This window comes from Pongo abelii, chromosome 1 (genome assembly GCF_028885655.2).
Source record: "Pongo abelii isolate AG06213 chromosome 1, NHGRI_mPonAbe1-v2.0_pri, whole genome shotgun sequence".
Lineage (NCBI taxonomy): Eukaryota > Metazoa > Chordata > Mammalia > Primates > Hominidae > Pongo > Pongo abelii.
Window position 1 is genome coordinate 52,703,870 of NC_071985.2, and position 108,495 is coordinate 52,812,364.

The 108,495-nt window shown below is 35.5% G+C and overlaps 2 protein-coding genes and 1 pseudogene across 3 annotated transcripts; all 3 read right to left on the reverse strand.

Moving 5' to 3' along the window:
• Positions 1-17,520: 17,520 nt before the first annotated feature.
• LOC100451648 (complement factor H-related protein 4) lies at positions 17,521-93,887 on the reverse strand. Of its 2 annotated transcripts, XM_002809670.3 has the most exons (11): positions 93,789-93,887; positions 55,517-55,574; positions 41,066-41,263; positions 38,644-38,826; positions 36,883-37,059; positions 36,414-36,596; positions 25,662-25,859; positions 23,215-23,397; positions 21,471-21,647; positions 21,003-21,185; positions 17,521-17,945 (listed from the first exon to the last, which is right to left on the reverse strand). In XM_002809670.3, the coding sequence occupies exons 2-11, from the start codon at positions 55,572-55,574 to the stop codon at positions 17,749-17,751; spliced, it is 1,737 nt and encodes a 578-aa protein (XP_002809716.1). In that variant the 5' UTR covers positions 93,789-93,887; the 3' UTR covers positions 17,521-17,748. The 2 variants fall into 2 exon arrangements, with proteins under 2 accessions (XP_002809716.1, XP_009238034.1); XM_009239759.2 differs by lacking the exon at positions 93,789-93,887 and having other exon boundaries at positions 41,066-41,260; positions 55,517-55,673.
• Positions 26,608-33,633, reverse strand: LOC129060574 (complement factor H-related protein 3-like; annotated as a pseudogene).
• LOC100453135 (complement factor H-related protein 3) lies at positions 58,855-93,788 on the reverse strand. Its single transcript, XM_003780291.3, is given in 5 exon segments — positions 58,855-59,045; positions 76,536-76,539; positions 85,640-85,812; positions 86,248-86,442; positions 93,734-93,788. Coding segments are annotated over 5 exon segments (618 nt in total).
• Positions 93,888-108,495: the final 14,608 nt, after the last annotated feature.

The window sequence follows — 108,495 nt, forward strand, 5'->3', positions numbered from 1 at the left end:
CGATAAGATTATAAATCATGCTGCTATAAAGACACATGCACACATATGTTTATTGTGGCAGTATTCACAATAGCAAAGACTTGGAACTAGCCCAAATGTCCATCAATGATAGACTGGATTAAGGAAATGTGGCACATATACACCACGTAATACTATGCAGCCATAAAAAGGATGAGTTCATGTCCTTTGAAGGGACATGGATGAAACTGGAAACCATCATTCCCAGCAAACCATCACAAAGATAGAAAACCAAACACCGCATGTTGTCATTCATAGGTGGGAATTGAACAATGAGAACACTTAGACACAGGGCGGGGAACATCACACACCAGGGCCTGTCATGGGGTGGGGGGCAGGGGGAGTGATAGCCTTAGGAGAAATACCTAATGTAAATGATGAGTTGATGGGTGCAGCAAACCAACATGGCACATGTATACCTATGTAGCAAACCTGCATGTTGTGCACATGTACCCTAGAACTTAAAGTGTAATAATAAAAATAAATAAATAAAGGTTTACATTATGAGAGTCAAAAAAAACAAAGAAAAAAAAACCAAATGCAACGTGCTGACTTGCCTTGCTTTAAATTAATGATCATGGGCCTAAATGATTTTGACACTTCCTTTCTCCTCCCCTATTTTATTATCTCCCTCCTTAACCATTAGTCCTCACCTTGTGCTTGGCTAATGACTTCATTTATTTTTTCATCTAGATATAGAATCAATCAGAAGAAAACTACCTGCTGTTCACACGCATCCTTTTCTGCATTGTCTCCTGTTTCACTGGATGTTGATCCTTATTCCTATCCTGTTACGGTCTCTACCAGATTTGATCCCCTCTTTCTATGCAAGGATTTTGCTCTTTCAATTATTCCTTCTCAACTGTATCATTAATTTCTCCATTTTTCAAATTATTTCTGCCAATATGCGAAAATACCAAACATCTTCCATCTTAAAGAGCAAAACAACAAAAAAAGCTCAAAAAATCCTTTGTGGAACCAAATCTCTTTCTAGTAATCTCCCAATTCTCTTCTCATTTTATAATACAATGACTCCAATGTATTATCTACAATTTCTGCCTCATTTCATTTTTTTCATTCCCACCACTACACTTAAACCTCTCTTGTAACAGTCACCAATGTCTTCTTTGTAATCAAATCCATTGGTTGAAACTGAATAATCAGCAAAAATTCACATGAGTTTCCCATCTTTCCATTTTGAAATATCTGCTTCACATGGTCTATGGAACAACACATTCTCCTGGTTTCTCTTCTGTCTGAAAGGCTTCACCATGTCAGTCTTTTGACGGCTTCTTCTAAACTCTCTGACATTTAAATATTGGCTTGTCTGAATCTAGGGGATGCTATCATTTATTTATGAGCACAGAGTTAATTTTCACAGAGCTAGTGCCAATTTTTAGTTGAATTAACAGTATCTTCTCTTGTCTATTCTTTTTTGAAGCAGTACTCAACAATTATTTTCCAATTTTTTTGCTGAATATTTCTTCTATTCTTCTAATTTGGAAACTTAGATTTTCCTTTTGTTTTTGTTTCTTATTTTGAGTAATTTCAGTAGATTATGCCCTCCCATGTATTATCAAGTACAATAACTGAGACCAGGAATTGACATCAGCACAAAGTGAGATCCTCTCTCAAAAAAATCTGAAAAACTTTTAATTGATTTATTTATGCACATAAAAGTACAAACATAAATTTATTTCTAAAATCCTGTATAATTTTACAAACTTCAACACATTTTATTTTCATCTTTTAAAATTTCTTTTGTGTTCTCTGTTTTCGGTGCCCGTTGTGTTCCATCAGTTGATAAGTTTTAATGGATAATGACTTGACTTTTACCTACTAACTGAGCAAAGAAATGAGAACAGGTCGTGATGTCCTACTCATGCTATTTTCCTCCAGGGATCACGTAAGATGATCATGCAAGGGTTTACCTAATCCATAGCTTCCTGCCTTACTGAGAGCTCCAGCATTCTCCAGCTGTACTCCATAAAGTTCTTGCTATACATCCCATCGTTTACTTACAGAACATGTTCTTCCTACTGATGCTCAAGACCAAACCATTTTAGAAATATATGTCTTATAGCAGAATTGTGCAAGTTTACTAAAAATGCTCTCAGATGTTTTATATCATGTTTTGTGCCCTGAAAGTAATTTATGAATGGTTGCTAATGGAAAACACCTTCATTTCCTTCTTCAGCCTTTTTTCAACTCAATCAGGATAACTTTTTGTTTCCAAAACAGTCAAGTTTTACACTTCAGTATCTCTCTTGTTTGTCTGTCAACCACTCTCAAGGATTTTATATTTTCTTGCATATTTGTGGATAGTTTTAAAATCATTTAAGAACAGTATAGAGATTTCACATTTCATGTTATATTTAAAACCATTAATATGATTTTGATTATTTTAATGTAAGCTTAAATATTTACAACTTCTGTCATATAATTTAATATTTCTTTTTGGGTAATAAGAGTGCTCTCAGTTTTTCTGGTTATAGTGAAGTTGCAGAAAAATTGTTTGTAAATAATATTTTAAAAAGTTATTTACATAAATTTTGAGTAGCGGGAAGGAAAAGACAAAATATTGGTGCATTTTTTAGGTTCTGGTTAAACCCTAGCATGTTGTTTATAAACCTATACGTATCATACATATCTGTTTATGCTGACTCAAACTATGTATATGTAAACTGTTTTTACCATAACTGTATAGGCTTAAATATTTAATCTTACTAATTTTATAATAAAAAATTCTACTGTTTTTTACAAAAGTATTTAAATTTTTTGAATACTTTCCATTTACTTGTTTACTATTTTGCTTTAACTGTATGAATTTATGCCTGTACCTTTCTACTGGAACATTACTGATTTTCTCAGTAGATTGAATCAATTTTTAATAGTATAATTTTTTATTGTACATGATTTGCATGGAATTTCCAATTAATTTTCTTCTTGAATTTGATGTTTATTTGGGCTACAAATGCCTATTTTTGTATTCTCAAATATGTTAGTATTTCACCTTTGTGAAGTAAGAAACCTGATACTTAAAACAAGTATTTCTTATGTCTCAATAAATGTCAAATTCATTTTGCATAGATATTGTACTGGATATTACAAATCATACACAGTAGAAACTGATGTCTCAAATAGTGCTGCTCCTGTCTGAACATTCTGTATTGTTAACTCCTCACTTCCTGACTGTAATTCAGCCTCCACGCTCATGAAACCGTGGTCCGTCTGTCTATGCATCTCACTTGCTTAAAATCCATCAATGGTTCCCTGATTACTCTCTGAGTAAAGTTCAGTCTCCTTGTCAGGTCTATAAAATCTTAAAATCTTTTCTGATTCCATACCTCACATCACCCATCACAGTGAATACCCTGAGTTTTAGTCATGCTAACTTTTTGAAGCTTCCCAGTTATGTTTTTTCTTTATCTTGTTGTTGGTCTTTCATATTCTGTTTCTCCAAAGTATTGATTTTCTCCGTATCTACCTACCAAAATTATATGCAAGTTTGAACCTCACATGAAATATCATCTCCTTTCAGATCTATTTCCTGACCTCTAAGAGGGTGTTTGTTTTTTGTCTAAATTCTTTGTAGTGTCTTTCATCTTTTTCTATTAATGTGCTTATTATATTGTTATAGTTTTTATATGTGGGATTTTGTATCTGTTATATCTATAAGCTGCCTTTAACTCACTGCTGCTTACCTGTGTGATCAATTTGCAGGAGAAAAGATTTCTTGTTACACAGGCTGATGCAAAAAGAAAAAGTAGGTTTCTACTGACCAACTGTTTTCCTTTGAGTAATATTAATGATAACAGTAGCTTCAATGATTTATAGAATACTTACAATATGGTTATAAATATTGTTGAATGCCCAGTATACTGAAACCTATTTGCATACATTTGTGAATTAAATTCTGATTTCAAAAATGTCATCTCCATTTTGCAGATGAAGCTCACAGATGCAGATGTACTCCTACAAATATACAATATTTAATGACTGAAGCAGTATTTAATGAAAGACATAGACATTTATTTAGATAGTTTTCACATAGAAGTATTTTATTTGCTTTTATATATATTGTTTGGTCTTACCAGGTGATAATGTTGGTGTTGGATTGCTGAAGGAATTCACAGGACTCAAACAGCTTATGCTCACAAAAAGGCTGTATCACAGGCAAAGGGCACAGCAACAGTAGGAGAGGGTTGTTCGTTGAGAGATCCATCCATAGAACTCACACGGAGACTTCTTTGTCCTACCACCACTCATACAGGATACATTTTATCTCCAGATACAAACCACATCAGCATGTGTGTGTGAAACCTGAATTTCCTTTTGTTTCACTGAAGCATATTGTACATCACTTCAGTAATGATGTTGCTCAAGCCTGCTGCTTCCCAGATCCATGGCATTTTGTTTTAGTAATAGTAGTGTGTCTGGAATTAATGGGTTCTTGGTCTCGCTGACTTCAAGAATGAAGCCGCAGACCCTCGCGGTGAGTGTTACAGTTCTTAAAGGTGACGCGTCTGAAGTTTGTTCCTTCTGATGTTCACATGTTTGGAGCTTCTTCCTTCTGGTGGGTTTAGCTGCAGACCTTCACGGTGAGTCTTACATCTCTTAAGGCAGAATGTCTGGTGTTGTTCCTTCCTCCCGTCTGGAGTCCTTCATTCCTCCCATCCGGAGTTGTTCATTCCTCGCAGTGGGTTCGTGGTCTCGCTGGCCTCACTCGCTGGCCTCAGGAGTGAGGCTGCAGACCTTCACGGTGAGTATTACAGCTCATAAATGCACTGTGGAACCAAAGAGCAGAAGAACAGTGTGCAAGGGGACCCCAGGGGGTTGCCACTGCTGGCTGGGGCAGCCTGCTTTTATTCCCTTATCTGGCCCCATGCACATCCTGCTGATTGGTCCATTTTACAGAGAGCTGATTGGTCTGTTTTACAGAGAGCTGATTGGTCTGTTTTGACAGGGTGCTGATTGGTGCGTTTACAAACCTTGAGCTAGACACAGAGTGCTGATTGGTGTATTTACAATCCCTTAGCTAGACATAAAGGTTCTCCAAGTCCCCACCAGATTAGCCAGATACAGAGTGCTGATTGGTGCATTCACAAACCTGGAGCCAGACAGAGTGCTGCTTGGTGCATTTACAAACCTTGAGCTAGACACACAGTGCTGATTGGTGTATCTACAATCCCTTAGCCAGACATAAAGGTTCTCCAAGTCCCCGCTAGACTCAGGAGCCCAGCTGGCTTCACCTACTGGATCCGGCACCTGGCCGCAGGCGGAGCTGCCTGCCAGTCCCCTGCCCTAAGCCCGCACTCCTCAGCCCTTGGGCGATTAATGGGAATGGGCGCTGCGGAGCAGGGACCGGGCTCGTCAGGGAGGCTCTGGCTGCACAGGAGCCCATGGCAGCAGGGTGGCTCAGGCATGGCTGGCTGCATGTCCGAAGCCCTGCCCCACAGGGAGGCAGCTGAGGCCTGGCGAGAATTCGAGCTCCGCGCTGGCCTGCCGGCACTGCTGGGGGACCCGGCACACCCACTGCAGCTGCTGGCCCGGGTGCTAAGTTCCTCACTGCCCGGGACCGGCTGCGCCGGCCGGCCATTCCAAGTGCGGAGGCCCGCCGATCCCGCGCCCACCCGGAAGTCCTGCTGGCCCACAAGCCCCGCGCGCAGCCTGCGTTCCCGCCCGCGTCTCTCCCTCCGCGCCTCTCACTCCACACCTCCCCGCAAGCTGAGGGAGCCGGCTCCGGCCTCAGCCAGCCCAGAAAGGGGCTCCCACAGTGCAGCGGGCTGAAGGGCTCCTCAGTAGCGGCCAGAGTGGGCGCCGAGGCCGAGGAGGCGCCAAAAGTGAGCGAGGGCTGCGAGAGCTGCCAGCAGGCTGTCGCCTCTCAGTAGGGTCTTTGAGAGACAAAGTATTTCACTCTAACAGACATCAGACTAAAAGGTAAGAGAGAAAATTATTTTTTTGCTCTAAGACTGTCTAGAAGCAAAGTTATGTTTGGTTTTTCCCTTTAAATAGTATATTTGTTACATCTCTTATTTAGGCAATTATGTCACCTTTTTATCTATCACTTATTTTAACCCAAACTTTCCTCTCCAAAAAGAAATATCAGGTTTGACCAAGGAGCTAACCCATTCACTGGAAATAAGAATCTTGCTAATGCTTCTTTCTTGGTTTATTTTCATTCACATGGGATAGGATTAGAAATGTACAAACTTACTGGCCTGTTACCTCTACTTGGTAACAAAGGATTTCCACCTGAAGGCCCAGTTAGGCCAGGTGAGAGGACGGGACATTCTAGCTTCTGTGATCTCTGTTGCAACTACTCTGTTGGCCCTGATAGTGTAAAAACAGCCATGGGGAATATGTAAACTAGTGAACATGGTCGTGTTCCAATAAAACTTTATGGACACAAATATGTAAATTTCATATAAATTTTATGAATATTTCAATTATAAAATGATTTTTCTTACTTTAATTTTAAAAAGATGTCAAAATGTAAAAACCATTGTAGTCAGAACCCTACAAAAATAGGCAGGACACCACAGTTCCCCATGACTGTCATTTGCCAGTCCTTCATCTGGCCCACCAATCCCTTCTGAATTCATTTAAATTAAAAACTGTGGACAGTAACTCCTGTTTAAATATGAGTGATGCTTCAAGAACTGTTCATTTTGAACTGGACTCAGAAATTATGGGTAAGGCAGAAAAGAAGAAAATTGTGATGTGTTTGAAAAGACTTGAAGATAAGTGCTGGTTTCATCCCCAAATCGTTCTTAACTCTACCACTCTATCTAGGAAATTTATCTAATAGTAAATCATCTTTGGTTTCTCCCATGTTTAACTTTTTATTTTAGTTTTATGTTTTACTTTTATTTTAGATTCGGGAGCACATGTGCAGGTTTGCTACATAGGTAAATTGCGTGTCAGAGGGGTTTGGTGTGCAAATTATTTTGTCACTTAGGTAATAAGCATAGTACTCAAAAGGTGGCTTGTTAAATCTTCACTCTTCTCCCATCCTCCACCCTCAAGTATCTGTTGTTCTCTTCTTTGTATCCATATGTACTCAATGTTTAGCTTTCACTTATCAGTGACAACATACGGTATTTGGTTTTCTGTTCCTGTGTTAGTTTGCTTAGATAATGGCCTCCAGCTCCATCTATGTTCCTGCAAAGGACATTATCTCACTATATTTTATGGCTGCACAGTATTCCATGGTAAATGTGTACCACATTTTAAAAATCCAATCTACCATTGATGGACATTTAGATTCCCAAGCCAAGCAAAAATGAGTTCCAAAATTGAATCAGTAATTAAAAGCCTACCAACCAGCTAAAGCCCAGGACTAGATGGATTCACAGGCAAATTCTACCAGATATGAAAGGAAGAGCTGGTATCAATCCTACTGAAACTATTCCAAAAAATTGAGGAGGAGGGGACTCCTTCCTAAATCATTCTATGAGGCCAGCATCATCCTAATGCCAAAACCTGGCAGAGACACAGCTGAAAAGGAAAACTTCTGGTCAATATCCTTGATGAACATAGATGCAAAAATAGTCAACAAAATTTGATCAAACTGAATCTGGCAGCATATCAAAACGCTAATACACCACAATCAAGTAGGCTTTATTCCTGTGTTGCAAGGTTGGCTCAACAAACATGAATCAATAAATGTTATTCATCACATAAACCAGAACTAAAAACAAAACCACATGATTATCTCATGTTTAATTTTAATGCACAACTTGAAAACAAGTAAACCAGCTCTTTCATCCTTTATTACTGACCTATCTGCCCCAGTCTTTTTTTTTGGGCAGGTATTTCAATTAATGATTTCAAATATTTCCACTACTCTGCAGAAGATAAAGGATATGATATATATATATTCGATGTGGTGTTTATTTGCCCATTGTTGTATATCACGTGCTGTAAAATAGCTTCCTTGATCAGAAGAATGTAACTTGATGGGCAAAAACAATTCAGATTATTTAATTTTCATACGTTAGATTTAACTTCCATGAAAAAACCCAAGTCTCAAATACATTTCAGTGGCCTTCAAAGCTTGCTTAAATCTTCCTAGTGTTAAGAACAAACATCAAATATAATCTATTTACTAGCTGTATGCTGGGCCGTCACCCCAGTGGATATGTCCTAATGAATTTTTAAATCTTACCTATCTTGCTAAGAAACTGGACCATTATGGTAAACAATTTATACCTTTTCTGGTGCTTCTGTTGGTTTAGGTCCTTCTGTGACCATTCCTTTCGTGTGTGTAAGTAGTTACTTCTAGGTAATGAACCTAAATACCCATTTGTTGACTCCAGTCGCTTTCCAATCCTGGTAGAGTTTTTATTTTGGTGGGCATCAACTTGTCCCAGTTTGATTAGTCTTTTTAATTCCCATAAAGGTCGTATCTCAGGCAAGAAGTACTTGAATCAACTATTTTTGCATTAATTAATCACTGGTCATGAGCTGGTATCAACTCATGTGATCTGGCCTTTTATGTCCTCAATGTCTTCCATAATAGCTGAGAAAACACATTAAAGTTTACCCCATTGAACTCCTTTAGTCTTATATTTTCCCATGAGGATCTGCCACAACTTTCCAGGTAGAGTAGTAACCATTCATTTATGAACTGCCATCAGAAAGACAGGATAATCATCTAGCCTCTGGTAGCAGGTGTTCTAATGGAGAATCCCTTTAAACTCTTCCTTCAATAGCCTAAGACAGCTTCAGCAGTCTCTAGAGTGAGTCCCAGAAAAAGGAGGTATTTACTCATGAATATGACCAAGGCTATTGCTGTACCTTCTTGTAGAATTTTCCTTCATATAAAATTTCCATTTAATAATGGAACTCTTTTGGGTATTCTCTTTTTTTTGGTGTGTTTTTCAGACAAAACCCTGACACTTTGGACATTTCAAAAGTTAAAATAATTGTATACCCTTCAATTATTGGAACCATTTCAATCAATGCCTTATACCATGCCAAATGACAGTTTGTTTCTTCTTTTTTTCCTTCATTGTTCTTGCTAGAAATATATCATTTATTCTTCTCAAAGAACTAACTTTGATTGGTTTTATTCATTCTTTGAGAAGATTAAGAAAACAGATTTTTTGTATATTGCACTTGCTTCATTGATTTCTACACTAATATTCATGATTTCCTACCTTCTTAAGTTGGAACTTAGGTTTAGTGTTTTGAGATATTTCTTCTTTTCTAATATACCATTTAATGACATCTCACAATTCTATGGGGCATAGAATTTTGGTGGGGTTCAAATGGATAATTCTTTTGTTTTCTGTGTATTAATGGAGACATTCATTGTTATTCATCTGGTTAATATTCTGGGGTGGAGGGTTCAATATGTCTTCAGTCACATATTTGGTGCTTTGCCAGCAACAAGTGAAATTTGGGGTTCAGGTGACTCCTGTCACTCTCAGGGCCTCTCTACAGGGTACCCAGAATTCTCTCATGCTGATTAGAAGCTACAAGACACAAAGGCAGAAGCTGCTATTTTTTTTAAAGCTTATATCCATAACTGGCATAGAGATACTTATACCATATCCTATTGGTCAGAAAAGTCATGGGCTAGCACAAGTTCAAGATGATGGGGAAATAGGTCACTTAATCAGAGGATTTTCAAATTATTTGTGGACATCTTTAATCTGCAAAACATAGTAACTATTATACATTACATACTAATATTTTATCTCCACTCTGAGGTACGTATGTCTCATAAAAATAGTTGTATTTAAGAATGTACTCCATTATGATTACTTACCTAGTTCATCTTTATTGATGTCATCAAATGTAACCAAGTCTTAACTATTTTAGAAATCATATTTAAATTTAAGTTTTCAAAGTTTAATTGTATTTCTAATGAAAGAGTAATGTTTTATTTCTCAACCTAGGTAGCGCTCACCCATGTTTTTGACCGTTTTCTGCATGTTTCTTTAAGAAAAGTTTTAAAAAGTCTGTGATATTTTCTCTAATTTCATAGAAGACTGATAATTTGACCCTTGTTAAAATTCTTGCAAGAGAATCTTTAGGTGTACACCAGATTGAAGATAAATAAGAATCTGAGTTAAGGTGCTCAAATCACATTTTTTAGGTTGTTCATCTAAAATAAGTATAATAAATAACTGGATTTCATAAATGCAGCTGAGGGAGCTCATCAACTAATAAAGGAAAGGAGATGGAAGAACTTCAGAGATCACATACACTCATTGAGTCATCTCCCTTAAACATATGAATTCAAGGTGAAGATTAGGATAATCAGACACTACACATAAGAGTCACAATTCTCACTATGCTGTTGACATTATTGCTGTGTTAAATAATTTTCAACAGTTAACATAATGATAGGTAAAAATGTGAATTGCTAGCTCTGAAAGCAAGATCACTGCTGTTAGCTTAGCAGTGTAGGAGTGGCAGAGTGGTATCAGAAGTGGACACTGAGCTTCTTTCCTTCTTCATGATATGGCAAAGGCACCATGAAATTTAAGGAGGATAGGATGAAGGGTCTGACAAACGTTTATTGCCAGGGTGTTACCAATCCACTCTTTGTCTGAAGGGAAAATCCTCAGAGGAAGATTATCTGGAATGAATCATAGAAGTGTAGTTTGAAGTATATGACTTTGACTCAAGAGTTTGTAATATATATATATGTATTTAGAATATGATACAAAATGATGGAGAAATTACTAGAAATACATTTTCTTGGTTGCTGCTAACAAGTTTGGTGATACTAAAACATCTCATGGTGGAAAGTAAAGCAAATGAACAATCAACCCCAGCAATATTGAGATAAATATCTGAACCAAATATAATTGGCTTCATGTGTGACAAAGGTTTTGATGGAGACTTGGGGAGATACAGGTTAAATCATGGCACTCCTTTGCTCTGACCCTTCATCAACAGATCCTACCTTCCAAGCGCCAGGATTTAAAGACCAGATGACCATGAATACTAGAGAAATAACATTGAATATGTGGTCTGCTTTGCAAAACAGAAAAGTATTGGTGCCTGCCAGGTTAATCTTTCCACAGATTCCTTGAAATAAATGGTTTGTAATTTGGTGGTGAATTCAATTACCGGCTTATAGTCAGACTTTGGAAAAGTGCTGTCTTCACCTGGTCTTAGTTGTTCTTGTTAAATGGGAATTTTATAATCGGTCAAACCAGCCTCTCTAGTGAATATTAAGTAATACCAAACCTTGGGAAGATAGTGAGAGATTTTAATTGCTTAAAAATGTTAAGTGGTAAGATGATGTATTAGTGTTTTCCAGAGAAACAGAATGTATAGTGTGAGGTGTGTATAGATAGATGAGATAGAGAGAGATTTGTTTTATGCGATTGGTTTACTTGATTTGTGAGTATAAGCAAGTCCAAAATTCATAGGGCAGGCTAATAGAGTAGAAACTCAGACAAGGGTTGATGTTACAGTCTTGAGGTAGAATTTCTTCTTTGGGAAGCCTAAGTTTTGACTCTTACTGCTTCAATTGATTGAATGTGACCCACCCATATTATCAAGGGTAATCTTTACTTAAAGGCAACTTATTGTAGATGTTGTTAACTCCATCTATAAAATACCTTGTTCACAGCAACACTTAGATTAATATTTGATTAAATAACTTGGATTGATAGCCTAGCTAAGCTGACACGTAAAACTCACCATTGCAGATGCTAATTCTCACCAAAACACAAATGATTTTGATTAATTATGTGGATATGCATAGTTGCAAGAAGGCTAACATGAACTCCCAGGCTATGACTGTTAGGAGTTGGCATTTCAAGATACCTGGGGTTAACACTTAGATGTAATTTTTTTTCAGTTACCAAGAATATACTATATAGTACCAAATAGCTGGAAGGAGAATATTCAGTGTTCCCAACAGAAAGAAATGATAAATATTTGAGATAATGGAGATGCTAATTACTCTGACTACTATACATTTTTTATATATATATGTATATATATGTGTGTGTATATATGTGTGTGTGTATATACATATACACACACACACATTACTATGCACCCCATAAATATGTATGGTTATTATTTGTGAATTTTTTTAAAGGGGGATTAAAAGACAATTTCTTGTTCATTACTGAGCTTTGTTGAAGATAGCCCTCACCGTTGTGGTTAATAAATCTAAAACTCAAAATGCCTATTATTTCATAGGTAATATCAGACAAACATTCCAATTAGCATAGAACAGTTTAGAAGAACTAATAATATGGAAATGACACATGCAGCAGCCCTCCACTGGTGGTTGCTCTTGGTGTATGTTACATTCATAAGCAGTTTGCAGCCAGCATTTTTGACCAATGATATAATCCACAAAAGAACTTCTAGCTCCTTTTTTGAAATGGTCTAAACTCTGTGATTCCTTTTGTCCTTGTGCAAAGCAATCTGCCCGTTTTTCTGATAGCACGTCCCAATTTGAGTGAAGCAATCACCTTGTAGATAATAAAATATAGATTACAAGGCAAGATTCGTGGTAAATAACATTGATGGCAATATATCTGGAAGTTCTGAAAGAATTGAGTGGTTATCCCAAAGGCAATGCTTAGATATGTACAGACATATGGATTATGGCAAATGCTATGAATGGTCAGATCATACATATTTCCAACCCCGTAAACTGTTTCTGTTTTGCCAGATCCATTTTTACCAATTTAGAATTACAGCTGTAGATTTTACCACAGGAAGTCATTGCAGCTGAAAACATTACTTCAAGTCCTCTGAATTTAAGTGTTCATTACTAAAGGGACAATGGGCTGAGGAATGATTATTTCTCTCGCTAAACTAAGACTGCCTGGATGCTGCCCCCTGACTAGTGGTAGAGATACTCCTGCCATATTTTATATTTGTAACTGTACTTTTTCTTATTGGGAATGTTCATAGAGGGAAGTTCTGGAAAGGCTATTGATGCAAGGGGCTATTGCTGCATTCTATGGGTGGGTATTATAGCTCACCTATGGACTTCCATCCAGAGATACTAAGCTTGGTTAAGATAGGTAGTATACAGAAAATGGCAAAAAGTGTGACCAATGATGAGGGAATGCATGTATGTGAGAGAACATCCCAGAGAAACAGAATAATACTCTAGGCTCCTTCTTTCTGATATGGTACTGAGGTATGGCAGATGCTGGGGGAATATATGGGGCCAGTATTACCCTGATGCCAAAATTAGACAAAGACACATCCAAGAAAGAGAAAGAAAATTACAGGTTTAAATCTCTAATAAATATCGATGCAAAAATCCTCAACAAAATACTAGCAAACTGAATTCAGCAATACATTAGAAAGATCATTCATCATGACCAAATGGGATTTACCTGTGAGATGCAAGGATGGTGCAATATACACAAGTCAATCAATGTGATACATCATATTAACAGAATGAAGGATAAAAACCATACAATCATTTCAGTTGATGCTGAAAAAGCATTCGATAAAATTCAATATCCTTCATGATGAAAACCCTCAAATACTGGGGATAGAAGGAACACACCTCAAAGTAACAAAAGCTGTATTCAACAGATACACAGTATCATACTGAATGGAGAAAAACTGAAATCCTTTCCTCAAAGGACTGGAACATGACAAGGATGCCTACTGTTACCATAGTTATTCAACATAATACAGGAAGTCCTAGCTACAGCAATCAGACAAGAGAAGGATACAAAGGGCATCCAAATTGGGAAGGAAGAAACCAAGTTATCCTTGTTTGCAGACAATATGATCTTATATTTGGAAAAACCTAAAGACTCAACCAGAAAACTATTAGAACTGATAAATTTGGTAAATTTGCTGGGTATGAAATCAACATACAAAAATCAGTAGCATTTCTATACGTCAACAGTGAACAACATGAAAAAGAAATCAAGAAAGTAGTCCCATTTACATTAGCCACACAAAAAGTTAAATACCTAGGAATTAAATAAAGAAGTTAAAGAGCTCTATAATGAAAACTATAAAAGACTGTTGAAAGAAATTGAAAAGGATACAAAAAGATGGAAAGATATTTTATGTTTATGGATTGGAAGAATCAACATTGTTAAAATGCCCATACTACCTAAAGCAATCTACAGATTCAGTGCAATCACTATCAAAATACCAATAACATTCTTCACAGAGGTAGGAAAAAACAATTCTAAAATTTATGTGGAACCACAAAAGACCCAGAATAGCCAAAGCTATCCTAAGCAATAAGAACAAAACTAGAGGAATCATATTACCTGACTTCAAATTATACTACACAACTATAGTAATCAAAACAGCATAATAGTGGCATAAAAACAGACACATAGACCAATGGAACAGAATAGAGAACACAGAAATAAACCCACACACCTACAGTGAACTCATTTCTGACAAAAGTGCCAAGAACGTACACTGGGGAAAAGACTGTCTTTCAATAAATGGTGCTGGGAAAACAGGATGTCCATATGCAGAAGAATGTAACTAGACCCCTATGTCTCACCATATAAAAAAAATAAAATCAAAGTGGATTACAGACTTAAATCTAAGACCTCAAACTATGAAACTACTACAAGAAAACATTGCAGAGAATCTCCAGGACACAGGTCTGTTCAAAAATTTTGGGGGCAATATCACATAAGCACAGGAAACCTAAACAAAAATGAACAAATGGGATTACATAAAATTAAAAATCTTCTTCTGCACAGTAAAAGAAACAACAAAGAGAAGCGACAACCCACAGAACGGGAGAAAATATTTGTGAAATACCCGTCTGACAGGGCATGAATAACCGCAATATATAAGGAGCTCAAACAGCTCTGTAGGAAATATTCTAATAATCCAATTAAAAACGTGCAAAAGATTTGAATAGACATTTCTCAAAGGAAGACATATAAATGGCAAACAAGCATATGAAAAGGTACTCAACATCATTGATTATCAGAGAAATGCAAATCAAAACTACAATGTGATATCATCTAACTCCAATTAATATGGCTTATATCCAAAAACCAAGCTTATATCCAAAAACCAGTAATAAATGCTTGGGAGGATGTGGAGAAAAGCGAACACTTGTACACTGTTGGTGGGAATGCAAGTTAGCATAACCACTATGGAGAACAGTTTGGAGGTTCCTCAGAAAACTAAACATTGAGCTACCATATGATCCAGCAATCCTACTGCAGGACACATACCCAAAAGAAAGGAAATCAGTATATGGAAGAGACATCTGCATCCCTATGTTTGTTGCTACACGGTTTACAATAGCTAAGATTTGTAAGCAGCCTAAGTGTCCATCAACAGATGAATGGATCAAGAAAATGTGGTATGTATATACAATGGAGTAGTATTCTGCCATAAAAAAGAATGAGATCCAGTTATTTATAACAACATGGATGGAAATGGAGATCATTATGTTAAGTGAAATAAGCCAGGCACAGAAAGACAAACATCACATATTCTCACTTATTCGTGGGATCTAAAAATGAGAACAATTGAACTCATGGACATAGACAGTAGATGAATGGTTACCAGAGGCAAGGGGCTAGTGGTGGGAGGCAGTAGTTGGGGGTGTCAGGGAGGAGGTGGGTACCTATTTTCAATAGGTACAAATAAATAATTAGAAGAATGAATAAGACCTACTAATTGATAGCACAATAAGGCGACTATAGTCAACAATAATTTAATAGTATACCTTAAATATAACTTAAGTAGTGTAATTGGGTTGTTTGTAACTCAAAGGATAAATGCTTGAGGGGATGGATACCCTATTCTCCATGATGTGCTTATTTCACATTGCATGCCTGTATCAAAATATCTCATACACCCCATAAATATATATACCTACTGTGTACCCACAAAATTAAAAATAAATAAATAAAATAACTGTAAAATAGAAGAAACCCAAAGTGATAAAGTCAAAATGTCTTGTTTTTCCTGCCAATCTCCCCGCTATATTTTCTTCCTTTATTGTTAACAACATACTCTCTACGTATTTTTGTATTCTGAATTTTGTGTTTGCATTGTATCTTCAAAGAAGTTATAATTAACTTGATATCAAGCAATAGTATTTTCAAATTCAAAATGTGCTTCCTATCTAGATAAAAGGCTTGGCATATAATGATTCTTAATGGGTGTGTTAAAACAATTGATTTCTAGGCACAGATTAATGAACTAATAAATAGGGGGGTTGTTTTATTTTCTTTTTGAGACAGGGACTCAGTGCTCTGTCACTGGGTTGGAGTGCAGTGGCACAATTATGCCACCTCATCCTCCTCTTGTAGTTGGGACTACAGGCATGCACCACCATGCCCAGCTAATTAGTTTTGTTTGTTTTTATAGACAGGATCTTGCTATGATTCCCAGGCTGATCACAAACTCCTGACCTCAAGCAACCCTTTCACCTCAGCATCCCAAAGTGCTGGGATTACAGGATAATCCACTATGTCTGCCCCATAAATAGGTATTTTGCTTGATAAATATCACACCAAGTATATTATATTTACATTTTAATGTAACAACCATTCTATTTTCCCTAAGATTTCCTTTTCAGTCATTTTTATACAATCTTTTCAAAAAATCCTTATATACAAAAAAGAAGTACAGAATGGAAAGAAAGTGAAGGCAATTAATAGGAGAAAAGACAAAAAAAAAATCCAAAGCAAAACTTAATAAGAAATGCAAAAACCATATATGAAGAAACTTTCAAAATATTTGTATTAAGAAAATACAAATGTAGCCTTAAATAAATCAGAAAAAGAATTATTTCCTTAAATAGGAATTTTCAGCATCCTATTTATTTGTTTTTAAGACAGAGTCTCACTCTATTGCCCAGGCTGGAGTACAGTGGTACTATCTCTGCTCAGTTCAACCTCTGCCCCACTGGTTAAAGCGATTCTCCCACCTCAGCCTCCTGAGTAGCTGGGACTACAGGTGCACGCCATCATGCCCAGCTAGTTTTTCTATTTTTAGTAGAGACAGGGTTTCACCATGTTGGACAGGCTGGTCTCGAACTTTTGACCTCAGATGATTCCCAGCTTGGCCTCTCAAAGTGCTGGGATTACAGGAGTGTGCCACTCTACCTGGCTTCAGCATCCTAAAGTGTCACCATTGCCCAAGTTAATATATACATTTAATGCACTTCTGGCTGTGTTCCCAATGCTCCGAAAGGGTTAGCAAAACCTCTTTTCTTTTTTCACAGGAAAATGATAATAATTCACCTTCTTTAGTACTATTTCCTTTAGATCATGATAATGATGTAATGTCAGTGTTTGGCAGGAAAGACTACTTTTAATAAAAATGACCCTATTTGGTTAAATCTAGAGGACCATGGCTGCAATAAGGGAATACTATAGTGTGTTTATCTTCACTTACAACTTTAATATCTAATTTTATGGCATTATTACTTCCCCAAATAAAGTCTAAAGTCATTTTGTTTCTATGTCTAGGTATACTATACAATATGCAGAAAGCCATTCAGTTATCTGTTTCTATACTTACTAATTCATTGATAAGAAGTCCAATATAAGGGTAGTTTTTATTATTTTAGTACAAGCATAAGCAATAATTTAGTTTGTTTTAACATATTTTTTGAGAACATATTAAGTTGCAAATTGAAACTATTATGTTAATTTTCTTTGAAATAAAGTAGAAATTACAACAATATCAGAAGCTGTCTTTGCAAGCTTTGAGACCATAAGAGTGAGAAGTGGAAGTTGGACATACATTTAGGGTAACAATGCTGCCTTATTCACATCTGGGGTATTCCACTATCCCTTCCCGACACACTGCTTGAAATGATAGAATTGATGTATTTGCATTATATCCCAATTTACACATAAATTCAATGGTATGCCCTGTTTTTGCATAATATTTTCTGTCACTTTTTCCTTTTAACTGTATGTTATTTTTATTCATGTTTTCTTCAGTTATTATACATGGATCTGAAAGCAGACAAAAAAAACAATTAACAATCATAATCTTCCCTTTCATGAGTATATAAAATGCATCCTAATGAGTAGTTTAGGATAAAATAAAATTATAAAATAATCCAAATAGTTAATAGTTGTTAACTTGTGCTACATACTGACTTTAGCATTTCACAAATATAATAAGTTCAGTTGCACTTCCCCAACGTCACAGCAGAGATCATCAGGTGAGGTGATAAACGTGAACCCTGGCAGTCTTTCTCTAGAGCCTGAACTCTTCTTCCCTAAAACATGCTGTGTCCACCCTAGTGACTTCACATCAAAAAGGATTATGCTAACATGTTCCACTGGAGTCACGGTTACTTATCCTCCTTTCCCCCATTCAACAAGCCGTGACTACAAGCACTCCAAATGTACTCACATTTTGCTAATTTAATTCTATGTTTATATTTTTCTCTTAGGCCCACAATGTAGAAACAGAACTGTAGAAAGGTATAATCTTTCTAATAGTCATCTATTAAAATGAAACTCTCTCTATATACATACATACATACATAAATATACCTCAATATCTATCAATTATCTCTCTCTCTATCACCATCATCTATCCCTGTTATCTTCATTTTCTATTTTAAAGAGAGGCAAGGATAAGCACAGAAGAGTTAATGTGAATCCCTACATGATTATGGACAAATTACTCTATCTCACTATGCCTTCATCTGTAAAATCAGTAAGATAATGTTACTTCCACATATGGATTTTCTTTTATAAAATTCTTTTGTAAAAAAATTTATAATTTTTTTTAAGTTCCAGGGTACATGTGCAGGATGTGCAGGTTTGTTACATAGGTAAATGTGTGCCATGGTGGTTTGCTGTACCTATCAACCCATACCCTAGGTATTAAGCCTAATTCTTACATGATAAAAATTTCAGTTCTTACATAGTAAGCTTTTCATTTTTGATGATATCATTCACTCATTCACTTCTTTTGACTCAAGTATTCTGCATTCTAGTTTAGCCCTTATTAGCATTAGCATTTCTTTAGAAATTTCCCCAATCATATTTTAATACATCTTTCAAGTACTTACTTAAATAAATTTCTTAACATAGTACATATCACTTTTGAAATCCAAAAATTTTTAAGAGCTCTTCAATACATTCAGGGGCTGTTTACAATTCAAAAATAAATGTTATTTGAATTCTAAATACTTCTCCAAAAATATTTTCCAAAACTTTCTAAAGTTTTCTGCTGCCTGGGAAAGTTTTCCTCATTGCTTTAATATGCCATATGTATGTGTAATATTTTCCATAAGGTTGCCTTTTTCCCTAGAATTCTGTGCTTGAATGCTGTTTGCTTCTTTAGTTTTGAAGACTGAAAGTCCTGCTTGTATCATGGAACTGATTTTATATTTTCAGATAATTATAATCCTTTCCTATTCTTGATTATGAGAAGAGGTAATGCTTTTGCTGTGAAACCCATCTTAGGAGTGTCCATCTCAGTCAATCAAATTTAAGACTCAGAATTTATCTCTGAAACCTAACACTTTTCTATGAAATCAAGTTTGAAGATACTTGATTTTTGATTTGAGGATACTAATTTCTTCTTCAGTCTTGCCACTTGCATAGTTTGGAGCTCAAACTTGGACATGATCATCTACAGAAGTGGATACCTAAGTAGGGGACAATAATTAAGGTTTAGCCCATTGTAAGATCAGCCAAAATATCAGCGTCATCAGTCAGTATGAAAGGTAAAAGGTAGCATAGCATCAAAATAAAGGAAATGAGTCACATCACAGAAAAGAACTGCTTGTATCATCCCGTACTTAGGAACTTGAGCACTTGAAAAACTCATGAACATATAGTTTAAGAGCTGTGATAGGAATAGGTTATCTGACATGCAAGGCCTGATGGGTATCCCAGGGCTGTACCTCATAGGCTAGTAGAAACTTGTGGCAAATTTTCTTTTAGGTTTTCTTGTTGTTGCCGTAATTATTGTGGCTTATATTTTTTGAATTGTGTTGCTTCAAGTTCATAGTACTTGGGGAACAAAATTCTGGAAGTATACCTGTATTACTGGCTTGAGGGGTTTTTAGTGTATTCATTTTGATTCTGGTATAAGGGAAGAGGAGAATAAAGTAAAAATGGAAAAGCAATGGGTTATGGAAATGGCTGAAGTTTCGTTAATTTCTTGCTTGCTTGCTAGGAATACTGATAAAATATAAGTAAGAATAATAATCAGAGAAAGAATTTCTCAGTGTTAACCAGCTATGTGTTCTATCAGGAAAAATTTCATGTTTTCAAGTAGGATTTAATGGTTCGTGGTTTTTTGAAACAGGGTTTTCATAACTGTTTGAAAACTCTTTACCTCAGTGTTAATAATGTGAAAATGATTACTGGTGTTAAGCTGAGATGCCATATTTCATATGTGCGCAATAAATGGATGCCATTCTTGAAGACTCATTGTATCCATTAACAAATTGAAGACTGAACATTCTTGGTTTTTTCTTTTTCTCTTTTTCTTCTTCTTTTTTATTTTTTTATTTTTTATTTTTTATTTTTTTATTTTTTTATTTTTGGAGACGTAGTCTCCCTCTGTTGCCCAGGCTGGAGAGCAATGGCACAATCTCCACTCACTGCAACCTCTGCCTCCCGGGTTCAAGTGATTCTCCTGCCTCACCCTCCTGAGTAGCTGGGATTACAGGCATATGCCAGCATGCCTGGCTAATTTTTGTATTTTTTGTAGAGACGGGGTTCACCATGTTGGTCAGGCTGATCTCGAACTCCTGACCTCGTGATCTGCCTGCCTTGGCCTTCCAAAGTGCTGGGACTACAGGTGTGAGCCACCACCCCAGGCCGACATTCCTGTTTTAAAAAAGAAACTTGGTCATTGTTTACATGGAATTTTCCAAGCTTATACACTTATATATTAAGATCTGAAAGGCAAACATTCAGCAGAATAGCTGTTTATGAACACAATTCTAGGGTAATAACCCATAAAAATTCTAGTATAAAAAAGCAAATATCAAACTTATTACTCTGATTTTCTCAGGATCCATAATTTTAAGAACTTACATATGCACCTTGGTGGTTCTGACCACTCTCCATTACTACATGTTACATAATTAGAACCCTGAAGTTCATAGTAGGACTGGCATTGGTACTCGACTCTTGACTGTGGCACATACACTTTTAGTAGAAAGGAGATGGTACCACCATTGCTAATAGGTGGAGGAGGCCCACACTTTTCTGAAGAATCTGAAAAAAAATATATATATATATGTGGGGAAAAATCAACAGTCTTATTGGAAACTTTCTAAATAAAGCTTTTTATATACTCTTAACTGTATCTTATTTGATTTCTTAGGAAGACATTTGCATTTTCAACCTTGTTTTTTTTTAAAGTCTCAAGATAATTCACACTCATAGGAGGACTACATATATATGTACATATATGTACACACATATATGTGTACATATACATATGTAGGTATCTATTATTTTATTTAATTCTAATAAAAAATACTTGAATAAAATACTTACTATAACATGTTGGCAAATGGGACCAGCCATCTTCACCACACACTATGGAACCTGTGGTGTTTCCATAACTGATTTCATATCCATCATAGCATTCGTAGTCCAATGTGTCATGGAGCTTAAACCACATGCTATTACTCTTGGCTCTGGAATTCTCAAAAACAGGCATATCACAAAGTTCTGAAACAAAATAAAATTGAGGATTGCTTTTCTATGCCATACGATGCACAACTCAACTAAGAAAGTCCCATTGTAGGGATAAAATTTACCAATCAGTGTGTGCTAATAAATTGAGTACTATTAAAAATAGTCTGACAATCAGTGCTTTTTGTGCTATAATAGTTAATTACAATAGTTAAATATATTTCTGTGTATTCTTTCTTATCATTCAAATCCTGTGAAAATATATTAGAAACATTTGTTCACACCTATTTTTATTTGTGAAAAATCTCATTGGCTGTTATTAAAGTCTACTACTATGATGCTACAATATATTATTTTAAAGATGATAAAATTTTGTGAATTTAAAAGTTAATGTAACCATTTATGTAGTTATGTAATGATTCACTAACAGTAAGGGTGTATATTTTAGATAAAAATTATATTAATTGGATATAAGTTCTATAAAAATTTATGAAGCATCCTGTCTTTTATTTTACAAGTTTTAAAGTAGATCATTTATCAAAGCTGAGTAAAATTGAAGTATACACCTTTTTCTTTACACAGAGCCCATGATAAGCATAGAAATTGAAAACAGTATTCTAGAAATGTAGCAATTGATATAGCCCCCAAAACTCATGGTAACATTGAGATAATCACTTTGTAAGTGTATCTTTCTTTTTTCTCACTTAGTTTAATATTTTTGAGAGTCATCCATGTTGTATTATGTATCAAGGTTCCATATTATCTCATGGCTAAAAATAGTTGAATTGTACCCTTGAAAATGAGGTGGATTTGGGAGTATGTACATTATACAACACTATCTGGGTTAAAAATACATTAAGCAATTTATCTTTAAAAATCTTTGTGAATATATAAAGAGGAAAGAAAAAAATCAACGTTTGCCACTAAAAGATTTCCTTTGTTCATTATGCAATCTCTTTATCATAATAAGTAAAGGTCAAGCATGTTCAGAGAACTTTACGTGTAAAGAATCCATTGGCAAGTATGAGGTTTGTAAACATTCAGCCCACCCATCTACCCTTTTCCTTTACTTGTTTTCTCTGTAGTAAACAATAGGGTGGAGATAATTTTTTGATTGGATATCCTCAGTAGCATCATTGATACAAATTATTAAGGTCTGATTCTCCTGATGCTAGCAGAAATTCAGAATTAAGCACTCATTTCTCCCCCGACGTATACAACTTTTCTGAGTGTGAGCAAGGAATGCAATACAAGCAGTTGATAATTTTGAAATACAAAGAAAGGGAAAACAACAAAGTTTTTATTGGCAACTAACACATTTTGCTGATATTCTCATGCAGCTCCCTAACTAGTCTGTACATGATAAGATTGCTTTTATGTAAAGGCAGATTGAGTTGTAAGAGATGAAATGATCATCTTCCCAAGCAGCCATTACTCTAAACATGCAAAAGACTTAATTTGGCACAGAATGTTGAATGGTTTTAGAAGTATTTATATCTCTGTACTCCTAAAAGTGTTTTCTATGTTTTTAAGTGAAACACTATCATCTCAAAGAGAGGAACGAAGTTGACAGAAACTGAATGGGAATATGTATATCACTTACTAATGCAAATTGGTTGTGCTGACCATCCATTTGGCAAACATGTAACTGATCCTGAAGAATTTCCATCTGCTGTTGCATATCCTGGTTTACATTTATATTGTGTTTCTTTATTTAAAATATAAATAGAGGAAGATTCAGAAATGAATCCATTTTCAATTTCTATATCTGATTTTGAGCATGTTCCTAAAATAGAAAAAGTAGAGAAAAAAGTAAATATTTGTTGAATACTTCTTTTAGAGGCGGGAACAAGTAAAAACATGGCAATATGGCAAAACAATGAAACATTTGTTAGTGAGTTGAAAACAGCAAAACTGGAAGTTTCCTGGACATCCGTGTTCTTAAAGGAAACCACGAATTTCTGAACGAAATATTGAAAACACAGGGAAGGGCAGAATAAAACAAAGAATCCTTGAGACTGTCAACAGAGCTCTGGCAGGCCTTGAAGAATGCAGATCTAGGTGACTCTCAAGTCTCTAATGATATTTTGGAAGACTTTCTGGCTACTTTGCAACAACCTGAGTATTTTTGGTACTATTAAGGGGTCTTAAACCTCATTAAGTCAAATGCCATTTCCCAGGCAAAGATATGGTACACACTGCTACCATAGGCAAGAAAGTAATTTTGTAAATCCTTTGTCTCCAAGAATTTAAAATGGTTGTCATCTTAAGTGGGTGCTTAAACCCATATAGACGTGGTGTTTGAGAGGCATGTGGAAATGTAAGCAGAAAAAAGAAAGCAAAGAAGATAGCAAAAGTAAGTTCTAATATATTAGCAGTGTATTTGTTCTTTATATATTAGTAATGTGTGTGTTCTATACATTACTAATGGGTATATGTATAAGGTAGTAATTATTTTAGTAATGTATATGTTTTAATATATTAGTAATGTATATGTTCTTTTCTAATTAGTAATGAGAAAACAAATGTAAATGGACCAATTTTACTACCTGAAAGAAAAAGAAATCGTGTTAAAGATGATACATATTTATAATATAGCATTTGTCATAATCATGAGTTTTCTGATCTATTCTTGCCTACTTTCCTATTAATCTCCTCCAGCCTCTAAACTACAGTGTTCAGTTTCTATTGTAAACAGTTTTATTTTCAATACCTATAAAGTGCTTGACACACAACAATATTTATTAGGTGGATTAATGATAGAGTTGGTGCCTATGGCAGGAGAAAAAGGGACTTTTCTTTCAGAGGCTTAGGCTATTGTTGAGGACAGTTGTTCCTATAATAGTGTAGGAAGATTCCCATTATCTTTCATCTCAATTATTCCATAATTATCATGCGGTTTCTATAATGGAATGTTTTGTAAATTGCAAACAATACACACAAACAACTTTCGGAGACCCCTTTACCTAAAAAGTAAAAGTCAGCTATAACTGAAGATGAGCCTTAATTTAAAGCAACAGAGCACTAAGTATAAAAATAGATATCATATAATTGTGAGAGATGTAGCAGTGACCTTTGGGCAAGCATTATATTTATTTTTTAATTAATGCTATAATTTTATAATCTACTTAAATCAACGCATTTAGCATGATTTCAATATAAATACTGAAGCAGTGTTACTTTAATCTGTATTTTTTTTATTTTGTGCTATTCATGGTTTATATTTCTATTTTTACTTGACTATTAAGTGACAGAATCCACTCATTATCCAGAAATTATATATGTATTCAGACACATTTGGAACTGAAAACTAGCTAGGCTTCTATTTAAAAATAAAAAAGACATATATTCAGCTTAAGAGTTGATATACAAAATTTTCCGGTTAAAGGTCTAGATCTTAGACAGTTATGGACATACTGGGATTTAAAATGAATGGACTAACTGCCACGAATGCATCTGGGAGGAGGAGACCATTCATCCTCTGTACATGGAACTGTGGTCTGCGCATTTGGAAGACCATAGCCAGGATATCCTCAACTTTTACAGATTGACCCTATAAATATGTTCATCAATACTTTGTGTTATATCCATTCTCCAAATAATTGAGAATGCAGTGTCCTAAAGACCATAAAATGATTAAAAAGTAAATTAGAAACATGAATTTGATCAAAATAGTATATTAAAATAATTTTTAGAATATTTAAATAAGACTGCATCAATACTCAAAAATAATGTATCACTGAAGGAAAACTAAAGCTACTACTAAATGTTTGTACAAAAAAGTCAGTATTCAATGTTACTTATCTTTAGTTTGTATGATAAAATATGTTTAAATTATATAGGTATTCTCATAAAGTTCCTATATTTATTTCTCATGTGATTTTCATGAAGATCTCATAACAGAAAAGATCTAGTTTGGTCTTTTTGCTTGAACAACTCTTCCCTTGGTACCATTTCTGTCATATAAGGACAATGTAAACATTTGTTTGCTCTTCTCTCTCCATTCTTTGCAAGTTTTATGCACATATTGTTGTAAAGAGGTTTGCTTACTGAGGCACGGGACTGTTGGCGACCACCCATCTTGTGTGCAATGAATGTAATCCCAGTAACTTCCTGAAGGAGTCACAAAATTTTGGTCACAGTAATAGGAGTAAGATTTTCCTGCAGCTACTGGAAAGTATGGTCTACGCATATTCTCATAATATAGATGTCCGTATTGAATTTCTGGAAACTCACAAGGTTTCATTACTTGGAACAAAAAACAAGAATAGTATAAATAATGTTTCACTGTAACAGACAATGATATAAGAGATGACTGTTTTGATTATGTTACCTTCCACATAATGGTTTTTTTTTCTTTCTTTCTTTTTTTGTATTTTATGAGACGGAATTTCGCTGTCTCCCAGGCTGGAGTGCAGTGGCATGATCTCGGCTCACGGCAACCTCCGTTTCCCAGGTTCAAGCGATTCTTCTGCCTCAGCCCCCCGAGTAGCTGGCACTATGGGCACACACCAGCACATCTGTCTAATTTTTATAATTTTAGTAGACGCAGGGTTTTACCATATTGATCAGGCTGGTCTCGAACTCCTGATCTCAGGAGATCCATCGCTTCGGCCTCCCAAACTGCTGGGATTACAGGCATGAGCCACCACGCCTGGCTGGTTTACTTTAAAATTTTTTTTAATTTTTATAATTATTTTTTAAGTTCCGGGATACATGTGTAGGATGTGAAGGTTTGTTACATAGGTAAATGTGTGCCATGGTGGTTTGCTCCACCTATCAACCCATACCCTAGGTACTAAGCCCAATTCTTCCATGGTAAGATTTTTCATTTTTGATGATATCATTCACTCCTCTTTCTCTCCTTTTGACGCAAGTAATCTGCACTCAAGTCTAGCCCTTATTAACATTAGTATTTCTTTAGAAACTTCCCCAAGTCGTGTTTTAATACATCTTTCAAGCACTTACATAAATACATTTCTTAACATAGTCCGTATTACTTCTGAAATCCAAGAATTTTTAAGAGCTCTTCAACACATTCAGGGGCTATTTACAATTCAAAAATAAATATTATTTGAGCACTAAATACTCCTCCAAACATATTTTCTAACACTTTCTGAAGTAGATACGGAAGTGAATACATAAATAGGGGACAATAATTAAGGGTTAGCCCGTCGTAGGATCAGCCAAGATATCAGCATCATCAGTCAATATGAAAGATAAAAGGTAGCATAGCATCATAATAAAGGAAGTGAGTCACCTCACAGAAAAGAACTGCTTGTATAATCCTATACTTAGGAACTTGAGCACTTGAAAGACTCATGAGTCTACAGTTTAAGAGCTGTGATAGGAGTAGGTTATCTGATATGCAAGACCTGATGGGTATCCCAGGACTGTACCTCATAAGCTAGTAGAAACTTGTGGCAAACTTTCTTTTAGGTTTTCTTGTTGTTGCCATAATTATTTTGGCTCATATTTTTTGAATTGTGTTGCTTCAAGTTCATAGGACTTGGAGAACAGATTCTGGAAGTATACCTATATTACTGACTTGAGGGGTTTTTTGTGTATTCATTTTGATTCTGGGATGAGGGGAGAGTAGATGAAGGTAAAAACAGAAAACATTGGGTTTTGGAAATGGCTGAACTTTCCATTAATTTCTTTCTTGCTTGCTAGAAATACCGGTAAAACATAAGAAAGAACAATAATCAGAGAAAGAACTTCTCAGTGTTAACTATGTGCTCTATCAGGAAGCATTTCAGGTTTTCAAGAAGGATTTTAGTTAATAGTGCACGGTTTTTATTATACTTTAAGTTCTGGAGTACATGTGCAGAACGTGCAGTTTTTTTACATGGTATACATGTGCCATGGTGGTTTGCTGCACCCATCAACCCATCACCTACATTAGGTATTTCTCCTATTGCTATCCCTCCCTTAGCTCCCCACTCTGTGACAGGCCCTGGTGCGTGATGTTCCCCTCCTTGAGTCCACCTGTTCTCCTTGTTCAACTCCCATTTATGAGTGAGAACATGTGGTGTTAGGTTTTCTGTTCTTGTGATAGTTTGCTGAGAAGGATGGTTTCCAGCTTCCTCCATGTCCCAGCGTCCCAGCAAAGGACATGAACTCATCCTTTTTTTTTTTTTTTTGAGATGGAGTCTTGCTCTGTCACCCAGGCTGGAGTGCAGCGGTGTGATCTCGGCTCACTGCAAGCTCCGCCTCCCAGGTTCACGCCATTCTCCTACCTCAGCCTCCGGAGTAGCTGGGACTACAGGTGCCCACCACCACGCCTGGCTAATTTTTTTGTATTTTTAGTAGAGACAGGGTTTCACTGCATTAGCCAGGATGGTCAGGGTCTCCTGACCTCGTGATCCGCCCACCTCGGCCTCCCAAAGTGGAACTCATCCATTTTTATGGCTGCATAGTATTCCATTGTGTATATGTGCCACATTTTCTTTACCTAGTCTATCATTGATGGACATTTGGGTTGGTTCCAAGTTCATAGTTTTTAAAATGGTGTTTTCAAAATTCTTTGAAAACTATTTACCTAGTGTTAATAATGTGAAAATGATTACTGGTCTTAAGCTGAGATGCCATATTTCATATGTGTGCAATAAATGGATGTCATTCTTGAAGACTCATTGTGTCCATTAACAAATTGAGGTCTCTGAACATTCCTATTTTAAAAAAGAAACTTTGTCATTGTTTATATGAAATTTTCCAAGCTTATACACTTATATATTAAGATCTGAAAGGCAAACATTCAGCAGAATAGCTGTTTGTGAACACAGTTTTAGGGTAATAACCCATAAAAATTTTAGTATAAATAAGCAAAGATCAAACTTAATTCTCTAATTTTCTCAGATCCAGAATATTAAGAACTTACATGTGCATCTTGGTGGTTCTGACCACTCTCCATTACTACATGTTACATATTTAGAACCCTGAAGTTTATAGTAGGACTGGCACTGGTACTCGACTCTTGACCGTGGCAGATACACTTTTTGTGGGAAGGACTTCGTATCTCCATTGCTAATAGGTGGAGGAGGCCCACAGTTTTCTGAAGAATCTGAAAAAAATAAATATTACTGTGGAAAAATCAACCGTTTTATTGGAAACTTTCTGAATAAAGCTTTTTATGTACTCTTAAATGTATCTTATTTGATTTCTTAGGAAGATATTTGCATTTTCAACCTTTTTTTTTTTAAGTTCAAGGTAATTCACACTCAAATGAGGACTACATGTATATGTACATATATGTACACATACACATATATGCGTACATATACATATGTATGTTTCTATTTATTTAATTAAGTCTAGTAGAAATAAATACTTGAATAAAATACTCACTATAGCATGTTGGTAAATGGGACCAGCCATCTTCACCACACACTATGGAACCTGTGGTGTTTCCATAACTGCTTTCATATCCATCATAGCATTCATAGTCCAATGTGTCATGGAGCTTAAACCACATGCCATTACTCTTGGCTCTGGAATTCTCAAAAACAGGCATATCACAAAGTTCTGAAACAAAATTGAGGATTGCTTTTCTATGCCATACGATGTACAACTAAACTAAGAAAGTTTCATTATAGGAATAAAATTTACTGATCAGTGTATGCTAATACATTTTGTACTATTAAAAATATTCTGGGCCTGGCGCGGTGGCTCACGCCTGTAATCTCAGCACTTTGGGAGGCCGAGGCAGGTGGATCAGGAAGTCAGGAGATTGAGACCATCCTGGCTAACATGGTGAAACCCTGTCTCTACTAAAAATACAGAAAAAATTAGCCTGGCATGGTGGCGGGCACCTGTAGTCCCAGCTACTCGGGAGACTGAGGCAGGAGAATGGCGGGAACCCGGGAGGCAGAGCTTGCAGTGAGCCAAGATCGCGCCATTGCACTCTAGCCTGGGCAACTGAGGAAGACTCTGTCTCAAAAAAAAAAAAAAAAAATAGTCTGACAATCAGTGTTTTTTTTGTGCTGTAACAGTTAATTACAAGAGAAAAATATATTTCCCTATATATATCCTTCTCATCATTAAAGTCCTGTGAAAAACATATTAAGAATATTTAGTTAGACCTATTTTTATTTGCAAACATCTCATTGGCTGTTATTACATTCTACATTTATCACTATAATGTATTATTTTAAAGAAGATAAAATTTTGTGAATTTAAAAGTTAATGTACATCTTTAAGTACCCAATTTACTGACAGTAAGGGTGTATATGTTGGATTAAAATTATATTCATTGGATAATAGGTTCTATAAAAATATATAAAGCATGTTATCTTTTATTTTACAAGTCTTGATCATTTATCAAAGCTGAATCAAATTAGGTTGAAATATACAGCTTTTCTTTACACAGAGCCCATGATAAGCATAGTAATTAAAAACAGTATTCTAGAAATGTATGAATTGATATTTTATAGCTCCCAAATCCCAGAGTAACTTTGAGATAATCACTTTCTAAGTGTATCCTTTTCTTTTTTCTCACTTAGCTTGATATTTTGAGATTCATCCATGTTCTGTTATGTATCAATAGCTCCTTCCATTTGTCTCATGGCTAAAAATAGTTGAATTGTACCCTTGAAGATGAAGTGGATTTTGCAGTATATAAATTATATCAATATGTGTGTTAAAAATACATTAAACAATTTATCTTTACAAATCTTTGTGAATGTCTAAAGAGGAAAGACAAAAAAGATCAACTTTTGCCACTGCAAGATTTCCATTGTTCATTATGCAATCTCTTTATTAATAAGTAATTACAAGTTGGGAATGTTTTAGAGAACTTTAGTTGTAAGGAACCCATTGCCAAGTATGAGGTTTGTAAACATTCAGCCCACCCACTTACCCTTTTTCTTTACTTGTTTTCTCTGTACTAGACAATAAGCTGGAAATAATTTTTTGAGTTGGTTCTCCTCAGTTACATCATTGATACAAATTATTAAGGTCTCATTCTCCTGATGCTAGCAGAAACTCAGAATTAAGCACTCATCCCTTCCCCGACATGTACATCTTTTCTGAGTGTGAGCAAGGAATACAATACAAGCAGTTGATAATTTTGAAATACAAAGAAAGGGAAAAGAACAAAGTTTTTATTGACAACTAATACATTGTGCTGATATTCCCATGCAGCTCCCTAACTAGTCTGTACCTGATGGGATTGCTTTTACGTAAAGGCAAATTGAATTGAGAGAGATGGAATGATCATCTTCCCAAGTAGCCATTACTCTAAAAAGGCAAAAAAGACTTTAGTCTGGCACAGAATGTTAAATGATGTTAGAAGTATTTATATCTCTTTACTCCTAAAAGTGTTTTCCATATTTTTAAGTAAAACACTATCATCTTAAAGGGAGGAACAAAGTTGACAGAAACTGAGTGGGAATATGTAAATAACTTACTAATGCAGATTGGTTGTGCTGACCATCCATTTTGCAGACATGTAATTGATCCTGAAGAATTTCCATCTGCTGTTGCATATCCTGGTTTACAATTATATTGTGTTTCTTTATTTAAAATATAAAGAGGAAGATTCAGAAATAAATCCATTTTCAATTTCTATATCTGATTTTGAGCATGTCCCTAAAATAGAAAAAGTAGAGAAAAATAAATATTTGTTGAATACTTCTTTTATAGAAGTGAACAAGTAAAAACATGGCAATATGGTGAAACAATGAAACATTTGTTAATGAATTGAAAACAGCAAAACTGGAAGTTTCCTAGGCATCCATGAATTTTGAAAGAAAATGTTGAAAACACAGGGAAGGGCAGAATAAAAGCAAAGAATCCTTGAGACTGTCAACAGAGCTCTGGCAGGCCTTGAGGAATGCAGATCTAGCAGACTCTCAATTCCCTATAATTTTTTGGAAGAGTTTCTGGCTACTTGCAATAACCCGAATCTTTTTGGTGCTGTTAAGAGGTCTTAGACCTCATTTAGTCAAATGCCATTTCCCAGGCAAAGATACGGTACACACTGCTACCATAGGCAAGAAAGTAATTTTGTAAATCCTTTGTCTCCAAGAATTTGAAATGGTTGTCATCTTAAGTGGGTGCTTAAACCCATATAGACGTGGTGTTTGAGAGGCATGTGGAAATGTAAGCAGAAAAAAGAAAGCAAAGGAGATAGCAAAAATAAGTTCTAATATATTAGTAATGTGTATGTTCTTTATATATTAGTAATGTATGTGTTCTGTACATTACTAATGGGTATATGTATAAGGTAGTAATTATTTTAGTAATGTGTATGTTCTAAGATTTTAGTAATGTATATGTTCTTTTCTAATTAGTAATTAGAAAACAAATGTAAATGGACCAATTTTACTATCTGAAAGAAAAGGAAGTCATGTTAAAGATGATACATATTTATAATATAGCATTTGTCATAATCAGGAGTTTTCTGATCTGTTCTTACCTACTTTCCTATTAATCTCCTCCAGCCTCTAAACTGCAGTGTTCACTTTCTCTTGTAAACAATTTTATTTTCAATTCCTATAAAGTGTTTGACACACAGCAATATTTATTAGGCGGATTAATGATAGAGTTGGTGCCTATGGCAGGAGAAAAAGGGACTTTTCTTTCAGAGGCTTAGGCCTATTGTTGAGGACAGTTGCTCCTACAAAGGGGTAAGAAGATTCCCATTGTCTTTCATCTCAATTTTATCATAATATTCATATGGTTTCTATAATGGAATGTTTGGTAAATTGCAAGCAATACACACAAACAACTTTCAGAGATCCCTTTACGTAAAAAGTAAAAGTCAGCTATAACTGAAGATGAGCCTTAATTTAAAGCAACAGAGCACTAACTATGAAAATAGATATCATATAATTGTGAGAGATGTGGCAGTGACCTTTGGGCAAGCATTATATTTATTTTTTAATTAATGCTATAATTTTATAATCTACTTAAATCAACGCATTTAGCATGATTTCAATATAAATACTGAAGCAGTGTTAGTCTGTAGTCTATTTATTTTGTGCTAGTCATGATTTATATTTCTATTTTTACTTGACTATTAAGTGACAGAATCCACTCATTATCCAGAAATTATAAATGTATTCAGACACATTTGGAACTGAAAACTAGCTAGGATTCTATTTAAAAATAAGAAAGACATATATTCAGCTTGAGAGTTGATATACAAAATTTTCCAGTTAAAGGTCTAGATCTTAGACAGTTAAGGACATACTGGGGTCTCAAACAAGTGGACTAACTGCCACGAATGCATCTGGGAGGAGGAGACCATTCATCCTCTGTACATGGAACTGTGGTCTGCACATTTGAAAGACCATAGCCAGGATATCCTCAACTTTTACAGATTGACCCTGTAAATATGTTCTTTCGTATTTTGTGTTATATCCATTCTCCAATTAACTGAGAATACATTGTCTTAAAAACCATAAAATGATTAAAAAGTAAATTAGAAACACGAATTTGATCAAAATAGTATATTAAAATAATTTTTAGAATATTTAAGTAAGACTGCATCAATACACAAAAATAATGTATAACTGAAGGAAAACTAAAGCTACTACTAAATGTTTGTACAAAAAAGTCAGTATTCAATGTTACTTATCTTCAGTTTGTATGATAAAATATGTTTAAATTATATAGGTATTCTCATAAAGTTCCTATATTTATTTCTCATGTGATTTTCATGAAGATCTCATAACAGAAAAGATCTAGTTTGGTCTTTTTGCTTGAACAACTCTTCCCTTGGTACCATTTCTGTCATATAAGAAAACGTAATCATTTGTTTGCTCTTCTCTCTCCATTCTTTGCAAGTTTTATGCACATATTGTTGTAAAGAGGTTTGCTTACTGAGGCACGGGACTGTTGGCGACCACCCATCTTGTGTGCAATGAATATAATCCCAGTAACTTCCTGAAGGAGTCACAAAATTTTGGTCACAGTAATAGGAGTAAGATTTTCCTGCAGCTACTGGAAAGTATGGTCTACGCATATTCTCATAATATAGATGTCCGTATTGAATTTCTGGAAACTCACAAGGTTTCATTACTTGGAACAAAAAACAAGAATAGTATAAATAATGTTTCACTGTAACAGACAATGATATAAGAGATGACTGTTTTGATTATGTTACCTTCCACATAATGGTTTTTTCTTTTCTTTCTTTTTTTTTTTTCTAAGACGAAATTTCGCTCTGTCTCCCAGGCTGTAGTGCAGTGGTGCGATCTCTGCTCACTGTGACCTCCATCTCCCAGGTTCAAGTGATTCTCCTGCCTCAGTCTCCCGAGTAGCTGGCACTATGGGCACACACCACCACACCCGTCTAATTTTTGTAATTTTAGTAGACACAAGAGTTTTACCATATTGATCAGGCTGGTCTCAAACTCCTGACCTCAGGTGATCCACTTACTTTGGCTTCCCAAACTGCTGGGATTACAGGTGTGAGCCACCGCGCCCGGCTGGTTTTCTTTTAGATTTTTTTTTTAATTTTATAATTATCTTTAAGTTCCTTGGATACATGTGTAGGATGTGCAGGTTTGTTACATAGGTAATTGTGTGGCATGGTGGTTTGCTCCACCTATCAACCCATACCCTAGGTATTAAGCCCAATTCTTCCATGGCAAGCTTTTCATTTTTGATGATATCATTCACTCCTCTTCTCTCCTTTTGATGCAAGTATTCTGCACTCAAGTTTAGCCCTTATTAACATTAGTATTTCTTTAGAAATTTCCCCAAATCATATTTTAATCCATCTTTCAAGCACTTACTTAAATAAATTTCTTAACATAGTACATATCACTTTTGAAATCCAAAAATTTTTAAGATCTCTTCAATACATTCAGGGGCTGTTTGCAATTCAAAAATAAGTATTATTTGAGCACTACATACTTCTCCAAACATATTTTTCAAAAGTTTCTAAAGTTTTCTGCTGTTCTGGAACGTTTTCCTTATTACTTTAATATGCCATATGTATATGTAATATTTTTCATAAGGTTGCCTTTTTCCCTAGAATTTGCTGCTTGAATGCTCTTTTCTTCTTTAGATTTTAAGACTGAAAGTCTTGCTTGTATCATGGAACTGATCTTATATCTTCAGATAATTATAATCCTTTCCTGTTCTTGATTATGAGAAGAGGTAATGCTTTTGCTGTGAAACCCATCTTAGGAGTGTCCATCTCTGCAGTCAATCAAATTTAAGACCCAGAATTTATCTCTGAAACCTAACACTTAATTTTTCCTATGAAATCATGTTTGAGGATACTTGTAAACTATTTTGATTTGAGGATACTAATTTTCCTCTGCAGTCTTGCCACTTGCATGGTTTGGAGCCCAGACTTACACATGATCATCTACAGAAGTGGATGCATAAATAGGGACAATAAGATTTAGCCCCTCATAGGATCAGCCAAAATATCAGCATCATCAGTCAATATAAAAGGTAAAAGGTAGCATAGCATCAAAATAAAAGAAATGAGTCATATCACAGAAAAGAACTGCTTGTATCATCCTGTACTTAGGAACTTGAGCATTTGAAAAACTCGTGAGTTTGCAGTTTAAGAGCTGTGACAGGAATAAGTTATCTGATATGTGCAAGACCTGATGGGTGTCTCAGTTCTCTACCTCATAGGCTAGTAGAAATTTGTGGCAAACTTTCTTTTAGGTTTTCTTTTTGTTGCCATAATTATTTTGGCTCATATTTTTTGAATTGTGTTGCTTCAAGTTCATAGGATTTGTGGGACAAAATTCTAAGAGTATACCTATATTACAGACTTGAGGAGTTTTTAGTGTAGTCATTTTCATTCTGGGACGAGGGGAGAGGAGATGAAACAGGAAGCATTGAGATTTGGAAATGGCTGAAGTTTCTGTTAATTTCTTTCTTTCTTGCTAGAAATACTGGTAAAGTGTAAGAAAAAAACAATAATCAGAGAAAGAACTTCTCAGTGTTAACTAGCTATGTGCTCTATCAGGAAGCATTTCAGCTTTTCAAGTAGGATTTTAGTTAATAGTGCATGGTTTTTATTATACTTTAAGTTCGGGGTACATGTGCAGAACGTGCAGTTTTTTTACATAGGAATACATGTGCCATGGTGGTTTGCTGCACCCATCAACCCATCACCTACATTAGGTGTTTCTCTTAATGCTGTCCCCCCACCAGCTCCCCATCCTGTGACAGACCCTGGTGTGTGATGTTCCCCTTCCTGAGTCCACCTGTTCTCCTTGTTCAGTTCCCACATATGAGTGAGAACATGTGGTGCTAGGTTTTCTGTTCTTGTGATAGTTTGCTGAGAAGGATGGTTTCCAGCTTCCTCCATGTCACTTTTGACATGGACATGAACGCATCCATTTTTATGGCTGCATAGTATTCCATGGTGTACATGTGCCACATTTTTCTTTATCTAGTCTATCATTTGGGCCTGGACATTTGGGTTGGTTCCACATCCATGGTTTTTAAAACAGTGTTTTCAAAACTCTTTGAAAACTATTTACCTAAGTATTAATAATGTGAAAATGGTTATTGATGTTAAGGTGAGATGCTATATTTCATATGTGTGCAATAAATGGATATCATTCTTGAAGACTCATTGTGTCCATTAACAAATTGAGGTCTCTGAACATTCCTGTTTTAAAAAGGAAACTTTGTCATTGTTTACATGAAATTTTCCAAGCTTATACACTTATATATTAAGATCTGAAAGGCAAACATTCAGCAGAATAGCTGTTTGTGAACACAGTTCTAGGGTAATAACCCATAAAAATTTTAGTATAAATAAACAAGGATCAAAGTTATTACTGTAATTTTCTCAGATCCAGAATATTAAGAACTTACATACGCATCTTGGTGGTTCTGACCATGCTCCATTACTACATGTTACATATTTAGAACCCTGAAGTTCATAGTAGGACTGGCACTGGTACTCGACTCTTGACCATGGCAGATACACTTTTTGCGGGAAGGATGTGGTGTCTCCATTGCTAATAGGTGGAGGAGGCCCACACTTTTCTGAAGAATCTGAAAAAAAATACTTTATTATTGGGGAAAAATCAACAGTTTTATTGGAAACTTTCTGAATAAAGCTTTTTATGTACTCTTAAATGTATCTTATTTGATTTCTTAGGAAGACATTTGTATTTTCAACCTTGTTTTTTTTTAAGTTTCAAGGTAATTCACACTCAAATGAGGACTACATGTATATGTACATATATGTATTCATACACGTATGTGTACATATACATATGTATGTTTCTATTTGTTTAATTAATTCTAGTAAAAAGAAATACTTGAATAAAATACTTACTATAGCATGTTGGCAAATGGGACCAGCCATCTTCACCACACACTATGGAACCTGTGATGTTTCCATAACTGCTTTCATATCCATCATAGCATTCATAGTCCAATGTGTCATGGAGCTTAAACCACATGCCATTACTCTTGGCTCTGGAATTCTCAAAAACAGGCATATCACAAAGTTCTGAAACAAAATAAAATTGAGGATTGCTTTTCTATGCCATATGATGTACAACTGAACTAAGAAAGTCCCATTGTAAGGATAAAATTTACCAATCAGTGTGTGCTAATAAATTGAGTACTATTAAAAATAGTCTGACAATCAGTGTTTTTTTTTGTGCTGTAACAATTAATTACAAGAGAAAAATAAATTTCCCTATAATGATCCTTCTCATTATTCAAACCCTATGAAAAACATATTAAGACTATTTAGTCAGATCTATTTTTATTTGTGAACACCTCATTGGCTGTTATTACAGTCTACCTTTATCACTATAAGGTATTATTTTAAAGAAGATAAAATTTTGTGAATTTAAAAGTTAATGTACATATTTCTTTATCAGTTTACTGACAGTAAGGGTTCATAAGTTGGATTAAAATTATATTCATTGGATATACGTTCTATAAAAATTTTAAAGCATCCTCTTTTATTTTACATATCTTATATTACATCATTTATCAAAACTGGTCAAATCGGATTAAAGTATACAGCTTTGTCTTTTGCAGAGCCCATGATAAGCATAGAAATTGAAAACAGTATTCTAGAAATGTACGAATTGATATTTTATAGCTCCCAAATCCCAGAGTAACTTTGAGGTATTCACTTTCTAAGTGTAGCATTTTCTTTTTTCTCACTTAGATTAATATTTTTGAGATTCATCCATGTTCAATTACATATCAGTAGTCCTTTCCATTTCGTCTCATGGCTAAAAATAGTTGAATTGTACCCTTGAAAATGAAGTGGATTTTGCAGTATGTAAATTATATATCAATATGTGTGTTAAAAATACATTAAACAATTTATCTTTACAAATCTTTGTGAATGTCTAAAGAGGAAAGACAAAAAAGATCAACTTTTGCCACTGCAAGATTTCCATTGTTCATTATGCAATCTCTTTATTAATAAGTAATTACAAGTTGGGAATGTTTTAGAGAACTTTAGTTGTAAGGAACCCATTGCCAAGTATGAGGTTTGTAAACATTCAGCCCACCCACTTACCCTTTTTCTTTACTTGTTTTCTCTGTACTAGACAATAAGCTGGAAATAATTTTTTGAGTTGGTTCTCCTCAGTTGCATCACTGATACAAATTATTAAGGTCTCATTCTCCTGATGCTAGCAGAAACTCAGAATTAAGCACTCATCCCTTCCCCGACATGTACATCTTTTCTGAGTGTGAGCAAGGAATACAATACAAGCAGTTGATAATTTTGAAATACAAAGAAAGGGAAAAGAACAAAGTTTTTATTGACAACTAATACATTGTGCTGATATTCCCATGCAGCTCCCTAACTAGTCTGTACCTGATGGGATTGCTTTTACGTAAAGGCAAATTGAATTGAGAGAGATGGAATGATCATCTTCCCAAGTAGCCATTACTCTAAAAAGGCAAAAAAGACTTAGTCTGGCACAGAATGTTAAATGATGTTAGAAGTATTTATATCTCTTTACTCCTAAAAGTGTTTTCCATATTTTTAGGTAAAACACTATCATCTTAAAGGGAGGAACAAAGTTGACAGAAACTGAGTGGGAATATGTAAATAACTTACTAATGCAAATTGGTTGTGCTGACCATCCATTTTGCAGACATGTAATTGATCCTGAAGAATTTCCATCTGCTGTTGCATATCCTGGTTTACAATTATATTGTGTTTCTTTATTTAAAATATAAACAGAGGAAGATTCAGAAATAAATCCATTTTCAATTTCTATATCTGATTTTGAGCATGTTCCTAAAATAGAAAAAGTAGAGAAAAAATAAATATTTGTTGAATAATTCTTTTATAGAAGTGAACAAGTAAAAACATGGCAATATGGTGAAACAATGAAACATTTGTTAATGAATTGAAAACAGCAAAACTGGAAGTTTCCTAGGCATCCATGAATTTTGAAAGAAAATGTTGAAAACACAGGGAAGGGCAGAATAAAAGCAAAGAATCCTTGAGACTGTCAACAGAGCTCTGGCAGGCCTTGAGGAATGCAGATCTAGCAGACTCTCAATTCCCTATAATTTTTTGGAAGAGTTTCTGGCTACTTGCAATAACCCGAATCTTTTTGGTGCTGTTAAGAGGTCTTAGACCTCATTTAGTCAAATGCCATTTCCCAGGCAAAGATACGGTACACACTGCTACCATAGGCAAGAAAGTAATTTTGTAAATCCTTTGTCTCCAAGAATTTGAAATGGTTGTCATCTTAAGTGGGTGCTTAAACCCATATAGACGTGGTGTTTGAGAGGCATGTGGAAATGTAAGCAGAAAAAAGAAAGCAAAGGAGATAGCAAAAATAAGTTCTAATATATTAGTAATGTGTATGTTCTTTATATATTAGTAATGTATGTGTTCTGTACATTACTAATGGGTATATGTATAAGGTAGTAATTATTTTAGTAATGTGTATGTTCTAAGATTTTAGTAATGTATATGTTCTTTTCTAATTAGTAATTAGAAAACAAATGTAAATGGACCAATTTTACTATCTGAAAGAAAAGGAAGTCATGTTAAAGATGATACATATTTATAATATAGCATTTGTCATAATCAGGAGTTTTCTGATCTGTTCTTACCTACTTTCCTATTAATCTCCTCCAGCCTCTAAACTGCAGTGTTCACTTTCTCTTGTAAACAATTTTATTTTCAATTCCTATAAAGTGTTTGACACACAGCAATATTTATTAGGCGGATTAATGATAGAGTTGGTGCCTATGGCAGGAGAAAAAGGGACTTTTCTTTCAGAGGCTTAGGCCTATTGTTGAGGACAGTTGCTCCTACAAAGGGGTAAGAAGATTCCCATTGTCTTTCATCTCAATTTTATCATAATATTCATATGGTTTCTATAATGGAATGTTTGGTAAATTGCAAGCAATACACACAAACAACTTTCAGAGATCCCTTTACGTAAAAAGTAAAAGTCAGCTATAACTGAAGATGAGCCTTAATTTAAAGCAACAGAGCACTAACTATGAAAATAGATATCATATAATTGTGAGAGATGTGGCAGTGACCTTTGGGCAAGCATTATATTTATTTTTTAATTAATGCTATAATTTTATAATCTACTTAAATCAACGCATTTAGCATGATTTCAATATAAATACTGAAGCAGTGTTAGTCTGTAGTCTATTTATTTTGTGCTAGTCATGATTTATATTTCTATTTTTACTTGACTATTAAGTGACAGAATCCACTCATTATCCAGAAATTATAAATGTATTCAGACACATTTGGAACTGAAAACTAGCTAGGATTCTATTTAAAAATAAGAAAGACATATATTCAGCTTGAGAGTTGATATACAAAATTTTCCAGTTAAAGGTCTAGATCTTAGACAGTTAAGGACATACTGGGGTCTCAAACAAGTGGACTAACTGCCACGAATGCATCTGGGAGGAGGAGACCATTCATCCTCTGTACATGGAACTGTGGTCTGCACATTTGAAAGACCATAGCCAGGATATCCTCAACTTTTACAGATTGACCCTGTAAATATGTTCTTTCGTATTTTGTGTTATGTCCATTCTCCAATTAACTGAGAATACATTGTCTTAAAAACCATAAAATGATTAAAAAGTAAATTAGAAACACGAATTTGATCAAAATAGTATATTAAAATAATTTTTAGAATATTTAAGTAAGACTGCATCAATACACAAAAATAATGTATAACTGAAGGAAAACTAAAGCTACTACTAAATGTTTGTACAAAAAAGTCAGTATTCAATGTTACTTATCTTTAGTTTGTATGATAAAATATGTTTAAATTATATAGGTATTCTCATAAAGTTCCTATATTTATTTCTCATGTGATTTTCATGAAGATCTCATAACAGAAAAGATCTAGTTTGGTCTTTTTGCTTGAACAACTCTTCCCTTGGTACCATTTCTGTCATATAAGAAAACGTAATCATTTGTTTGCTCTTCTCTCTCCATTCTTTGCAAGTTTTATGCACATATTGTTGTAAAGAGGTTTGCTTACTGAGGCACGGGACTGTTGGCGACCACCCGTCTTGTGTGCAATTAATGTAATCCCAGTAACTTCCTGAAGGAGTCACAAAATTTTGGTCACAGTAATAGGAGTAAGATTTTCCTGCAGCTACTGGAAAGTATGGTCTACGCAAACTCTCATAATATAGACCTCCATGTTGAATTTCTGGAAAATCACAAGGTTTCGCTTCTTGTAATAAAAAACAAAAAACAGTATAAGTAATGTTTCTCTATAACAGATAATCATATAACAGATGACATTTTTGATCAATAAATTATATTCTCTTCTTAGCATAATGAATTAGGGGTTTTAGGGCAAGAAAAGTTACAGAAATCCAATGAGCTAGATATGTGAAGAGCTGTTTGCTAATGGAGATTGAAGAAAACTGTGCAGACCTATTTAATGTACTCTCCATGAGTACACATATCCTAGCCCTGGTTGATTGGTGAGCTTCCTGGTTGAGAGATGAAGGCACTTATTTTACCATTCAGCTCATTCTTTTTCTTTCTGTTCCATCCCATCAGAAATCAGAGCCCTGCCTGTTCTTCTCGGACCAACTCTGTAGTGGGAGATAGTAGTTTTTTGAGGATTTTAAAAAATTGTCTGGAATGTAAAAACTACAGAGAAACATAGGAATTTCTCATTGATCACATCACACAACAAAATAATATTGCTAATTCATGTCTCAAACCAGTTATTAAGACAAGATTTCTATTCTTTATTTAACCAGGAAAATGAACTAGGAATATTTCTTAATATCTAAATATCTAAGAGTGTAATAAGCATTTTTATTGATTTTTAATTTTGATTAGAAAATAAGATGTTTTTAATGTTTTATATACAATATTTTTAGCACACTATAATTACAGTTTATTGAGGAATTTGTGTATATTGAATATTTGACATATATGTTTAAGCACTATGTTATTATAAGGCTTATACTTGATATTTCCAAAAAAGTTTCCATTTCCATGGGATGATTCAGAGATAATTTACTACTTGTAACACCAGAAGAGTATTCATTTTTTCTATGAAATATGATCATTGTTCAAGAAACCTTACACTACACATTATAAAAAATTCCAACATATGCACCACACACAAACGCACAATATTGTTTATTATCTCCATTATTCTTTAGTCCACTGGTTTATTGTCTTTCTTTCTTATTTTTTCATTAGCGAGATTTTCAGGCAGTTTCTACAGTCTTGTTATGTGGATTATAAATGTTGAATTCTTGCATCTCTTAAGTATCTTCATTGAAAAGATATGTGAGTAACTTCTCTAGGTATAGATTCTTGGCCTACAGTCCATATTTCTCTTCACCATTTTTTTTTTTTGCCACATTTTTGAAACTTCCAATGTGGAAGTTCAAATATTCATCCAGTTTCATTGATTATAAATAGTATTTTAACTACTCTGATTTTAGGGTATAAATCCTCAGCTGTGCTGCTTTTGAAGCTTAGCTCAAGACTTCTTTCCCCTATTGCAATAGTCAAGTAAAATCTGTCTTGTCATATTTAACAAGTGTCAGATGAATAATTTGTCTTTAACACATCTTGCGTTCATCAATCTATTTCTTTTTGTTTGATTAGAAAAATTTTTCAAGCGGTTTCCACAGATTAGTTATGCCGATTATAACTTTGAATCCTTGCATGTTGTAAATGTCTTTAACAAAGACCTGGGAACAATAACTTGTCTTTGTATAGTTTCTTGGCCTATATCCATATCTCTCATTGTTGATAGATTTTGCCCCCCATTTTTTGAACTTCCAAAGTTGAGCTTAAAATGCCTCATTTAGTTTCATTCCTTCTATGTTACATTCTGTTGTTTCCCCCTGACCACTGTTTGGAGATTTGTATTATTTTCTCTTTACCTTTGAACTTTGCAAATTTCATCATGATACATTATGATACATCAACATAGATCATTTAACACTAATTCCACCTTGGACAAGCTTGAGTCTTTGGATTTGCAGGAAGTGAGCCTTAAAAAACTCAATTAAAATTTCCATTAAATGGTAGAGCAGAGATTTAAACTTTAGTTTTCTGATTTCAGAACAAGTATAGTTATCTATCTCATGATGGTGTTTCATAGAATGTAAAATACATAGTCTGCTGAGATTTCTTTTCAAAAAATCAAAAAGGAAGTATAATTAAAAGTAGCTATCATTATCATTAATACCACAAGCTTGAGCCACTTCATGACTTTTCTTTTTTACTGAGCAAATTTGAACCACTTTTATCTTTTTCACATGGTAGTTCTCTAAAGCAAAAAAAAAAAAAAAAAAAAAAAAAAAAAAAAAAAAAAAAAATTCCACCTATGATCTGATTGGCACTGAAGTCAGCAGAACTTAGAGCAGCCTCATTCTATTTCTTAATCTTCTACCAATGTAAATTGTAGACCCACAAGCAGTTATGATGGTTCTATCACAATGTTAACTCAAACTGACCTTAATATTGATTAAAATACTCACTGATTTTTATAGTGGTTGCTAATCTGTTTGTACTAGTACAGCTGATTCCTTTGACCCAAGACCAGGATCTTACAGTTACCGCTACTAAATTTAATTTTTTTAGATTTAGCTTTGCACATAGGATTCTTCTGGAATTATGAATCTATACTAATGCAGATTCACTATCACCATCTGCTGTAGCATTTCATTTGTGAATTTATACTGCATTTCTCCTAAACCTTTAAACTATGGGCAGACACAAAAGAGTAATGAAACCTGAGAATAAAACGCTGTATCTGATAATCAGGTAAAACATATTTAATAAAACTACAAACTACTTGATAAATCATCAAACCAGTCAATTTCTCCATCTTTTCCACACAAATTTCAGAAGGTCACTTGCGAAATACTTTTGCGGAAAACCAGATATAGCTGGGATTCAGTTGGTCCAGAAGCATTTGGGCTGATCTAGCATTTTCATACGCCAACTATAGAATAGTTATTTATTTTCCTTATAGTTTTTATGCACAATGCAGTTGGTTTCACAGTTACAATAGCTACTTCTCTTAAGAACTCATGCTTTTGACAATTCATCTGGGTTTGGGCACGATCATCCGAATACCTTGGGAGGCCAAGGTGGGAGGACTGCTTGAGGCCAGGAGTTTGAGATCAGCCTAGGCATTATAGCAAGACCTTGTGTCTACAAAATAAAAATAAAAAATTAACTGGGCATGGTGGCACACGCCTATATTCCCAGATGCTTAGGAGGATGCAGTGGGAAGATCATTTGAGCCAAGGAGGTCAAGGTTGCAGCGACGTATACTGTGCTGTTGCACTCCAGCCTGGGCAACAGAGGAAGACCTGTTTTAAAAAGAAGAGAAAAGAACATTTTTCTGTCATGGACTATCCACTTTAAGTATGGTCACCATTACAATGCACTGCAAGATAGAAAAAAAAAGAATATTTTTGTAGAGCCAGAAAAAATCTTGAAAAAGGCAAAGGAACCATCATAGAAATAAAACACCCTATTGACGTGAGAGACATTTTGCTACATTTGATGATTTGTGGAAATTCCACAATTCCACAGTTCCTCAAAATAGTGGAGCCTAATTCTCCTCCATTTGTTGTGTGCTGGACTTAGTGACTCATTTCTGAAGAATAAATATGACTCAGGTGAGAGTGTGTGACTAGGTGATAAATGACATGAAGCCTTCCTCCTCCTCCTCACTCTCTCTCTCTTGAATCTTCAGCTCTGGAGAAATTTAGTTGCCATTTCAGCAACCTGTGGAGGGGACAATGTGGTAAGGTACTGGGGCCTCCTACCAAAATCTGTGTGAGTGAGCCATGTTGGAAGCAGATCCTGCAGCCCAGCCAAGTTGTCAGGTCACTGCAGCCCAGGCCAACATCCTTGACAACTACACAGGAGAGCATCTGACACAGAACTAAACAGCAAAGTCACTCCCAAATGCCTGACCCACAAAATCTGTGAGAAAATAAAGGTTTATTGTTTTAAGCAAATATGTTGTTAGCAAAATATGTTACACAACCATACATAACTAATATACTAGGCTTTAGAGGGTACTAGTCCCACCCAGTGTATTATTTTGGACATTGGAAGAATAGAGAAATATCTATTCATATACACACATCCATCTGTGTAATTCTGAGTAGCAAACATTAAAGAGAATTTTCGTTTACAATAATTGTTTTAAATTTTGCTTAGAATTATCTACTTTGGAAAGCAAAGACTTCTCAAAACTCCATATACTAAAATATTGAAATTTATTGTTTCCCCTTTTTTTGTGTTTAAGAGAGAGTAATTTCAGATTTTAAATGTAAGTCAGTATATGGACTGGAACTTACTGCTACATCCTGGAGCAGGTAGGTACCCACCCACTACTAGTGCATTTGCCCTGTTTCCCTGGGTTGTGGGATAAAAGCCATCTATACACTCACATATGATTAAATCTTCAATTCTGTGTTTTGTCTTTTCAGGTGTGTAGACACCATTTTGACTATAAGGAGGATTACATTTTTTTTTTCTGAAAAGAAAACGGCTGTGTGGACTATGTAGAAATCACTACCCATTAAAATAAAGTACATTCTTGCTAGAAACACAGTAAAAATGCAAATAAGGAAGGCCTGAGTAAGGACTTACCAGTGTTAACCATCCATGTATTCTACACAGAAGTCTTTCAGCTTTTCTCCTTGAGTACACATATCTTAGCTCTGGTTGATTTAGTGAGAGTCTTTGATACGGAAAGGAGGCAGGCAAATACTGGGTAGAAGAGGGCGGTTCCCTGTCAAAGGCCCCACCCCAACCCTAAATGAGGACAGGCATGTCTGTTTTCCTGTCCAAAATGTTGCCTTTTGGCCCTCCGTGCTCCTCATCCAGCCCCCATATAAACCCAACACCTTAGCGGGCACACATAGGCGGCTGAACATCAAGACCAATCACAGCGGAACAAAGCGGCAGAGAAAGAGAGAAGAGGAGGGATGTCAGCATGCCGAGGGAAATGAGTTCCGCTAGGGGAGGTCGGAGAAAGATATGGCCGCTGGGTGGCCCAACTCCAGGGGAAGACCACCTTCCCACTCCATCCCCCACTTCAGGCTCCCTGTCCAACTTGCTGAGAACCACCTCCATCACTCAATAAAACCTTGCAGTCATCCTTTGAGCCCGCATGTGATCCAATTCTTTAGGACCACTGGGCAAGAGCTCAGGATACAGAAGGCTGTCACACTAGCCCCAGGCTCTTGAGATAAGGCAGAGGTTCCATTGAGCGGATTAACACACAAGCCGTCTGCAGACAGCAAATCTGAGTTTTGTAACACACGTCCACTTGGGCTTCTGTAGTCACAGACACCTACTCTAGACGCTGCCGTGGGGCCAGAGCTCAAAAGCACTCATGCGGGCCTCTGCACCTGCCCATCTGCAAGCTGCCCCTAGGGGTTTGAGCTGCGGGGCGACAAAGCAGGTGACACCCCTCTCGCACGTCCTGCGAGGGGAATCAGGGAACTCTCCCATTTCATCTTGATTGAAAGACAAAGGTGCTTTCACCAGTTCAGTCCTTTTCTTTTTTTCTTTCTGTTCCCTTCCATCAGAATTCAGAGCCCTGCCTTTTCTTCTCAGAACAAGTCAATGGAGGGAGCTAGTAGTGTTTTTGTTTGATACCTAATGCAAATGATGAGTGCAGCAAACCAACACAGCATATTTATACATATGTAACAAACCTGCACGTTGTGCACGTGTACCCTAGAACTTAAAGTATAATAATAATAACAAAAAAGTTGAAATTCATTAGCTTGTTATTCTATTTACTGAAAGCAATCTAAGAAATACAGAAAAAGAAATCTGGGAAGATGGCGGAGGAGGAAACACCTGGAATCTGACTACTCACCTTTACAGTTGCATGGCCAGAATTTGTCTGATTGTACTATTTTTGGAGTCTATTGAAGGCCTACAACTTCTAGGGATGACTTAGATCGTAAGTTGCACTCACATTCAGTCAATTTTAGCTCCTAGCACAGTGTCATATATTCATACCGCGCTCCTTAGCCACATGGCAGGCAGCTGTATGTGTATTTATGGAGCAACCTGCACATAGCAGCGGGGAGCCAGAGTGTCTAAAACAACTCGATTCTTCAAATATTTGAGATTTGTGCTCTGATTGCTGGGTTCTTTGATCACAGAGATGCAGACAGAAAGATAGGCGGCCATTGTTTTTCGGCTTTCTCCATTGTTGCAAGCCCCCCCCCCGCTTGGCTGATGTGAATTTGTCCAAGGGGAGATACACTAGGATATTCCAAAGCAACCGCATGAATAGGGAAAATTAGAAAATGACTATGAACACTTAGCAAAAAGTGCAGGCTTGGAAAACACTGGAGACAACCTAAAGTCTATACTACAGGCTAATTCTTGACACAGACATAGCCTACTATAGTCAGACAAAAACAATAAATGAAAACGATGCAGGAAGCCCCTCAACAAACATGTAGAAGGAGAAGAATCTGATTCCCATTGTTACCCATTATTAGATTAAAATGTTCAGTTTTCAACAAAAAGAATATTTTGGCAGCCAGACACTAAACACTAGGATATTCCAAAGCAACCGCATGAATAGGGAAAATTAGAAAATGACTATGAACACTTAGCAAAAAGTGCAGGCTCGGAAAACACTGGAGACAACCTAAAGTCTATACTACAGGCTAATTCGTGACACAGACATAGCCTACAACATTCAGACAAAAACAATAAATGAAAACAATGCAGGAAGCCCCTCAACAAACATGTAGAAGGAGGAGAACCTGATTCCAGTTGTTACCCATTATTAGATTAAAATGTTCAGTTTTCAACAAAAAAAAATTATGTCATACAAAGAAATAGGAAAGTATGGCCTATTAAAAGAAAAAAAATAAACTGAAAGTTTCCCTGAAAAAGCTCTGATGGTAGGTCTATTAGACAGAAACTTTAAAATAACTGTATTAAAGATACTGAAAGAAGTAAAGGAAGATGTGAAGAAAGAAAATGATGTATGATCAAAATGGAAATATGAATAAAAGGATAGAAAGCCTGAAAAGGAACCAAAAAGAAATTCTGAAGGCACAAAGTACAATAATTAAAAGGAAAAGAATCAAAAAAAAAAAAAGATTCAGAGGCATAGTAGAGCAAGCAGATAAAAGAATTAACAATTTTAGAAAAACCAAAATTATTGAATCTGAATAACAGAAAAAGAGATTAAAGTATAAAGTGAAAAGAATCTAAGGGACATGGGACACCAGGAAGCAGACCAACATACACAAAGTGGATTTCAGAAGGAGAAGAGAAAGATGAATAGAGAATGTTTGAAGAAATAATGGCATTAATAGAGACCCTCAATAAGTTTAATGAACTTAATGAGATTAACTCAAAGAGATAGATATCAAGACACATTATAATCAAACTTTAATTTCATTAAGTTATTTAATTTGTAGTGATAGGGTCTTGCTCTGTCACCCAGGGAGCAGTGCAGTGGTATGATCATAGCTCACTGCAATCTCAAATTCCTAGTCTAAAGCAATCCTCCTGCCTCAGTCTCTTGAATAGTAAGGACTACAGGCATGCTCTACTATATCAGGCTAAGTTTTTTACTTTAATATAATTTTTTTTGACAGGGTCATGCTCTGGCACCCAGGCCGGAATGCAGTGATGTGATCACACCTCACTGTAGCCTCGACCTCCTGGGCTCAAGTGATCCTTCCACTTCAGTCTCTTGAGTAGCTGGGACTACAGATGCATTTCACCATACCTGAATAATTTGTTGTTGTTGTTGTTGTTTTTAGAGACAGGGTTTTGCCATGCTTGCCAGGCTGGCCTCAAACTTCTGGCCTCAAGCAACTCTTCCCATTCAGCCTGCCAAAGTGCTGGCGTTACAGGAATTAGCCACTATACTTGGTCATAATCAAATTTTTAAATAGCAAAGACACAGAGAGAATCTTGTATGCAGCAAGAGAGAAGCAATTTCTCACAGGTAAGTATTTCTTAGTCAGATTATTAGCAGATTTCTCATCAGAAGTTTATAGGCCAGAAGGCATTGGGCCAATATGTGCAAAATGCTAAAAGAAAAAAACCGTCTTTCAACTAAGAATCCCATATCTGTCAAAAGTGTCCTTCAAAAGTGAAGGAGAAATTAATTCATTCCCAGATAAACAAAAGCTGAGGGAGTTTGAGACCACTAGACTTGCCTTTCAAGAAATGTCTAATAGAGTCCTGAAGGGTAAAGTGGAATAATACTAGACAGTAACTGGACATTGCAGGAAGAAATAATGACCTCAATAAAGGTAAATACATGGGCAATTTAAAAAGGCTAGCATTATGGTAACAATGGTTTTTGTCTCCATTTTTTGTTTTTCTATATGATTTAAGAGACCAGTGAAGTTTAGAAAAACAATTATTAACCTAAAAGCTTTTATTGTTGTAACTCTGGTTTATAACTCCATATTTCATTTTCTACTTAATTTAAGAAACCAATGCATTTAAATGAATTATTAAGTTTTGGGCACATGATGTGTAAAGATGAAATTCTGTGACATTAACAACTGAAAAGGGGGGATGGAGCACTTTTTCTGTATTAGCAAAGTTAAGCAGGTGCAATTTAACTGAGAGTGTTGTAATATATAATAGGTGTAAATGAGAGTTAATATTCAGCTTTGGAGGAATTTTAAGAAGCCATTGGAGAAATTTTTATGTTATCTTCCCAGCTGTTAAGAGTTATCATGGAAGCACATAGAGAGATTAGGTCTGTGTCACCTGAGTCTTAGAATTCATGTAATAAACAAAATTACCTTCTAAGCTACATTGAAAACAAAGTGTGAACAAGACGTAAACTTCAGTTTATTAAGCTACTGAGATTTGGGAATACAATTATTCCCAAATAACAGGCAAATCTGCTTCTTGTGTTGGTAAACCTTTTACATCTGAAGATAAACAATGGTATTCCACATACCATCAGCCAAACATAAATCTAATGTGGGTTATCATTTTCTTGCGTTCATTAACCTCTTTCTAACATATTTTCTTAACAATGCTTATAAGTGAAGATCACTCAATTGTGTAGTGAAATATATTTTCCAAGAACTGCTTGTGAGCTACAGTCAAAAATTAAAAGAAAAATAAATTATAAAATCAACTCAAAATATAATTGCAGTTTTTAAAATAGAGTATAATTAAAACAAAGTTTGTATGTGTAATTTTGAATCATACCACTTAAAATGTGGAGGGCTCAGAAGAGATCACTCTTCTACCACCACCCCCCATCCCAGCAACATATGGCAATATCTGTAAAGGTCACCCTTTTAGAAAGTCACTCGACCTCTGAATCGATGTTGGATAATACTGTTACCTGCTTCACTGACTGTGACAGTCCTCATCAAAAGCTAACTTGCTCCCCTTCGTAAGTGTTTTGAAATATCTCAAGACAGTCATTATAATGCTATCACTGTATCTTTTTGCATGCTTCTTACACTACAATTTCTTTAACTCTTCAACTATCTATATATTGTCTTCTATGCTGTGATAGTTTGAAACCAATCATTTTAAAACGTGGTAGACTAAGTACAATATATTATTACAGATATGCTATTTGGTGGGTGAACCATGCAGTTGAGATTAATTTGTTGACACTGAAAAACACCATTTCCTTATGAAGCCTAAAAGAGATAGATGTTCCTCTCAGTACCACCATTGTCCATTAATATTAGGGTTATTAATGAAACTCTTCATTTTCTTCCACTTAACTTCATTGTTAGTTGAATGTTTCCTCATCTGATATTAATGGAATTTTCTTTTTAAAGCTAAATACAAATGTTTCCACTAGGTAAATCTGCCAACAAAGAAATAAAAATTCTTTTTGACTTGAATGCTTCATGAATGATTTATCTGTTCTTAACAGATAAATAATAAAGGCATTTTTGAAAGAAGTTAAAATTTTAATTAAAAATATGTTGCTGATTTTATTTCCTTTGAAGATTAGTTCTCTTGAGATAAATGATATAGAGTAATATTCTTTAAATGTATATATGGATTTCAGTATAGACATAGGTTTGCTGTGATAGCTATTTTCTCTCAGTCAGCTGCAAAAATAACCCATGCTCTATTTATTCATAATATGGTAATTATTGACAGAACATTTTTTGGGGGGAAATTCATATTAATCATTCTCATTACCTCTCTGAAAATTAACTGAACTTCTGCATTTGTGGTGTTCCCTTTCATTCAATTTTTCTATCAAAACAAACAAACACAACAGGCACAAAAAAACCCTGGCAATAATCTTTGATATCATCTTCTTTCAACCATTTTCTTCTGGCATTACAGCAACCATAACTAGTTTCCTGATCCTGACCTCTCATCTTTATAAACTGTTTTCCTGGGTATAAATTAATGATCCTTCATCTGGTCATTTTATTGCTCCACTTAAAATCCTTAGTGGCTCCCAAATCAGCTAACAAGACAAGAAGAACCTCATTCCACTTTATCCACTTCTCCTACATAGTATGGTCTCTTCGGCAATTCTGGAAATTTTATCAGCGTTAGTTTAAACTGAGCTTATCTAAAACTATACCAAGTTATGCTAAAGCTGTCAGTTCAGGGTGCACACATTAGCAATAATTGTTTTTTGGAAAAGAGAGAAAATAAATATTACTATAACATAAGAAAAAATCTGAAATGTACCAAATTATCTCCAGAAATAAAACATTTTGTTGAGTTTTGTGGCATTTTGTTTGTATTAGATGGCATACATTCTTACCATAGTTAGAATTCATATATCAGGTAAGACATATTACTGATATAAAAATATAGGTCCACATACGAATATACATATATATTCATACATTCTATATGTATATGTATATATGTATATGTATATACATAGAGAATGTTGAACACCACCACAATTTAAATAGCAAATAATTTATGTTTCTTTATAATTTTGAAACAAGTTTCTTTATATCAAGTTCTTTATAATTCTGAAACAAATGATAGAAATTAATATTTACATTCTATTTGTTATGAAATCTTAAGAATATAACTAAAGAAAAATCTTTAAGTTTGAATCATCATAAATCAGAGAGAACTGGAAGGAGGCTAGTGACACAATAGCTTTAGTATGCAGATGAGAAGACTAAGTTCAGAGAAGTGACATCTTTATTTTCTGGGAGGCGTTTGCTAGTTACAGAACTGGCTCCAGAGGCTTGTTGGGTGACGCATGACAGCTTCTCTGACCCAGTCCCTCAAGCATGGATGCACAGTTTTCTGCTGAGTGTCTCCTCCGTATTGGAAAATCTAACCATCCCTGCTCTGTGTAACCTCCTGAGATACTCTTACATTTTCTTACGATTGCAGGATATTTAGTCCAAGGAAGAAAGGACATAAACTAAAGGAAATCATTTTATTTATTTATTTATTTATTGAGACAGTCTTGCTCTGTCACCAAAGCTGGAGTTCAGTAGAGTGATCTTGGCTTACTGCAACCTCCACCTCCCGGGTTCAAGTGATTCTCCTGCCTCAGGCTCCTGAGTAGCTGAAATTACAGGTGTTTGCCACCACACCTGGCTAATTTTTTGAATTTTTAGTAGAGACAGCGTTTCACCATGTTGGCCAGGCTGGTCTCAAACTCCTGGCCTCAAGTGATCTCCCTGACTTGGCCTCCAAATTGCTGGGATTACAGCCACCGTGACTGGCCAAAAACTCTTTTTCTTAATAAACGATAATTTTCGAACCTGAAGTGAGGTTTTCATAGTTTAGGTTCGTTTCTAAAAATCGTTTCTCCCAATAGAAGGCACTGGAGTTCCATAGAGAAATTATTAGAACTGGGTGTGTAGTAGGAAAAGTCAAGGAAAGCTTGGAACTTTTTGTTATGCGAAAGCTTAATGGGGGCGTGTGAAATACACACAGAAACCAGCTTCTTAGTGAGATTTGAAACTAATTTGAGCATCCCAAAGAAGTACAATGGCAACTGAGTGTAATGCACTGGGTATTGAAAATGATCCTAGTTTGAAAGGGATTTAGAAGCAACCCTGCTCTGAAATACTAATTGTCACCTTTGATACTTTGTTATGGCAACTCTAGTAGATGAATGCAATATTTATACAATTTTAAAAGGATATTCATAATTAAAATAATTTTCCTGACAACCTATTTTTAAATAAATGTAAATAACTTACAAGTTGATGGAAGAAATAATGCTTAATACAAATTCAATGAACATTATAATAGATTACAATTACTAATTTTCTGTCAAGTTTATCTTTCAAATAGCGTGGCTTCCAAAAGAATTATTATTCAGAACTGAAACATCAACTACCATTAAAAACAAAGTTTCTTAGCATAGGCAACTCACAAAGTATGTCCTTCATTAATCATATGAAAAATATTTCTTAGGTTTGCTTTGCCAGATTCTGAATAGATATGAATACAGGTATATATAAACATCAAGTATTCAACTAGACAAAACTCAGCAAAGACAATAGAGCCAAGATATAATTATCAAATTCTGATAAATACCCTCTAAAATATGTATGGTGGGTATCTACATATCCATGAGTAAAGAGTAAAAAATTATTTTAAATTAATAATATTCTTTTAATAAATTGTGTAAATGTCATTGTATTTATCTTCTAGTGCTACCATAAGAAAGTACCACAGATTTCATAGAAATTTATTTTCTTACAGTTCTGGAGGCTAATACTTTGAGATATGGCTGTCAACAGGGTTGCATTCTTCTGAGGCCTCTTCCTTTGCCTTGTAAATGGTTGTATTCTCTCTGTGCCTTACGTGTTCTTTCTCTATATGGTGTGTCCTTATTTTCTCTTCTTATTGACACCAGTTATATTGGAGTAGGGCCCACCTGAATCATTGACCTTTAACTTAATTACATCTTTAAGCTCTCCTTCTCCAAATGCAGTCACATTCTCAGGTATTGGGAATTTGGACTGTTACAAATGAATTTTGGAGGGATGCAGTTGAGCCAATGCTACTGAATTCACAAAGATGTTTCTCTCTACCAAAGACATTATTCCACTAAATGAGTTACTTTCTCCTTTGAGAAATATAGGTGTGACCCAAATTTACAAGACATTTTGCTCAAGTTTACTCTTACAAAGAGTTCATTGGAAGAGACAAGTTTTCAACTGGAATATCAAATAAGAAAGAATTTGTCATCATTCTTTTCTTATACTGCTTTTGAGAAAGTAACTAAGAAAGTAGAGCTTATTCTAATCTAATTTCAGTCATTTCAAAATAGTACTGTTTTTCTCTATTTTTCTGCTTTGCATTCTACTTTAATCTCTGTAATCCTTATTTTAAAAATGTGCCTGTAGCAGTTTAGTTAACAAAGGAAATAACAGGAGAATTTCCTTTTTTTTCATTTTGGCACAAATCAAGGTTGATTTTGCACAGCAATTAAAACTAGTGAATCATGTGATAGATAATACTGTAAAACCTAAATCTGTTTACCTAGAATCAAATAAAGTGGCATAGCTTTGAGAGGAGAGGCTGAGGGCAAAGATACTGCCAAAAATTGATAATGGGGTTTCCAATATTATCCTCCATTACATTTGTTGGAATATTATAAAGTTTTGGATAATTACAAAATTTGTTTTCTTCATTAATGGTGACACACCCTTGATTGTCCATGATTTTTGCCCCATGTGGTTCCAGTGCTAATATTACAATATAGTTCTTTAATACACAAGGCCTGCATTCAAAGAGATAGTTAATATAAAAAATACATGAGTATCGGGGAGAAAACATATCAGAGAACAATGACATAAAGCTATGAAAATTATTTATGTATTTATTTATTGAATATTTGCTAGTGAACTCAGAAATGCAAATTAAAATTTACTATCATTCCAATGTGAGTTAAGTATGTATTCTGCTTTTTGATTACATATATGTTGTGATTTACATATTGCTAATCTTGTTGAAATATTAAATTCATATTAATGTTAATTAGATGTAGCAGCTTTCTTAAGGTATAATATAAATATAAGAAATGGCATAATTTAAAATATTTTATTTGCTGTTTTGATATATGAATCAATAAAAAATCACTATATTTAAGATTACGAAAGTATCAATCACTCCCAAAGTTTCCCTTGTATTATGAATAAGAAAATTCTGAACATTTTAAGGTTAGAATCTATCTAATGACATGTTTCCTACTTAAAGTTTTATGAATATATTCATGTATCTCCATAATGAATATTAAATGCTTTTTACACTGTAGAATTTGTAAAACAAAGAAAATATTATTTTTTTCTTTAAATTATGAGATATTTTTTCATAAAATTAATTTCTGTTATATTCTCACAAAATATGCTACTTCTACTAGCATAGTGAATATATCCTATTAGATTTATAAAAAAATTATAGACATATGAAGCTAGATATTACACGAAGTTACATTTAAGAGGGAAGCTGAGTGTTTAGATCTCTTTCAACTTACCTTGTCCATTAGCACAGGAAACCCACAAGGAGAGAATGACATTGATTAGTAACAACATGTTACATATTCTCAGCAGTATATTAATACAAAAGTCTCAGTTGCACTGTTTGGGGTTTGAAATCTTTCATTATTAGTTACAAAGTGTGATTCTGAATTTAAGTGCACTACCACAAAGCTAGGGCTTTAAGGTCACTTAGTAAATATCAAAGTTCAGAGAGTTTTGCAAAATGCTTCAATGATTCCTGTTAGTGGTTTCACAATCATCTGTGGAATTGATTCCCTGATATGTACATGTACAGCTTTATTTAGTGACAGTAATGGACCAACTCCAAAAGTAACATAAAACATTAATTCATTTTTATTTCTTATTTTTTGGGTAAAGAGAGTTTTAATACAGGGAACGAAAGGCTTCTGCAACTATTGGAAACATTGAGGGACAAAGGTCGGAAATGGCTATTTTCAGAAAATTCTGAAGTTAAAGAATCTTAGTGATGCCCTCACTAATTATCCATGGCTCTGCAGTGGATGTTTCTCAGGAAAACGTCCAGAAGCAAGGAAAGCTACTGTTGGTGATCTCAGCTGCTACCAGCAGCTGCTGCCAGATAATGCCTTGTCTTTCTCTTCTTCCAAGTCTTCTTTAAGTACATCTCATGGGGGAATCTAAGGAAGAAGCAAGTTATGGAGAAACGGACTTCAGAAACTGTAGTTTCAGACTTATCTTCTGCAATGCAGAAGAAAATGAAGATAGGAGGCGTGTTGACATCACGTTGAAAATAAACATCTGGCACACTCTTCTACTTCTGAAAATCCTGCTGTTTGAGCATGGTAGGTTGTTTTTTTTCCACAAATGGTCATAATACTGTCTCCTATCACACTTAGTCTTCTTACAATGAGAACACAAATTTTAAAATTAAACACTGGAAAATTGTTTGAAGTTCTTCCACAAGCAAATGAATCATAAATGAATAACTCTCAGGGTCCATGTTACTATAATATTCTATTGTCCTTTGCTTTCTAATACACAACTTAATTATTTAAGGATCGTATGAAAACAAACCAGTATGTCTGGACCCCATTCCGCTGTCTGTATTTTCATATGTTTAGAGTAGCATACTGATTTTGAGAACTCACAATAGATCATACTGAGTACAAAAGTTTCAGCATATTCTTGATATCTCAATCTTTTTAAACTTGTGTTTTGGGGTATCTATTATTTTAAGTTACAATAAGGAACAATGGAGATAACCATTAGATCTGGCTGCCTGAGAGCTGGGCAGAACAGAGCCATATTTCTCTTCTTACAAAAGCAAATAGGAGAAATATCGCTGAATTCTTTTTCTCAGCAAGGAACAGCCCTGAGAAAGAGAATGCATTCCTAGGGGGAGGTCTCTGAAATGGCTGCTCTGGGAATGTCTGTCTTATACTGTTGCAGATAAGGGATGAAATAAGCCCTGGTCTCCAGTAGCACTCCCAGGCCTCTTAGGACGAGGAAATCCCGCCCAGTAAATTTTAGTCAGACCGGTTGTCTGCTCTCAAACCCTGACTCCTAATAAGATGTTATCAATGACAATGCATGCCCGAAACTTCATTAGCAATTTTCATTTTGTCCTGGTGCTCTGCCCCCATTTGCCTTGTGGTATTTTATTGCCTTGTGAAGCATGTGATCTCTGTGACCCACACCCTATTTGTACACTCCCTCCCCTTTTGAAAATCAGTAATAAAAACTTGCTGGTTTTGCAGCTTCGGGGGAATCATGGAACCTGCTGACATGTGATGTCTCCCACAGACACCCAGCTTTAAAATTTCTCTCTTTTGTACTCTTTCCCTTTATTTCTCAGACCAGCTGACACTTAGGGAAATAGAAAATAACCTACATTGAATTGTCAGGGGCTAGTTTCCCCGAATAAGCCCCAAAATCTATTTTAAGAACATTTTTCTTAATTCATTTATACTAAAGCATTTATGACAATGCTAGTAATAAAACAGGTCACTACAGGTGTATATTACTTTTTTAAAGAAAATCATAACAGAATTTTGTACAGTAAGAGTCCAGGCTAATTTGTAGTTGAGACATATGTAAAAAGGGAAAAAAAGGATTAAAAAGATGAATTCCTTTGTTATTCAAGACATTTTCTCTTTCATAATAAGAAAATCTTAAAAGAATAATTAATAAAAATTTACTATGAGTTTTTTATGATGAGTAACATTTTTGTAAACTAGACCTCATATTAAGCATAGACATTAAAAAAAAGAAATGAAAACAGTATGCATGAATATCCTAAATATTAACTTCACTTAATGTGAGCATATTAAACATTACTTCACAAATATTACTGAGAGGTGGGTGGATCACTGGAGGTCAGGAGTTCAAGACCAGCCTGGCTAACATGGCAAAACCCCTTCTCTACTAAAAATACAAAAATTAGGTAGATGTGAGATGGCGGGTGCCTGTAATCCCAGCTATTCAGGAGGTTGAGGCAGGAGAATTGCTTGAACACGGAAGGCGGAAGTTGCAGTGAGCCAAGATCACGCCACTGCACTCCAGCCTGGATGATAACAGAGCAAGACTCTCTCTCTCTCTCTCTCTCTCCCTCTCTCTCTCTCTCTCTCTCTATATATATATAAAATATATAATATATCTTTATATATATTTTATATATATAATATATATCTTTATATATATTATATATATATACAGATATACATATATTACCTAGTGGCTTTGCAAAAAATAGCACAAACTGAGCCAACTGTTCCTAGAAAATCTTCATAAATATCTAGATAGTATGGTAGGGAAATCTTTCAATAGAGCAGAAATTAGTACCATCTAGAAATATTTCATCTCTCTACTACCTATATATTTGCAAAAAATTTCTAAAGGGAAGATATTCGGAATTGGACATATCCTACAGTGCCAAATCTACAAATTATAAAGTTTAAATTATTTTGATATTATGCACTATGCATCCATATCTTTATTAAAAACATTACTTTTATATCTAGGAGAAAGAGTTTGATATAGAAGGCTAATCACATAAAACAGGTATATACAACAGTTATAAAGGTCTCAGCTAAAAAGAAATAAGTTTAAACCAGAATACACATAAAGCTCCCTAACTCATCTCTGTAACACAGAATGCTTTAGAGTGGGAAAAGCCTGAATGGAAAAGAACACTAATATTTGAGTAATTAATGTGAAAAGGAAAAAAATTGATGTCTGCTTTGTTCCTCAAAGTTTTTTTCTTATGTTTTCAAATGAAATTATATCAGCCCCCATAAAAAGACTAAAGTTAGTAAACTTTGTGTATCATCTGGATAATCAATACAAACATAATAAATTACTTGCTAACGCATGTGGGTTGAGCTGACCATCCATTTTTCTGACATGTAATTCATCCTGATATTTCACCATCTGCTGTTATATATCCTAGTTTGCATTGATATTTTGCTTGTTTATTTAAGTCATATATATACTGAGATTCAGAAATAAACCCATTCTCAATATCTATACTTGATTTGGAACATGTTTCTAAAAAGGAAGAGAATAAGAAAAAGACAAGCATATGTTCAATAACATTTTATAAGAATGTAAATAATATGCAGATATAAAAAATAATGAGTCATTTGTAACTGAAAACTTGGACAATCATAAGCATTCAAATACTTAAGTCAAGGAAAATAAGTTATGAGTTGCCAAAGACATTATATCAAGACTCTCCATCATTTTCTAAAACAAGGCATTATTTAAGACTCTTATAATTATTTCTAAGAAATTATTGGAAATCTGTTGGTCTAATGGATTTGGAATTCTACAGCATGTCAGAACTCAATAGACAATGAGTATTATTTCTTAAGACTTTCTTTTTGTTTGTTTTTGTTTTTGTTTTTATTTTTTTATTTTATTTTTTATTATTATTATACTTTAGGTTTTAGGGTACATGTGCACAATGTGCAGGTTAGTTACATATGTATACATGTGCCATGCTGGTGCGCTGCACCCACTAACTCGTCATCTAATCTTGCCTATTTTAGATCTTTTAGGCATTCCAAAACTCATTTAACCAATTGGAGTGTCTGAGATCCCGTGATGATCTTAGAAAATCTGCCAAAATAATTGTCATAGCCTTTGGCTCCAAGAATTTGAAATGCCATTCTTACTGTGTGCTTCAAAGTAAATGGAAATGTGGAGTTCAAAGAAGATGAGAGACAGTAACAGATTTATTTATCTTGAAAGGCCAAAATGATGATTCCTCAAATTATGTAGAACTGAACTTGAAAGAGTGGATGATACTGTCTCTGTAAACTGATGTTAGAAATTACTGTCAGTTCCTAGGTTGCTTCCCAGAAATCAGCTTCATTTATAAATAACTCATGGATAAGGAGAAAATCGGAAGAGGAAACATCAAATATTTTGAATTGAATGATAATTAAAACATATTAAGTAAAACTTGGTGAGATGACACTCAAATAGTGCTTAGAGGGAAATTTATCATTATATACCTATAAAAGAAAAGAGTAAAACTGAAAATAAATTATTATTTATAATAAATTATAACAAAGAAAGCAAACAAAATCCAGCATGAGTATAAGTTTTGAAACAAATTCAAATATAAGTAGAAATCAAATAGAAAACAAAGAGTAGAGACAATTTAAAAAGGTAAAAGGTCAGGCAAGAATAATCAAGTAAAACAGAGTTCCAGCCACAAATAAGGAAATGGAACCAAATAGATGAAAATAACATTTTCAGACATTGGAAAGCAGGAAGCACCTAATTCCAGAGAAAAAGGGACAATGAGATGAGTTCCATCATCAAAGTGACTTTATGCTGGAAGAAATTTTCCAAACAGCAGCATGGAGAAGGAGAATTCAAGCAGAAAATGGCAGACTTGCTGAGTAGAAAAAACAAAACTCAGTGCTCCCAAAGAAGATGAGGTCACTAGAATCTGCAGGAAAAAGAGTCAGAAAAGAAGAAACTCTGGAGTGAAAGGGCTCTACAAATTTCCACAGCAACTCCCTAGATTATTTGGCTGAATATTGACATTCTGGAGAGTAGAGTAAAACTCCCCAAGAATGGACCAAGGATAGCTATCAGATGAAGAACACTACCAGAGAACAAAAAGATAAAGGATTCCCAGAGCACACACGACACAGGGAGACATTTAAATGGAAGCAATCAGAGTAGAAAGACTCGTTTGAACATCTAGGTCATTTAGTAGAGACATCAGAAGCAGCTTAATATTCTGAACAAACTATCTCAGGGGTTTACCCAGAGGCTAGAACTGTGTCCCAGTTCTAAAAAAGGCTAAGCCAGCTTTTTAAAAGCTTAAAAATAAGCCTTGAAAGAACTAAGTTGACCCATAACAAACTTAGACTTAAAAAAAAATTAAAACAAGTAATCCTTGGGGTCTCACAGATGTACAGACTTGAGAAGTTCCAAAGCTGCTTCTCTTAGCCAAAATACAGAGTGGAATTAAAAAAAAAAATCCACATTTTGGCAATAATACCTTCTTCACACCTTTGGGTATATACCCAGTAATGGGATGGCTAGGTCAAATGGTATTTCTAGTTCTAGATCCCTGAGGAATCACCACACTGTCTTCCACAATGGTTGAACTAGTTTACAGTCCCACCAACAGTGTAAAAGTGTTCCTATTTCTCCACATCCCCTCCAGAACCTGTTATTTCCTGCTTTTTAAAGATCGCCATTCTAACTGGTGTGAGATGATATCTCATTGTGGTTTTGATTTGCATTTCTCTGATGGCCAGTGATGATGAGCATTTTTTCATGTGTCTGTTGGCTGCCTAAATGTCTTCTTTTGAGAAGTGTCTGTTCATATCCTTTGTCCATTTTTTGATGGGGTGGTTTTTCTCTTGTAAATTTGTTTGAGTTCTTTGTAGATTCTGGATATTAGCCCTTTGTCAGTTGAGTAGATTGCAAAAATGTTCTCCCATTCTGTAGGTTGCCTGTTCACTCTGATGGTAGTTTCTTTTGCAGTGCAGAAGCTCTTTAGTTTAATTAGATCCCATTTGTCAATTTTGGCTTTTGTTGCCATTGCTTTTGGTGTTTTAGACATGAAGTCCTTGCCCATGCCTATGTCCTGAATGGTAATGCTTAGGTTTTCTTCTAGGGTTTTTATGGTTTTTAGGTCTAACATTTAAGTCTTTAATCCATCTTGAATTAATTTTTGTGTAAGGTGTAAGGAAGGGATCCAGTTTCCGCTTTCTACATATGGCTAGCCAGTTTTCCCAGCACCATTTGTTAAATAGGGAATCCTTTCCCCATTTCTTGTTTTTGTCAGGTTTGTCAAAGATCAGATAGTTGTAGATGTGTGGTATTATTTCTGAGGGCTCTGTTCTGTTCCACTGGTCTGTATCTCTGTTTTGGTACCAGTATCATGATGTTTTGGTTGCTGCAGCATTGTAGTATAGTTTGAAGTCAGGTAGCGTGATGCCTCCAACTTTGTTCTTTTGTCTTAGGATTGACCTGGCAATGCGGGTTTTTTTTTGGTTCCATGTGAACTTTAAAGTAGTTTTTTCCAATTCTGTGAAGAAAGTCATTGGTAGCTTGATGGGGATGGCATTGAATCTATAATTTACCTTGGGCATTATGGCCAAAATAAACGGAATATACATTCTTCTCAGCACCACACTGCACCTGTTCCAAAATTGACCACATAGTTGGAAGTAAAGCACTCCTCAGCAAATGTAAAAGAACAGAAGTTATAACAAACTGTCTCTCAGACCACAGTGCAATCAAACTAGAACTCAGGATTAAGAAACTCACTCAAAACCACTCAACTACATGGAAACTGAACAACCTGCTCCTGAGTGACTACTGGGTACATAACGAAATGAAGGCAGAAATAAAGACATTCTTTGAAACCAACGAGAACAAAGACACAACGTAGCATAATCTCTGGGACACATTTAAAGCAGTGTAGAGGGAAGTTTATAGCACTAAATGCCCACAAGAGAAAGCAGGAAAGATCTAATATTGACACCCTAACATCACAATTAAAATAATTAGAGAAGCAATAGCAAACACATTCAAAAGCTAGGAGAAGGCAATAAATAACTAAGATCAGAGCAGAACTGAAGGAGGTAGAGACACAAAAAACCCTTCAAAAAATCAATGAATCCAGGAGCTGGTTTTTTGAAAAGATCAACAAAATTGATAGACCACTAGCAAGACTAATAAAGATGAAAAGAGAGAAGAATCAAATAGATGCAATAAAAAATGATAAAGGGGATATCACCACCAATCCCACAGAAATACAAACTACCATCAGAGAATACTATAAACACCTCTATGCAAATAAACTAGAAAATCTAGAAGAAATGGATAAATTGCTCGACACATACACCCTCCGAAGACTAAACCAGGAAGAAATTGAATGTCTTAATAGGCTAATAACAGGCTCTGAAATTAAGGCAATAATTAATAGCTTACCAACCAAAAAAAGTCCAGGACCAGACGGATTCACAGCCGAATTCTACCAGAGGTACAAGGAGGAGCTGGTATCATTCCTTCTGAAACTATTCCAATCAATAGAAAAACAGGGAATCCTCCCTAACTCATTTTATGAGGCCAGCATCATCCTGGTACCAAAGCTTGGCAGAGACACAACAAAGAAAGACAATTTTAGACCAATATCCTTGATGAACATCCATGCAAAAATCCTCAATAAAATACTGGCAAACGGAATCCAGCAGCACATCAAAAAGATTATCCACCATGATCAAGTGGGCTTCATCCCTGGGATGCAAGGCTGGTTCAACATATGCAAATCAATAAACGTAATCCATCATATAAACAGAACCAAAGACAAAAACCACATGATTATCTCATAGATGCAGAAAGGGCCTTTGACAAAATTCAACAACCCTTCATGCTAAATACTCTCAATAAAGTAGGTATTGATAGGACGTGTCTAAAAATAGTAAGAGCTATTCATGACAAACCCACAGCCAATATCATACTGAATGGGCAAAAACTGGAAGCATTCCCTTTGAAAACTGGCACAAGACAGGAATGCCCTCTCTCACCACTCCTATTCAACATAGTTGTTGGAAGTTCTGGCCAGGACAATCAGGCAGGAGAAAGAAATCAAGGGTATTCAATTAGGAAAAGAGGAAGTCAAATTGTCCCTGTTTGCAGATGACATGATTGTATATCTAGAAAACCCCATCATCTCAGCCCAAAATCTCCTTAAGCTGATAAGCAACTTCAGCAAAGTCTCAGGATACAAAATCAATGTGCAAAAATCACAAGTATTTTTATACAACAATAACAGACAAACAGAGAGCCAAATCATGAGTGAACTCCCATTCACAACTGCTTCAAAGAGAATAAAATACCTGGGAATCCAACTTGCAAGTCACCTCTTCAAGGAGAACTACAAACCACTGCTCAATGAAATAAAAGAGGACACAAACAAATGGAAGAACATTCCATGCTCATGGATAGGAAGAATCAATATATTTTTATTTTTTTAACATCCTGGAAAATGTTTATTGCATACAGTTAACTTAAAACACCTGAGATATATTTAACTTCAACCATGTAAAAATAAACATATTCATAGGAGAAAGAATGTAACAGCATAAGCCTAAATTCACAGTGTTGTATTTGGATGGCATGATTTCTTTTTAAAATATCTCTCTACTGAAGGCTTCAATTCTGGTGATAGAGGCTGTTGTGGCAAGAGACAAGGGACACGTAAGAGTCCTCAATGAGTGCAAAGGACTGGATTCACTGCAAGACCCAACACACACGGGCACTCAGGAGCTCCTACTCATGCCCACTGAACACAAGCATTCTGAAAATCATGGTATCTTTTAAACATAATTATCAATATAAATCACAATTTATGATACTTGGATCAGGTGATCCAAGTTCTAGCTCAGTTTAGTTTATACACTCTAAAACCACCCATTTTCAAGGTATAGTTTGATGTGTTTTAGGAAATGTATACAGCTACACCTCCAACACCCCAATCCAGCTTCAGAACCCTTCCTTCACTTCAGAGAGTTCCCTCATGTTGTTCTGCAGTAAATTCCAACTCCTACCCCAGCCCCCAAGCAATACTGATCTGCTTTGTATCTTTATCCATAGTCTTGCCTTTGCTATATGGTTCAATTAAAGAAAATCATACAACTTATAGTCTCTTATGTCTGGATTGTATGTTGCTGCATATATCAGCAATTCATTCCTTTCTAGTGTTGAACAATATTCTATGAAGACACCACATTTTGTTTATCCATTCACCAGGTCATGGACATCTGGGTTGATACTGCATTTTGGCTATTATGTATAAGGCTGCTACATCCATTTGCATACAAATCTTCACTTGGACAAATGTCTTAATTTCTTGGGTACATACCAAGAAAAGCAGAATGGGTACATTCCACTCCAAGACCACTCCAAGACCTGGAGTGGAACTGCCAGGTCACACGGTAACTCCTTACGTAACTTGTTGAGAGACTGTCAAACTGTTTTCCAAGGCAGCTGTACTACTTTACATTCCCGTCAACAATGTAAGAGGGCTCCGGTCTCTCTACATCGTCACTAACACTTATTATCTGTTTTTTGATACTGGCCATCTGATGCTGTACTGGTAGCTCTTCGTGATTTTAACTGGCATTTCCCTAAATGACCAATGATGTAGAGACTCTTTTCATTCCAGCTCATTCAGAAGGCAAAAACAGTAATTGCCATATATGGAATGCCTGTAATCCACCAGGTGCTTTTCATGTGAAATCTCACTTAACATCATAACAACCCTGGGAGTTAGGTGGTTTACAAATGAGCGAACTAAGGTCTCAGACAGGTTAATTAACTTACAAAGGTGACACAGGAGTAAGCTGAAAGTCGACATTTGACTTCAGGTCTGCTGGTTTCCAAAGTCTGTGTGCTTTCTGTGGCAATGTCTGGAAGATGCAGTTTCCTATGTCATCAGAATCCACAATCCTCCCATTGGAAAGTCTGCCACGTCGTGCACATGCAACTCCAAGAGCAGCCGGAGCAGCAGCACCGCCACCTTGGCAGGCTGGCGCCTCATGGGTCCCTTCCATGCTCTACGGCGTGCCCCGGACAACCGGATCGCAGGTGCGGTTAGCTACTTGGCCCCTAGCGCTGGGTGGGCTGGCTGACTCGAGCGGGGAGCCAGCGAGCACTGGGGGACCCCGCGCGGAGCCGGCTGGAGCCTGGGCGCGCCGCGCAGCTCTCGCCGCGCTCCGCCCCAGGCAGCCGCTAAACCAGCCTTTTAAAAGCTTAAAAATAAGCCTTGAAAAGAATCAAGTTGACCCATAATAAACTTAGACTATTAAAACAAAATTTAAAACAAGTAATCCTTGGGGGCCACACAGATGTACAGACTTCAGAAGTTCCAAAGCTGCTTCTCTTAGCTAAAATACAGAGTGGAGTTAAAAAAATAATTTTTTTTAAATTTTATTTTTTATAACCCACCTTTTGGCAATAATTCCCTCTCCCCACCTGCCTCCAAAAAACACAGTAAATCTTTTATGGTATACTCACCCTACTCCAGCCAAACACCCTACTCCAGCCAAACAACATATCAAAAGTTGTGGAATGACACTAGAGCAGTATGAAATAAATTGGTGTCACTAAATACCTGGGACAGAAAATGGCAGTGTTCCACTTCAGTAACCTTAGCCTCTACCATTAGATATTAGAAAAAGTAGAAAAAATTAATCTCAAAGTAAGCAGAAGAAATAATACAATAAAGATCAGAGATGAAATAATAAGTAAATATGTATATAAACAAGGAAACCAAAAGCTTGTTATTTTAGATCTCTATAATTGAGAAACCATAGACAGACTGAATCAGAAAAAAAAGATGACACAAATTGCTTATAACAGCAATGACAGAAATGACATCATTCTGGTTTTTACATATATTAAAATAAAAATAAAGAAATATTCTGAATAATGCCATGTCAATAAATTCAATAACTTGAATGAACTAGAAACTTACTAAAGCCACAAACTGTCATAGCTCACTGAAGAAGGATTAGGTAGCATTAATAAATTATATCTATTAAACAAATTGAATTTGTAGTTGAAGCATGAAAAACAAAATATTTAGTGATAAATCTAATAAAATACAGGATCTGTATGCTGAAAATCACAAAAAAAAACTAGTGTAAGAATGTATGATCTTACTAAATCAAAGGATATATAATGTTCATGGACTGAATTTTTTTTTTTTTTTTTTTTTTTTGAGACGGAGTCTCGCTCTGTCGCCCAGGGTGGAGTGCAGTGGCGCAATCTCGGCTCACTGCAAGCTCCGCCTCTCGGGTTCACGCCATTCTCCTGCCTCAGCCTCCCTAGTAGCTGGGACTACAGGCGCCCGCCACTACCCCTGGCTAATTTTTTGTATTTTTAGTAGAGACGGGGTTTCACCGCGTTAGCCAGGATGGTCTCGATCGATCTCCTGACCTCGCGATCCACTCGACTCGGCCTCCCAAAGTGCTGGGATTATAGGCGTGAGCCACCGCGGCCGGCCTGGACTGAAAAATTTAATACTGTTACATGTCAGTTCTCCCCAGATTCATCTATGAATGTGTCCCAGTTCTAGTGAATAACCAAGCACAATGTTTTGCAGATATGGACATGCTGATTCTAAAGTCATACAGAAAGGCAAAGGGGCTAAAATAGCTAAACAATTCTTCAAAAGATAAGAGAAGTTGAAAAGCTCACATTACCAAATTTTAAGACTTAGAAAAAGCTACAGTGAGTAAAAGGATCTCTTGACACTGGTGAAAGGATAAACACACAGAAGAATAGAAGAGAAAATGGTGTCCAGAAATAGACTCACATGCATGGATCGATTTTATAAATAGCTTCTATTCTATTTTGTTATAACACTATCAGGTTCACATGCCCACTGTTTAGCAATAGACCAATACGCTGAGACAGTAGAGTTTGCAGCAAAGAAAAACTTTAATCAATGCAAGGGCACCAAACAAGGAAATGGGAGGATTCTCAAGCCCCAAATGTATTCTGTGAAGGGGTTCTGGGCAAGGGACTTTAAGGGGATCATGGAGGGTGAGGGGCTAGAAAATTTGGGTTGTCAATTGGTCAGGGTAAGGGGGATGAAATCACTGGGATGTGGAACCTGCATTATTTCATGAGTCAGCTTTTTGCTGGGCTCTTTAGACCAGCTGATTTGTGTGTGTGTGTGTGTGTGTGTGTGTGTGTGTGTGTATGTGTGTGTATGTATGTTTGTTTTTTGTTTTTAAGACATGGTCTTGCTCTGTTGCCCAACTGGATTTCAGTAGCGTGACCTCAGCTCACTGCAACTTCTGCCTCCCAGGCTCAAGTGGTCCTCCCACCTCAGATCTCCTGAGCAGCTGGTACTACAGACCTATGTCATGATGCCTGGCTAATTTTTAAAAATTTTTTGTGAAAATGTGGTTTTGCCTTGTTGACGAGTATATTGATAGGTTTTCTTGGTATGCCGAACCTAAAGGAGAAACTCATGCAGAAAGATTATAGTCTTACAATGTCTTAGATTTTATCTGTAGAAAAGAAAAGGACCAAAAGGTCTTGTGACAAGGGCTACATTATCCTAGGGTGGTAGTAATCCGTGACCAGCTACAAAGAAGTAGGACAAAGGTAAAGCTGGCCTAATGATTACTGCTGATTGTCCTGAAAGCATAGATGAATTTTCCCCCCTTAATCAATTTTATATAATTTTCTTAGGGACAGTTTCGGTTCCTCCCGGGCTTGATCCCTTCTTAATCTTGAGGTGTAACAGCTAATATGGTGGGAAACAGGCAATGACGACTCTAGCTTCTTTTTGCTGACAAGGGGCACAGTCAGAGAGTGAGTCGGGATTAGAGGAAGGAAACCGTATTGTAACAACCTGCAAGTTGTTACACCCGGCTGAAGGTGCTGCATGAACATGTTAGTACTTCAGTCTATGGTTTTATTGTAATATTTAGTTGAATAGCAGCCTATGATGTAAATTGTAAGCTCTATAAACAGAATTGTGAGCTTGAACTTTAAGAGCCGTTGGAAAATGGACTGGAAAACGTGGAGTATCGAGGGGAAAAGCTCAAAAAACTAGTCAGACTTAGGGTCTGTGGTATAGACATACGGTCTCCAGCGAGTCTGCTGAAAGATTTTCTTTAGCTTGGTTTTTATTTTACCGGAAGCATTGATATAAGTACAACAGGTGGTATTGATCACTGTACAGACTCCTCTCGGTAAAGCCAAGAGAAAATCAAGTGTAGCTCCATTGTTAAGAACTATCTGGGTAAGTAAATTTAAAGAGTTTTCTCAGCCTTAGTGTTCTTAGCAGCCTCATTTGCAATTATTCCTAAGGTTGCCAATAAGTTTCTGATCATGGCCCAGTTAGTGTATACTTCATAGCTAGGAATTGTGATGCCCAAGAAGGCACTGTCACCGGATATATTGATATATGCCTGGCAGTGGCTTTTGGAGTCCGTGGGAAAATGGGCAGAATCTTTTGTCATTAGGATGGACTTAACAGTGTCCCAATAAGTGAGAGCCCTCAATATACAGGTTATTGAGACACCAGTGAGCTTGTCCTAACAGAGGAGGGTCTGATCCTGTGTCACAAATAAACATTTGCCAAGGGGGCACACAAGTGAAGCCCTCAAAGATGCATGTATGGATGGATTTTTTCATGGGGAATATAGACAAATGGAACTGAACTGTGGATGTTTTTCTACAGGCTCCCCAAAATTTGTGTGATATTCCCCACTGTAAATATTTTTGGCACAGCAAAGAGAAACTTTTAATTTTATTTCCCTTCTCCTGGCTGCATTTGTCTACCCATTATGCCATGGGCCATGGAGGGCCTATGTTATGGAATGACTTTCCATTTATGATAGACAGAGAGAGATTGAGACGTGGGGTGGTGATTTCTTGGTGTACTACCAGTTGGACTGGAAATTAGCCATGGAAAGAAGCTGGTGCAGATAGGTAGTCGTATTTGGGACATCCAGAAAGTCAGTGACAAGTATGACTAACAGAAAATGCTTATTTTGAGTCGTCTGAGGGAGTTACTGACAGATCCATCATTCTGGTAGGTTTCTTCCAGTGGCAATACCTTGAAACAGTTTAACTACAGTTTTGTTATCCCTGTCTAGGCATTGCAGTAAAAGGAAATTTATTAGAAGTTTTAAAACAAGAGTGACCATTTCTAAATTTTAGAATGTCCAAATAATGGGAGGCAGGAGACTAAGTCAGCATGGTATAGGATGTCCGGAAAATCTGTAAGTCTAGCAATTGTAATGACCAAGGCAATTGTTAAGTAAAATCTATAAGTGTAGCAATTGTAATGACCAAGGCAATTATAATGACCAGGTAAATCTATGGGTTAAGCATTCAGTAAGGCACGGAATAGACAGGAAGGTATCTCACCTTTTTATGTAAAATAATTATAACAAAAATTCCTATTATGCTCAAAGTAACTATTGTAGTTGTCAAGAGGACATGTGTTTTGTCTAATTTTCTTAAAGTTAGTTATTTATATGATATTTTTCTTCAAAAGATATTTGAGGCCCATCAAAGATGTACTTATCCATTCAGATAGGGTTGGCCTCTCTACATTTCTTGATAGCACTAGAGTCTGGCGGGGTGGGTTTTATATGGCTGTGATGAATCCAGGGTCTAAGTCCTTCATCTGAACAGAGGAATGAGTCACCAGTCATGCATTGTATGGCCTCTTTCACTGTGTTTTCAAGTGGTCCTCAGGATGTTGACTTTTCCTGGTCTTGAGCAAAATCCAGTCTCTTGGTTGGATGCAATGCAAGAGAATGTCAGTTGGATACCTCAATCTGCTGGAACCACAAACTCATGAATAGTAATTAAAGTGTGACCTAAAGATTGTATATATTTGATAATATCTAATTTCTTTATGTGTATATTATTGGCATTCCTTAGTCTGAGAAGAGAACAGAAGAATGATCTCCCATATAAAATTTATAAAGGGCTTATTTAAGCCCACTTTTAGGGACCACCCTTACTCTGAGCAGGGAGATGGACAGAATTTTATTCCAGGTTGTTAGTTTCTTGGCAAATCTTAGCGAAAGTTTGTTTTGTTTTTTATAGTATGATTTAACTTTTCAGTTTTTTCAGTAGACTTCAGTCTGCAGGCTGTATGAAGATTCCAGATTATGCTGAGGGCCTGGAATATATGGTGTCCTAGGCTACAAAATTGCACTATGGTCACACTGGATGAAGACAGGCCATCTAAACCTGAGGGTAATCTTCTCTAACAAGTCTTTCATAACCTCAGGCATTCTCTTGGTCTTGCAGGGGAATGCTTTCATTTATCTTGAAAATGTATCTACAAATATCAGCAAGTATTTAAAATTTCCTGCTACCCTTGGCATCACGTTAAAATCAATTTGCCAGTCCTCTATTTGCCCTGCACCTCTTGCTTGAATCCCTGGAACTTGGGGTGGAGGACCAGTCTTAAGATTGTTCTGGGCACAAAGTAGGTATTTTAGAATTATTTTTTGGATAGCCTTCTTTAAGTGTGTCCTAAATACGTAGTCTTGGATCAATTGAAGGGTGGCATGCCTGCCGTACTGTGTGGTATCATGTATGTGTTTGATGATATCTGTCGTAAGATACTTGGGTACCAGAACCTTTTCTTCTGTGTTATATGTCTACTCATTTTGGGTTCTTTGATTGGAGTCAAAGCCTCAATCAAGTGCTTTTAGATCTTCTTCCAAATAGGTACAGATTTTAGGCTGAAGTTTATTTCAGGGATTAATGGCATTAGCAAGGCTTTGGGTATTTTTTCTCTGGTCATCCCTTTAGTGGCCTGCTCTGCCTAGTGATTTTTTTTTCTTGCTACCAAATTGTCCATACACTGATTTCCAGGGTGGTGTAGTATAGCTACTTTCTTGGGTACCAAGACTGTCTTTAGTCAGGCTAAGATTCTTTAGCATGCTTAATCATTTTTTTTAATCACCAAAGGTTAAGAATCCCCTTTCTTTCCAAGTAGCCCCATAAGCATGCATAACAATAAAAGCATACCTGGAATAAGAGTAAATGGTGACTCAGGAGTCTTTACATAGTTGGGATGCCCTGTTTAGAACTCTAAGTTCTGCCTTTTGTGCCAATAAACCCAGAGTGAGTGTCTCTGCATCTAGGATCTGTCACAGGGTTACCATAGCATACTCAGCCTTTTGTTGTCTGTGGTTCATAAAGCTGCTTTCCTCAGTGAATATTTCTAAGTCCAGGTTTTTAAAGGGAATTTTGGTCAAGTCTGGTTGAATAGAATAAACTTGCTCAATAATTTATATGCAATCATGTATAGATTTAGTTAGCAGGATTTAGAGTAGAAACAGCTCACAGAGTAACACTGGGATTATCCAGGAAGATGGCCTGATATCTATTCAGTCTACTAGAATTAAGTCAGTAGCTCCACTTCTGCTCTGACAAAGAGCATACACAGTGTGGGGTGTGTACTGTGCTAGGTTAACCCAAAGTGAACTCTTCTGCCTCCTGGAGAAGATCACAAGTGGTGCCAATGGCTCAGAGACAAGAAGTCCAACCCAGTTTTGGACAATGTCCAGCTGTTTTGAAAAGTAGGCTACAGGTCACATGATATTCCCCAAGTCTTGGGTTAGTACTCCTAAACTCACCCCTTCTCTCACATATATGAACAAATTAAATGGCTTTCTTAGTTCAGGGGGTACCAGTAGCCAGAGCCATTAACAATTTTTATTTAATGGTTAGAAAGGCCTTTTGACATTCCTTGGTCCATTCCAGAAGTCAACTGTCTGGTCTTAGGGCTTTATAGAGAGATTTTTCTATAAGCCCAAAATAAGAAAATCAAATAAGGCAACATCCAGCCATACCTAAAAACCCCTCACAGCTGCTGCCATGTCCTGAGTCTCGCCACTCTGACAAGAGCTTCTCTGCAGTCCAAAAGCAGATTGCTCTGCTCTTGAGGAAGTTCAAATCCAAGATATATAACTGAGGGTTTCAAGATTTGTGCCTTTTTCTTGGATACCTTGGATCCCAATTCAGACAAGAAATGTAAAGTCAGTATAGTATTCTGGTCAGTTTGCCTTAGTTTTGGGGGCTATGGATATGTCATCAACATAAATAAACAAAGTCCCATTTTTCAATTGAAAATCTCCAACTCCTTAGTATGTATTTCCTCCCAACCAATTAGTGAGTTTTTGAAGCCTTGAGGAAGCATTGTCCAGCAATACTGTTGGTTTGCTTTAGTGTCAGTGTCTTCGTATTCAAAGGCAAACACTTCATGGGACTCTGGACTCAGAGGAATACAGATGAAAGCATCTTTCAAATCCAAGACTGAACACCAGTACAACTCACTGGCTAAAGTCATGAATAATGTATAAGCATCGGGTACCACCAGATAAATGGCTTTGAAAATTTGGCTAGTAGCCCTCAAATCCTGTACGAATCAATATTCCTGAGTAGATATGTAACACTGAAGAAAAGGTTCTGGTACCCAAGTATCTTACGACAGATATCATCAAACACATACATGATACCACACAGTATGGCAGGCATGCCACCCTTCAATTGACCCGGGACTATGTCTCTAGGACATTACATGGGGAATGATGAAGTCTTCCTGTATTGCAGGAAGGCCATTAGCAGAGGCTAAATGCATTGCTGTGCCTTTTCTCTCAAAGGATACTGTTTTAGATTTGGCAGTGCTACTCCCGCACAAAACTTGACTTGTACTGGAGATGCAGTTTTTGTTTTCCCTGGCCTCCCATTTCCCATGCTCCCGGACTAACATTTTGGAGTATCTTTTCAGGGATGAGGGCACTTTCAAGGACTTCCAGTTGTAATAATGTGGCCTGCAGAGCACATGCTTGGTCTGAAGGCACCTGGATGTCCAATCATCTCAGAGAAAAAGTAATCTTAGCATTTAGTTTGGTTAAGAGGACTTGCCCCAACAAAGGGATGGGACGTTCACACATGTATAGAAAAACTCTGCTTTAAATTACCTTGCTCTAGCTGAGAATCCAAAATTGGGAGGAATGATCTCATCAGTATTTTTCCTGAGATTTCAGTCACCTTCATAGTTTCTGAGGAAAGTTTAGACAACCAGATATTTAACACCAAATAGGTGGCACCATGTCTACTAGAAAGTCCAGAAGCTGATTTCTCACCATCATCAGAATCTCGAGCCCCATGTGGGAAATATGGAGGGTGTTGTCTGGGTCAGGAAAAGCCCCTGGGTGCCACCATTTCTGGTCTTTTTCTTCAGTATCTCTCTCAAGCTCCCAAGCTATCCCAGGCATTTGGTGGGCAGAAGACTGACTGTGTTTAACATCAGGCTTTGTAAGGCATGGGCAATTTTCCTTTCAGTGTCCTCCCTGTTGCAGTAAGCACACTGCTTGGAACCTGCAATGGGATGTCCCTTTTTTTTGGCTTTTGGGGGCCCAGGTGGTCCTACCTCAGATGGAGCATCGGATGAGGGCCCTTGTTGTGGTTCAGGGACTACTAGGGTCAGAGCCACAGCTAACGAGTCAGCTTTTCTCTTCATTATTCCTTGTGTTTTTATTTTTCACTTTTTAAAATTGTGATAAGTAAATACATTAAAAACAATCTTCACTAATTGAGACATAAACATGTCCAAAGCCTCATCTACATTTTGTAACTTTCCCTGCATATCTGGGGCACTTTGTTGGATAAACATCATGTTAGCTAACTTTAAATTTTCTGAGGCTTCTGAGTCAATATCCATTTATTGTCTGAAAGCTTCAAAGACTTGTTCTAAAAATTCCAAAGGAACACTCATTAGGCTTCTGCTTGATCTCCTGGACCTTACTGAGGCCGGCCAAAATGCAGTTTTGATAGTGTTCAAGGTTAGATCTATCTCCAGTGTTTATATTCCATCCCAGGTCAGAGGTGGGAACTGCAATCTGAGCAGCTGCCCTTACTGGATTACTGAGAGAGTCAGTGTGAATAAGATCAGCCTTTTCCTTAGCTTTATCTAAAACCATTCTTTGCTTCGCTGAACTCAACAAAATATTGAGCAAATTTTAGGTATCTGCTCAGGTAGGATTGTGGGTGGCAAATACAGAGGAGAATAGATTCTCCATATGCTTTGGATCTTTTTTTTTTATCCTATTTCTTCCATAAACTTTAGATCTTCTCAATAAATAGGCATATTAGTTTTCTAATTAAACAGTGGGAAGTGGAGAACAGAGAATAAACCCACATAAATCCTATAGGCTGGGCTGTGGCAGCATCACCTCCTATAGGTAGTTGTTATAGGGGAAACTGCCTTTCAGAGCCAGAGTGAAATCCTGGCTAAATTGAGTCGCCTGTTAGGTATAAGTGATACCCTAGCTAAAAGGAGTCACCTGTTGGGTACAAAAAGTAGAGATAAAGGCCGGGCATGGTGGCTCACGCTTGTAATCCCAGCACTTTGGGAGGCCAAGGGGGGTGGTTCACCTGAGGTCAGGAGTTCGAGACCAGGCTCGCCAATATGGTGAAACCCCGTCCTTACTAAAAATACAAAAATTAGCTGGGCTTGGTGGCACGTTTTTGTAGTCCCAGCTGCTCGGGAAGCTGAGGCAGGAGAATCTCTTGAACACAGGCGGTTGAGGTTGTAGTGAGCAAGATCGTGCCACTGCACTCCAGCCTGGGTGACAGAGCAAGACTCTATCAAAAAAAAAAAAAAATTCCTGTTGCTCTGGATTTGTCACTTTTTGGTGGTGGGGACTCTGGCTTAGGTGCCAGTAGTGCTGCTGCAGCTCTCCCATAAGTTCTTTTTCTTGTAAATCAATCCAAACAGGTTTTAACTTCTTGCTAGTTCATAATTTTTCCATTTTTTTCTACATTGATCTACTTTACCAAAGCAACATAAAACATTATACATAAGGGATTTCATCCCATTTCTCTTCCTTCATACATAACAAATCTAGCTACAGGATGGTACTGTAAGTATGAGAATCATGCAGTGGCCACTGTTCTCCCAAACCCCATGGGTATTGAGGTCAAGCCATGTTAAAAAATAAGATAATATTTTTTTGCTTCATGGAATGATAGACAAAGGCTTTTCAATTTTGGAAGATGCAGCCCATCAAAATTACAGTGTGGGTTACATGGGGAGAACTAAAGGACAGCCATTAGTTCATCAGAACTACTAAGCAGCTGCTAGTGCTTGTCTCTGGGTCTGCTCCAGTGGCAAGGGGGCACTAGGCTGTGAGTAAATGCCCTCAAGGAGAGTGACCTCGACCTGGCTTGCCACAAATAGTTTACAAGACTGTCAGATTTGTATGCCTGCAGCACAGCAACAGAACAATACACTGAGACAGTGGGATTTGCAGCAGAGAAAGAGTAATAATCTCAAAGCCACCAGCCCACACTGGACTGCAGGGAGGAACTGAATTAACATTTCCCATTCTGGCTGGAATTATATACATGTAACCAAACACAGATACTAGTCACCGTACTCAGAACCCAAGTATTGACCTGGCAAGGCTCAAACTTGGTTCCATTAGCCCTCATCATATTTGATCTACTCAAGCTAGAGAGAGATGACCTTCAGTCAGGAGTTCAGTGGGTGGACTCTGGGAAGGATTGAAGAGGAGACGGTTACCCTGAGTTAGGCTTGCTGAGATTCCACTAGCAACTCCTTCAGGACTAAGTGAATATAACTGACCAGACAAACAAGAAGATTTCCCTGAGTTAGTAATTTCTTCCACTAGTAATTTCTTCAGAGAACACCTCCACAAACATAAATACCTATAACAAGACAAAGACAAACAAAAGACTTTTCAATATAAAGTTTCAGATTCCAAAATCCAAGAGCATTTCTCCCAAGCAATGCCCTCTAGTCTCCTTCCATCTGAGGGGAGGTCTCCTCAAATAAGGCCCTACCTATGACTTAGGGAGGATCAACAAGACCTCAAAATAGGTCACAAGGCCTCTAAGATGAAAAAACAAAAACAAACAAACAACAACAACAACAAAAACCAGAAGGAAATGGGGTGCCAGCTGCTTTGAGAATACTCACCTGAGACTTCTTCTGAGACCACAAATGGTTTCTCTGTTGCAGACAAGGTTATGTGCTGAAAGTCAGCACTGCCCAGCCAACACAGAAGGCCCCAGCAAAGGCCCTTAGTTCATCATAGCTAAGCAGCTGCCTGGGCTTATCTCTGGGTCAGCCCCAGTGGCATGGGGGGCACCGAACTGTAGATAAATAACCACAAGGAGAGTGACTTGCCATGATTTTTATTTATTTATTTATTTTTTGAGCCAGAGTCTCACTCTGTCTCCCTGGCTGCAGTGCAGTGGCACGACCTCAACTCACTGCAACCTCCATCTCCCAGGTTCAAGTGATTCTCCAGCCTCAGCCTCCTGAGAAGCTGGGATTACAGGCATGTGCCATCATGCCTAGATAAATTTTTGTATTTCTAGTAGAGACAGGGTTTCACCATGTTAGCCAGGCTGGTCTCGAACTCCTGACCTCATGTGATCTGCCCGCCTTGGCCTCCCACAGTGCTGGGATTATAGGTGTGGGCCACCATGCCTGGCCACTTGCCATGAATTTTTACAAGACTGTCAGGTTTCTATGCCGGCTGTGCAGCTACAGAACAATACACCGAGACTGTGGGGTTTGCAACAGAGAAAGAACGTACTAATTGCAAGGTCACCAAGCAAGGACTTGGGAAGAGTTCTCAAAACTCAAACCCATTTCATTAAGGGTTTCTGGGCAAGAGTCTTTGAAGGGTGAGGGGCTAGAAATTGAGGTCATGAATTGATTCAGATCAGGGACTGAAATCATCAGGATACGGAAACTACAGTCCTCCCTAAGTGAGTTTCTTGCCGAGACTTTCGGAATGGCTGGCATCAGTAGTTTTGTTAGTATGCAGAACCTAAAGGAGAAACTCCAATGGAAAGATTGTCATCTCGTAGTGTCTTACATTTTATCTAAAGAACAGAAAAGGAACAAAGATTCTAGTGATAAAGATTATGTTATCCTGGACTAGTAATCAGTGACAAGCTATAAGGAAGTGGGTCAATGGGAAAGCTAGCCTAATGGTTACCATTGATTGTCCAACAAGCCTAATTGAATGTCACTTTTTCCTCTTTAGCTGTTTTTACAAGATTTTCTTGAAGATGTTTCCAATTTAATAGTGGAGCAAAGGCAATTCAATAAAGAAAACACAATCTTTTAAACAAGTGATACTGGAATAGTAAGGCATCCAAATGCAAAATAAAAACCCTCAACATATTTCTCATACTTCATACAAAAATTGACTCAAAATTGATCATATAACTATGTGTAAAATGTTAACTTCTAGAACTGTACATGGCCTTGGTTTAGGCCAAGGAAATTTTAGATGGCACAAAGAGCATAATCCATAAATGAAATATTTGATATACTGGATAACATCAAAATTAAATACATTTGCTCATTGAAAGAGACACTAAGAGAAATAAAAGTAAAGCTAGAGATGCAAGAAAAATATTTCTAAAATATTTACTCAGTGAAGGACTTGTAGCCACAATATATTAAGTTATCTCAAAATTCAGTAAAGAATCAAACAACCCAATGAAAAATGGGCAAAAAATTTGGACTAAAGGAGGTACCTCACTAAAGGAGGTACATAGATGGTAAATAAGTACAAAGAAAATGCTCAGCAGCATTAGTCACTAGGGAATGTGATACCATTACATGCATATTAGAATGGATAACTTAATGGAAAAACAACCACTGTCTCAAAGGCTGGTGAGGTTGTGGAACAATTGGAACTCGCATACACTGAGTATGTGAAGGTAGAATATATGATCACTTAGGAAAACAGTTTGTCTATTTCTTATAAAAATAAACACACACATTCAGTATGATATTGGCTATGGGTTTGTCATAAATAACTCTTACTATTTTGAGATATATTCCATCCATACCTAGTTTATTGAGTGTTTTTAGCATGAAGTGGTGTTGAATTTTATCGAAAGCCTTTTCTGTATCTATTGAGATAATCATGTGGTTTTGTCATGGGTTCGATTTATGTGGTGGATTACGTTTATTGATTTGCATGTTGAACCAGTTTGCATCCCAGGGATGAAGCCAGTTTGCATCCCAGGGATGAAGCCAGTTTGCATCCCAGGGATGAAGCCAGTTTGCATCCCAAGGATGATCGTGGTGGATAAGCTTTTTGATGTGCTGCTGGATTCAGTTTGCCAGTATTTTATTGAGGATTTTTGCATCGATGTTCATCAGGGATATCGGCCTAAAAGTTTCTTTTTCTGTTGTGTCTCTGTCAGATTTTGGTATCAGGATGATGGTGGCCTCATAAAATAAGGAGGAATCCTTTTTCTATTGTTTGGATTAGTTTCAGAAGGAATGGTACTAGCTCCTCTTTGTACCTCTGATAGAATTTGGCTGTGAATCTGTCTGGACCTGGGCTATTTTCGGTTGGTAGGCTATTAATTACTGCTTCAGATTTAGAACTTGTTGTTGGGCTATTCAAGGATTCGACTTCTTCCTGGTTTAGTCTTGGGAGGGTGTATGTGTCCAGGAACTTATCCATTTCTTCCAGGTTTTCTAGTTTATTTGTGTAGAGGTGTTTATAGTATTCTCTGATGGTAATTTGTATTTCTGTGGAATCAGTGGTGATATCCTCTTTATCATTTTTTATTGTGTCTATTTGATTCTTCTCTCTTTTTTTCTTTTTTGGTATGGCTAGTGGTCTATCTATTATGTTAATCTTCAAAAAACCAGCTCCTGGATGCATTGATTTTTGAAAGGTTTTTCTTGTCTCTATCTCCTTCAGGTCTGCACTGTTCTTAGTTACTTCTTATCTTCTGCTAGCTTTTGAATTTGTTTGCTCTTGCTTCCCTAGTTCTTTTAATTGTGATGTTAGGGGTGGATTTTCGAACGTTCCCACTTTCTGATGTGGCGTTTAGTGCTGTAAATTGCTCTCTAAACACTGCTTTTGCTGTGTCCCAGAGATTCAGGTATGTTGTGTCTCCCTTCTCACTGGTTTCAAGGAACTTATTTACTTCTGCCTTAATTTTGTTATTTACCCAGTAGTTATTCAGGAGCACGTTGTTCAGTTTCCATGTAGTTGTGTGGTTTTGAGTAAGTTTCTTAATCCTGACTTCTAATTTTATTGCACTGTGGTCTGAGAGAAGGTTTGTTATGATTTCCATCCTTTTGCATTTGCTGAGGAGTCTTTTACTTCCAATTAGGGAGTCGATTTTAGAATAAGTGCTATGTGGTGCCGAGAAGAATGTATATTCTGTTGATTTGGGGTGGAGAGTTCTCTAGATGTCTATTAGGTCCACTTGGCCCAGAGCTGAGTTCAAGTCCTGAATATCCTTGATAATTTTCTGTCTTGTCAATCTGTCTAGTATTGATATAGTGTTGGAAATTATGGCCTGGGCAATCAGGCAAGACAAAGAAATAAAGGGTATTCAAATAGGAAGAAAGGAAGTCAAATTGTCTCTGTTTGCAGATGACATGATTCTACATTTAGAAAACCCCATCGTCTCAGCCCAAAAACTCCTTAAGCTCTTAAGCAACTTCAGCAAAGTCTCAGGATACAAAATCAATGTGCAAAAATCACGAGCATTCCTATACAACAATAATAGACAAACAGAGAGTCAAATTATGAGTGAATTTCCATTCACAATTGTTACAAAGAAAATAAAATACCAAGGAATACAACTTACACAGGATGTGAAGGAACTCTTCAAGGAGGACTACAAACCACTGATCAACGAAATAAGAGAGGACACAAACAAATGAGAAAACATTCCATCCTCATAGATAGCAAAAATCAATATTGTGAAAATGGCTATACTGCCCAAAGTAATTTATAGATTCAAAGCTATTCCCATCAAGCTATCATTAACTTTCTTCACAGAACTAGAAGGAACTACTTTAAATTTCATATGGAACCAAAAAAGATCCCATATAGCCAAGACAATCCTAAGCAAAAAGCACAAAGCTGAAGACATCATGCTACCTGGCTTCAAACTATACTACAAGGCTACAGTAACTAAAACAGCATGGTACTGGTACCAAAACAAATATATAGACCAATAGAACAGCCTCAGAAATAACACCACACATCTACAACCATCTGAACTTTGACAAACCTGACAAAAACAAGCCATGTTGAAGGGATTCCCTGTTGGATAAATGGTGTTGGGAAAATTGGCTAGCCATATGCAGAAAATTGAAACTGGGCCGCTTCCTTACACCTAATCCAAAAATTAACACAAGATGGTTTTAAGACCTAAAACCATAAAACCCCTAGAAGAAAACCTAGGCAGTACCATTCAGGACATAGGCAAAGGCAAAGACTTCATGACTAAAACACCAAAAGCAATTGCTGCACAAGCCAAAATTGACAAATGGGATCTAATTAAACTAAAGAACTTCTGCACAGCACAAAAAGAAAAAAAAAAAAAAAAAAACCATCATCAGAGTGAACAGGCAATATACAGGATGGGAGAAAATTTTTGCAGTCTATCCATCTGACAAAGGGCTAATATCCAGAATCTACAAGGACCTTAAACAGATTTATAAGAAAAAAACAACCCCATTAAAAAGTAGTCAAGGATATGAACAGATAGTTCTCAAAAGAAGACATTTATGCAGCCAACAAATACATGAAAAAGAGCTCATCATCACTGGTCATTAGAGAAATGCAAATCAAAACCACAATGAGATACCATCTCACACTAGTTAGAATGGTGATCGTAAAAACGTCTGTAAACAACAGATGCTGTTGAGGGTGTGGAGAAATAGGAATACTTTTACACTGTCTGTGGGAGTGCAAATTAGTTCAACCATTGTGGAAGACAGAGTGGCGATTCCTCAAGCATCCGGAACCAGAAATACCATTTGACCCACCAATCCCATTACTGAATATATACACAAAGGGTTATAAATCATTCTACTATAAAGATACATGCACACATGTTTATTGCAGCACGATTTACAACAGCAAAGACTTGGAACCAATCTAAATGCCCATCAATGATAGACTGGATAAAGAAAATGTGGCAAATATACACCATAGAATACCATGCAGCCATAAAAAAGAATGAGTTCATGTCCCTTGCAGGGCATGGATGAAGCTGGAAACCATCATCTTCAGCACACTAACACAGGAACAGAAAGCCAAACACTACATGTTCTCACTCATAAGTGGGAGTTGAACAATGAGAACACAAGGACACAAGGAGAGGAACATCACACACTAGGGCCTTTTGGGACATGGGAGGCAAGGGGAGAGATAACATTAGGACAAATAGCTAATGCACGCGGAGCTTACAACCTAGATTACGGGTTGATGGGTGCAGCAAACCACCATGGCACATGTATATATACCTATGTAACAAGTCTGCAGATTCTGCACATGTAAATCAGAACTTAAAGTATAGTAATAAAAAAAGCACACACAGAGACATACCATTTATCCAACAAAGCCACTCCTAGATATGAAGCCATGAGGAATAAATTTGTGTTTATATAAAAACTGTAGGTGAATATTTTTCTTACCAGCGTGATTCACAAATGCCAAAAGCTATGCAAATGCCTTTCAACAAGTGAATAGATTAACAGTCTGTGACATATGATACAATGGAATAATACTTAGCAATAAAAAAAAAATATTCTGGGTAGTGTGATGAAATCCTTTGCCATTCAACTCTATCCTGCCCAGAGCATGAATCCTCCCTTTGTCTAGTGTATACACAGTTTATACTGCCCGCCTGTTAGTCACTTAGTAGTCTTCACAGTTATCAGATGGAAAAATGTAGCCTACTTGGGTTTTATAGTATTAACTATTTCAGGCATCTACTGGGGGGCTTGGAACATACCCCGTGTGGATAAGAGGGACTAATGCAGCTTTTGTCTCCCACGGATAAGGACAGACTACTCTAACTTCAGAAGAATCATTCAAAAGGCACCAGTATTTCAAGTTTTACAAGTCCAGAAAAATTGATATTCTGTGATTTATTTGGTAAATGTTTTCCTTAAGTGACTATTTTAAAGGAAACCACAGCCAGTTTGCACTCATGCAGGACACACTCCAATATATGTCTACTGTACTCACTCAAGTATATTTAAATTTTTCTGCTTATTTTCACAACATGGTTATGAGGAATTTAGATTTTATTAAATTGGAGAGTATTGTGATTCACTGACAATTGACTGTACATTGAAAATATAATGTTGATATCACAATCTGAAGATGAAGCTAAGACTTGTTAATTATATTACCACCATAAAGTAGCTAAATAACTTGACTAAAGTACAGGGTCTAGCATGAAGAGTAAAACAGTAACATTCTCAAGAATAACTTGAGCCAGACACACTTGGGATAGTGAAGAAAATAAAGAAAGGAAAGGAAGGAAGAAAGGAAGAAAATGGAAAGAAAATAAAAAAAAGAAAGAAAGGAATGAAGGAAGGAAGGAAAGACAGAAAGGAAAGAAAGGAAGAGAAAGAAAGAAGAAAGAAAGAAAGAGAGAAAGAAAGAAAATAAGTAGTTGATTCTTCAAACAACTCCAAATCCAAAACAAGAGGCATAAAACTTGATTGAGTTGTTTGATATCAGGAGAAATTGCATATTCAATCAAAGCATATTATTAGCCAGAAGAAAGAAAAAAGAAAAGAAGGAAGGAAGGAAGGAGAAAGAAAGAGAAAGAAAGAAAGAAGAAAGAGAAAGAAAGAAAAGAAAAGAACGGAAAGGAAAGGAAAGGGGGAAAAAGTAGTTCACTCTTAACAGCAGAAAGAAAGAAAGAGAAAAAATAAAAGAAAGAGAAAGAAAGAAAAGAAAGAAAGGAAGAGAAAAAAGAGAACAAAAAGGAAGAAAGAAAGAAAAAAGATATAGGAAGAGAAAGAAAGACAGCAAAAGAAAGAAGGAAAGAGAGAAGGAAGGAAAGAAAGAAGGAAGGAAAGAAAGGAAGGAAGGAAAGAAAGAAAAACAAAGAAAGAGAGAGAAAGAAAAAGAAAGAGGGAAGGGGAGGGGAGGGGAGGGGACACATTGTGAAAGAGAAAAAGAAGATGGGAGGGGAGGGGAGGGGACAAAATATACAATATAACATATACTGTATGAGAAAGGTACTATAAAAATTGTTAGGGAAATGTTGAGTTTACCATATTTTATTTAAAAATAAAATATAGCTATTATCATGAATAAAATCAACACAAAATTTTAAAATATGAAAAAAGGTAACGTAACTTTTTACAATAAAGAATAGTATAATGGCTCTGTGTTTTTGAAGTATTCCTTTAAATAGAAACAAAAAATATTCATCATAAGAAAAGATTGACGATTATTTAGTAAAATGAGCAACTTATATTCATAATACATAAAAAAGGAAAGAAAAATACTAGCCACAAAAAAGAATGCATTTGGATTACATATAATTAAAAGAGATTTTATATTCAGAATTAGTAAGATGATTCCAACTAATAAATACCAAAACTCCCAAAAAGGTAAGTAAAAAAACCATAAAACTGCATTTTCAAAGATTAGAACCATTAAATACCAATTAAACTGTGAATATATATTCCAAACCCAATTAGTAATAAAGGAAATGCAAATTTACACTACAATGGTAAAACAGTTTATAGCCACTCAATTTGTAAATATTAAAATGTGACATCACCAATCATTAACATGTAAAACACCTAAGAAGAACTGTTGCTATAAATGTATATTGGAATAAATAATATAGGAAACCTTCTAGAGTTGAATATGCACAATATCCCAGAAAATCCATTTGTACTTACATATAATAGAGAAAGTTAGATAACTTTATTGTAAAAGTGTCCTATGACTGTTTGAATGTATGAATGACATTACTGGCTATCATTGTATTTACTTTCTATTTTAAACTATAAATGTATAATTATTTTGAGTCAAATGATTGATTCCAAAGTACATTTTAATATTGATACAGGAGTTAAGAAGAAATTATTTAGGCAGATAATGAGGGTACAGGAGTCCTTGATAAAGTTTTCCTTTTAATAATAGGAGCCCCCAAATCATTTCTTTTTCTAACAAAGAGGAACCTGTAAAACAGAGATGTAAACATAGACAAGCAAGCTGGAAGCTTGCAAGGTGAATGGCAGCAGTTGTGTCAATAGGAAAAGGCTACCTGGAACTAGGCATGTTCATATGGCAACTCCATCTTCCCTTCTCTTTGCCAGCCACGTGTACAGTAAGGAAAAGGCAACGTGGCGCTGGCCAGGCAAAGATCCCATTTGCATAATAAGATTAGAGTGGGGCGGCCAGCTTCCTAGCACATTATGTAAATATCACACCTGGTCCAATCAATCTTTGGGCCCTATGTAAATCAGACACTGCTTCCTCAAGCCTGTTTATAAAATCCAGTGCACCCCAGCAGGGGCCGGAATTCACTTTTGGGTGCCCTTCTCTCTCACAAGAGACAGAGCTGTTCTCCTTTCTCTTTCTTTTGCCTATTAAACCTGCGATCCTATACTCACTCCTTGTGTGTGTCCATGTCCTTAATCTTCTCAGTGCCAGATGAGGAACCTCGGGTATTTACTCCAGACAATGATGCCGTTTCAATATGTCTTTTTTTTTTCTTTTATTATTATTATTATTATTATACTTTAGGTTTTATGGTACATGTGCCCAATGTGCAGGTAAGTTACATATGTATACATGTGCCATGCTGGTGCGCTGCACCCACCAACTCGTCATCTAGCATTAGGTATATCTCCCAATGCTATCCCTCCCCCCTCCCCCCAACCCACAACAGTCCCCGAAGTGTGATGTTCCCCTTCCTGTGTCCATGTGTTCTCATTGTTCAATTCCCACCTGTGAGTGAGAATATGCGGTGTTTGGTTTTATTTAACCAACAAGTAATGTGTTCAAACTCTTTTACTGTATTCTTGACTAATGCCCAATAATGGGAGCATTTATTTTACTATGAACTTATCAAGAAATGTGTATATTTGTTTATACAGAATTGAAAAAATAAAACTAAATAGGTCTGATGGCGAAACAAGTTGACAAAAATATTTTGCCGCAGTTAGTATAGATGAGTCTTAGCATGTCATCTGTGTTACTTAGAAAGACATGAACTTGCTGGGATCTCAGAGCAGCGTACTTAGTGACACAGATGCATCTGCAAGGAGGAGACCAGCCATTCTCCATACATGTAACTGTGGTCTGCTCATTTGGAAGACCATATCCAGGAAGGCAGGCAACTTCTATAGAGTTACCCTGTACAAACTTTCTTCCATAATTTTCATTATGTCCATTTTCCAAATAAGGAAAATAACGTTTTCCTAAGGACCATAACAATGATAAATGAATAAAGTAAATGAGACACAAAAATGTGCTCAAAATAGTATATTACAATTATTTTTAAAATATTTAAATAAGATTGCATAAACATCCAAAAACAACGTATAACTGAATATGAACTAAAATTACTAACACAGGTTTGTACAAAAAGAAATATCAATATTTAATATTACTTAAGTTTTTATAATTAAAATATGTATAAATTATATAGATATTCTCATAAAGTCTCTATATTTATTTCTCATGTGATTTTCAAGAACTCATAATAGAAAAGATCTATTTTGGTCATTTTGCTTGAACAACTCTTTTCTTGGCCCTATTTCTGTTATATAAGTCAAGTGTAATCACTTATATGCTCTCCTCTCTTCAATCTTTGAAAGTTTTATACATATATGGCTGTCCAGAGGTTTACTTACTGAGACATGGTACTGTTGGCGACCATCCATCTTATGTGCAATGAATGTAATCCTAGTAACTTCCTGAAGGAGTCTCAAAAGATTCATCACAGTAATAGGAGTAAGATTTTCCTACAGCTACTGGAAAGTATGGTCTACACATACTTTCATAATATAGACCTCCATGTTTAATGTCTGGAAAATCACAAGATTTCACTTGCAATAATAAAAAACAAAAAAAAGTATAAATACTTTTTGCTGTAATAAATAATCATATTAGAGATAAAATTTTTTTATCACTGAATTATATTCTCTTCTTAGAATAATTACACATTCCATTAGGGTTTCTAGGTCAAAACAAATGATAGAACTCAGATGACTAAGATATGTGACGAGAAGATCTTTGCTAATGAAGATGAAATTATGTCTTGTGGATCACGTGATGCATAAATTTGTAGGAAGGCTCTCTAGAAGGAAAAATGTACAAACCTATTTAATGTATTCCCCTTGAGTACATATACCCTATCTCTGGCTAATTAAATGAGCTTTTTGGTCGAGAAATATGCCAATTTTATCACTTAGCTCAGGTATTCCTTTTTTTTTTTTCTTTTCTACTCTCATCAGTAAACAGAGCCCTGCATTTTCTTCTCAGAACAATTCAATGTAAGGAGGTAGTATTTTGAGGGATTTAAGGTTTTTATTGTTTTGGATTAAATTCATGGGCTGCGCGCGGTGGCTCATGCCTGTAATCCCAGCACTTTGGGAGGCTGAGGCAGGCAGATCACTTGAGGTCAGGACTTCGAGACCAGCCTGGCCAACATGATGAAACCCCATTCCTACTAAAAATACAAAAAAAATTAGCTGGGCATGGTGGTGCGCCCTTGTAATTCCAGCTACTTAGGAGGAAGAGGCAGGAGAATCGCTTGAACCCAGGAGGCAGAGTTTGCAGTGAATTGAGATTGCGCCATTCTACTCCAGTCTGGGTGACAGAGCGAGACTCCGTCTCAAAAAATAAAAATAAAAATAAAAAATAAATAAATTCACTAGGCTCTTTTCTAATTACTGGACAATATAAACATATTGAGGAACACAAAAATTTTTCTTTGATAATACCGCACAGAACAATAACATAGTTAATTCATGCCTCAAACAATTCACGGAGCCAAGATTTCCAGTGTTTATTTAACCAGAGAAATAGACTTGGAATGTTTCTTTATATCAAAATAGTTAAGATTATGATAAACTTTTTTTGTTGATTCCTAATTTTGTTCATTCCACTTTCCTGTGTGCAAGAGAAACCTGCTTGTGGGCTGAAAGTGACTAGACCACTTTCAGCAGGCACACAGGCACCGTGCTTGCCTTGCAAGGGAGTATAGATCCATCCTAGGAGCCAGGTGGCCCCAGTGCTTGGGCACAGATGTAGAGAGGGGGACATCTCCCCTGCACACAATTCTGTGGACAGAGCTGTGGTCACTCGCAAAGGAGACTGGTGCAGACACATCAGAGGACAGACATTCTAGGGGTATTAGGGGTGGCTGCATCCCCAGTGGTGAGGTGCCCAATTGAGCCAGGCTTGCGTGAAAGACAAGGCCCCACCCCCTCTTTACACAGAACAGCAGTCAGTGTTCCTGTAGGAGAGAGCGGGGAGCTGGAATGTTGTGTTTTGGGCTGAGGGAGGCGGCTCCACATAGAAGAAATTTGACAGGGAACTGCAGGGCAAACGCATTTCATAGCTGTCATCTACGCAGCCTGGAGATAGAAAGTGGTGACTCTTTAACCTCATTAACTTCTGTCTAACATATTTTTCTTAACAGTGCTTACAAGTGAAGATCTCTCAATTGTGTAGTGAAATATGTTTTCCAAGGAACTTCTTGTGAGCTTGTCAGCAATTAAAACAAAAATAAATTATAAAATCAACTCAAAAGATAACTGCAGTTTTTAAAATAGAGTGTAATTAAAATAAGGTTTGTATGTATAATTTTGAATCATACAACTTAAAACGTGGAGGGCTCAGAGGAGATCAACTCTTCTACCACCACCCCTGACATATGGCAATATCCGTAAAGGTCACACTTTTAGAAAATCACTTGACTTGTCATTCGATGTTGGATAATACTGTTACCTGCTTCACTGACTGTGACAGTCCTCATCAAAAGCTAACTTGCTCCCCTTCATAAATGTTTTCAAATATCTCAAGACAGTCATTATAATACTATAACTGTATCTTTTTGCATGCTTCTTATGCTATAATTTCTTTAACTCTTCAACTATCTATATATTCTCTTCTATGCCTTGATAGTTGGAAACCAATCATTTTAAAACGTGGTAGGCTAAGTACAGTATATTATTACAGGCATGATATTTGGTGGGCAAACCACACAGTTGAGATTAATTTGTTGACACTGAAAAACATCATTTCCTTCTGAAGCCTAAAAGAGATAGATGTTCTCCTCAGTACCACCATTGTCTGTTAATATTAAGGTTATTAATGAAAATCTTCATTTTCCTCCACTTAATTTACTTTTGAAGCTAAATACAAATGTTGTTTCCACTAGGTAAATCTGCCAAAAAAAAAAAAATTCTTTTTTGACTTGAATGCCTTATGAATGAATTATCTGTTCTTAACAGATAAATAAAAATGACTTTTTTTTTTTTTTTTGAGACAGAGTCTTGCTCAGTTGCCCAGGCTGGAGTGCAGTGGCTCGATCTCTGCTCACTGCAAGCTCTGCCTCCTGGATTCACGCAATTCTCCCGCCTTAGCCTCCTGAGTAGCTGGGACTACAGGCGCCCGCCACCATGCCCAGCTAATTTTTTTTGTATATTTTTTAGTAGAGACGGGGTTTCACCGTGTTAGCCAGGATGGTCTCGATCTCCTGACCTAGTGATCCACCCTCCTCAGCCTCCCAAAGTGCTGGGATTACAGGCGTGAGCCACCGTGCCCGGCCCAAAAGACATTTTTGAAGGAAGTTAAAGTTTTAATTAAAAACATGTTGCTGATTTCTTTTGCTTTGAAGATTAGTTCTCTTGAGATAAATGGTATAGAGTAATATTCTTTGAATGTATATATGAATTTCAATATAGACATAGGTTTGCTGTAATAGCTATTTTCTCTGAGTCAGCTGTAAAAATATTCCATGCTCTATTTATTCGTAATATAGTAATTATTGACAGAACATTTTTTGGGGGGAAATTCATGTAAATCATTCTCATTGCCTCTCTCAATAATAACTGAACTTTTGCAATTGTGGTGTTCCCTTTCACTCAATTTTTTTCTGTCAAAACAAACAAACAAACAAACACAACAGACGCAAAAAAACCCTGGCAATAATCTTTGATATCATCGTCTCTCAACCATTTTCTTCTGGGATTACAGCAACCATAACTAGTTTCCTGATCCTGACCTCTCATCTTTATAATCTATTTTCCTGTGTATAAATTAATGACCTTTCATCTGGTCATTTTATTTCTCCACTTAAAATCTTTAATGGATCTCAAGTCAGCTAACAGGACAAGAAGCTCATTTCACTTTCTCTACTTCTACTAACATAGTATGGTCTCTTCAGCAATTCTGGAGGTTTTATCAGCATTAATTTAAACTGAGCTTATCTACAACTATACCAAGTTAAGCTCAAGCTGTCAGTTTAGGGTGCACACATCAGCAATGATTGTGTTTTGGGAAAGAGAGACAAGAAATACGACTGTAGCATAAAAAAATCTGAAATGTAGCAAGTCATCTCCAGATATAAAACATTTTGTTTAGTTTTGTGGCATTTTGTTTGTATTTGATGGCATGCATTCTTACCATAGTTAGAATTCAGGTATCAGATGAGACATATTATTGACATAAAAAATAGGTGCATAGACGAATGTACATATATATATACTCTTATATTCTATAGGTATATATACCTATAGAATGTTGAACAACACCACAATTTAAATAGCATATAATTTATGTTTCTTCAGTAATTACGGAACAAGTGATAGAAAATAGTATTTACATTCTATTTGTTATGAGAACTTAAGAATATAACTAAAGAAAAATCTTTAAATTTGAATCATCATAAATCAGAGAGAACGGGAAGGAAGCTAGTGGCACAACAGCTTTAGTGTGCAGATGAGAAGACTAAGTTCAGAGAAGTGACATCTTTACTTTGAGGGAAGCGTTTGCTAGTTACAGAACTGGCCCTAGAGCCTTGTTAGGTGACACATGACAGCTTCTCTGACCCAGACCCTCAAGCATGGATGCACAGTTTTCTGCTGAGTGTCTCCTCCGTATTGGAAAATCTAACCTTCCCTGCCCTGTGTAACCTCCTGAGATACTCTTACATTTTCTTATGATTGCAGGATATTTAGTCCAAGGAAGAAAGGGACATAAATTAAAGGAAATCATTTAAATCTTTCTTTATTTTTAACAGTCTTGCTCTGTTGCCAAGGCTAGAGTGCAGTGGCGCGATCTCGGCTCACTTCAACCTCTGCCTCCCGGGTTCAAGTGATTCTCCTGCCTCAGTCTCTTGAGAAGCTGGAATTACAGGTGTGTGCCACTACATCCGGCTAATTTTTTGAATTTTTAGTAGAGAAAGCATTTCATCATGTTGGCCAGACTGGTCTCCAACTCCTGGCCTCAAGTGATCTGCGCGCCTTGGCCCTCCAAAGTGCTGGGATGAAGGTGTGAGCCACCCCGCCCGGCCAAAAATTATTTTTCTTAGTCAACGATAATTTCAAACCTGAAGGAGTTTTTCATAGTTTAGGTTTGTTTCTAAAAATCGTTTTTCCCACTAAAAGGCACTGGAATTTCATACAGAAATTATTGAAACTTAGTCTGTAGTAGGAAAAGTCAAAGAAAGCATGGGACCTTTTGTTATGCCAAAGCTTAATGGGGGCACATGAAATATACACAGAAGCCAGCTTCTTAGTGAGATTTGAAACAAATTGAGCATCCCAAAGAAGTACAATGGCAATTAATTGTAATGCATTGGGTACTGTAATGATCAGTTTAAAAGAGATTTAGAAGCAACTCTGCTCTACAATACTAATTGTCACCCTTGATACTTTGTTATGGCAACTCTAGCAGATGAATATAAAATTTATACAATTCTGAAAGGATATTCATAATTAAAAATAATTTTCTTGACAACCTATCTTTATATAAGTATAAATAACTTATGACTTGATGGAAGAAATAATGGCCAATACAAATTCAACGAACATTATAATAGGTTACAATTACAAATTTTCTGTCAAGTTTGTCTTTCAAATAGCATGGTTTCCAAAAGAATTGGCGTGCTGATTTTATTGTTCAGAACTGAAATATCAACTACCATTAAAAAAAATTTTATTAGCATAAGCAATTCACAAAGTATGTCCTTCATTAATGATATGAAAAATATTTCTTAGATTTGATTTACTAGATTCTGAATATAGATGAATACAGATATATATAAACATAAAGTATTCAACAAGACAAAAATCAGCAGGACAATATGCCCAAGATATAATTACCAAATTCTGATGACTATCCCCTAAAATCTGTGTGGTGGCTACATATATATATATATATATATATATATATATATATATACACACTCGAGTAAAAAGTAAAAAATGATTTTTAGTTATTAATGTTCTTTTAATAAATTGTGTAAATATCATGGTATTCATCTGCTAGAGCTACCATAACAAAGTACTACAGATTTCACAGAAATTTATTTTCTCACAGTTCTGGAGGCTAATAGTTTGAGATAGAGCTGTCAATTCGTTTGGATTCTCCTGAGGCCTCTTCCTTTGCCTTGTAAATTGTTGTATTCTCTCTATGCCTTTATGTGGTCTTTCTCTATATGGTGTGTCCTTATTTTCTCTTCTTATATAGACACCAGTTATATTGGAGTAGGACTCACCTGAATCATTGACCTTTAACTTAATTACATCTTTAAGCACTCCTTCTGCAAATCCAGTCACATTCTTAGATATTGGGAGTTTGGACTTTAACAAATGAATTATGGCGGGATGCAGTTGAGCCAATGCTACTGAATACACAAAGATGTTTCTCTCTACCCAAGACATTGAAAGTAACCCAATGAGTTACTTTCTCCTTTAAGAAATATAGGTGCGACCCAAATTTACAAGACATTTTGCTCAAGTTTACTCTTACAAAGAGTTCATTGGAGGAGACAAGTTTTCAACTGGAATAGCAGATAAGGAAGAATTTGTCATCATTCTTTTTATAGTGCTTTTAAGAAAGTAAGTAAGAAAGTATAGTGCATATGCTTCTCTAATTCCAGTCATTTCAAAATAGTACTATTTTTCTTCTTTGCATTCTACTTTAATCTATTTAATCTTTATTTGAAAAAATGTACCTGTATCAGTTCAGTTAACAAAGGAAATAACAGGAGAATTTCCTTTTTTTTCCATTTTGGCACAGATCAAGGTTGATTTTGCACAACAAATAAAACTAGCAAATCATGTGATAGATAATACTGTGATAGATAATAGTGTAAAACCTAAAGCTCTTTACCTAGAATCAAATAAAGTGGCATAGCTTTGAGAAGAGCGGCTGAGGGAAAAGATACTCTCATAAATTGATAATTGGATTTCCAGTATTACCCTCCATTACATTTGTTGAAATACTATAAAGTTTTAGATAATTACAAAATTTGTATTCTTCATTAATGGCCACACACCCTTGATTGTCCATGATTTTTGACCCACGTGGTTCCACTGCTAATGTTACGATATAGTTCTTTAATATGCAAGGCCTGCATTCGAAAAGATAGTTAATATAGAAAATATATGACTGTTGAGGAGAAAACAAATCAGTGAACAATAACATAAAGCTACAAAAAGTAATTATTTATGTATTTATTTATTGAACATTTGCTAGTGAGCTCAGAAATGCAAAATTTACTGTCATTTCAAAGTAAGTTAAGTATATAGTCTACTTTTTGATTATATTCATGTTGTGATTTACATGTTGCTAATCTTGTTGAAATATTAAGTTCATATTAATGTTAATTAGTTTTAGCAGCTTTCTTAAGGTATTATACAAATAAAAGAAACTGCAGAATTTAAAATGTATTATTTGATGTTTTGATATATGAATCTATAAAAAATCACCATCTGTAAGATTATGAAAATATCAGTCATTCCCCTTGTATCACAAATAAGAAACTTCTGAACATTTTAAGGTTAGAATCTGTCTAGTGACATGTTTCCTACTTAAAGTTTCATGAGTATATTCACATATCTCCATAATCAATATTAAATGTCTTTTACACTGTAGAACTTATAAAACAAAGAAAATATTACTCATTGTTTAAGTTAAAATGAGATAATTTTTCATAAAATTAATTTCTGTTATACTCTTACAAAATATGCTATTTCTGCTAGCATAGTGAATAAATCCTCTTTGGTTCATAAAAAATTGTAGACATGGAGACATAGGAAGTTAGATATTACATGAAGTTACATTTAAGATGGTAGCTGAGTGTTTAGATTTCTTTCAATTTACCTTGTCCATTAGCAGAGGAAACCCACAAGGTGAGAATGACATTGATTAGTAACATGTTAGATATTCTCAGTAGTATAGTACTGCAGAAGTTTCAGTTGCACTGTTTGGAGTTTGAAATCTTTCATTATTAGTTACCAAGTGTCATTCTGAATTTAAGTAAAGTACCATGAAGCTAGGCCTTTAAGGTCACTTAGTAAATATCAAAGTTCAGAGAGTTTTGCAAAGTGCTTCAATAATTCCAGTTAGTGGTTTCACAATCATCTGTGGAATTGATTCCCTGAAATGTATTTGTAAAATATTATTTGGGGACAGTAATGGACTGAATCCAAAAGTAATATAAAACATTAATTTATTTTATTTCTCATTTTTTGAGTAGAGACTATTAATAAAGGGAACGAAAGGCTTCTGCAACTATTGGAAGAACTGAGGGAAGAAAGGTCAAAAATGCTATTTCCAGAAAATTCCGAAGTTCAGGAATCTTAGTGATGCCCCCACTAATTATCCATTGTACTGCAGTGGATGTTTCTTAGGAAAACTTCCAGAAGCAAGGAAAGCTACTGTTGGTGATCTCAGCTGCTACCAGCAGCTGCTGCCAGATAATGCCTTGTCTTTCACTTTGTCCAAGTCTTCTTTAGGTACCTCTCATGGGGGAATCTAAGGGAGAAGGAAGCTATGGAGAAAGGAACTTCAGAAACTGTAGTTTCAGGCTTATCTTCTGCAATGCACAAGAAAATAAAGATAGGAACCGGGTTGATTTCAAGTTGAAAATAAAGATCTGCCATACTATTCTACTTCTGAAAATGCTGCTGTTTGAGCATGGCAAATGGTTTTTTTCCACAAATGGTCAAAATACTATCTCCTATCCCACATACTCTTCTTAAAATGAGAACACTAATTTTAAACTTGAACACTGGAAAATAGGTGAAGTTCTTCCACAAACAGATGAATCATAAGTGAATAACTCTCAGGGTCCATGTCATTAAAATTTGCTGTTGTCCTTTGCTTTCCAGTACCCAACTTAATTATATAAGGATGTGTGAAGACAAACCAGTGTGTCTGGACCTCATTCCACTATCTGTATTTTCATGTGTTTAGAGAAGCATACTGATTTTGAGAACTCACAATACATCATACTGAGTACAAAAGTTTCAGCATATTCTTGATATTTAAATATTTTAAACTTATGTTTTAGGGTATGTTTTACTTTAAGGTACAAAACATACCTATATATATTAATTTCTCTTTTGTTGGAAGAATATAACTCAAGTTCACACATGTTCTCTCATTGACTTCTTCTGTTTATTCTTTATTTTATTTTACATTATTATACTTGCCATGTTTTAAGATACCATTGATTAAAGTAAGAGAATCATGGAGAGAATAACATCAGCAAAATAGCAGTGTGGGAGTTGTCCAGCTTCTTTCTCTCCTACAGAAACTCAAGTAGCAACTACCCAGAGCCAAGATTACCACTCCGAATATCCTAGAACTTAGGAGTGAAGCTATAATATAGGAAACAACTAAAAACAATAGCTACAAAACTGGTTGAAGAATATGCGATTTAAAAAGTTGTAAGTTGTGACATCAAAAATTCAAAATATGGGCTGAGGTAGAGTAAAAGTGTAGGGTTGTTTTTTCTTTTAAAAAGTGAATCACAAGTTGTTATCATGGTAAAATAAGCTGTTATAAATATACGAATTTTGTGAGCCGCAGAATAACCACAGTACAGATCTATAATAAATACACTACAAATAAAAAGAGAAGAGTCAAACAACTCTAATAGAACAAAATCACTTAACCACAAAGGAAGGATGAAGAAATGAAGAAAAAAAAACTACCAAATGACTAGAAAACAATTAAGAAATAGTAATAGTTAATCTTAATCTATCAATAATTACCTTGAATGTCAATGGATTGAATTATTCAATTAAAAGACAGAGAGTGGGTTAGTGGATTTTTAAAAAAAACAACAACACTCAGCTATATGCCTCCTACAAGAGACACATGATATCCTTAAGGACTCAGTCAGAAAGTGAAATGATAGAAAGAGATATTCCATACTGCTGGAAACAAAAGAAGAGCAGGATCAGATATATGTAAATCAAATAAAATAGACTTTAAGTAAAAACAGTAAGAGAAAAAAAGAAAATCATTATATAATGATAAAGGCATCAATACAGCATAAGCACATGAGAATTGTAAACATATATATATATACTCAACATTTGAGCACACATATGTATATAAAGCAAATATTGATAACTCTAGAGAGAGAGAGAGAGAGAGAGAGAGATTGCAATACAATAATAGTAGGAGTCTTCAACACCCCACTTTCCCCAATGGAAAGATACTTTAGATAGAAAATCAACAAAAAGACAATGGATTTAAAGAACATTCTAGACCCAATAGACCTAACAGCCATTTTTGGAATATTTAATTCAACAGCTGCAGAACATATTCTCCTCAGCTGCACATAGAATATTCTCCAGAATAGATGATAAGTTAGGTGTTAAAACAAGCCGTAACAAATTAAAAAAAGTTAGAATTATATCAAGAAACTTTTCTGATCCAAATGGTATACAACTAGTAATTAATAAGAGAAGAAAACTTGGAAACTTTACAAACACTTGGAATTTAAGCAACGTGTTCCTTTAAAATCAATGGGTCAATGAAGGAACTAAAAAATGTTTTTGAAAAGTTTTTGAGACAAATGACAGTGGAAACATGACTAACCATAATACATGAGACACAGCAAAACCAGTTTTAGAAGGAAACTTTATAGCAATAAATGCCTTATGAACAAGAAGAAAGCTCTCAAATATAAAACATTGCACCTTAAGGAGCTAGAAATATAAGAAGAACATTACTAAAAACAAGTCGGAAAAGAAATAATAAACATCATAGCAGAAACAAACAATATACAGACTAAATGTAAGTACAAAAAATCAGTAAAGCAAAGACTTTTTTTAAGAAAAACAAAATTTCCCAATGCTATCCCTCCCCCCTCCCCCCCAAACCTAAAGTATAATAATAATAATAATAATAATAAAAGAAAAAAAATAAAAAAATAAAAATAAAAAAAAAAGAAAAACAAAATTGACAAACTTTTTATTAGACTAAGAAAAATAAGAAAGAAGATCCAAATAAATAAAATCAGAGATCAAAAAGGAGACATTACATCTGGTTCTATAGAAACACAAAGGTTCATAAAAGAATATAAGGACCAATTATTTGCCAATAAATTCATAACCTGGAAGAAATGGGTAAATTTTTGGACACATACAACATATCAAGATTGTATTAGGAATAAATAGAAAATCAAAACAAACAAATAATGAGTAAGTTGATTAAATCAGTAATAAAATTCACCCATCAAAAAAGCCCAACACCTGTTATCTTCACTGCTGAATTCAACCAAACATTATAAAAAACTGATAGTATTTTTTTCAAACAATGCATAAAATAAAGATGGGTAGACATACACAAACCAACAGATGTAACATATCAGAATAACAGAATGAACAAAACTATATGATCGTTACAATAGAAGTACTAAAAACATTTGAGAAACTTTGACATTTCTTCACGATAAAGAGTCTCCACAAATTAGGCAGAGCAGAGCAAGATGGTGGAATAGGAGACACCAACCATTCCCCTTCAAAGATACCAAGTTAACAACTATGTACACAGAAAAAAAAACACCTTCATAAAATGAAAACATTATCAGATTAGCACTCACAGTACATGGTTTTAACTTCATATCCCTGAAAGAGGCGCGTAAGAGACAGGTAAGACAATCTTGAATCACTGACACTACCCTTTCCCCTCTCTCCACACTTGCAGCTGTGCCATGGTGTACAGAGCCTTACTCTAGGCATTGAGGGAGGGAGAACATAGCAATTGTGAGGCATTGAACAAAGTGCTGTGCTGTTAGAGCAGAAAGGAAAACCAAACCAAACTCAGCTAAGCCCTTCCCATGGAGGGAGTATTTAAACCAATGCTAGCCATGACAGTATTGCTTACCGCAGGGGTCTGAAATCAAGTTCCCACAAATCTTGCCACCTAGGGCTATCTACCATGCATTGTGTCTCTAAATAAACTAGAAAGACAGTCTAGGACATAAGGACTGCACACGTATGTGAGTCCTAGTGCTGAACTAGGCTCAGAGACAATGGATTGGGGGAAGACACACAATATTCAGAGACACCAACTGCGCCAGCTGGGGCAGCCAAGAGCGTGCTGGCATCACCCAACCCCTAATCCCAGGCTTCACATTTCACAGCTCCAAAAGAAACCTCTTCCTTCTGCTTGAGGAGAGGAGAGGGAAGAACGGGGAAGACTTTGTCTTACATCTTGGATATCAGCTCAGACAAAGCAGGATAGGACAACTGTCAAAGTAATGAGGCCCCTGCTCTAAGCCCTAGCTCCCAGATGACATTTCTTGACATACCCTGAACCAAAAGGGAACCCAATGCCCTGAAGGAAATGATGCAGTCCTGGCAGCATTCACCCAGGGTAACTGAAGAGCCCTTGGCCCTCAGTAACCTGCATTGATACCCAGATACTGTGTTGAGGGCCTTAGGTGAGCCTCTGAGACTTGCTGGCTTCAGGTACCAGCATGGCCACAGGGGGTAGAGAACCACCTGGGCTCCCAGGGTCCCCAGTTCCTGGACTTGACTGGTGGGTGGCATTTTTGGACATACTGTGGACCAGATGGGAACCCAGTGCCCAGAAGGATGAATCCTAGGCTAGCCAGCATTCACCACAAACTGACTTACGCTCACCTAAACCTTAAAGGAACATCAGCAGTTGTCTGGCAGTACTCCTCATGGCCTGGAGTGGTGTTAGACCATAGGGTGAGACTCCTCTGACTTTGGAAAGGGGAGGGAAGAGTGAGGAGGATTTTTTATTATTATTATAGTTTAAGTTTTAGGGTACATGTGCACAATGTGCAGGTTAGTTACATATGTATACATGTGCCGTGTTGGTGTTCTGAACCCAGTAACTCATCATTTAACATTAGGTATATCTCCAAATGCTATCCCTCCCCCCACCCCTACCCCACAACATTTTAACTTGCAATATGACTGCCAGCCCAGATACAGTACCATATAACATCAAGCAGACATCCAAGGTTTTTGAAACTGGTCCCCTGGAAACCACCCTGGTCCAGGGGCCCTCAGTACCCAGAATTCTCTCAGATCATGTGCAAGACCATCAATACAGTACCCCTAGAAGTCTGCAAGAACCACTGCATTGCTGGGATTGGGGCACCCTGTAAAGAAGATGCAGCTTAGGTCACAACACCCAAGTCCTTTCAAACATGTGGAACATCTTTCCAAGAAGGATGGTTACAATTAAGCCCAGACAGTGAAGAAAACAATAAATACCTAACTCTTCAGTGCCCAGACACAGAAGAATATCTGCTAGCATTAATGCCATCCAAGAAAACCCGACCTCACCAAATGAACTAAACAAAGCACCAGGGAACAATCCTAGAGAAACTGAGATATGTGACCTTTCAAACAACGAATTCAAAATAGTTTTGTTGAAGAAACTCAAAGAAAATCAAGATAACACAGAGAAGGAATTCTGAACTCTATCAGATAAATTGAACAGAGATTGAAATAATTTTAAAAAATCAAGCAGAGATTCTGGAGCCGAAACATGCAATTGACATACTGAAGAAGATATTACACATGCTATTCTTTAATAGCAGAATAGATCAAGCAAAAGAAAGAATTGTTGAGCTTGAAGACAAGCTATGTGAAAATACACAGTCAGGGGAGACAAAAAAATAAAGAATTAAAAACAATGAAGTATGCCTACAGGATCTAAAATGTAACCTCCAAAAAGCAAATCTAAGAGTATTCACCTTAAGGAAGAAGTAGAGAACGAGATAGGAGTAGAAAGTTTATTCAAACAGATAATCACAAAGAGCTTCCCAAACCTAGAGAATGATATCTATATCAAGTACAAGAAGGTTATAGAATGCCAAGCAGATTTAACCCAAAGAAGACTACCTCAACACATTTAATAAGCAAATTCTCTAAGGTCAAGGATAAAGAGACTATTCTAAAACCAGTAAGAAAAAAGAAATAAATAACATACAATGGAGCACCAATACATCTGGTAGCAGGCTTTTTAGAGGAAACCTTACAGGTCAGGATGGAGTGATATGACACATGCTGACAGAAAAATAACGTTTATCCTAGAATGGAATATCTGGTGAAAATATCCCTTAAACATAAAGAAGAAATACAGACATTCTCAGATAAGCAAAAGGTGAGGAATTTTATTATGCCAGACCTGTCCTACAAGAAATGCTAAAGGGAATATTTCAATCAAAAAAACGACATTCATGAACAATAAATAATCACCTGAAGACACAAATCTCACTGATAATAGTAAGTACATAGAAAAATACAGAATATTAAAATACTGCAAGTGGGTTGTGTACGCTAATATCCTAAGTAGAAAGACTAAGTAATGAACTAATGAAACATAATAACTACAGCTTTTCAAGACATAGGCTGTACAATAAGATAAAAATAGAAACAACAAAAAGTTTGAAAGCAGAAGGGAAAATTAAGGTGGAGAGTATTCATGAGTTTTCTTTGGCTTGTTTGTTTATGCAAACAGTGTTAAGTTGTTTTCTGGTTAAAAGAACAGGTTATAAGATAGTATTTGCAATCCTTATGGTAAGTTGAAACAAAAAATTAAAGAATCTGGAAATTAAAGAATATGTCTCTGAATGCACAGTGGATCAATGAAGAAATTAAGAAGAAATTAAAATATTTTGTGAAACAAATGATAATGGAAACACAAAACCTATGGGATATAGCAGTGTTAGTACCAAGAGAAAAATGTATAGCTACAATTGACTACATAAAAAAGAAAGGAAAAACTTCAAATAAACAATTTGGTGATTTATGTTAAAGAACTAGAAAAGGAAGGGCAATCCAAACCCAAAATTATTAGAAGAAAATAAATAATAAATATCACAGCAGATAAACTTGAAATTGAAATAAATAAAATACAAATATCCATGAAACATAAGTTGTTATTTTAAAATATTAAACATGCTGATAAACCTTTATCCAGACTAAGAGAAAAAGAGTGAAAATTCAAATAAATAAAATCAGAAATGAAAAGGAAACATTACATCTGATACTGGAGAAATTCAAATAATCATTATTGGCCACTACGTGGAATGATATTCCAATAAATTGGAAAATCTAGAATAAATGGACAAATTCCTAGACACATAAAACCTACTAAGACTGAAGCAGAAAGAAATCCAAAACCTGGAGAGATCAATTATTAATACAGCTAATGAGATCAAAGCCAGAATAAAAAGTCTCATAGTAAAGAAAAGCTCAGGACATATTGGCTTCACTGTTGAATTCTCCCTAACATTTAAAGAAGAACTAGTACCAATTCTATTCTAACTATTTTGAAAAATAGAGGAGGAGGAGCAAATACTTCCAATATGAGGCTAATATTACCCTGATAAGAAAATCAGACAAAGACACTTTAAAAACAGAATACTACAGGTCAATATCTCTGATAATTGTAATTGCAAGAATTCTCAACAAAACAATTTCAAACAAATTTAACAACATACTAGAAAGATCATTCAACATGACCAAATGGGATTTATCCTTGAGATGCAAAGATGGCTCAACATACACAACTCAATCAATGTAATACATCATACCAACACAATGAAGGATATAAACCACATGATTATTTCAATTGATTCCAAAAAGGCATTTGATAAAATTCAAAATCCTTCATGATAAAACACTAAAGAAAACTGAAGATAGAAGGAACACACCCAAACATAATCAAAGCTGCATTTGACAGACACACAGCTACTATCATACTGAATGGAAAAAGTTTGAAATCATTTCCTCAAAGTACTGGAACATGACAAGGATACCCACTTCACCACTGTTATTCAACATAATACTGGAAGTCCTGGCTATGGCAATTAGACAAGTGAGGGATATAAAGGTATCCAAATTGAAAAGAAAGAAGCAAAATTATCTTTGTTTGCAGATGGTATAACTTTTTTTTATAAACCTAAGGTAATCACCAGAAAACTATTAGAACTGATAAACAAATCCAGTAAAGGTGCAAGATATAATATCAACATAAAAATCAGTAGCATTTCTATACGTTGACAGCAAACAATCTGAAAAAAATCCAAAAGGTAATCCCATTTACAATAACCACAGATAAAAATAAATAATTAGATATTAACTTAACCAAAGAAGTCAAAGATCTCTATAAGAAAAACAGTAAAACACTAAAAAATAGAAGTTGAAGAGGACGCCAAAAAATAACAAGATATTTCGTGATCATGGACTGGAAGGATCAATATTGTTATAATGTCCATACTACCCAAAGCAATCTACAGATTCAAGTGATCACCATGAAAATACCAGGGACATTCTTCACAGTAACAGAGAAAAACAATCCTAAAATTTTTATGGTACCACAAAAGCTAAAGGTACCCAAAATAGCTAAAGCTATCCTAAGCAATAAAAACAAAACTGAAGGAATAACATTACCTGACTTCAAATTATACTACAGAGTTATAGTAACTAAAACAGCATAGTACTGGCACAAAAACAGACACACAGACTATTGGAACAGAATAGAGAACACAGAAACAAATTCACACATCAACAGTGAATGCATTTTTGACAGAGGTAGACTGTGGAAAAGACAGTCTCTTCAATTAATGGTTCTAGGAAAACTGGATTTTCATATGCGGAAGAATGAAACTAGACCTCTATGTCTCACCATATCCAAAAATCAAATCAAAATGGATAAAGACTTAAGTCTAAGACCTCAAACTGTGAAACTTCTACCAGAAAACATTGGGGAAAATCTCAAGGACTTTGTTCTGGGCAAAAATTTCTTCAGCAATAACCCACAAGCACAGGCAAGCAAAGCAGAAATGGACAAATGATATCACATCAAGATAAAAATCTTCTGCACAGGAAAGGACACAATGAACAAAGTGAAGAGATAACACTGAGTGGGACAAAATATTGCAAACTACCCATCTGACAAGGGATTAATAACCAGAATAATTAAAGAGCTCAAACAACTCTATCAGAAATCATCTAATAATCAGATCAAAAAAGGACAGAAGATCTGAATATAGATTTCTTAAAAGGATACATTCAAATCGAAAACAGCGTGTGACAAGATGATCAACATAATTGATCATCAGAGAAATGCAAATCAAAACTACAGTGAGATATCATCTCACTCCAGTAAAAATGGCTTATATCGAAAAGAGAGAAAATAACAGATGCTAATGAGGATGTGGAGAATAGGGAAATCTTGTACACTGTTGGTGGGAATGTAAATGAATACAACCACTATGGAGAACAGTTTGGATGTTTCTTAGAAAACTAAAAATTGAGCTACCTTATGATCCAGCCATCCTAATGCTGTGTATACACCAACAGTGAACGGAAATCAGTGTATGGAAGTGATATCTGCACACCTATGTTTGTTGCCTCTCTGTATACAATAGCTATGATTTGGAAGCCACCAAAGAAGTGTCCATCAACAGATGAATGAATAAATAAAATGTGGCACACATACACAATGGAGTACTACTTTGCCATAATAAAGAATGAGATCCAATCATTTGCAACAACATGGATGGAACTGGACATCATTATTTTAAGTGAAATAAGCCAGGCACAGAAATACAAACCTCACACGTTCTCACTTATTTTTGGCATCTAAAAATCAACACAATTGAACTCATGGACATAGAAAGTTGAAGGATGGTTACCAGAGACTGTGAAGGGTGGTATAGGGCTAGTGGGGAGTTGGGGATGGTCAATGTGTACCAAAAAAAAAATGAATAAATAAAAAAAAGAAAAAATAAATAAGTCCATCTATTTGATAGCACAATCGGTTGGCTATAGTCAATGATAACTTGCTTGTACATTTTAAAATAACTTATAGAGTATTATTGGATTGTTGGAACTCAAAGGATAAACACTTGAGGGCATGTATACACCATTCTCCATGATGTGCTTATTTCACATTGTATCCCTGTATCAAAACATTGCAAGTACTCCATCAATACATACACCTACTGTACACCTATGATGTGCACATGAAAATTTAAAAATATAGGTATAGAAGAAAAGTACCTCAATACCATAAATAGCATATATGACAAACCCATAGGTAACTTTTATATTCCATGGCTATCATCACAATGTGTTATTGGCATTGCCCAGAGTAGAATAAAACACTACTAGATATGTAAAGCAGCAGAAAATATGGACCATATTTAGGAGAAAAAGATCAATCAATAATACTAAGGAAAAACCATATAATAAATATAGTAAAATAAACAAAACCTCCTCCATAACTTTAAAAGAACTGAAAAACATAAGTTAAAAATCTTCAGGAAAATATATACGTAAATGTTGAAGAGAGGTGGAATTTTAGTTGGATAATGACATTTAGCCAAGTGTAACAGGTTAATGAAAACATTTTCAGTTATAATGAAATTTTACTCTATCTGTAAGTAGTGTTTGTAAAAACTTTATAAAAGTATTGTAATTTTTAAAACTATTGTTAGTATTTCAAATGGTTGTTTTTGAAATTCTATGAAAAAGAGAAATAAATATTTTTGAAAATAATTTTATTTTTCCAAGTGTCCCAACCTTTTGCAACAGCTGTGATTGGTCAGAAATGTGGATTATAATGAATGTTAAAACATAGCACAAGGTGTTTTCAAAGTTCTTTGCATAAAATATAATCAGAAATTACTGACCAAGGACGTTAGTGAAGAACACCAGAAATCCACCAATACTGTTAAGTGTGCCATTAACAAAAAAAGAGTCAGCCCCTTCATTAATTACTTTCTAAAGTATAGCATAGCAAAAAACCTTGACTGTCCAAAACGACACACAAAAGTAAGTAGGTTCCTCAGCGGATTTTTAGGAGGTTATATGACTGTATGTATTATTTGATACCATTTTAATTTTTTCAATATGCAGTGAATACAAAATGAAACACCCAAACTGAAACATGCTTCAGACTTTTATCTTTTTTTACATAAAATTTTTCTTATGGAATAATTTTAGATTTACATAAAAGTTGTAAAGAGTATTCAGGTAAGGTCTTTGTTAATCTGAAAATCAATAAAACCAAGATTAATTACGTGAATGTCAAATTAACTTATTTTTTGTAAGATAAGCTTACTTACAAGAAAGGTTTAGCTTCTCTTCCTGTAGTAGTTAGAAAGGCTAGGCTTAAATATATTAAATAGAATATATGTACTCATAGCAATATGGAAATATATAATATTATCACTATTATTATTATTAAGTGTGATCACCATGCTGTGAAATAGATAGTAAAATGTATTCCTCTAGTCTAACTGAAAATTTATACCCTTTGACCAACACCTCCCTAGGACCAACCCCATCCCTTCAGCCTCTGGTAACCACCACTCCACTCTCACCTTCTGTAAATTTGAATTTTTTAGATTCCACATATCAATAATATCATGCAGGATTTGTCTTTGTGTTGAGTTTATTTTAGTTAGCGTAATATCCACTAGATTCATCCACGTTTTCACTATTGACAAAATTGTCTTCTGTTTAGTTTGTATAGTATTCTACTGTGGATATATACCACATTTTCTATTTTTGTAAACATTTTCATTTATTTTTATTGCATATATTTATTATGCAATAAAATTACATAAAATAAAATAATATAAAATTGCATATATTTATTATGTAAAACATATTGTGTTGAAATATGTATGCATTAGATAACGGCTAAATCAACTTAATAAATATATGCTTTACTTCACATACTTCTCATTTTTTTGTGTGGTGAGACTGCTTAAAATCTACACTCGGTAGTTTTCAAGAATACAACCTATTATTATTAACTATAGTCACCATATTTTACAACAGATATTTTTATTTATTTCTCCCAGCTAACTGAAGTTTTTATCTTTTGACCAACATCTCTCCACCCTCATTCTCCCCCTAGTCCCGGTAACCACCATTTCACTATTTCTATGAGTCCAACTTTTTTGGATTCCATGTATAAGTGCAATCATGTGGTTTTGTCTGTCTTATTTCACTTAACTTAATGTCCTCCATGTTTATTCTATGTTCTTGAAAATACAGGATTTCCTTTTTTCAAAGCTGAATAGTGTTACATTGTGTATATAGACCACATTTTCTTTGTCTATTCATCTGTAATGGATACTTTAGTTGATTCCATATTTTGGCTATTATAAATAATGCTATAATGAACATGGGAATGCAGATAACTCTTTGACATAGTGATTCCGTTTTCTTTGTACATATATTCAGTAGAGGGATTACTGGATTGATCATATGTTCTGTTTTTCATTTTGTCACAAACTGTATACTATTTTCCATAATGGCTGTATTAATATGCATTTCCTCCAAAAATGTGCAAGTGTGCCCTTTTCTCCACGTGTTTGATAACACTTGTTTTTTTTTGTATTGTTGATAATAATACTTGTTGGCCATTGGTACGTCTTCTTTAGAGAAATGTCTATTCAGGTACATTGCCTATTTTTAAATTGGTTAATTCCTTTTTATTAGCCATTGAGTTGAGTTCCTTATATATTTTGAATATTAACCCTTTATCAGATATATGGCTTGCAAATATTTTTTCAACTCATGAGTTGTCTCTTCACTCTGGGCATTTTTTAATTTGCTGTGCAGAAGCTTTTTAGTTTGATGTAATGCAATGTGTATATTTTTCCTTTTGTTGCCTATGCTTGGGGAACCGATCCAAGAAATCATAGCCCAGACCACTGTCATGGATTTTTTTCTCCTTTATTTTCCTCTAGCAGTTTTATAGTTTCTGGCTTTACATGTCAGTCTTACTTATATTCTGAGTAGATAGTTTTATGCAGTGTGAAGCAGGGGATCAATTACATTCTTCTATATGTGAATATCTGATTTTGCCAGCAAGATGTACTGAAGAGACTATTATTTTCTCATTGTGAGTTCTTGTCATCTTTATTGAAAATATATTGAATTCTATTCTGTTTTATTGCTGGATACATCTTGTTTTATGCCAATGTCATGCTATCTTGCCTATGATAGCATTATATCATAATTCAAAATTTAGAAGTGTAATGCCTCCAGCTTTGTTCTTTTTAATCAAAATTACTTTGACCTTCGGGATCTCTTGTCATTTCATACATATTTTTGAACTGTTTTTCATTTTTCTGTGAAAAATGACATTAGAATTTTGAAGGGGACTGCACTGAGTCCTTACATCTTTTTGTGTAATATGAACATTTTAATCTTATAAAATCTTGCAGTCCATGAACATGGGCTATTTTTCTGTTTATGTGTGTCTTCTTCAATTGTTTTCATCAATATTTTATTGTTTATAGTATATGGATTTTTGAGATCCTTGGTTAAATTTACTCCTAATTTTATTTTTTGATGTTATCAGAAAAGGAATAGATTTTTAAATTTCTTTTTCAGACAGTTTATTGTTAGTGCATAAGAAAGAAAAAAGAAGCAAAATCTAAGAATGAAGAAAACAAGTGAAAATTAATATACAACTCTACGGATTTGGTAATAGGGTGAACCAGAGATAAGAAGTATTTTATGTCATTTTTGAAAAGAAAATTCACACTTAGAGTCAACTATCTAGGGGCAAAATAAACACAATGAAATTTTAGTTTTCACTTAGTAGTTTAACCAGTAATAGCAACGTTTCATTACACTTTTGACATTTTCATGAATCAGTCAGTAAAGACAAATGAGACAAGAATATATTTAATGATCATAAACACATAGAATAAATAAGATCTAGTTTTTGATAGCACAACAGGGTGATTATAGTCAAAGCTAATTTACTGCACGTTTTAAAATAAAAGGTATAATTGGATTGTTTGTAACACAAAGAAAGATAAATGCTAGAGATGTTGAATACCTCATTTACCCTGATGTGATTGTTACACCTTGTATGCCTGTATCAAAATATTTTATGTACCTCATACATACATAGACCTACCACATACTCACAAAAATGAAAAAATACATATACTAAAGTTGTTTTCACAGATGCATTATTAAATTTGAATTGTAAAATCCAGTGAGAACAACAAACTTTAATATTTTATTTATGTTTCAAAGATTTTACCACCAAAAATCCCTGAAAATAATTATATTTCCAAAGTATTGAACATTCTCATCTATTACCAATACTTCACGGTTCTTGAGTTCTAAATTTTATTCTGCTTTAAAAATAATCAGACTTTCTGGGAAAGAGGTATGATTTTGAATGTTGGGCAGAGGAAATATAAAGTGAACTTAGAACATGTTATGCTGAAAAAAAGAGAGAAATACTCAAATAAAATTAGGGCAAATGAGAAGCAATGAGGAGCCAGTTTCCAGAGATATCCAGATTGAATAAATCAAAATACATGACTCCAAGGTGATACAAACAACTACAACAAACAAAAAAACCTTTCTTTTTTTATAAAAAGACACATTTATATTTCAAAACCTAGAAGTAATATTTTGGTCCATTAACTTCCATTTTTATTGATTAATGCAATAATTTTTTTCACCTCTATAAAAGTATCATTGGCAAATACAAATTTTTATATTCATGTTGTACAACATTATTTTGATATACATAACATTTTAAAATGATTATCATAATGAAGCTAATCAAATATCCAATATCTC

What these genes read in the sequence shown, in the direction of transcription:
- LOC100451648 (XM_002809670.3), bottom strand. Translation starts at nt 55,574, where the DNA reads ATGTTGTTACTAATCAATGTCATTCTCTCCTTGTGGGTTTCCTGTGCT. An exon ending in GCCAACAGTCCCGTGCCTCA is followed by an intron (nt 23,398 to 25,661) that starts GTAAGCAAACCT and finishes TTTCTATTTTAG; the next exon opens with GAACATGCTCAAAATCAGAT. An exon ending in AGAACCACCAAGGTGCATAT is followed by an intron (nt 17,946 to 21,002) that starts GTAAGTTCTTAA and finishes GTCTGCTTTCAG; the next exon opens with ATCCATGTATAATAACTGAA.